Source organism: Lissotriton helveticus, chromosome 4_1 (genome assembly GCF_964261635.1).
Source record: "Lissotriton helveticus chromosome 4_1, aLisHel1.1, whole genome shotgun sequence".
Lineage (NCBI taxonomy): Eukaryota > Metazoa > Chordata > Amphibia > Caudata > Salamandridae > Lissotriton > Lissotriton helveticus.
This window is the reverse complement of record NC_136063.1, coordinates 2045572720-2045716898: the sequence shown is the minus strand read 5'-3', so window position 1 is coordinate 2045716898 and position 144179 is coordinate 2045572720. Positions and strand designations below refer to the sequence as shown.

Below are 144179 nucleotides of genomic sequence, written 5' to 3'. Positions count from 1 at the left end.
GTATTTATACCAGATCACTCACCTTCAGTATACGATGCAATATCAAAACTACATAAGTTTGCTGCAGAGATTCAACCAGAGACTGGTACATGGACTTTTTCGACCTGGTTCTGGACTCTATTTGCTACTTGGGGCTGGAAACTACTGACTATTTTATGTTTACTGTTGGCGATATTATTTACATGCTGTACTTGTATACAATGTGGTCCTATGCTTTGCTCCATGTGCATCACTGCTTGTACACCTGCCAAGAGAAATATTGCAGAAATAAAAGAACAACAAATGCTAAATAAAGAGATCATTGAGATTATGAACATCAATGTACAGGATGCATTTCTAGATTACCCCAGATGAGCGACTGTCTTCAGCTAATGCTAAAAGGATCGTCTGTTGTAATTTGGCAGCGATGGGGTTAGCATTAGCAGAAGCCATCCTGTATTTAAGAGGCTATCTTGTCCGTTTTGTGGAATCCATTTAGTATTTCTGTCAGCCATTTTGTTTGCCATGTGCTCACCATGTGCTCTGTCCTACCTTCCTGTTAACTGCTCTTGAAATCTGCCTAGAGACGAGATATATTTAGCCTTTTCTGCTCCGCACATGCTCAGTTGAGCTTGCAGCTGTCCCCAGTCTGTAACTGTCCAGATGTGTTCACCAGAATTAGCAACTGTTAGCTCCTCCCACTTGTTGACTCTGCATTTTCTGTATGACCTTATATGTACCTAAAACCAGCATTTTGTACTTGTACCGCCTTCATTTGAACCCCTGTGTGGGTATAAAAGGACCAAGCTCCTTCCATTCAGTGTGCTATTCCATACATTACTGAAGGGTGCTGTGTGAATGTAGTTCCACCTCATGAGGTTTAATAAACTCTATATTTTCTATTCCAGCTTCTGTGCCAACTTCTTTCTATTGGTCTGAGGACTCTGTGCAGACAAGGGAGAACCCCTAGCATTGGTAGGCCTTGCTGAGGCCCACTACTACAATATTACTACATCTCTTTACGAACCACAGGAGAATGGACAATAGAGCGCTTTAATCGTGAACTTAAAGATGCTGTCGACGTGGCATGGAAATCTGGAAGTGAATGGAAGAATGTATTAAGAGAAAACTGTGGATGTACCGCATCACACCCCATTCGGTCACTGAAGTCAGTCCCTTTACCTGTTGAAAGGAAAAAATCCTATTTCCAAGTTGTGCCCGGGGTGGATGAAGAAGAATATTACTTGTGGAGAAATTGATCTGTGTGAAGTGGCAGAAAGAGTGAAAGAGAAACAAGAGAAGATGAAAAGTAGGTATGATTTGAAATGGAAAGTCAAAATTCCTACGTTCACGGTTGGTGATATGGTGAGGATCAAGAACATGGGTGTGGTTACTAAATGTGGTTCTTTGTTTGGGAATGCGATCAGAGTAGTCATGGTCAACAAGAATTGTGTTGTTACCCAGGATGGCAGAGAGTGGAATGTGAAAAAGGTGGTCAGATATAGGAATGAGGCGAAAATTATGGAACTTTGCCATGAACTGGTTGATCAGTCAAGTGTTGCCTCAAGGGTCAAGATGAACAATAGACCCATAAGAATTCCTAATAAATATAAAGATTAGAACATCTTTACTACTTAATTTTTTTACAGTTTCTAGGTTTTTTCTTAATAAATGGAAGGGGTGTGTTACATCTCATTCTGCATAGTTTCTTTAAGGTTTTAAGTTCTGTTGTTACCATATTAAACCAGAGAATGTTGTAAGAGTCAGATATTCGATCGTACAGATACTTGATGGTTGTACTGTACTGTGCTGCTGCAAATAAATTACATTTCAAATATATTCACTCTTCAGAAGGAACTTTGCACATCCCCTTCCCAAAACAGGTAAAGCCACAACCCGAATTTAAACCAAAAAGCAAAGGTGCACCACATAGTAACAATAGATCAAAATAGGAACTACTGTGAAGTCCATATCCAATAAAAACACGAGAATAATTCCTCAGTTTTTTCTCCCTTTATTCCATTTTCAAAAAAAGCACACACAGTACAGCCGACGCGTTTCGTCCTAGTGCAGAACTTCTTTAGGGCACTAGATGAAAATCAGATGGCAACTCCACCCTCCTCCCTACTTTTGGGACACCGAAGTGATCAGACATGCGGAAACTACTACAATCCGCAAAGGGGAATAAAGCAGGCGTGGAAATTCCACCTACACGCCGGCCTACAAAGGAAAACCCCATTAGTCACTCCTGCTGGGATCTACGCCCAAACTCCATTTCCCCCATCCTGCTCTCACCTCTGATATCGTCGGATCCCTCTATAGCCCCTCTGCAAGGTCACTTGGTACAATCCTCCACAGCCCCCGCGATGACATTGACTTCTAATATCCCCATATTCCCATTCTTTGTGTAAATCCTGAAAATGAAACATTGATGAATTAATTTCCTGGTGGGTGGGTAATTCTCTTTTGGTTGCTAGCTTCTGTTACTTTAAACAACACTGCAACATGAACACTAGGCCACCCACGTATAATGGTGAGAAATGGGTATAATCCTGTTCTTATCACTTACTGACTCACCTATGCCACCAAACACACTTGTATTCAATTCATATATATGAAGTGGAGGCTGGTGACAATTGAAAGTGTGGGCATAAAAGTTAGTAGTAAGCAAGCACTGCATTTTTCTCTACTTTGGGCTTGTCATTATTAGGAAAAGTGCATACCCCCATCACCCCCATATACACAGACTCACAAATGCAACTGGAATACGTGACCACTCCCCTGTGTGCTCTGCTTTTAGGCCAAGGACTGAATGGCCATGTATTCTGAACAACTTTTCGACCCACTGGCAAGCATTGTGAAAATCTCAAACTACCTTTAGCCTGAACTCCAGGTCCAGAGCTCTCAATCGTAGCCTGTTATAAGCACCTCGAGGTGATGAAAGTAATAAGACTATGTGGTTTTCAACCCTCTACTCTTTCTTGGGTGCAGCCCGGAATGTAGCAAAACCCCTATACAAGATATAGTGCAATGTAATGAGGTCAGTAAATGTGCATTATCTCCATGCTCCTCAACCTGTCCTCCTCTGCGTGCAGTTTGAGACACGTCCCTTAATCCACGCACCCCTCAAATACTGTGCAGGATTCCCCCTAATGCTGCTAGGTGCATTCACTCTGAGTGCACTGCAGGGTCACAGCTTGTGTTTCCAGTGCTGACAGAATTTATTGCAGGGGGCAGTGCCGAGGTGGTTAGTTCCTTGTGACAGGAGCAGAGAGATGTTCCTTGTTGTGAATGCCCTTTCTTCGCTGGGTCCCTGCATAGGCTGAAGCTGTCTGATACTTTTGGGGACTCCAAATTGCTGTCACCATCCAGCTCCACTTGCCACCTCTTGTCACTGTTGCGGCAAAAGAACAATGGCTCTAACCCAAATCTCTTGACTGGAGGTGAGATTTTGAAAAGTTTCAGCACTCTGTCCGTCATCTTGTTGTGTTTGCCGACTCTCGACACTGTGTCCCTGCTCAGTGTCAGGAGTAGGCTCTGTCAGTGCCCCTTATCCCTGACCCTTTCCTGTGCCAGTGAACTCCTGGCACCTGATGAGGTCCTGTTCCCTGACCCTGTGCACAAACCTTTGTCCAGTAAGACATACAACCAATCGATCACGTCAAGGCTGGACTATGTAAGCGTACTGTATCTGGGCCTTCCGGATTACTTACTGAACCGCCTTCAGGTAGTTCAAAATGTGGCGGCAAGGGCCGTGCTTATGGTCAGACCAAGGTCACATATGACCCCTCACCTAAAGTCCCTGCACTGGCTTTCAGTGAAAAAAAGGGTCAGCTTTAAAGCCTTGTGCTAACTTGTAAGGCCCTTAATAACATCGGGCCCCTTACATCAGGAATAAAATTCTGCCCTACAAACCGTCCAGAACTCTACGGTCAACTACCCCGCAACTGATAATCGTGCCAAAGGTCTGTCATGGCGCAAGGGAGGACGCGCCTTTCAGATGGAAGCCGCGAAGCAGAACAGACTGCAGGGCTCGAGTCGGGGTACCACGTGGTTGGACGGCGTCCCCCTCTTATTTTACAGGGAGCTCGATAACTGGAGCACATGGAGCCACACATTCACTCTTTGGCGTCTGGGGCGAGATCGGCGCTCATTCAGAACGCTGTTCACGCACTGGCTTCTCTGATGCAATCGCATCTAAGGGGTGAGCGAGGGGAGGCCATAAGTCTGATGGTGAAAGCCACCTTTCGTGACGTCACTTCCTGTTGTTACCTCAGCGTGCCCCCACTTCTTTTTTTAGGACTTGTGCCCTGCCCTAACAGACTGCCACTCTCTCTTAGACAAGAACAAGACCTCGTTAGCTTTAGGCGAATCTTAAAAACCTGGCTCTTCAAACAGTAGAAGAGATGTTTTGCTGTTAGCCTTTCACTAGGGGTAAAGATAGCGCCGGGACACTCCTTGGAGTAGCCGTGCGCTCTACAAATACTACATAACATAACACATAACAAAATTCCTAGAACTGAATAACAGTTTTCACGCTAGAAAATAAATAACATCTAGACATATCTTAAATTACACCTTAAAATAGGTAAAGTATAACTACGAGTCCCAGCATTCGATGCGCTATGGCTGTAACATGCCCAACTTGCTGAAAACATCACAAAAGACAGGGAGCTAATCAGCAGCATTGATGGCACTCTCCCTGATGGCCTTTGCCTCAGTTGAACATTGCCTGTGTGCCAAGAAGGCCGGTGCCACACTTCAACCGTCCTATTTGGCCACATCTAAACTTTGCATGATGCTACCAGTAATTTCTACCTTTCCCAATGCCAGTATTAGCCTCCAAGTCCCAGAATGCAAAGGGTTGTTGTCTATAAATCCAGCAGAAGTTGAAGGGGGACTTAGATGCGTTCAAATAGAGTGTAGAGTGAGGAACCAGTTGCCGCAGGCCAGGTGTGAGTTGTTCACCAGTCCTGGGTCTCAGTTCACATATTTGCAGTCTCGTACAGGTCCTGCATAAAAACAAAAACTATGGATCCTAACTTAAGAAACGAAGGACTGGGGTGAACATTCACATCACAGTTAGGCATTTCAAGATATTCCGTTAAAACGTCTGTTTTCCCCAAAATTACATGATTATTACGCCCATCATTTTCCAGAACGTTCTAGAATTTGTAGTACTTCCCGATTACTCAGTAGTCCTCCTGCTCATGAAATGTTTGTCATTTGAGATGTCATCAGTGATGTTACTGACCATGTCATGAATGATGTAATATGTGACATCATCAGCAGTGGATTGCGGGTGCGCGAAATATAGTTAGTACAACTAACTATATAGGAGCAATTTCAATGGTTTTGTATGAGTGAAATGTCCAGCTAACTATAACACCCCTAAAACTTATAGTTTTTTGAGTGAATTTCAAAGGTTTTTTAAATGCTAATTCCTAACTATATCAGGCCTGAAACCTATGTTTTTTTCATTGAATTTCAAAGGTTTTTTAAATGCTAATTCCTAACTATATAAGGCCTGAAACCTATGTTTTTTTCAGTGAATTTCAAAGGTTTTTTAAATGCTAATTCCTAACTATATAAGGCTTGAAACCTATGTTTTTTTCAGTGAATTTGCATGGTTTTTTAAATGCTAATTCCTAACTATATAAGACCTGAAACCTATGGTTTTTCAGTGAATTTCAAAGGTTTTTTAAATGCTAAATCCTAACTATATAAGGCCTGAAACCTATGGTTTTTTCAGTGAATTTCAATGGTTTTTTAAATGACAATTTTTAAATGTATTAAATGTTATTATTTTTATACTGATTTACAAAATTTTTGCAGGCAGGTGTTCAGAGGGCACGTCCCCTTTTTACAACACTCTGCAGCGCAGCTCCATGGCGCTTACTGGAGATACCTGTTGGAATAGTTCCCTCTAGGGTACCTCTGGATTTAACAGGAATGAATTCCCCAACTTAAACTGTGCAAACGCACCCTGTAGAGTGTTCTAAATTGGGGGATTAAGTTCCCATGCATACTAGGGGTCCCTGGGGGCCAACTAGCCCACCTGAAACCTCCAGTATGCGCCAGGGGGCTGCATTGCAGAGAGGTGTAATGAGGCCACACCCTTTTTTACACCTCTCTGCAACGCAGCCCCCGGGCGTGTTTGCAGAGAGGGAACTAATTCCCCTTGCATACTGGGGGTCCCTGGGGGCCAACTAGCCCACCAGGAGCCTCCAGTATGCGCCAAGGGGCTGCGTTACTTTGCCCCGGGGTGCGGCGGTCCCCGGGGCAGTGTGGGGGGGATTGGGGACCCCCCACACTTCTTTATCACTATGCCCCCGTGATTTGGTCCCCTAGGGGGGGAATTTAAAAAAAAACAGACCGGGTTTAAATAAAAATAAATTTGGGCATTTTTTGTCCTTGTGGGACTACCTGGGCAGGCCTAGGAGGTCAGGGTGTGTTTACCCTGCCCCCTTTTTGTGTTTTACACGTTTGTTTTTCTGCTTTCTTGTGCCTCGGTCTACCGAGCACAGGATGGATGCAAACACTTCCTGGTTAGAACTGTTGACCGCCAATGAGCATGCAGCTTTCTCGGGAATGCATGCTGATTGGCTGCCACTGTCTGTCAACACTAGCGCAAGATGGATGCCAACACTTCCTGGTTAGAAGTCTTGACAGCCAATGAGCATGCAGCTTTCTCGGGAAGGCATGCTGATTGACTGCCACTGTCTGTCAACACTCCAAACCAGGAAGTGTTGGCAGCCATCTTGTGCCTCGGTAGAACCAAGGCACAAGAAAGCAGTGAAACAAAGCTGGAAAACACGCAAAGGGGGCAGGGTAGAAGCACCCTGACCCCCTAGGCCTGCTCAGGGGGTCCCACAAGGACCCCCAAGGCCCAAAAAAAATATGTATTAATTTTTATTTATTCACGGGGTGCGTACGCATACCTATGCAAGGTAGGCTTACGGTGCGCGTACCCCGCGATTTAAAAAAAAAAATGTTTGGGGCCTTGGGGGTCTTTATGGGACACCCTGAGCAGGCTTTGGGGGTCAGGGTGCTTCTACCCTGCCCCCTTTTTGAGTTCTACACGTTTGTTTTTCTGCTTTCCTGTGCCTCAGTCTACCGAGGCACAAGATGGCTGCCAACAATTTCTGTTTTGGAGTGTTGATAGACAGTGGCAGCCAATCAGCATGCAGCTCGCGCACGCAAAGGTACGTGCACATGCACGCACGGTACGCGCACGGTACACGGACCCGTGCGCGCTTATAGATATATAAATTTATAAGTTCCTGTATAACTAAGTATGTGTTTCTATAAGTGATCGTTTAAGAGAGTCAGTATGTGCAAGTATGTGTGTATATAGCTGTATATGCAAGTAAATGGATGTTTGATAGTTTATTTGCATGTGTTAGTATGTGTGTAAGTAACTCTATGGATGAGTATCGGTGTGTAACAGGATGTATAGGAGTACATATGATGATTGAGTACATGTATGAGCGACTATATAGAACTGTTGGTGAATGAGTGGATGTGGAAGTAGATGTTGGAATAGGTTGTTGTAACTGGTATTGGTATCTCCATTTTCTTGAAAATTTTTGTTTCTATTTTTGAATGTGTGTATTAGAGTGAGAGGAGGGCTGCCACTTTTCACAAGGATGATGTCATCAGTGATGTCATTTGAGATGTCATCAGTGATGTCATGAGTGATGTCACTGACCATGTCATGAGTGATGTAATATGTGACGTCATCAGCAGTGCATTGCGGGCGCGCAAGCTTATAGTTAGCTGAACTAACTATAACGGGGGAATTTCAAAGGTTTTGTATGAGTAAAATGACCAGCTAACTATAACTGGTGTGAAACCTATGTTTTTTTCAGTGAATTTCAAAGGTTTTTAAAATGCTAATTCCTAACTATAACGTGTGTGAAACTTATGTTTTTTCAGTGAATTTGCAAGGTTTTTTTAAATGCTAATTCCAAACTATAACGTGGCTGCAACCTATGGTTTTTTCAGTGAATTTCAAAGGTTTTTTAAATGGTAATTCCTAACTATAACGTGGCTGAAACCTATGGTTTTGTCAGTGAATTTCAATGGTTTTGTAAATGATAATTTTTAGATGTATTGTTATATTTTTTATACTGATTTACTACATTATTTTAAATTATTTATTTTTAGATATTTTATTTTTTAAATTACATTACATATTTTTAATATAAATTGAAAAAAAATGTTTTCACACCTCTCTGCAACGCAGCCCCCTGGTGCTTTTGCAGAAGGGGAACTAATTCCCCTTGCATACTGGGGTCCATGGGGGCCAACTAGCCCACCAGGAGCCTCCAGTATGCACCAGGGGGCTGCGTTGCTTTGCCCCAGGGGGCGGCGGTCCCCAGGGCAGTGTGGGGGGATTGGGGACCCCCCACACTTCTTTATCACTATGCCCCGCGATTTAGTCCCCCCGGTGGATAATCTGAAAAAAACAGACAGGGTTTAAAAAAAAAAAATTGGGGCCTTGGGGGTCCTTGTGGGACCACCTGGGCAGGCCTAGGGGTCAGGGTGTGTCTACCCTGCCCCCTTTTTGTGTTCTACACATTTGTTTTTCTGCTTTCTTGTGCCTCGGTCTACCAAGCACAAGATGGATGCCAACACTTCCTGGTTTGAAGTGAGGACAGCCAATGAGCATGCAGCTTTCTCGGGAAGGCATGCTGATTGGCTGCCACTGTCTGTCAACACTCCAAAACAGAAATGTTTGGCAGCCATCTTGTGCCTCGGTAGACTGAGGCACAGGAAAGCAGAAAAACAAACGTGTAGAACTCAAAAAGGGGGCAGGGTAGAAGCACCCTGACCCTCTAGGCCTGCTCAGGGTGTCCCACAAGGACCCCCAAGGCCCAAAAAAACATTTTTTTTTCTCAAAAAATCGCGCGGTGCTCGCACGGTGCGCGCTTATAGATATATCTTTTTTTTTCAAATTCGATTTTCTCAAGTCAAGTCAAGTCAAGTCAGGATATTTGTATTGCGCACATATCACATCCGAAAGAGTCTCATGGCGCATGCAGACAGTTCTGACAACGGGGTAAATAGCTGAAGTAATGAAAAGAGCCAGGTCTTAAGCCCCTTTCGGAAGCTAGTGTGTTCACTGGTTGTGCGCAGACTAAGAGGCATTTTATTCCAGAGGGACGGTGCCAGGAAAGAGAAAGCACGACCTCCATTCCGAGCAGTTTGAATTCTTAATGGGGTGAGTAATGACTCGGTGCTAGATCTCAACTGTCTCCCTGGCATGTACCAAGTGAGTTTCTGGGTCCAGTATTTTGGGCCCCTTCCGTACATATGTTCGTGTACAATGCATAGTGTTTTAAACATAATACGTTTTTTTACAGGGAGCCAGTGCAAAGTTTTCAAACACGGCATAGAGGAGGATCTTCGGGGTAGGTCGAGAACAGGGCGAGCTGCAGTATTTTGCAAGACCTGCAGCTTCCTGAGATGGCATTCATTTGTGGCAAGTAATAACGAATTGCCATAATCAAGCCTGTTTATGATGAGGCCCTGTACCAGGGGCTTACGGGCTTCTACCGGTATCCATTTAAAAACCCTGCGCAGACCGCGCATGATGCCAAAGCAGGTGCCAATAACATGGTCTACTTGCGCTTTCATGGAAAGTTTATTGTCCATGTGTAAACCTAAATTACGGACAGATTCCTTGGGGGACGGGCAGTTGCCCAATTCGGTCGGCCACCAGTCCTGGGTCCAATGTTCACTGGCTTTGCCAAACAACATAACCTCTGACTTGCTGCCGTTTAATTGCAGATGATTTTGATCCATCCAGTTTTTTACCTCCCTCAAACAGTTTTTAAAACGGCCTTTAGTCTCGTTCATGTCATGGCTAAGGGTGGCCAAAATTTGAGTATCGTCGGCATAGGATAACACATCGAAGCCGAACGCTCTAATTACTTTGGCCAGGGGTGCCATATAAATATTAAAGAGCGTGGGGCTCAAAATAGAGCCCTGCGGCACCCCCCTTTTGACGGGCCGAGTGCGAGCCAGGATTCGGCCTATTTGTACTGTAGTCGTTCGGTTGGATAGATAGCTCCTGAACCACTCCAATACCTGCCCTCTGACACCAATCTCCCACAGTCTCTGAATTAGAATGCGATGGGAGATGGTGTCAAAGGCCGCAGACAACTACTGGAGGGATTTACACCATTTAAACAAAAGCGTGATCTGTGAATCAGACTCTACCATTTTGCCAAATTTGGTGTAATTCCGTTCAGCCGTTCGGGCTGTAGCAGTGTCTAATTGTCCTATGGAAATTAACATGGGGAAAACACGTTTTGGGACCCCCCTTTTTTTCTCGGCCCCCGCTTGACGAATCTACCCGAGACTTTCAGGGAAGAAACGGAGTGGAACGGGCCATCTTCTTTGAGAAATTCGCGAAGATTCGACAACCGGCGCCAAAGTTATTCCCAATAGAATGTTGCGGATTTCCTATGGAAACTAGGTCCTAACTATATATACCTACTGGCGACCGCCAGTAGGTAATATATATATATATATATATATATATATATATATATATATGTATTAAAAAATTAAATTGTTTTTTTTAAGTTACATTAATTATTTATTAATTTTAAGGTTATTTAAGTATTTTAAGTATGTTTAAGTTAATTATATATATTACTTCATTAATTTTCAATTACTTTTAAGACATTTAAAAAATTCGATATTTTGACTAACTATATTTTTTACAACAATATTTTTGATTCGATATTATTGTACTTACCTGTTTGGAGATAGGGATTCAATATTTTTGCATTCTATATTTTTTACTCGATATTTTGGTAAGTCTATATTTGTTTCATCGATATTCTTTCAGTGATCCAGCTTTCACATAGATTAGACTCCAGACACAAAAGATAACCCTCACAAGACAATGCTTATTCACCTAAAGACAAGAGCCACAACCCACTATTCCTTCTTGATGTATTCCAAAATTGCCATCTCTCCTGCATTTAGCACCTATAGGTATTCACTGACCAATGAAAAGCCATAGAGGCCACGCATCACCACAAATAACCACAGCACAGAGACAACGCTCATCTCCTCCACAGATGACTTACGCATGAACCTTGACAGAGGAGACACAGCGATCCTCAACCTCCCGGACCTCTCTGCAGCATTTAACATGGTTTCGCCCCATCCTTATCCATTACCTGTGGGATATTGCCATCCAAAGACCCGCTCTCCAGGGAATATGTTCCTTTCTGACAGACCGATCACAAGCTGTCAGCCTGGTCCCATACTCATTGGAAACCCACAAAATTATCTAAGGAGTACCACAAGAGTCGTATCCCAGCCCACCCTGTTTAAAGCTTACGTGATCCCTCTAATTAGGGTCTTCCAGACCCCCATCAACATACTCTCCTACACCAAAGACGTGCAATTCATATTCTCTCTCAGACAACAACCCCAACACATGGAGCTAGTTCACATCCAGAATGACTGAATTCACCAACTGGACAAAGTTCAACTACCTCAAGTTAAGCATTGAGAAGACATAAGTAGTGATTTTCAGCAAGAACACCTCACCATCAACACACCGTGTCTGTGTTATGTATGCTACAATGCTGAAGCGCCAAGTACATGGACCCATGACTGTATTCCCGATTCTCTCTTGCCTTGGGCAACCTGTTATTGTTGCTGTTAATTTTCAATAAATTTTTTTCAAAAAGAACACCTCACCATGACACTCCACCTGGTGGCCGCTTAACCTTGGACCTACACGCACCCCTAGCACCTACGTCAGGAACTACAGGATCATCATTGACAACGAACTGGACATGACAGCACAAGTCAATGCAGTTACAGCATCCTGCTTCCATACCCTCAAGATGCTGAAGAAAATCTTCAAATGACTCTGGGGCAACACTAGAATGACTGTCACAAACACTGTAGTCACCAATAAGCTATTCTATGGGAACACCCTCAATGCAGGAACCAGCAAGCAACTCACCAAAAAACTTCAAACCACCCAGGACGTGGCAGCCAGACTCACCCTAAATCTACCACACAAAACCCTCATCACACCACACATCATGGAGCTACACTGGCTCCTGATACACAAACATTCTCTGTTCAAACTCCTCTCTCACACTTTCAAGGCACTGCAGAACCTCATCCCTGCTTACCTAAACAGTCGTATCTCCTTCCACAGTCCCTCCAGGCTCCTCCGCTTAACTGGATGCCTACTCACACATATCCCATGCACACACACACTAGGATCCGGAAGCCAGGCCTTGTCGTAGAGCCTCCTCTTCTTAAATTCTGCAAGAAGCTAAAGATCTGGCACTTCAAATAGCCTCTCCCACCCTAGGCGAGGCTAGACTCTAACCTCCTTACTGTTCCTCCCGGGTGATAGTGCACTCTACAAATCCACATAACATAACACAACAAAGGAGAAACAGGGGAATGCAGATATATGTAGACCTTCAATATACATATGCTCCAGGTGAAGGGGGCTATAGGGAAGTGTCACCATTTCAACAATTCTCATATTGGCCATTTATGCACAGTTTCAAGACAATAAATCAGCTCTGGTTGCAGTTTGCAAACTATAGGCATTTATGGTAACATATCCTCTGAGTCTTGGGATTCCAGTACCCTGTTGCCAACCTATAGTAGCAAACATAACAGGATGATGGACAGAGTGCTGAAACATTTCAACCTCTCACCCCCAGTCACAGATCTGGGTTTAATCCATCATACTTTTTCTTACAATGCCTCCCAAGTTTGGACCCAGCCATATGCAAATCAGTCTTGCCCCTGTTCCTCATGGGAACAGTCCAGCCCGAACTGTCAGGCCTGGTCCTCCATGGACCGGAAACAAGCATACTTGGACCTGTTTCAGGGTTTCACCCCTCATCAGCCAGGCTAGCTTGAATCCAGTGGCATAGCGAGCAAGGGTCACACGTAGGAACATAGGAAAACCGAAAAGCTGTCATTTAAAGTGTATGCTATCATGGAGCCAATTCCGATTCGGGAAAAAACGCTCCGAATAGCCGTTCGGAGCATTTTTCCCGTCCGAATCGTACCCTGCAACGTCCCCCGTACGTACGACGAAGTACGATTCGTACCAGGAGCCGTACTCCGTATGAGTCGTACAGAGACCGTACGAATCAAATCCCCGTCCGAATCTCCCTCGGAAGCCGCTGTACGCGACATCTGTACGGTTCGCGGCTGGTTTTTACGACCCAGCAAGTACGATACGTGTCGGGTACGCACCGTACAACCCTTTTTCTACAGGAGCTGAAAACAGCCGTAAAAGCAGAGTTTGCGCCAAAACAGGTATGGAACGACCCCCCGGGTAAGGTGCGTATCCCCATGATCGCAGGGGTACGGTGTGTACACCCATCATACATGGGGTACGGTGCGTACACCCCATGATCGCAGGGGTACGCACCGTACCCCTGCGATCATGGGGTGTACGGACCGTACAGTGTGTATGTGTTTGTGTGCTTTTCCGTACGACTCGCCCTTACCTGACATGGACCGTACGAATCGCGTCCTCATACCCCGGTCCGGATCGTACTCGTTGGGTCGTACGGCATGTGTACAAGTCGTACGGTTCACGGTTTCAGCCTTGCAATACGTACGGATCGCGACGATTCGGACGGATTCACGGGATACGGATTGTACTACGTGACTCGGACGGATGGGTACGATTCGTACGGAGAGGGCTCAGGACACAAATCGTACGGACTTTTTTTTCCCGAATCGGAATCGACCCCAAAGTGTTTAAGTGATATTGGCACTGCCTGAAATTTGAATTCTTGTTAGGAGGTGAACTATTCGCCAAAGGTTTTCTTAATTTTATATTTTTATTGCAATGTTTATGTGGAGATTTGTTTTCATTTTCTTCTTTTTGCTCCATAGCTTGGCAAAAAAGCAGTCAGGCTTGACTCAAAGGCAATGTGCAAAGTATTTATGGAGCACACAAACAGCAATAAAGTAAAAACACAAAACAAGAAAAATTCCACACCAATTTAGGAAAATAGAATGTATTTACATAAATTATCTGACATCAAAACAAAAAAATCCAATTAGTAGAAAGGGAATTAGGATTTTTTTAAAGATTAAGGTGAAAAAGAGCACCTAAAAGATCAAAGTGCCAACCGCAGATATCTAGTCACGCAAGACCAGATCAAAGATGGAAAATATGGCCGACCGCAGTAGAGCTTGAGTTGGACACAAAAAGTGGATTGGGCCTGGTTGCTACTTACCTTCGGACTTAGAAGAAACGTTCAGAAACAAATGTACTGAGAAGGTAAAGTTTAGCAGAGAAAGGATACAGGTGGTGTCTGTGGAGGAGGAGGCACCATCTTCAGGGAGCCGCTGGATGAAGTTGCAGTAAAGATTTCTACGTTCGGACTTAGTCTCTTTTTTGGAAGTCGAAAATATCCAGCGGGAAGAAGCTGGAGACTGTAGCTGTCGAGAGTTCCAAAAGGCTGGATAACTCTTTGGCAAAGGACCACGGAATAGAATTTGCTGCTGTGAAGAAGAATGTAGGGCTAGCTGCCACCTCGCTGCCAAGACATGGAACACCATCCCCACCCACCTGCATCAGACCCAGGACCTGCTGACCTTCAGGAGACTTCTCAAGTCCTGGCTGTTCGACAAGTAGCTGCTTCGCCCACACCCTTAGCACCTTGAGATCCTCACGGGTGAGTAGCGCGCTCTACAAATAAATGATTGATGAAGTCAGGCCGACTGGTGATACACATTGGGCAGGTAGGTGAGCAGGTTGGTTCTGGTCTCCTCTCGGTTCTCAGAGCAGTTTTTATACAAAAATGATATAAGTCCCAAGTTTCGAATTTTGCCTATCTGGGTACCTAAAGCACCACCCCAAGGGTCCAGGACTGTAGGGGCACCACTTGGGTCCAGGTGCTGGTTCAAGATGGGTGGAGCTTCTCCTTTCCCTGAGGCTCTGATCCGGAGGCCAGCCAGCCAACTATCCCTTGGAGTCCCTCTAGTAGTCATGTGTTCAGCAGTAGAACAGGGCTCAATTATCAGGGCAGGTCTCTGAGGGTTCAAGGCAGGATTCAAGCAGCAGAATAGACCTTCCAGGTGCAGCAGACTGTATATAGTATGAAATTGTACCCATTAGGTGTTCTTAAAAGACCCCTCACACACCAACCTGGTTGGTGTCATTACTTCATCATTGGGGTCCCAACTGGGCGGCCGTGTGCCCCCCAGGTGTGCTACAACACCTGATTACAGCGGAGCTGGTGTTGGTGCGTAAATGTGATGTAAGGTGAATTGGTTCAGTTCAAAATATCTCTGAGAATCCTTGCCTCTAATTTTAATGTTGGCGTCTCAGGATATGTCTAAAAACAAATATGTGTAGTGCAACTATTTAGGGATTATGACCATTTAGTTGACTATGTGTGGTGGTCTACATGTTTCAGCCCGTTGAGAGAAGTGGAAAGGGCTTTCTTCAGGACCAGCTGAGTGATAGGTGAGTGGCAAAGGTGAAGTGTGCCAAGTGAAAACCTGTGCGGTAACAACACACGCGCTAAGGTGTGTGGTATAAATGTTGGCGTACTCACTGACACTTTAAAAATGCAAAACTTCAATGATTATAGGTTTACGGCAGATATCGAGGCTCGGGGGTGGGGTGCTCGTCCAAGATTCTGATTTGGTAATGGAGAGTCATCTGCTACAAACCTCATTCAGCCCGCCATAGTCCCGGCTGGTCTACGGGGGGCTGAATGAAGAATGAATGAAGAAAGCCTTTTAATTCTTTATATACAAAATGGAGGCGATACATTTTCTGTCATCAGAATTTTGCAGAAAGGGAATAACATGATTTGTTAGCAGATTACGAAATTGTTCCACATACAGTAGAGCTGCAAGTGAAAATGGAGCCCTGAGATACTCAACAAGGGACTTTGACAGGTATAGAGAAATACCGTTCTATTTTTATGAGTTGCTATCTGTCAGAGAGAAAGGATCTAAACCATTCCAGCACTGTTGATGCAATAGTCATTCAGTTTCTTAGGATTTTAAGAAGTATATCCTGATCAGCTAAATCAAAAGCTGCTGCCTGGTCAACGAGGACAAGAAGGCAGGCATTTTCATCATCAAAGTGATGTAGACCACAGTCCACAATTTTGTGGCAGCAGGCCTCAGTGCTGTGACCCGCACAGAACCCTGATTGGACATTGTCTAGGTGATTGTTATTTCATTACTCTTTGAGAGGAAAGGGAGTTGTGTGATGGGTCTGGAGTTTTCAAAGACCTCTTCTTGAGCAGGGAACACATGCACTCTATTGTTTTGTTAAATAAGACTAGAGACTAAGAACTCCTTAAATCTTCTGTAGGATCGTGAACCCAGAAGAAGACCAAAGATCCATTGAAAAGATGAAGATACAAAGCACCTCAGCCACACCTACTCCAACAGCTTTTAATGTATTTCATACCAACACAGGCTTGGCTTAATTACATAGTACGTTCTAGATTGGAATAAACCAGCAAATATAAATGCTGGTTAAGACAGCTGCTGGAAATGACCCATTCTGCAGGGTCACCCCAAACGTTTTGCCTGGATGCCTACTCACACACATCCCATGCACACACACAATAGGATCCGGAAGCCAGGCCTTGTCCTAGAGCCTCCTCTTCTTGGGTTCTGCAAGAAGCTAAAGATCTGGCTCTTTGAATAGCCCCACCCACCTTAGGCGAGGATAGACTCTAACCTGCTTACTGTTCCTCCCTGGTGATTGTGCACTCTACAAATCCACATAACATAACACAACCAAGGAGAAACAGGGGAATGCAGATATATGTAGACCTTCAGTACACATATGCTCCAGGGTGAAGGGGGCTATAGGGAAGTGTCACCAATAAAAATGCTGGTCAAGACAGCTGCTGGAAATGGCCCATTCTACAGGGTCACCCCAAACTTTTTACCTTCCTCCTCCATTTTGTCTGACCTCTTTATGTTGGCTTTAGGACTCTGTGCACTTTTTTACTGCTAACCAGTTCTAAAGTTCCTGTTCTCTCTACTTGAAACGTGGTAACGTTGGCGTATCCACAATTGGCGTATTTAATTTACCTGTAAGTCCCTTGTAAAGTGCACTATATGTGCCCAGGGCCGGTAAATTAAATGCTATTAGTGGGCCTGCAGTACTGATTGTGGTACCCACCTCAGTTGCCTTTTAAACATGCCTTAGGCTTGCCACTGCAGATCCTGTTTGAGCAGTTTTAATAATTTTTTATCATTTCAACCTGGCAAGTTAACTTACTTGGCTAGCTCAAACCTTCCTTTTATTATATGTAATACACCCCTAAGGTAGGCCCTGGATAGCACTAAGGGCAGGGTGCAATGCATTGAAAAAGTAGGACATGTACTTTAAAGTTTTACATTTCCTGGTACTGAAATACTCTTACATTCGTTGTTCAATGTTGCAAGGCCTATTACTCCCATATGATAACATTGGCTCTGGGTTATAACATTTTATAAGTGTCGTTTCCAATTGGGAAAAGATGGGGAAACCAAATTTGATGTCTCTGGGCTCACACTTTAAAAACACAACTCGTGGTGAAGTTGGTTTTTAAGTAGCAGTTCTGAAAATAAGTATAAAGAATCAAGAGACCTGCTGCTATTTATTTCAGCAGACTAAGGTCCAATGCATTTAGTCTTTGGACCTTGCTTAATCATTTCGCCATGATTAACACATCTCGTAAAAGCATAAATGATAACTACATCATGAGATTCAAATGAAAAATTACAAAAATACAATGAACACATGATTGTGGAAAACAAGAAAACAGTGAAACATATACTCAATGCATAACAAATCGATATGAACAATTACACCAGCATGTCTTTAACACATTAATAAGACACTGCGCCCTCTCATACAGTCTTATACTTGGCTTCATTTGGAGAGACGCTATCCAAGGGGTAGAAAATAAGTCTCTGTGGTTATATATCAATGTACAAACACCCTCTCCAGAGTCCGTGATTAATTCGAACACCCTCGTGGATAAGAGGTGATGCCGACATGTTTCAAATCCCTGGAAAAGTTAAGAGATTTTCATCAGGGCTGAGACACGGTGTAATCTGCAGGTATGATATTGATATTGAATTTTTTTCTAATGATGTACCAAACTTCCCTCCAATTGTTTTAAACCAAATTACATTTAAAAAGCATATGTTTTAATGAACCTGTATGTGAAATGCAATGCCAACAATTGGAAGTAGTAGCTTAGCCTGAAATAACTTTAAGGGAGTGCATAAGCAATTAAAAAGAATATAGGAATGTGTTTGATAAAGCGATACAGATAACCACCCTGAAATATCATTCAACCATATTTTCTTCCATGTATCATGTGAGAGTTCAAGTTCAAGTTCAGAAATTTGTATAGTGCACTACTCACCCATAGGGTCTCAAGGCGCTTGTGGGAGGGGGTGCATTATTTATCGAATAGCCAGGTTTTAAGTTCCTTTCTGAAGGAAATGTGGTTCTGTGTGAGGCGGAGGTGGGTGGGGAGAGAGTTCCAGGTCTTGGCCGCCGGGTAGGAGAAGGATCTTCCTCCCATGGTGGATCTGTGGATGCGCGGAACTGCGGCAAGCGCTTGGTTGGAGGATCTTAGTTGGCTGGTGGGTGTGTAGAAGGACAGTCGTGTGTTGAGGCATTCGGGTCCTAGTTTGTAGAGGGCCTTGTGAGCGTGGGTGAGGAGACGGAACGTTATTCTCTTGTTGACGGGAAGCCAGTGGAGGTCTTTCAGGTGGCCGGTAATGTGAGCTTGGCGAGGGATGTCCAATATGAGTCTGGCCGATGCATTTTGGATGCGTTGGAGTTTTTTCTGTAATTTGGCTGTGGTTCCGGCGTAGAGGGTGTTTCCATAGTCCAGTCAGCTAGTGACCAGTGCATGGGTGACCGTCTTTCTTGTTTCGGTGGGGATCCAACTGAAGATTTTTTTGAGCATAGGGAGTACGTTGAAGCAAGAGGATGAAACTGCGTTAGCTTGTCTGGTCATCGAGAGGGAGGAGTCTAGGATGAAGCCCAGGTTGCGTGCGTGGTCTGTGGGAATGGGTGCTGTGCCCAGGGCCGATGGCCACCAAGAGTCGTCCCAGGCAGAGGGTGAAGATCCTAAGATGAGAACTTCCGTTTTGTCTGAGTTAAGTTTTAGGCGGCTGTTTTTCATCCATTGGGCTACTTCTTTCATTCCTTCATGAAGATTGGTTTTGGCGGTGTTAGGGTCTTTGGTGAGGGAAAGGATCAGCTGGGTGTCGTCAGCGTAGGAGATGATGTTGAGGTTGTGTTGTCGCGCGATGGATGCGAGGGGACTCATGTAAACGTTGAAGAGGGTGGGACTGAGTGATGATCCTTGTGGGACTCCGCAGATGACTTCGGTGGCCTCTGATTTGAATGGGGGGAGTCGGACTCTCTGGGTTCTCCCGGCGGGGAACGAGATGATCCAGTCCAAGGCTTTTCCTTGTATTCCGACGTTGCTGAGGCGTTGTACGAGGGTGCTATGACAGACTGTGTCGAAGGCGGCGGAGAGGTCGAGTAGGATGAGGGCAGCTGTTTCTCCGTTGTCCAGTAGCGTTCGGATGTCATCTGTAGCTGCAATGAGGGCGGTTTCGGTGCTGTGTTTGGCTCGAAAGCCGGACTGTGAGGGGTCGAGGGAGTTGTTGGATTCAAGGAAGGCGGCGAGCTGGCTATTGACGGCTTTCTCAATGACTTTGGCAGGGAAAGGGAGGAGGGAAATGGGGCGGTAGTTCTTAAGTTCAGATGGGTCAGCTGTGGGTTTCCTCAGGAGGGCAGTGAGTTCGGCGTGTTTCCAGCTTTCTGGGAAGGTAGCGGAGTTGAAGGAGCAGTTGATGACATCACGGAGATGGGGTGCGATGATGGAGTCTGCTTTGTTGAAGATGTGGTGGGGACAGGGGTCGGTTAATTGAGTAATTGAGTGTTCATTATTCCAAAACGGCAAAATCATACCGACATTGTTATCACGGAAATTATTCAATTTTTGGGAAATTAATGAAACAGCATGAGATGCAGAAGATACTGCTTGAATATAAATTGTTAGGTTTGAATTTATATTTGAAGGAATATTATTAGGAAAGGAGTCTAGAATAGAATTACATAAAAGCTCATATTTAGGAAAATCAGAAGGAGATAAGTCAAATTTTACTGTACTACATCAAATGTTAATAAAGTATTATTATGGTATATGTCTTTCAGATAAAAAAATACCTGCGTTAATCCATGTATGCCAAAATTTTACGGTTCGAGAAAGTTTTAGTCTCGGATTGTACCATAATGAAATATCTACAGAATTTGATATAGTTGTTTGAAAAAGTGAATCTAAATCTTGTAATATTAGCTTTGTGGATTTCAGAATAATAGATTTTTTTATTAACATTGAAGTGTTAAACATGGTTATCAAAGTAGATAAAGGAAACGGTGTTACCAAACCCCTTTCTATAAGAAGCCATGAAGGGGATTATTAATTACATTTTGCCAGTTTTAGTTTTCTATAACTTATATGGGGTGATTTATTATTATTTATGATTTATTATTCCAAAGAAAGTTAGAAAAATGCTGATTAATAGTTGTATAAAACTGCATAGGAACTTGACTAGGGATCATAGTTAGTGAATAAAACTTTTTAGGAGCTATTATCATTTTTATGGAGTCCATGATCCTCCACCATGAGAGATGTAGTGTCGTCCATTTGGAGAATGTATCTTTAATATAGTTTATAATAGATTCACAATTCAATGTAGTTGCCAGGTATTTAATTTTATCTCTTTGCCAAATTATCTCTTGTATGGGTAATATGTCAGGTGTACAATGAAGATTTAAAGGAAACATTTCGGTTGTATTGGTATTTAATGTACAGCCTGAAATCTGAGAGTATAATGAGATAATATCTAATAATGATGGAAGTGAGGATTACTAATAAACAATAGTATACCATCTACATATGCTAATGTTTTAATGGTAACCTCCTTGATATTAATACCAGTGATGTCAGTACATTTTCTAATGGAAGTAAGTAAGAGTTCAATAACAAGAAGAAATAACGAGGACAATTGACAACTTTGCCTGGTACCTCTGAAAAGACAAAATTGATGTGAAATATGACCATTAATAAATAGGTGAGCGGAAGGGCTAGCATAGAGAGCAGATATCATTGGAATAAACAAATCACCAAAATTAAATGCCCTAAAGTATGAAATAAAAATTGGCAATGAACTTTATCAAAATCTTTTTCAGCATCCCGGGAAAGTACTCCAGAATGTGGAGATAAGGCAGACTCCGTTCAATAGCATGTAACAAGACTCTTGCGTTATTGACAGAGTATCTATTATTCATGAAACCAGATTGGTCAGGATGGATAAGGGAATCCAATACAGAGGTTAATCTAGTTACAAAAATGTTACCATAGAGTTTACAATCTTGATTTATATGGGAAATAGGGCGATAATTCAATACAATGGTCGGATCTTTTGGCATAATAAATTTAAACAAATGAGGAATGAGTTGCAAGCCAAATTCTTTATAAAATTCAACTGGAATTCCATCAGGACCTGGAGATTTACCTTGCTTAAGAGATTTAATAGCCAATTGAATTTCTTCCACAGTAATTGGCAAATCTAATTTACCTTTGGTTAACTGGGAAACTTTAGGTAATCCACATGATCAATCAGGTAACGGTCATTTAAATGAGGTTTATTATATAGGGTTGAGGAATAATTCATTAACAATATCTTTTTTTGATAATGCAGTCTTTCCATTGGGACCATGAATCAAATTTATTTGAGTTTTCTCTTTTCTAATACCTAAATAGTTAGCCAAAAGCTGACCAGATATATAGGATTAAAACAAAACTTGGCTTTAGTATTGGAAAGTTGTATACCAGCTCTTCTACTTAAAATTGAGTTTACATTTGTAACATAGTTTTTGTAATTTTATTTTAAATTGGGGATCATTGGATGTTATGAAAAGTCCCTTGAATTTTGCAATTTGTTTGTCCAATTCTTTAATTTTAGTATTAAAGTTTTTTTTTTTCATGAACCATAAGAGAAATGGATGTCCCTCTAATATAGGAGTTGAAGGCATCCCATCGAGTCACTATAGACGCAGAGGCTTCTGAGTGAAGCATAAACTAATCCTGAAGTGCTGCTAACATTTTTGGTTTATTATTTTCGTTAAGAACAATGTGAGTATTCATACGCCATCTGGACTGACCTTGAACATTTGAACTAAGTTGTAGAACCATAGAAATCATAGCATGGTCAGAAATACCAATATTATTGATATTTGGTGTAACAACTGAATGAATTGTTTGGTGAGAAACTAATAAATAATCTAATCTTGAATAGGAGCTATGAGGATTTTTTTTTAAAGTGAACGTTTTCTCACTAGTATGAGGTAACCGCCAAATAACCACTAACTTAGTTGTTTTAAAAAAATGACTTTAGAGTAAAAAATGCTCTGGGTGGTCGATATTTAGTTTGAGATGATCTATCTAACAAAGGGTCACATATGAGGTTGAAATCTCCTCCAACTATAAGTGGGACATTTCCTAACTTGAGAACTTCTGTGGTAAAAAGAGACCAACAATTAGGATCATCAGTTGTTGGCCCATATACATTAATTAAAAATAAAACTGTGTCTTGAATTTTAAGTTTCACTATAGTATATCTACCTTCTGCATCTGAAGATTTACTTGATATTTGACAAAGTAATCGAGGATAGCACACCATTTATTTTACCTACAGCAGGAGAAGATATAACAGTATCAACCCATTTGTTTTCATAAAAGCCAAGACTTTATCATCAATATGTGTCTCTTTAATGAAACAAATACCCGCTTTATACCTTCCTAAATAACTAGCCATAGAAAAAAGAAGAGATGAAATTTAAGGTATAAAAGAATAAAAAGTAGCTATAGAAATGAACAATAGGGAAAAAAGGAAAGTAATGAATAGTACAAATATAGAAAAAAAACATTTAAACAATAATAACAATCTTGAAACGCACACACGCTTTGCAGGCATGACCGAACCATTGATGCCCTGTAAGAAATTGAACAGTTAGGTTAGCCAGAAAAAATAATGAAATTAATATTCAAGTAGCAGTCTCATGATTATCCATGGGGATCTGTGAATGTTGGTCCAAAAATAGCCAAAGGTCTTTAGGGCGCTGAAAGGACTTTGAAAAACCCTCTTTCCAGATTCGCATAGTCAAAGGATCAAAAAGACCATATTTAAATCCAAAACTTCGCAACCATGGTCAAAGGTCAGTGAAGTCTTTGTTAGTTTTAACAGTTTCTTTAGCAAAGTCTTGGTGAATAAAAATTTTATTGCCATTAACCATTAAGGAAGGAATTTCTTGTGCCGCTTTTCATATCAACACTAGATGATGATGGCATAAAACTTTAAAGATCAGTTGTCGCGGTTTATTTTGGTGTGGAATACGATGAGAAGTAATCCTGTGAGCCTTAACAATTTCAAATATCTCAGGAAATTTTAGATGTAGGAGACCAGGCAATTAATTCTCTAAGTAAAACCTACACTCATTACCTTCTACGTCTTCTGGTAAGTTAAAAATACGCAAGTTATTTTGCCAAATATAATTCTCCAAATCAAGAAGAAGGTTAGACATAGGAGTTATCTTTGCTACAAGCAGTGAGAAATTATCAATTTTAATTATATTGTCCTGAATTTTAATTGTATTGTCAGAAATTTTGATTAGGCAGACTAGGCATGTCTTTTTGTAAATTTTAAATCTCTGACGCAACAGTATCTGTGCTAGAACGAATTGCTTGAATCTCATCAAGTAATAAAGCCAAAGAAGGTTTGTTAGATTCCACTACTTTTGATTTAAGAGGAGGTAGAGAAATAGTTTGTTTCCTTTTATTGTGCTTAACCTGCGCATTTGTGCACTCCATATTTACTCAATTGGACTTCTGCAGCAAAATAAAAGAACATTTGCAGGAAAACATTAATAATAAAGAAGAACTTTCAATATATGGAGGTGCAGCAGCTAAATCTGGCTGTGGGAGTGACTAGGCCACAGCCTTGCTCTTTCCAGAGTGTTGCTCCACTCCCCTGAGTGGACTACTCAGCTGCACCGACGAGAGAAGACCAAGGAAGAACCAGAAAGGGCAAAGACAGCCTCTGCTGCCCTGCAGAACTGTTTAAAAGTGCCTCACCGGTAAGCAAATGCACCCAAATGCTACTGCAAGTATATTGAAAAAAAGAATCCGGCAGCTTGATGTTACAATTCGTCAATAAAGGGCGGACGAGGCGCAAAGCTCACATGGGGCAGCCATCCTAACTTGTGCGTTCACGTGAATCCTCAACACAGTGTTTGGATATCCTGAACTTCATGTTGTGTGTTTCACATTTTTGTGTGGTGTTTGTCCTTTTCACTTTATGCCAATGGTAGTATGTTTGGCATGGTTTGCAGTACAGTGCATGCAGTTCATTACAGGTGACGTGCAAATACAGTTAATATGTGACTGATGACTTTTTAAAGTCAATTTCTAAACTACTGGTTGTTTTTAAGAACTATTTTAAAAATAGTTGTACAAAACCTAGAGGTAATGTGTGATTAGGATCTTACCAAGAATTCACATACCGATACTCCAATCACTGCAGAGATTAGGTTACACAGGTCCTGATGTATAGCTGCTAGATCATTTTAATGACTATTTAAGGCTAGAAACATGTTGACCCAATAGCTATCTTAGATGATTAGTTCTAGTAGATAGTGCCACTCATTTTTAATATACGGAAGAGAACTCTGTCATTAAAAAGGCTTTTTTGGGAGGACCCCTTGTCCTATTTTAAATTTGCACTCACACGTATTCACTAATTACACAAATCTACACCAATAACCTCACACTCAGCCTTCACAGACGGCATAAAAAAAGATCTCCGGTAAAGTGCCCCCTTGAGGGTGCCAGTCGGGCATTGCAGTGCTGGCCCGGTGTGGAGCAAAAGCCCAATGATGAAGCATGACACCTACCTGGGTGTGTGAGGGCACTTGTTCCTAAGGAGTCCCGCTCCCTGCTGACTGCTTAAGACTTGCCTGACCTTGAATAGAAATCTTCCTTCTTTCTCTTAAAAGGAACTACATACTCCATTTAACTGTTCAATTTATCTGGAGCTTGTATGCTGGACCTAAATGCTCTCCAAGTCCCTCCTATTTGATAATATTATCAATGATGTCATAGAAGATGTTATGAGTGTGATAACATATGGGGTAATTCGCAATGCATGGTGAGGTTGTGAGATATATTTACCTTTGACATGAGGTATAGTTACTAGAGATAACTCTAACTATTCCTGCTGCATTTTCATGGTTTTGTGTGTGTAAAATCTGAACCTAACTATAACGTCCCTGTAACCTTTGTTTTTTTGTGAATTTCAACATTTTTCTTAAATTTAGTTTCTTAACTATAACAGCTCTGTGACCTTGGTGTTTACAGTTAATTTCTACGGATTTTTAATGCTATTTCCTAACTCTTATTCCTCTAACAATTGGTTTTTCAGTGAATTTCTAGGTTCTTTTAACATAAAATGTAATTACCATACGATAATCCAACCGCTGTGCACAGTGGGGTTTGGCCAAAGGGCCTGGGCTGTTGCCAACAACCTACTTGCAGCTAACCCCATGCCCCCCACATCCTGTGGCTGGGTGCAGCAAGGGGTTGGCCAGAAGGTAAGGCCTGTGGCCAGGACCTGTGTCCAATACCTCAAAGGCAGCCAACCCAAGAGAGGAGCACTCAGGCTCCCTGGCCTGTTTCTGGCTCTGGGGACCTCATACACTAAGCCAGGCACATTTATTTAGGAGAGAGTGATACGTGGCCCATCCTCCCCCGGCCGTTTTTGGCCCCAGGGACTCCATTCTGTGGGACCCACCATTATATTTATGAGGAAGGGGGCATGCAGACAACATCCCTGGGTAGGTTTTGGCCTAGGGGCCCCATCTCCCGGGGCCTGCATATATTCTAAAGATAGGGCAGGGCACGTGTATGTGAAAGGTAGGACATGTACCGATGTGTGTAGCATGTCCTGATAGTGAAATACTGCCAATTTTGTTTTTCACTATTGAAAGACTATCTGTCCCATAGGACAGAATGGGAGTTTATTTATAACATCTTCGAATACAAGATGCACGGTGACGAGGAGGAGGGCAGCCCGGGGACGCCACAATTCAGGTAAGTGACGTATTTCTTTCAAATTAACTCTTTAATATTATATTATGAGGGAGTGTGGAGGTGGGGGTCCAATGTACCGGGGGTTGGGGCTGGCTAACTCCGTTCCACTGCGGAGTTGGCGTTTTTTTCCCTACTCCTTGTTCTCAGCGGAGCGCGGAGTAGGGAAATTTCCGCACACTCCCTGGTGGAGCGGAGTTCACTGCCCACTCTTAGACAAGATAGAAAGAGGGAGTTTAGCATGCCTGAACTCAGAATATAAAGATGCATCTTTTAGTAAAGTTGTTTGTAATATTGTGTGTTTGAAAATACCACTTTTAGAAAGTGGGTATTTTCTTGCTTAGCCATGTGCCTCTAATGGTTTGTGGATTGACAGTCTCTAGGCTATGGAGTGACAGGGGCTGGGGATGTGCATTCTCTCAGACAGTCACTGGGGAGGTATGTGTGTCCACCCTTTCCTGAATGAGTCAGGGCTGGGCTGAATAGACCAGGGCTGCATTCAGAGTTGGGGTAGGAGATTCCTTTCACACCTGAATGGGCCTGGTCGGCCTTGGACAAGGCTGTCTCTACCTTCTGCCGGGCAGCTGCCCCAGAGAGGACAGAACTTGTTTTGGCTGGGCAAAGAGCTTCTCTGCCAACAGAGAATAGGAAATTGTGAAAAAACAAATGGGGTCCAGACCCCTGACTTTTAGATCACGTTGGACTTCAAAAGGAACCTCTGCCAAGGAGAAGAGCTGGAAGAAGCAGGAGAAGTACTGTGCCTTTGCTGTGTGCTGTCTGGGGTGGGCCTGCAGTAGATGTTTCTGCCAAGGAGAGGAACTTTGTGTGTATCCTGCTTGAAAAGTATCTCCAAGGCCTTGGAAGTAGAGCTTGCCACCTGTTCAAGAGGTCTCAAGAATAGCAAAGACCTCACCATCCTTCTGAGAACCATGTCTGGATCCTGTGGTTTCAGTCACTACAGAAGAAAAGAGCAACTGACTCTATCACTGATTCCGTCACAGGTTCTATGTCATGAAGGCACCGCCGCACTTCGCACCGCATCCTTGGTCTCACCAATGCTGTCTGGATGATCGTCACCAAGCTGTTGCTTGCACCGTGTCCTATGGTACCGCACTGCGCACTGCCTCGTTTCAACCTACCTGAACATCACTGACACCGTTGCTGCCCAACCCGAACATCTCCGTCGCCTGCACCGCAAGCTGCCAGCACCGCATCGAGCACCGCCTCACCCAGCACTGTAAATCTTGGTCTCACTGACACCATCTGGACGATTGTCACCCAGCTGCTGCCTGCACCGCATCGTGAGGGCACCGGACCCTGCACCATTTTGCAAATCAACCACAACGATTGCTCCGACCAACTTGAACCAATGTGTCGGCCGCAACAAGAAAGGTACTGTTCACAAGTCTGTTAGCGCTTTAGCTGTCCCATATCGATCGGCTGGAATTGTTAGACTGTTTTCAGCTTCGCGGTAGACCAGTCAGAGCTACCGACTCAGAAGAACTGTGTTTTTAGATAAAGTTCTGCTTATTTTTCTAAACTGGTGTGGTGTCCATTTGTAGTGTTTTCACTGTGTTGCTGTATGTGTGCACAAATGCTTTACACACTGCCTCTTAGATAAGCCTGTCTGCTCGTGCCAAGCTACCAAGGGGGTGAGCAGGAGTTATTTTAGAAGTGTATCCCCCTTACCCTGACTAGTAAAAAGGGTCACTACTTGTACAAAAGTCCAAACCATTGCTAAATAGAGATCCTCATTTCTAACAATTACTATTGAGTATTTACTTTTAAATTACATGTACACATGCAAAGTACATATATAGATGTATTTCTCTGATGACAGGAATTGTAATACTCCTTTACATCTAACCCAGCCGTGGCTATCGTCTTTCTTAAAGTCACGGTTTCCTAGACATTTCAAAATGGCAGTCATGTCGGAGATACTATACTGCTCATCATTACGATTACCGCAAGCGACACTGATTACCCAGGTTATTTAAATCCTCCTGGTTACACAGTGCAATTTTGATATTGTCTCATCACAGGCGACACTGCAGTTGTGAGCTATTATACTCAAAGGTAAGAGCTTGCTGAGACGCGATAGGATTGGTGTTTGGGATGGATCGGTTTGTGTATTTCCAAGCTGTAGAGCTCTTACTATGAGACATGAGTTCAGGTTGTGTGATGACTCTCTCATCACACGTGGGGCTGTGCAATGTTCCATGGCTTTTGATGTGCTTCCTCAGTAACCTCGCAGGCAATGCACGCTAGCTACTTCTTGCATGTGAAACAGGCAGCACTAACCTAGCGGTTGGTGTGTGTTTCAAGCACTTCTAACAGGGCTGATTAAGATATATTCTATTGTGCTTGAAAGGGATACAGCACCATTCACACATAGAACATTATGCAGCTAAATATGACACCCATCTTCTTCAAACCTGTTTCATGGTTTACAGCTATTCCCTCCTACAATTGGAGTGCACATGTAATGAAGGGTGCATGTCAGTTTGCAATTTTTTTATGTTAGGAAATGTTGGGGACATATGTACAATGAACTGGCGGAGCGAGTGTTAGCTCCAAAATTGCTAACGTTGTGCTCCGTCAGTTCAAAAATGCTGGGATGCACTGTATTACAATGATACTGTCCACCACTGCAATTCCGCTGCCGCTTAATTAAGCTGCTTAGCGCCAGCCCAGGCACTCTTGCACAATGGTGCAAGGGTGCCTGTGTTGGGGGGGATGATTGTTTATGCGCAGGAAGGTGTCCCTTTTTGTTCTATAACATTCCCTACCCTAAATGCCTCTACCCCTAATCATGTTAACAAGTGATCTCATGGTTGTAAGGAATTGAATAATTTAGAAAATTGAGACATACATACGCCTGTAACTTTTCACTTCATGGTAATTTTTGTTAACATTTGATATTTACAGAAAATCATGCACAGTGAATGTAGCGTCACCTAAAGAGAACTTACTATAATGTTTTGATAATACGTATTTCTCTGAATAAGATTGTACACTCTTTGACAGTTAAGGCCATTATTTGGATGTACATGCTGTTTTATGTGTATCATATCAACATGTTGTGTATACTGTTTTTAAAAGTTTATATATATTTCATGTGTTTTTCAGTTTCGTATGCGTTTTAGCCCCGAAGCCTGTTGGATGAAAGTACATGAATAAAGGGATGGCCTTTTAAAGAAAAAGTTAAATTGAATCTCTGCATTTATGTGTTTGAACTTTGATTCAATTCTTCAACTTTGAATTGATTTGTACATTATTAGAGATGATAAGAATGAATGGGTGCTGAGTCTTCTCCTATGGTAAATGCATTTAAATGTACTGACATTTTTCATGACTGATTCGCAATATCAATTTTATATTAACCAGAAGTGCACATTAACTTTTATCTGTCGTCAACGTTGCTTGTAATTCTGAGGTCTGGAAGCCATCTTATTCTGTATACAATCAGTATACAATTGCACATTTTCTATACTGCGTAGTAAGCGTTGCCTTTTTTTGAGGATTGGAAAGTAGTGTAACTGTTCCAATCACTAGTTCATGGTTTAATTTATTTGTTTGAGATAAACGATATAAAAAGATTGCATAAAAAATAATATTTGAGAATTATATGTTGCTTCATTAGGATTTTGGGTAGAAGCTCAGATCTGTTGCTTTACAATTGGTGCATAATGGTTTGCTTACTTACAGGCTATTCTTCTGTTAAATGCAGGTTACACTATTAGGCTTCCCAAAGTGTGTTCTTTAATGTTATTTTTTCATTTAACCAGGTGACAACGTCACTGATCCCATGGTGCATCTTTAAGGAACTAAGTCAATTGTTAATGGGTAGATAAAAGAAGTAGGGTCAAACAGGACATTGGAAAATTAGACTGGCGTTAGGGTTGGTTGGAACTCTCTGACATGGAACTGTATTACATGCCTACCCTATACTAACACGCTGCCACTGGTTCAAGGAAAGCAACAACAGGAAGAAAACTCTGCTGAAAGAGACACATGTAACATTGCTCTGCTAGATCTCTTCATGTGGCGGGAATGTTCCATCCCAAATGTTTATATTAATAGGCAGATGTGCAGAATATAGGATAGGATAATAAGTTGTAAGTTGTAATCAAGTTTATTGTGCGTTGCATGACTGAGGAACAATGGAGGGCGGGTGGATGCGAAACACATAGCGGCTTATACCAAGTTTATTACATTTTCTGAAGCACAAGTGTTTCAATATTTGAAGAGGACAATTCCTACAATATGCTTGGATAGCAGAAACTACTACAGAAATCTGGGCTACCTTCCGGAAGGCCCCAAAGACCACACAAATAATCGATACATTGTTGATACTGGCTCTAAATAGAAAATGCTTAGCCTGCATATATAATACACTAAATAGAGAAGGAGGGAGCAGAGTTTGCAGCCGAAGAAAGTTGCAGCCAAGCATAGACAATCTCCTAACTGAAAAGGGATGGAATAAGGCACATTGTGGGTGAAAATGGTGTCTTTTACTGTCAGATTTAAATGAGTACAACATAACTATCTCCAATTGACCTATCTGACATCACTTAAATTAAGCATGAGCTATCCAAAACACACATCCATCTGTTCTCACTGTTGAGTGGTCATGGCAAAAGTCCTGCATATGTCTTAGCACTCTCATAACATCCAGAAATTATGCACTAATGTAATAAATAACTTAAAGGGCTTTACAGAAGAATTACTCAAGCTGATGATCAAGCGATCCATTCTTTATTGATGTGCTGAAAAACATTTTAATTTCTCTTAGCTTCTCACATTCACTAGGTAAGCAATTATGTACATAATGCGCAGTGGAAGTATACATCAAAGTTCACTGTTTCTAGGCATACACAAAATAGGAGTATTGATTTTTTCTAATGATAAAGAGCACATAATACAATAAAAAAGAAATGGGGTCAATTAGCATACTCTTACAATATGTGATATGGTGGAAAATAGGAATTTGGTGGAAAATGGTACCACCCGGGCAGATTAGGAGAGATGGTCCAAGATGAGGTAATTTTTCACCTTAATCACAGTCACAGGTATGTGTAACCAGACTATGCTAAATCATATGCATTCAGCTGAATTATCTTCAATCTGAAAACATCTATATATCACTTTTTATAAATGATTGAGCTTCAAGTTGTATGCTTCAATATATTGCTATGTTAATAATATGATCATGCTTTAAATTGCATACATCGGCATGTTCCAGGTTTCACCAACTGTTCCGGTTGAGCTAGTGTAAAGCACAAACAAGCTTGTTTAATTGATATGTAAATAAATCTGTGAAAATATAAATTATATATTTCTGAAACTGTAATACCTATAAGTGCAAAGAAGTATTGCAACACTGCAAAACATTTGAGACAAAAAGTAATTTAAATTATGGGGGTTGCATTTATGTACAGCCACAGTGGCCTCAGGCATGAAATGATGCCTTTATGAAAGCAGGTCTCCTGCAGGACTTGTCAATGTACATAAGACTCACAAAGTTGTACAAGTATGAGACCCTACCTCTAATCTGGTTTCTGAAATAGAAGTGTTAGCATAATGCATAGTCTTTGGTAATAACATATATTCTGAAAGTTTTCAGAAATACAAGTTAAGAAGAGGAATGCAACAGAAAAAACTGTAAAACACAACACAACTGTATTCATCAACAAGTGAATTAACAAACGAATGACTTTAACAGACGGGTGTAAGGGTACAGACTATCACGTTATAGCTTGTACAGTGTGTTGATTACATTTCCCATTCTGTACTATGGGGGAGCTAATGATTACCTCACTTAATTTACCACTTCTGCTTTTCAGCCTTGTATTACCCCAGCCATCCCTAATGTTAGAAGGATGTCGTTCTGAAGTCCAGAGTTTCATTGGATTCACGTTTTGAAATGTACATTTGGGCTAAATTCCTAATTTAAGTCTTGTGGAAATATTTATCAAAAGGTCTCGCTCAGATAGTATCCAGGAATGGAACAAAACCGAAACAATCTTTTAAGTTGGGAAGGCATCGACTTGGGTGAAAATACTGCCTTAAAAACATAAATTATAAAAGCTATTAAAGGGTAGCAAAAAAGTGGCTATGGTTTTCATGACATTCTTAAATAATGTATACAGATTTCCAAAAACTGGTTTATTTTTTTACAACATTATGAATAGCTTGCGAATACCATAACAACTGTATTTCTTTTAAAAATGTTTCTCCTTTATGATAATGTATATTCATTTGGTGACACTCAGTAAGCATGCACATGTTATATAAAAATCAGAAACACGTCATCTTGCCATTGTGATAATACTAAAAAAGTTACTTATAATGCTTAATAATTTTTTTTACCCTTATATAATTCATAATGTTGCTTGACCAAATTAACCTGACTTTTAAAAAGATTTCATTTATTATTCAGAAATGTAAAACAAACAGTACCAACTTTTTAAACTAAATTTATAATTTTATCAGTTTCACCAACCAATAGTTGTACAGAAGTGCAAACACATTGAAATTCTGATTGGAAAATCTAAGGCATTTCTGGTAAATGAAAAGCTTCTACATGCATGAATAATTAATGAAAAGTCTGCTTCTCTTTGTTGGGGGCAATAGCAAATCTTTTGGTGATCAAGATTTAGCACACTATTTTGCCCGCTCAAGCTTAGTATTAAAGAGTGCTCCTCGTCAGGTTCTTTGTCCCTCTTGACCAACATACATGTGATTTAGATTCCCCAATTGTACTCCCATTTTGCTTTTTTTAATATTCTCTGTATAGGTAAAATGTTGAAGTTCCTTGGAAATAACATATATAAGTATTTCATTTCTTCCTGTAATACTCATCCCTGTATTTGCCAAGGTCATTCGCCTCCTTTAACATTCAAAAGGTCGAGGAAGGTGGGAAGTCAAGGAATGTCATTCAAAACAGGATATAGTTTTGAGATAAATATTGGAAGTTTTAATACCATCTAATTATGCTATTTCCTCTGAATAGCAGTTTAGAGCAGTGAAGTGGCTTCTGTGAAATATTAAATTGTTCTTATGTGCTAAAGAGTTCAGCATCGTGATCCCTATGTTCTGACACAGGAGGTACCCTAGCATTACTTCTGATATTCTCCAACAATAACTTGCCCTTCATTTTCTTCTTGCATTGCCCTATGAGAAGAAAATCATCTGCCTCTTATTTTTACAACTGCAGTGATGGTGGTAGCTTGCTCTGTAATTCTCCTTGACTAAGAGCAAAGATGAATCTCCTGAATAACAGTGCATTTTTCTCTAAGAGGAAGGAGTTTGCATTCTCAACCTGGATCTTGATAGACCTCAAGGAAGGGTTCTTTCAGCACTCAGATGTAGTCTTTTGCTTTCTAAATCTCAAAGAATAATGATCCAGTTTAAGAATAAAGTCAGTAATACCAACTCAATACAATACAGCAGAGCACTTATCTGTCTTGCAGCTGCCTCCTAAATTCCCTCCATTATTATTATAATTGCTTATAAAGCTCATCTGACACCCTAAGGGTAACCTGGCGCTAATACATCTCTTCTTTCAGAACCCTGAAACAGCTGAGGCGCTTAATTCAGGCATCTAACACCTACCACGCTTCTGAGTGTAAGGATAACGTATCCAGAATCCAAATGAGCAAGGCCCTGCCTTCTTGTGCATTACTGCCACAGAGGACAGAAAAGTAAATAAACCACATACCCTGAGAGGTATTTGTTAAATCGTATGATTTGGTTTTTTTAAACTTCTAACTGGGTTAAGCCAAAGGAACAAGAAGAAGCATTAGAGGAAGTACTACTTGTATAGGTTTTTCCACGGGAAGTGAGGGCGAAATATCTAACAAGAAATAGAAGAAAGACTATAAGCAGAGTTTTGTAGATGAAAGTATGTCTGATGTAAGGCAAAATACCTCAAATGTAAGGAATAGGAAGAGTAAGAGAGAAGGAAGAAGTAATGTATCTTTCTGTGGCTATCCAGAAAATCTGCCATGGAAATGGTTCACACTGATCAACATTAGACACCCATCTTTTAAGAAGTTGATAATGAAGGACCATACACCAGCTGTCCAGTAGAAGAGCTAGTAAGTACAACCAAGAAAGAGAAAGAGATGCCCAGCCAGGAGCAGTAGAATTCCGGATGTCCACGTGGTCTTCTTAATGGTAGATGATCCAGAAGCGACTGCTTTACAGAGAGTTGTGCCATCTGTTAGTTCAGAAAAAATAGATATTTTTCGTAAGTACAACTTTACTTGGCAGTATAGCAAATAAGACTGCTGTGAAGTATCAATCATCATTTTCGAAACATGGCCTTAAATATTTAGAAAGTCAATTAAAAATAATTCTAAAGGTGCATAATAGCTGCAACCGAAATACCACAAGAATCTAAACCACAGTAAATTATCTCCAGCATAAAAATCGGTATATTAATCAAATACACATATCCAATTACGAATTGAGATAACTAATATAGCATAAAACATGCATGTGAAAACAACATGTACAAAAAATCGGAATTACAAGTTAGAGGCAAATCTAGCATAGGCTAAGGGACATCATAAACCCTTATTTGAAGTTACTAGTATCAGGTACGGTCAGTACAGGTAAGAGTAGTAGGTCGGTGGGGGGCTGCGGCGAGCACAAGGTAAGTGGTTTTATTTGTTTATTTACTTTATTTTCCCTATCCTGTCGTATGTCAACTTAACCCTGTCCTCATTGCTCCCACCCCACCGCTTTTACCTGTACCGGACACGCCTGGCTAGTATTGCTCTATCTACAATCAGAATGCTGTTGCCCTGACATGCAGCACCTCTTGGTATTCCACCATTATGATACAACTCCATAATGAAGAATTTACTGCCTGACGTAATTAACCCAACAAAACTCATTTTGGGGAATTGTCATAATGACGAAACACGATGTCATGATGATAAAAATACAATGATTTTCATGGAGAAGGTATACCAAACTTTGTTGGAGGCTAATGTCTGTCTGTATATGTATGTATGTATATATATCTATATCTATGTATATATATCTATCTATATATATATATATTCACTGAAAAAACCATAGGTTATAGACCATATATAGTTAGGAATTAGCATTTAAAAAACCTTATTTTACTCACACAAAACCATTGAAATTCCATATATAGTTAGTTGCACTAACTATATATCGCGCACCCGCAATCCACTGCTGATGATGTCACATATTACATCATTCATGACATGGTCAGTGACATTACTGATGACATCACTGATGACATCTCAAATGACATCACTGATGACATCACTGATGACATCATCCAGTGACTGTGTGTTTCTGTAAAGTTTAAATATGTTTTACATATTGAAGAATGAGTAGATGTATAAGTGTCTGGACGAAGGATTTAGTAGGTGCATGACTGAATGTATGAGTGAGTGATTAAATGTGTCTCACTGAGTGCATGGGTTAGTGACTAAACTGTCTTAATTTGTGCATCATTATGTCTGTTGTTCTGTAAACTGCTGCATGTGTTGATCAGTAGCTATATGATTAACTATATGGGTTATTGATTGATTGTCCAAGTATTTGTATGGGAGACTGAGTGTGTGTGTGGCTGGCTGGGAGGTGTGTGACTCTGTGCAGATCAATGTGTACTTGTATCAATGATTGTATAAGAAAGTACGTATGTGTTAGTATATGTTTGAAAATGTAAGGTGCTCTATGTTTAACTGTATAGACAAGAAAATGGAAGTGTGATTGATTCTTTACAGGACTGACTAGGTGTGTGAGTAACTCCATGGATGAGTGGCAGAGTGTGAGTGTCTGTATAGGTGTATGAGTGCATATGATAGTGTTGTAAACATGAGTGATTGTATGTATGAATGATTGTATGGGTGAATGAGTGAATGTGTGTGTAGACGTAGGAATCAGTGAGTGCGTATGTAGTAACTAGTATTGGTGTGTCAATGGTTTCAAAAATTATACTCTGTATTTAACACTGGGTGAAACAGAGGTTATATTAAAATGTGAGGAGATGCATTGTATTGTCACATGAAGGATATCATCAGTGATGTGGTCATTGATGTCAAATGAGATGTCATCAGTGATGTCATCAGTGATGTCATTTGAGATGTCATCAGTGATGTCATCAGTGATGTCACTGACCATGTCATGAATGATGTAATATGTGACATCATCAGCAGTGGATTGCGGGTGCGCGATATATAGTTAGTGCAACTAACTATATATGGAATTTCAATGGTTTTGTGTGAGTAAAATAAGGTTTTTTAAATGCTAATTCCTAACTATATATGGTCTATAACCTATGGTTTTTTCAGTGAATTTTCAAGGTTTTGTAAATGCTAATTCCTAACTATATATGGTCTATAACCTATGGTTTTTTCAGTGAATTTCAATGGTTTTTTAATAGCAAATATCATAAGCTGTCGAATGTCAAGTACGTGGTAAGTGAAAACATTTTCGTGTTTATGCACACTGATCTGCTTTGAATGGTGCCCCCCCCCTCCTCATTTCTATTAGGAGTACTCTCTCTTTGCAGATAGTGAAAGGTAGTTAACGCAGGCCTTTACCCCCGTTGTAATACGTCGTGCCTGCTTCTCTCTCCATTTGATTGATTGTTATCCAAGTATTTACTGTTTTAGAATTGGTTCTCTTTGGTTCATTCTCTATTTACAAACAAACACAGAGTCGCAATACTCTGTTTAGTCTTTGCAGATAACGAAAAATCGTGTAAAAAAAAAAGAAAAGGAATCGAGCAAAATCAGTAGGCCACTAATGGGATCTCTTTTTGACCTCGCTAAAATAGAAACATTAGGAACAATCCCTCATGACAAATACAAAACTAGTGAGATGAACTGAACTCCACACAATGATGGCTGCAAAACAGCTCGGCTCCGCCACCCACCCCGCCCAAAATAACGATAAAGAGCGGCTGCCATGATTGGTTGCGGAATGGCCACGACGGAGCTACGAAATGGTGCTGCTCTCATGCTAAACCCAGCTTCAGTCTGAAACATCCAGAAACACTGTAGACTACCAATTCGATCAGTTCCGGTAGCGCCCCAATGTAACCCGGTAGAGAAGAACTAGCCCTCCCCTCTTTGACTGATGGTTCTTGTTGCCTGTCCCTTCTGTTGTCATTTAACAGAACTATTTAGCCTGCTGAAAGGGGTTGTGTTCCGACCGCTGGTTGGTGGAGACATTTTGACTATATTCTGGACCTGCGTTGTCGCGTAATGCGTCATATGACGCGCCGCGTTAGCGCATCCGGAAGTCATCCGGGGCGCGCAGCGCGTAACGTAAGCATAACAAGTCATGTGACTTGTTAAAACTTTTCATTGGTTCATTTTACTTTTCTTATTCTAATGATGAAAGGCTTGGTCATATGACCTAAAAATTACGCTTTTTATTACTTCCGAACATTATTTTTTCTTAAATATATGTTATAATGTTCCAGGCTAATGTACTTTCCCGGAAAATTTACAACTGTCCTGCAAGTAAAATATATTCTTATTTCGAGAAAAAGAGCGTTTCTTCGTCCCATGACGGAGCCGTTGAGCAAAATAGGGTCGACCTGCTGTCTTAGTCGCCGATACGCCTGAATATGAGATTCTTATCGATCACTTTATGTTGCAGGAGTAGAAAACACAACAGCCCTTGACCATTTATCTTTACTGCGTTCCTTCGTATTATACCTTTTACCCTTCATGTAATTGGTCTGCTTTATTTCACTTGCCTTTTAATGATTCTAAAACAGTGACTATTATTAAAAACTTTACCAATGTATATACTACTACCATGTTTTCTTTTAAAAACCTTTATTGTGAAAATTTCATTATACAAATACGAGCCTATAACCACGTGGGCCGGCCACGGAGCAAACTGTAATCGTATATGATGAGTAGACATTTACACTGTAGAGGAACGTAACGGGCGGGCCATTAGGTTGCAAGAACTAAGGTGTCTAACAGTTACGGAATCGGTGGACGTACATTTTATAATTAAAATACGACAGGGCCAGTTACAATAAAATTATCTAGATATACATTTGCGGGCAAGTACCATGGGTGACGTTAATTCGAACTTTCAATAGTACAGTAATCAATAACACATCAGAACTTAATATCAATAGGGATGTCGAAATATTCAATCAATTCTCGTCCCCGCCCGCCATGTGCTTCAAAACTGCATACGTATCTCGTGATTTCAAGGTTCTGCAACCAGTACACAACAAGGAGTTACGAGTCCCATTTATTCCGGCGCCATTTTGGGCGAGGACGGGCAGGTCCAGGATATAGTCAAAATGTCTCTACCAACCATCGACTATGATGATGTTCATATGCTGTATTTATTAGAGTAACACTCATCTGTCCACATGAAATTAATTTGCCACAATCTAAACATGTCATTTTAATCTTTCCAAAGTTCTTCTAAATATTTGGGACCGTTTCCCTTGCCTCTGATGCTGTCAGTGCCACTTCTTTGATGAATGTACTAGCAGGTCAGGGGTTCTCCTCCAAATCTCTCTTTTATGCAGCACTATAATTAATTGGTGCCACCTCTCCATATGACGATGCATGGTATAGTTACCATAACTATATTTTTTTTCGGTTCCTCTGGAGAGTTCATTGTGGCAGATGAAGCGTGTAACGTACCGGGCATTTACCTTTTTTGCATGTACAGGAAAGGAAAAAAAATCAAGCGTCCGAGTTCTAAGGTGTCCCAGGGCCATTTTAGTGGACCAGGCCCAAATCCAAAGAACAGGCCGCCATTTTGAGAGTCCTGTTGCAGCCGCCTGTCGCTGTAGCATCAAGAGCAGCCGAAACTCAGCTGAATGGCAACTGAAACGGTAAAGGGGCGCCCCACTACAGCAGACGAGCCTCCACCTAGGAAGGCCCGTTCACGCCGCCTCCCCCCCCCTTCGGGCACCCCACGCCGTTATTCGGAGCAGTATTGTAGGATGGCCACACCAGTGCGGCAACTTGCTAGACATCACCTCGGTGGTAACCGAATCTCAGCGCCTTGTGGTGTCTTCTATTCAGAAAACATTGTTGTGCTGCCTTCGACCTATTCGCCGCAAGTGCGCACGCAACTCAGCTGCATAGCTTGCTAGACACCACCTCGGTGCTAACCGAATCTCAGCGCCTTGTGGTGTCTTCTATTCCAAAAATATTGTTGCGCTGCCTTTGGCCCCATTCGCACATCGGTCCGCTACTGACGCCATCTCACAGGCTAATGGGGCGCCCCACGCCGAGTTTCAGCATTGTAGGATGACCACACCAGTACAGCAACTTGCTAGACATCACCTCGGTGCCATCCGGATCTCGGCGCCCCACTGCAGATGAAGTGCCTCTCAACTATGAAACCACCACGGTGACATCCGGATCTTGGCGCCTTGTGCTGGTTCCGGCCTATTCACACATCGGTCCGCTACTGACGCCACCTCACAGGCCAACGGGGCGCCCCACGCCGAGTTTCAGCATTGTAGGATGGCCACACCAGTACAGCAACTTGCTAGACATCACCTCGGTGCCATCCGGATCTTGGCATCTCAACGCCTAGTGGTATCTTCCATACAGAAAATATTGTTGCGCTGCCTTTGGCCCCATTCGCACATCGGTCCGCTACTGACACCATCTCACAGGCCAACAGGGCGCCCCACGCCGACTTTTACCATTGTAGGATGGCCACACCTGTGCCACAACTTGCTAGACACCACCTCGGTGCCATCCGGATCTTGGCATCTCAGCGCCTTGTGGTGTCTTCTATTCAGAAAATATTGTTGCGCTGCCTTTGGCCCCATTCGCACATCGGTCCGCAACTGACACCATCTCACAGGCCAACAGGGCGCCCCACGCCGACTTTTACCATTGTAGGATGGCCACACCAGTGCCACAACTTGCTAGACACCACCTCTGTGCCATCCGAATCTTGGCATCTCAGCGCCTTGTGGTGTCTTCTAGTCAGAAAATATTGTTGCGCTGCCTTTGGCCCCATTCGCACATCGGTCCGCTACTGACGCCATCTCACAGGCCAACGGGGCGCCCCATGCCGACTTTCAACATTGTAGGATGGCCACACCAGTGCGGCAACTTACTAGACACCACCTCGGTGCCATCCGGATCTTGGCGCGTTGTGCTGCCTTCGGCCTATTTGCACATCGGTCCGCTACTGACGCAAACTCACAGGCCAACGGGGCGCCCCACGCCGACTTTCAGCATTGTAGGATGGCCACACCAGTGCTGCAACTTGCTGGACACCACCTCGGTGCCATCCGGATCTTGGCGCGTTGTGTTGCCTTCGGCCTATTCGCACATCGGTCCGCTACTGACGCCGCCTCACGTGCCAACGTATTTTCTCCGCATTTTATACCCTATGCCGCATAACAGGTCATGTGACTTGTTTATAAAACTTTTCATTGGTTCATTTTACTTTTGGTTTCCTAATGATGGAAGGCTTGATCATATGACCTAAAAACAACACTTTTCATTGGATGAAAACTTTTTTTTTTTTCCAAACGATGAAAGCCCCACCTTGTTTCTGGATGTTTCAGACTGAAGCTGGCGTCAGCATGAGAGCACCACCATCTCGTAGCTCCGTCGTGGTCATTCCGCGAGCAATCATGGCAGCCGCTCCCCACCGGAAACCTGCAGGAGTCGGGGGCCCCCAAGACTTTTGTAGAATCTTCAAGGCGGAGGGGACGCTTTCTAGAATGGGGTCCAAGACCTAGCAGACAAGCGTCTGATTTCCAAGGTGTCCCAGGGCCATTTCAGTGGACCAGGCCCAAAAAGGAAACAGCCTGCCGCCATTTTGAGAGTCCTGTGACAGCCGCCTATCGCTGCACCGCAAGAGTGGGCGCAACTCAGCTGAATTGCGGCTTTTGACACAGTGGACCAAAAGCGGACGGAATGGCAACTGAAACGGTAAAGGGGCGCCCCACTACAACAGACGAGACTCCACCTGGAGAGGCCCGTTCACGCCGCCTCCCCCGGGGCGCCCCACGCTGTTATTCGGAGCAGCATTGTGGGATACCAAAACCAGTGCGGCAACTTACTGGACATCACCTTGGTGCCATCGTTCTGCTGCCTTGGAACTATTCGCACAACAGTTTGCTACTGATGACCCACCCCCCGCGACGCCCCACGCCAGAAATCTGGACGTTGTGCTGCGTTGGGACTATTCGCACAGCCGACCGCTACTTCGTTGTTTTTCCCTAAAAATGTTTATATGTTATTACTGTTTTTGTTTTCTTGTATATATTTATAAGTTATTAAAGTTTTATAATCTTACTACTTTGTTGGAGTGCTATATATTTTTAATGTGACACATAATTGTAAAAACTTTGATGTACAAAGAGTCATCCCTGGAATCTTCCGCTTCAGGCTCGGTCCCCTCCCCAATCACAATACAGGATGGTTTTCAGATAATAGGAACGCGTCTGCTGTGACGGATCTCATCGAGTGTGGGCCTTGATCTACTATAACTCCTTTGAAGAGGGGTGATTCTTTACAGCTGGGGCCATAAACTACATCTGCAGGGCTAGCTGATACCCTAGGACCGGCCTGGACAATCGGACACAGAGGAAAAGTAGTGTCAGAGGGTGCGGAAGTGAATAGGGCGAAAGGGAGGTGTCGGGCGGGCACAGGGTGTGATTCTCAGGGAAGAGCAGCGCAGATGGGGGGTGGTTTATTACCCATGCATAAGACAGAGAGCGGGGGTGACCACTGCCTGGGGGAGATGCTTGCGAGGGTGGGGAGCCATGCTAAGGATCGACAGCGTGCACAGAGTGGGTCTGGTCAAGGCATCTAAAATGACTGCCGTGCATGACAAAAGTGTGGCATTTGAAAAAAGGCAAGATGGCGCAGACAATGTTTTTCAACACTTCCTGATTTCCTTCGAATCGAACGTTAACAGACGTTGGGGCATATTACCAAAGTTAAGCGATATTTATCCCTAACGATGCTTAGCAACGATTTTTTTACCGCTAAGCATCGTCAGAAATTATCGCAGATAAACCTTGCTATTATCAAGGTTTATCGCAAATACGATAAAAAACTACCGCAATGCATTAATATCGCTGAAAACTCAGCGATATTCATGCATTACCGAGCTAATGCTCTTAGCCATGTTATCCACCTCCCATTGGATAACATGGCTAAGAACTGCTCAGGGCAGGTGCTAGCTTTTGGAGATATTCGCGCTTATCGCGAATATTTCCAAAAGTTGATAATAGGAGATAGCGATGTTAGCGACTGTTTCCAGTCGCTAACATCTTGGCATGCCCACTTTGCATGTCATTAGTGATAAATATCACTCACATGCAAAGTGGGGCCCAAGATGGTCGCTATCTCCTACTAGCCGTCGCTAACTGGTGTTAGCAACAGCTAGGTAATACAGATATAATTTTATCTCCGCGAAGCGGAGCGCTGTTACAGATATATATCTTCTTTTTGAACGTTAATTTCTCGAAATCCACTGAAGCACATATATTGAGACCTAGCAAAGGCACATCGAGCTACCAGTCCCTACAATTTTGCCAAGTTTCGTGCAAATCCATTCAGCCGTTCGATTATTATTATTATTATTTTTTTTGCCCCGCGGGGCCCTTTTAAAACCTCCACATCAAACCTAAGAGGTCAAGGAGGATCTACTATGCCCCCTTATGGTCATTTGCCCCTTCGCTTTGGCCTCCTCTTGTCTCTCGATCCTACCGAGAGACAAGATGGCGGCCGCTACGGACTGTTTGCAATGTTTACAGACGCCGGAGAACCAATCAGCTTCGCAAACCTCCGTTACGCGAAGCGGAGCGCTGTTACAGATATATATCTTTTTTAGAACGTTAATTTCTCAAAATCCACTGGAGCACATATATTGAGACCTAGCAAAGGCACATCGGGCTACCAGTCCCTAATATTTTACCAAGTTTCGTGCAAATCCATTCAGCCGTTCGATTATTATTATTATTTATTTTTTTTGCCCCGCGGGGCCCTTTTAAAACCTCCACATCAAACCTAGGGGGTCAGCGAGGATCTACTATGCCCCCTTATGGTCATTTGCCCCTTCGCTTTGGCCTCCTCTTGTCTCTCGATCCTACCGAGAGACAAGATGGCGGCCGCTACGGACTGTTTGGAATGTTCACAGACGCCGGAGAACCAATCAGCTTCGCTTCACAAAGCTCCGTACCGCGAAAAGTCCGCGAACCGGAGCGCTGCCCGGTCCGCTGTTACAGATATATATCTTTTTTTGAACGTTAATTTCTCAAAATCCACTGAAGCACATATATTGAGACCTAGCAAAGGCACATCGGGCTACCAGTCCCTACAATTTTGCCAAGTTTCGTGCAAATCCATTCAGCCGTTCGGGCTAAAAGTGAGGCCAACCGCCCTATGGAAAACTCAATGTTAAAAACACGTTTTGGGACCCCCCTTTTTTCTCGGCCCCCCCTTGACGAACCCCCCCAAATTTTCAAGGGCTACTCAGAAACAAAATGTGCCATTTCCTGAAAATTTCAGCCAATTCCGTCCACAAACGCCAAAGTTATTAGACATAGAATTTTCAAAAATCCCATAGAGAAAAAATCCTAACTATATATACCTACTGGCGACCGCCAGTAGGTAATATATATATATATATATATATATATATATATATATCTTCTATTCGCGGGATGGTGGGGCGATGCGTTCCGCTTGTGTCCACACTCTCAAACATGAACGCAACAACAACTGCCAGCTCTTGCCGCCGAGCAACTCCCAAGGCCTGTTTTCCTGCCGACACTGCCGCTGCACCTTCCCCCACCTCCTGACCCAGACATCCACTCCCAACCCACTGGACATCAGCATACACAAACCCCTAAGCTGTATCCTCCTCAATGTGCATAAACACTCAGTAGAAGTTTGGGACCTCCTCAACACTCAATTGCCCGACGTCGCCTTCCTCACAGAGAACTGGACCAACGCCAGCTCCGCACCGGACATCGCCACCACCATCCCCGAGGGATACAAGATCCTAAGGAAAGTCCGCCCCAACCGCTCAGGAGAAGACCTTGTCATTGTTCACAAAAGCTCCCTCTGACTGGCAACCTCCAACTCGGGCTACGCCTCGCCCCCCATGGAACACATCTACTTCAGCATTCAGCCCAACCCAAGAAGGACGCTCCGCAGAACACTCCCCTATCTGCCCGGACCTCCCTACCCGTTTACCAATGCCATCGCTGACAACATCGCTCCACACGCCCTTGCCTCCACAGACTACATACTGCTTGGAGACCTGAAGTTCCACCTAGAAAACCTCAGCGACACCAACACCACCCCCCTCCTAGAGTATCTTGCCAACATTGGGCTGAAGCAACTCATCTCCACCCCCACCCACATGGCAGGACATACTCTTGACCCCATCTTCACCAGAGGAAACAACATTCGCTTCGGTCACACCACGCAACCTCTCTGGACGGACCACCACTGCGTCCATTTCTCCTTCTTGAAACCCACTGCACACAAGCTCACATTATGTCTCCGATACAGAAACTGGAGTAAAATCACTGAAGAACACCTCACCTCCACCCTCAGCTTCACTCCTCCCTTACCCCCCAGACACCAACACAGCAACAAACAACCTTCACCAATAGATAGCCAACTGAGCCAACACTCTCTTCCCCCCTCCAAAACTCCACCCGAAGACACAAAGCGAAAGCCATCTGGTTCACCACAGACCTCTGAGAATCCAAGCGCTCGTGCTGACGACTGGAAAAAGCAAAACCCTGTAAGCACGCTCTGCCAACAAGGCCGCCACCACGGCACACCACCAACTCATCAAATCTACTAAGAGAAACTTCATTCAGGACAGACTCCGCTTCAACTCCAAAAACTCCAAGGAACTCTTCGCCATCATACAAGAATTCGCTAGACCCCACAGCGGAACTACTGGCGTCCCTCCCTCCCAAGACCTCTGCAACAAACTCAGCTCCTCCTTCCACAACAAAATCAGGGTGCTGTACAACATCTTCAATGACCAAGACCACTGCACCGACCCTACACCCTCCACCACTGACGCCACCCAGCTGACTCTTCTCACCAGGACCCCTGTCACCACAGAAGACACCGCAAAGACTATGAAAAGCATCCACTCCAGAGCACCCACTGACCTCTCCTTGCCACAATTCTTCCACAGGGCCACCATCGCACCCGAACTATGACAGACAATCAACTGCGTCCTTGAAACAGCCACATTCCCCGATGACTTGAAATGCACCGAAGTCAACCCCCTCCTCAAGAAGCCCTCCGCAGACCAGACTGACCTCAAGAACTGCAGGCCCATCTATCTTCCCCCCTTGGTCACCAAAGTCATTGAGAAAGTTGTCAACACCCAGCTAACGCACTTCATAGAAACCAACAACATCCTCAACTCCTCTCTATCCAGATTTTGCAGCAACCACAACACCGAGACCGCCCTCATAGCCTCCACTGACGACATCTGAACCCTCCCCGATCAAGGCCACTCTGCAATTCTCATCCTACTAGACCTCTCAGCAGCCTTCAACACCGTCTACCACTGCACACTAGCCACCAGACTCCGTGACGCCAGTATCCAGGGAACCGCCTAAGACTGGATTCGATCTTTCCTCACAGGCAGAACACAAACAATAAGACTCCTGCCCTTCCTCTCCGAACCCATGGAGATCAGATGTGGAGTTCACCAAGGATCCTCCCTGAGCCCCACGCTCTTTAACATTTACATGACCCCCTTCCCAACCATCATCAGAAAACACGGACTCAACATAGTATGTTACGCAGATGACACCCAGCTCATCCTCTCCTTCACCAAGGAACCCGAGATCACCAGGCACAGTTTCCAAGGAGGAATGAAGGACGTCGCTTCCTGGATGAGCAGCAGCTGCCTGAAGTTCAACTCAAAGAAAAGCAGCTACCTGAAGCTCAACTCTGAGAAAACGGAAGCCCTCATCCTCAGGTCCAACCCCACCCTATGGGACAACACCTGGTGGCCCACCCACCCCTATTAACCACACCCACAACTGCAGCATCCTACTTGACTCCTATTTCACCATGAACCTCCAGATCAACATCATGTCCTCCACATGCTTCAACACCCTCGGCATACTCCGCAAGACCTTCAAATGGATCCCCCTGACTCCTGAAAGACTGTCACCCATGCACTCATCACCAGCAGACTGGGCTACGGAAACATGCTCCACACTGGAATCAACAAAACACTCCATCGCAAACTCCAGACCGTCCAGAATGACGCAGCCAGACTTGTCCTCAGCATCCCACAACATGACCACATCACCCAGCACCTTCGCGACCTCCACTGGCTCCCCGTCAAAAAAAAGAATAACCTTCAAACTGCTCACACAGGCCTACAAAGCCCTCCATAACACCGGACCCCAATACCTCAACGAAAGACTCTCCTTCCACGACCCCAAGAGAAACCTCCAGTCCGCCGACCTACCACTAGCCACGGTCCCCTGCATCCACCAGGCCAAAACGGGTGGCAGATCCTTCTCTTGCATCGGGTCCAAGACCTGGAACAAACTCCCCCACAGCATCAGACGTAGCCTGAAACTGCACCTATTCAGAAAGGACCTCAAGACCAGGGTCTTCGGATGACCACGGACCTGCCCGGACCCCCCCCCGCTCACCACCTTGAGAAACTCACGGGTGAGTAGAGCGCTTTATAAACCCCCTGATTGATTGACTGATGTTAATCAATTAATTATTTATTTACGTTGCTTTCTGCATAGCGAACAGTGATTATATATCTTAATATTGGGTTTTTTTCAGTCATTTATTTTTATTCTATTACATTTCTGTGTCTGATTTGTAAAATATTTTAAATGTTTTCCCCATGTTTCTACCTTTTACTAGGTGTGAACATATTTCCGCTATATAAAACAACAGTACTAATTGCAAAAAAATCCTCTATTTTTAAAAAACGTATTGGACGAAAAGTATAATTAGATATCCCATTAGATGTTCTGGTCGCATTCAAAGCTGTTTTTGGATCCGTATTTCTCCCAGATCAACCCCACCAGTTTTCCTCAAGATCGAACTCTTTTTAAAGCAACAGCAACAGCAACAAAACTTTTCACTATGTCTGTACCCGTATCTTTCATTATAACACCAATAAGTTTAATCTAACAATATCAGCACCTTACAGAAAGATTGGCAACTTCAAAGGTATAGGGGAAGAAAGGGGTGTTAGCCCACCTAGGTGTGCATATGTTGCTCATCTTGTGTTGTAGCTATGAAGCTGGTTTTCTGTACATATGCTTCCAATTCTTGGAGGTACTGAGCTGGAATAATACTGTTTTTGGCAGTGTGAGCTTTGAAGGAAAGGTGAGTGTCACTATGGGTAAAAAGAGGCTTGTCACAGACTACGAGGGAAGGATAAATATTTCAAGTAGCATAATTAGGATTTATATTTGTACCTGGGAGCGTGGATTGCTGATTATTAAGACCAGTTTTAAAGGCACTCAAGTCCTTCAGAGGAAACTTGTTGAAGCTGATGATAATAGACTTCTTCTGTCCATATCAGTGAATTTCAAGAACAAGACAGGATGCAGAAAGGAGCATAGCTTTGACTGAAACTTATGTGGAGCTTTCTGATTTCAGCCAGGACAGCTCTGTCTCTATTAGCATGGGGTAAAACATGTAAGTGGGCCACAGTTAAAAAAGCTTCCAATAGACAAGAGGAGTTTCGTTATTTTTTACACAGCAACTGTCACTGGTAGAATGCAGTTTGGGACATGATTACCTAGAGTGAAGCAAGCGAAATGTACTTTTTTAGGGGTTTAGTTTGATTGACAATTGAGCAATCCAATACTCTCAGGTGCACAGAAAATGTTGGAAGATTAGAATGTGGACACAAGAGAAATCTAGGGATCATCTGTATGTTGGCAGAATTTCAAGAAGCCAGCGTTCGTGTATTAGCATCTCATCCAGAGTAGGATTTGCTTTGTATTTTTTTCTGATGCCTGTAGTCCTATTAATTTAAATATAAACTCAGGATTACTGGTACTAGAACGTGAAGAACCACATGGACTATAAGGTCTGCTGACTCATCGCTCTGGAAAACTTTGGCGCTCTGATATGGACTCATAACAATGTTTTTGAAGTTAATAAGCCCCGCAGCAGTTCGAAGTATATGTTAAAAATACTGTAAATCTGAGGGTTCAATCCTTAAAAATCACCTTTACAAGAGCAATAGAGGTTTACTGAGAAACAAACAAAAAGAACAAGAAAAACATCCAAGATAGAGGACTCAACATCTCAAAGGAGCAGGTCCATAGCGTTGCCAGAACACATTTGGCTTAGTTTTCCAAAGAGTATGTTCACCTGACGCTCAAGGAATAACCAACAAAACAAAATACATTGTTGACTGGGTGACTCTTGAGGTGGAAATAATGACTTCCTGTATAGACATTGTAGTAATTGAGGCGGAGGCGAGACAGATTCACATGAGGTTTATTGAATTACACGGTCGTGGAGCAGAGGGAACAGCTCCACCGGGCTCAGCAGTTAGGACCAACAGTGTAAGTACATTCGATGTGGCTAGGCAACAGAAGCTACCTAGCAACACCAGCATTCTGATGCAAGCAGAAACCATGTACACAATACTACATACCTCCCCTTGTTCCTGAATAAAACAAAAAAAACTAATACCACTCAATGGGATTTAAGGGAGGTGTGGATGCTTTAAGGGACTTATCGGAGGAACTGCAAATGCATCACTCTTTCATTGGTAAACCGCAGCATGTTGTAAAGGTTTATGGTAATGCTGTGCAAATTGAAGGAGGGTACTGGTGGAATCTTAATAAAGTCTCTAAGGTTATGCATACTGTGTCAAACATCTTAAGAGCTCATTATACCATCCCCAGACGAATGGGATTGTGGAGAGGATGGACCGAGTAGTTGGGGACAAAGTGAAGTGGGCCAAGATGGGCCATCATGATGTTAGACGTCCCTTTGATGATTAGATGTGGTTTTACAGAACTACAGCACACTCTATCACCAAGGTTGCTCCATTTGTCCTCATGAGGGGAAGAAATGCCAATGGGTGGATGTCTAAATTGCTGAAGTCTGCCACAAACATTGATGATCTCATGGATTGAGTGAAAGTGAATGTAAACAAATTTTAACAAGAGGGGGGAGAGAGAGAGATTGTCAGTGGATTCAGTCTCCCGAGTCATGCGAATAAACAAAGTGGAATCCACTCAGGGTGATAGTGATCTCTAGAGTGATGGGGAACACACAATGTTGTTTAAATGCCCCTCACACACCAACAGGCCCCTTGGTGTCATGCTTCATCATCGGGGCCTTCGCACCCCTCTACGGAATGCGGCGTGCTACGACTCGCGAATACGCAGGAGCACTTGACGTGAACTAAGTGTGGGGGTGTGTGTTTTACAAAAGAGTGAGTGAGGTGAGGTGAAAAAAGGTGAGTAGTTAAAAAATACCTGGCACGTGGGAGAAAAAAACTTTATTAAATCCCCGGCTGGTATTGTTAAAATGAAAGTGCAGGGCGTGGTTATGAAAGATACGTGTAAGGGTATCAAACCACTGTATTAAAAGTCAACATGTTTCGGAGGTCAAAGCCCCCTTCTTCAGGACAAGGGTTAATGCACTAACCCCCCTTACTCACATGTAAGATGTAAAAGTGAAAATAAAAAATATTACCACAATGTGTAATGTTCCTCACAATGTTAAATGTTAGTGAGTGTCGTTGCGCCCAATTGGCGTCAGAACCTGTGGAGACAAAATCATAGATAAACATACAAGTCTAACTATCACAGGATTTAAGGAGAAGAATATTCCTTCTCTGAAAAAACATCAGGTAAGACCCCAAAAAAAATAATTGGTACCTGGAAAGAAAAAGAAAAAGAAAAAGGACACTACAAACATATATACACGCAACACCAACATTACTCTGTGCTCAGGTGTCAAGAGAGCACAACAGAAAGGAATGCAAATCTTACTTAGAGTTCCCAAATACTGGACTTCATGAGCCTTTAGCGTATAGGGGAATCCTTCCTTTCTTAATCAGAAAACCTACAAAATCAATGTCAAGGGTTCAGTAGGAGAACTATGTTTTCATAACGACACAAGTACAGTGTAAAACGACTTCTGTCTGTGGTCTATAACTCACGGTTACTGCAACAGCTAATCGCCTGCCTTCCCTCAACGCGGCTCGGATGAAGTGAGCTGCAAAGGGATCGAGGCCCTTATATATGTTGTGCCTGTTGGTAATTCGCGGAGGTTAATTGAATAATGCAACCCGGTGAATGCCCAAATACGGAGAGGGAATCTCCGGGCATCCGGTGTTGCGCTAGCTCCCTCCGCTACTTTGTCGCGCATGCGCACTACCGCTATGGAAAGACGCCTGTGCGGCAGGCATGGCTGGTGCGCATGCGTCAGCGGAGACACTACGCATAGACGCGGAGCACTCGGTAATGCGTTAAAACGCCTGCAGATAAATGGCGCTATGGATAAAGTGCTCTGGTGACAATAAGGCGAGGCATTAGGGCAACTTGCTGGCCGAACAGGTCAAGCCAAGGTGAATCTAGTATCTTACAGAGATGTATTTGAATATGTAGTTAAATGGACTGCTATTACGTATGGATTTAACACACGCCGGTTCAATGAGGAAAAATGGTTGTGAATAGGGGAATCCCCTGGAACTTAATCCCTAAGGGGTACCTCACCAATTACAACTCGGTGATATCTATCCACACTCACACCACAATCCATATGAACCCAACAAAAAGACATTTGTTGTATGTAACCACATGTGAACACCAACCACATTATGATGGGTAGTCAGATCAAGTGTTTATCTGAGAAGGTTCCATGGAATGGAATCGTTCAGCCCAGTGGTATCCGTTCCCAACCGGAACACCCACCGTTGTTCTTTTTCCAGGAGACCTGTCTCTGAGGGCAATTGTTCAATTATTGTCCAGTGTAGCTCATTCACACAGTGTTGTTGTTCAATAAAATGAGTTGACATCTTAGTTGTTAATCTCTTACACCTGATGTTGCTTTTATGTTCATTTAACCTGACCCTAACAGGTCTGGTGGTCATACCCACATATTCCTTTCCACATGGGCAGGTGATTAGATAGACTACATTTTTACTGTTACAATTCGTGAATGCACGTTGTTCCCATGTTGTTCCATTGGTGAAAATTAGATTCTTACTCTTTTTTGTGAGGTGGCAGTTATTACAGTTGCCACACGGGTAGTGCCCATGTACGCCTTGTAACCTCGTCTGGTCGTTGATAGGAGGGGGTGGTCTAGTGTGAACTAGTATATCTCTTAAGTTTCTACCCCTTCTGTGAGCAAAAAGAGGTTTCTCCAAAGTTAAGCCACCACTCGTTAGAGTGCGCCAATGTTTGTGGACCAGTTTTGTCACTTGGTTGCTGACCGGACTGTATGTGGTGACACAAACAGTCCTATTTTCGGCATTCTCCTTACGTGGATTGTCCTCCAAAAGGGCATCCCGATTGTTATTTCGTGCTCTGGTGAAGGCTTTTTTGATCACAGTCTCCGGATATTTCCTCTGTCTTAGTTTGGCACTGAGATCCTTGGCCTGAGTTTTGTATCTGGCCACATCAGTACAGTTCCGACGGAGGCTTAGGAACTGTCCATAAGGAAGGTTCTCTCTCAGATGACGCGGATGGAAGCTGTCAAATCTGAGGAGACAGTTCCTTGCCGTAGGTTTGAAATGTGTTTCCGTTTTTAACACGCCGGCTTCGTAATAGATATTCAAATCTAGGAAAACCATGTTGGTATTAGATGCCTGGTGAGTGAATTTCAAAAAGGCATTTTGATTGTTAAGCCAGTCGATGAATTCAGTTATCATGGTTGCATCTCCATCCCAGATAACCAGGATATCATCAATGTACCTTCGCCAGGTGCGAATCCTCGCTCTGTGAGGATTGTCTTGATGCAGGATTTTCGTAGATTCCAAATGGTGGACATATAGTCCAGCCAGACTCGGGGCAAAAGTGCTGCCCATGCTGGTCCCATGCTTCTGCCAGAAAAGAGTGCCCTCATATTCAAAAAAGTTTTTCTTGAGTGCCAGTGAAATGCACTCCAACACTACATTCCGTGGGGTGTGGTATTCCCAATTCGTAGAATGCAGTACCTCTTCAATAATTTGGATGGTTTCGTCGTGGGGGAGACTCGTATAGAGGCTCTCCACATCCAGGCTTAGCAACATCTGTGAAGTAGGATCGAAGGTTTGATTATTCAACAGTTGTAGTACTGCTTTGGTGTCCCGTAGGTAGGTGTCAGTAGCCTGTACAAGTGGCCTCAAGAATGCATCCGCAAACTTGGATAAAGGTTCCAGGATGGATGAGATTCCGGAAACTATGGGGCGACCAGGGGGGTTCTCCAGGTTCTTGTGCACCTTAGGAATGGTGTAAAAATACGGAATGCGCGGGTTCCTCTGTGTCAGGAATTCGGACTCTTTCTTTGTGATCCAGTCATGTGTAAGTGCCTCTTCCACCATACCACCTATCTGGACTCTCAAAGATTCAGTGGGATCTTCCGTCAGTATCTGATAGTTCCTGTTATCAGAAAGGAGCCGCCTGCATTCCTTATCATAGGCTATGGTTGTTTGAACAACCACTGCACCACCCTTATCTGCTGGTTTTATAACCAAGTTCTTATTCATCCTTAGTTCTTTTATGGCCTCATTCTCTGTTCTGCTCATATTCTGAAAGACCTTTTGTCTGATTTCTAGACCTTTCAATTCCTGCATCATGGCTTTTTCGAAAGCCAATACTTCAACAGGAAGCTGGTTGTCAAGTGGAGTAAATGTAGACTTGGGTCTTAGACCAGTGTCAGAACTCTCTGTTGGTGGATCCTTATCTTTGAAGAATGCCCGCAGCTTTATAGTTCTTATAAACTCCTGCATTTCCTTGTGGAGTAGAAAAATGTCTGGTCTATTGGTAGGGACGTAACCCAGGCCTTTATTCAACACCTCCTTTTGCAGATCAGTAAGTGGCCACGGGGTTATGTTTATAACTAAGTCCCCCTGTGGCTGGTTGACGCCTGGTTCGCCGCCATACTCCTTGTTACGACACGTGGGTCTGACTCCTCTGTGGACTGCCAATTCACATTGTTGCCCTTCTTGTTCCGCCCTCTGCGGGATCCCTGGCCCCAGGATAAAAAAGGTTGTTGATTCTGGGGTACATTAGTTTGGTCTGGGACCCACTGGGGGTACATTTGTCCCATTTGAGGTGGAGGAAATTGGTATTGTGGGAATTGAAAAGGAGGTTGATAAGGATTAAATTGGGGGCCTTGAAAGCCACGCCAGCCTCTTTGACGCGGGAATTGGGCTCTTCGTTGACGAAAGCCGCCTCTCTGCTTTTTTTGTTGGAAACCTCCCGATTTGTTACTAGAATTACTGCCCTCGGAGTTAACACTGTCTGTATCGCTCAGGTTATCTTTCATGACATAATCTGCTCGAGTATACGGGTAGGCTCTTTCAGGGGTGAAGCGGTCTTTGTCTTTTTTCAATTTGTTAAATTTGCTTTGTTTTAAGCCCGCCTCAAATTCTTTCATTTGTTGGTTTAGTTCCTCTAAACCTGTTTTGAGATCCGCTGGTGAAATGAAGGCCTTAAGCTGTACCTCAAGTCTTTGGATCTCTACTTTTAGTTCTAATGACTTCCTAGCTGCAGTCTGGACTATGAGTACCAACCAATCCCTGGTGCAGTGCCAGGAGATAAGAGACCATGCCTTTTTGAAAACCAGGTCGTCCTGGAAAATAAACGGTTCAGTTTTAACCAATAAACCTTGTGGGGCCATCTTGTTTCTTAGGTACTCCCTCATCAGTAAGCCATGGAGTGCAGTTCTGATTTGGATCTTGCGGGTGTTCATCAGCTCATCCCAATCGGCTACTGCAGGCCCTGGGTCACTGCTACTGAGGCCTTCAAAAGGATTATCATCTGTTAGAATGCGGTCGATATCATCCTCACTGAAAGTCAGTCCATGTTCATCCTCCATGTTGACAGATGAGGAGAGCAGGAAGGTTTTTCGAAGAAATAGAGTGGTTGCGTGTAAAAAATTAGTGTAGGTCCAAAGGGAAAGGGAAGGGGACTCCCACAGCTGCACGCTGTCTATAAACAAATTTTAACAAGAGGGGGGAGAGAGAGAGAGTGTCAGTGGATTCAGTCTCCCGAGTCATGCGAATAAACAAAGTGGAATCCACTCAGGGTGATAGTGATCTCTAGAGTGATGGGGAACACACAATGTTGTTTAAATGCCCCTCACACACCAACAGGCCCCTTGGTGTCATGCTTCATCATCGGGGCCTTCGCACCCCTCTACGGAATGCGGCGTGCTACGACTCGCGAATACGCAGGAGCACTTGACGTGAACTAAGTGTGGGGGTGTGTGTTTTACAAAAGAGTGAGTGAGGTGAGGTGAAAAAAGGTGAGTAGTTAAAAAATACCTGGCACGTGGGAGAAAAAAACTTTATTAAATCCCCGGCTGGTATTGTTAAAATGAAAGTGCAGGGCGTGGTTATGAAAGATACGTGTAAGGGTATCAAACCACTGTATTAAAAGTCAACATGTTTCGGAGGTCAAAGCCCCCTTCTTCAGGACAAGGGTTAATGCACTAACCCCCCTTACTCACATGTAAGATGTAAAAGTGAAAATAAAAAATATTACCACAATGTGTAATGTTCCTCACAATGTTAAATGTTAGTGAGTGTCGTTGCGCCCAATTGGCGTCAGAACCTGTGGAGACAAAATCATAGATAAACATACAAGTCTAACTATCACAGGATTTAAGGAGAAGAATATTCCTTCTCTGAAAAAACATCAGGTAAGACCCCAAAAAAAAAATAATTGGTACCTGGAAAGAAAAAGAAAAAGAAAAAGGACACTACAAACATATATACACGCAACACCAACATTACTCTGTGCTCAGGTGTCAAGAGAGCACAACAGAAAGGAATGCAAATCTTACTTAGAGTTCCCAAATACTGGACTTCATGAGCCTTTAGCGTATAGGGGAATCCTTCCTTTCTTAATCAGAAAACCTACAAAATCAATGTCAAGGGTTCAGTAGGAGAACTATGTTTTCAGAACGACACAAGTACAGTGTAAAACGACTTCTGTCTGTGGTCTATAACTCACGGTTACTGCAACAGCTAATCGCCTGCCTTCCCTCAACGCGGCTCGGATGAAGTGAGCTGCAAAGGGATCGAGGCCCTTATATATGTTGTGCCTGTTGGTAATTCGCGGAGGTTAATTGAATAATGCAACCCGGTGAATGCCCAAATACGGAGAGGGAATCTCCGGGCATCCGGTGTTGCGCTAGCTCCCTCCGCTACTTTGTCGCGCATGCGCACTACCGCTATGGAAAGACGCCTGTGCGGCAGGCATGGCTGGTGCGCATGCGTCAGCGGAGACACTACGCATAGACGCGGAGCACTCGGTAATGCGTTAAAACGCCTGCAGATAAATGGCGCTATGGATAAAGTGCTCTGGTGACAATAAGGCGAGGCATTAGGGCAACTTGCTGGCCGAACAGGTCAAGCCAAGGTGAATCTAGTATCTTACAGAGATGTATTTGAATATGTAGTTAAATGGACTGCTATTACGTATGGATTTAACACACGCCGGTTCAATGAGGAAAAATGGTTGTGAATAGGGGAATCCCCTGGAACTTAATCCCTAAGGGGTACCTCACCAATTACAACTCGGTGATATCTATCCACACTCACACCACAATCCATATGAACCCAACAAAAAGACATTTGTTGTATGTAACCACATGTGAACACCAACCACATTATGATGGGTAGTCAGATCAAGTGTTTATCTGAGAAGGTTCCATGGAATGGAATCGTTCAGCCCAGTGGTATCCGTTCCCAACCGGAACACCCACCGTTGTTCTTTTTCCAGGAGACCTGTCTCTGAGAGCAATTGTTCAATTATTGTCCAGTGTAGCTCATTCACACAGTGTTGTTGTTCAATAAAATGAGTTGACATCTTAGTTGTTAATCTCTTACACCTGATGTTGCTTTTATGTTCATTTAACCTGACCCTAACAGGTCTGGTGGTCATACCCACATATTCCTTTCCACATGGGCAGGTGATTAGATAGACTACATTTTTACTGTTACAATTCGTGAATGCACGTTGTTCCCATGTTGTTCCATTGGTGAAAATTAGATTCTTACTCTTTTTTGTGAGGTGGCAGTTATTACAGTTGCCACACGGGTAGTGCCCATGTACGCCTTGTAACCTCGTCTGGTCGTTGATAGGAGGGGGTGGTCTAGTGTGAACTAGTATATCTCTTAAGTTTCTACCCCTTCTGTGAGCAAAAAGAGGTTTCTCCAAAGTTAAGCCACCACTCGTTAGAGTGCGCCAATGTTTGTGGACCAGTTTTGTCACTTGGTTGCTGACCGGACTGTATGTGGTGACACAAACAGTCCTATTTTCGGCATTCTCCTTACGTGGATTGTCCTCCAAAAGGGCATCCCGATTGTTATTTCGTGCTCTGGTGAAGGCTTTTTTGATCACAGTCTCCGGATATTTCCTCTGTCTTAGTTTGGCACTGAGATCCTTGGCCTGAGTTTTGTATCTGGCCACATCAGTACAGTTCCGACGGAGGCGTAGGAACTGTCCATAAGGAAGGTTCTCTCTCAGATGACGCGGATGGAAGCTGTCAAATCTGAGGAGACAGTTCCTTGCCGTAGGTTTGAAATGTGTTTCCGTTTTTAACACGCCGGCTTCGTAATAGATATTCAAATCTAGGAAAACCATGTTGGTATTAGATGCCTGGTGAGTGAATTTCAAAAAGGCATTTTGATTGTTAAGCCAGTCGATGAATTCAGTTATCATGGTTGCATCTCCATCCCAGATAACCAGGATATCATCAATGTACCTTCGCCAGGTGCGAATCCTCGCTCTGTGAGGATTGTCTTGATGCAGGATTTTCGTAGATTCCAAATGGTGGACATATAGTCCAGCCAGACTCGGGGCAAAAGTGCTGCCCATGCTGGTCCCATGCTTCTGCCAGAAAAGAGTGCCCTCATATTCAAAAAAGTTTTTCTTGAGTGCCAGTGAAATGCACTCCAACACTACATTCCGTGGGGTGTGGTATTCCCAATTCGTAGAATGCAGTACCTCTTCAATAATTTGGATGGTTTCGTCGTGGGGGAGACTCGTATAGAGGCTCTCCACATCCAGGCTTAGCAACATCTGTGAAGTAGGATCGAAGGTTTGAATAGGATTATTCCATTCCTAAGGTGCACAAGAACCTGGAGAACCCCCCTGGTCGCCCCATAGTTTCCGGAATCTCATCCATCCTGGAACCTTTATCCAAGTTTGCGGATGCATTCTTGAGGCCACTTGTACAGGCTACTGACACCTACCTACGGGACACCAAAGCAGTACTACAACTGTTGAATAATCAAACCTTCGATCCTACTTCACAGATGTTGCTAAGCCTGGATGTGGAGAGCCTCTATACGAGTCTCCCCCACGACGAAACCATCCAAATTATTGAAGAGGTACTGCATTCTACGAATTGGGAATACCACACCCCACGGAATGTAGTGTTGGAGTGCATTTCACTGGCACTCAAGAAAAACTTTTTTGAATATGAGGGCACTCTTTTCTGGCAGAAGCATGGGACCAGCATGGGCAGCACTTTTGCCCCGAGTCTGGCTGGACTATATGTCCACCATTTGGAATCTACGAAAATCCTGCATCAAGACAATCCTCACAGAGCGAGGATTCGCACCTGGCGAAGGTACATTGATGATATCCTGGTTATCTGGGATGGAGATGCAACCATGATAACTGAATTCATCGACTGGCTTAACAATCAAAATGCCTTTTTGAAATTCACTCACCAGGCATCTAATACCAACATGGTTTTCCTAGATTTGAATATCTATTACGAAGCCGGCGTGTTAAAAACGGAAACACATTTCAAACCTACGGCAAGGAACTGTCTCCTCAGATTTGACAGCTTCCATCCGCGTCATCTGAGAGAGAACCTTCCTTATGGACAGTTCCTACGCCTCCGTCGGAACTGTACTGATGTGGCCAGATACAAAACTCAGGCCAAGGATCTCAGTGCCAAACTAAGACAGAGGAAATATCCGGAGACTGTGATCAAAAAAGCCTTCACCAGAGCACGAAATAACAATCGGGATGCCCTTTTGGAGGACAATCCACGTAAGGAGAATGCCGAAAATAGGACTGTTTGTGTCACCACATACAGTCCGGTCAGCAACCAAGTGACAAAACTGGTCCACAAACATTGGCGCACTCTAACGAGTGGTGGCTTAACTTTGGAGAAACCTCTTTTTGCTCACAGAAGGGGTAGAAACTTAAGAGATATACTAGTTCACACTAGACCACCCCCTCCTATCAACGACCAGACGAGGTTACAAGGCGTACATGGGCACTACCCGTGTGGCAACTGTAATAACTGCCACCTCACAAAAAAGAGTAAGAATCTAATTTTCACCAATGGAACAACATGGGAACAACGTGCATTCACGAATTGTAACAGTAAAAATGTAGTCTATCTAATCACCTGCCCATGTGGAAAGGAATATGTGGGTATGACCACCAGACCTGTTAGGGTCAGGTTAAATGAACATAAAAGCAACATCAGGTGTAAGAGATTAACAACTAAGATGTCAACTCATTTTATTGAACAACAACACTGTGTGAATGAGCTACACTGGACAATAATTGAACAATTGCCCTCAGAGACAGGTCTCCTGGAAAAAGAACAACGGTGGGTGTTCCGGTTGGGAACGGATACCACTGGGCTGAACGATTCCATTCCATGGAACCTTCTCAGATAAACACTTGATCTGACTACCCATCATAATGTGGTTGGTGTTCACATGTGGTTACATACAACAAATGTCTTTTTGTTGGGTTCATATGGATTGTGGTGTGAGTGTGGATAGATATCACCGAGTTGTAATTGGTGAGGTACCCCTTAGGGATTAAGTTCCAGGGGATTCCCCTATTCACAACCATTTTTCCTCATTGAACCGGCGTGTGTTAAATCCATACGTAATAGCAGTCCATTTAACTACATATTCAAATACATCTCTGTAAGATACTAGATTCACCTTGGCTTGACCTGTTCGGCCAGCAAGTTGCCCTAATGCCTCGCCTTATTGTCACCAGAGCACTTTATCCATAGCGCCATTTATCTGCAGGCGTTTTAACGCATTACCGAGTGCTCCGCGTCTATGCGTAGTGTCTCCGCTGACGCATGCGCACCAGCCATGCCTGCCGCACAGGCGTCTTTCCATAGCGGTAGTGCGCATGCGCGACAAAGTAGCGGAGGGAGCTAGCGCAACACCGGATGCCCGGAGATTCCCTCTCCGTATTTGGGCATTCACCGGGTTGCATTATTCAATTAACCTCCGCGAATTACCAACAGGCACAACATATATAAGGGCCTCGATCCCTTTGCAGCTCACTTCATCCGAGCCGCGTTGAGGGAAGGCAGGCGATTAGCTGTTGCAGTAACCGTGAGTTATAGACCACAGACAGAAGTCGTTTTACACTGTACTTGTGTCGTTCTGAAAACATAGTTCTCCTACTGAACCCTTGACATTGATTTTGTAGGTTTTCTGATTAAGAAAGGAAGGATTCCCCTATACGCTAAAGGCTCATGAAGTCCAGTATTTGGGAACTCTAAGTAAGATTTGCATTCCTTTCTGTTGTGCTCTCTTGACACCTGAGCACAGAGTAATGTTGGTGTTGCGTGTATATATGTTTGTAGTGTCCTTTTTCTTTTTCTTTTTCTTTCCAGGTACCAATTATTTTTTTTGGGGTCTTACCTGATGTTTTTTCAGAGAAGGAATATTCTTCTCCTTAAATCCTGTGATAGTTAGACTTGTATGTTTATCTATGATTTTGTCTCCACAGGTTCTGACGCCAATTGGGCGCAACGACACTCACTAACATTTAACATTGTGAGGAACATTACACATTGTGGTAATATTTTTTATTTTCACTTTTACATCTTACATGTGAGTAAGGGGGGTTAGTGCATTAACCCTTGTCCTGAAGAAGGGGGCTTTGACCTCCGAAACATGTTGACTTTTAATACAGTGGTTTGATACCCTTACACGTATCTTTCATAACCACGCCCTGCACTTTCATTTTAACAATACCAGCCGGGGATTTAATAAAGTTTTTTTCTCCCACGTGCCAGGTATTTTTTAACTACTCACCTTTTTTCACCTCACCTCACTCACTCTTTTGTAAAACACACACCCCCACACTTAGTTCACGTCAAGTGCTCCTGCGTATTCGCGAGTCGTAGCACGCCGCATTCCGTAGAGGGGTGCGAAGGCCCCGATGATGAAGCATGACACCAAGGGGCCTGTTGGTGTGTGAGGGGCATTTAAACAACATTGTGTGTTCCCCATCACTCTAGAGATCACTATCACCCTGAGTGGATTCCACTTTGTTTATTCGCATGAAAGTGAATGTAACCATTTCCCAAACTAAGCAAAAAACTTGCTTTGATGCAAAAAGGGGTGTCAAGATGTCTTTTCTCAATTTTGGGGATTTTGTTAAAATCAAGTCTCCTCTTTATGCAAAGAAAGGAGAGAGCATATTTGGTAAACCGCAGCGTGTTGTAAAGGTTTATGGTAATGCTGTGCAAATTGAAGGAGGGTACTGGTGGAATCTTAATAAAGTCTCTAAGGTTATGCATTGCTCTGACCTAAGCTCTTCTCATGAGAATAATGGTGTGCCTAAGGTAACCTCCAATTCGTCAGAAGCTCGGGTCAGTCACGATCCTCTAAATAATGAGGGTGTTAAGAAGACCTCGAGGAAATGTTCTTTGCCTGTTCGCTTCAGATAAGTTCTTTTGTATTCACTTCAGATAAGTTTTTTTTTTTAATTAATTAATTTATTTTATTTATTTATTCTTTGGATTCACATGAGGTTTATTGAATTACATGGTCGTGGAGCAGAGGAGAACAGCTCCACCAGGCTCATCAGTTAGGACCAACAGTGTAAGTACATTCCATGTGGCTAGGCAACAGCAGCTACCTAGCAACACCAGCATTCTGATGCAAAGAGAAACCATGTACACAATACTACGGACATTAATAGGCCTCAGAGTGAATCCAGTATTACGTCAACGAGAAAGGGTGGTGCTCCATCATGAAATGGACTACAAACTAATCGCCACTGAATTATATTTTATAGGCTTGACTACATTCCTCATAGTTAAATGTTAGAACAATGTAACCCATTAAATGGTTTTATTTAATAGACCGGAGAGCAACATTTTTCATTACTTCATTGATGTCCCTTAACCATTAGAGTTTGATATTAATTGAAACCCAAAAATATTTAACAGTAGACTGGACCTGTTTGCCGGCTTTATAATAATTTAAACTTTCTATATAATACTTTAGTGTTTTGTATGTCTACAGACTATACTATCTCACAGCATTCCTCAATGAAGTGCAGTATGAAGCAGGAAGTTCCTCTTTCACTTTTTCTCTTTAATATGCATGACCACAACCTCTTGTTGTAGCCTTGAGAAGGAAGGCTAACGTCCCATGCATTATCCATAATGGGGAGGAATCCAAAGAGTAGATTGTAAAGAACTGATTTTTGCTGCTGATGCTTTACATTAGATAGAAGACCCAAACACATTTATTCTGAGCTCTTGCGCCTTGTTGGACTCTGCTCTGCCTAGAATGTCACAATTTCAAATGTGCAGAAGATTCAGGGTATCTTAGAAAGGTCATGTGTTTCAGCAATCAATTTTCATCAGCAATTGTTATTGGATGAAGGATAAGAAAAAATATCTAGGAGTCTGGATGTTTCTATAAATTGTTAAAGTTAATATGCAGATAGGTTTATGGGGGAGATTTACTAAGATTTTGCTCCCTGTTTGCATCACAAAAGTGATGCAAAACTGCACAAAATAATTTTTTCCGCATTTACTTTCCACCGATAAACGTGTTTATGAATCCCCCCCCCCCCTTTTGTACCGCTCTGTTTATGATGGGGCAACTATAAAACGTCTTTACTACACTGTACTGCTGCGCAAGGCATGGTAGTCCTAGGTAGTGAAAATACACAATGGCCTTCACCGACAAGAAAAGCTCCCTGAATGTCAGGCCCATTTTTTTTTGCTTTTTAATTTCAAGGGGAGTTTGGTTTTGAAAACAAAAAAAAACATCAAATATGGTGCTTGCCTGACAAAGCTTGAGTGCCTTTAATGAAGGCTGCTCTGTTGAAGTCATTGACGTCTACCATGTGGAGATCTGGCACACTCAAGCAACCACTCAGAATGATTCATTCTCTTGATGGCTTCCTCTTGACCAACGCAAGAGACTATAACAACTGAAAGGGCTGATCATACATGTGTTTAGAAAGCTAGATTTTTAGCAACTTCTTGAATTTGAGAAGTGGGAGAGAGTTTCTGGGGTAGAGATTTCCTGGAGATATGAATTTTGTGCATGAGTGGTCATTCCTCCAAATTTCTTGTAATCACTCAGCCAAATAGACAGTAAGTTTTGTATGCTAGACCTTTAGCTGGGACATACAACATATTTAAAAAAAATACACTAAGTACATTCTAAATAATGCAAAAAACGTAGGAGAATAGGGTGATTAAGGGATGATGCCCCAACACAATTCCTCATTATTACTAATACTAATAATACATATTACTAATAGATGCACAGGTCTTACCCTCCTGCTTTCCACTTCCTGTTCCACTCATTGACATTCTTATTCATTATCCTATTTGGTAATTTTTATTAATATTGCACAGGTAGTAGTAGGTTTTTGAATTTTAAAGCTATGATTTTGCTAATGAACTCTATCACTGCTGCTATGCTTTTGCATCACTACGTTTTACCAGCCTTTGTACTACAAACCACTTACTCATCAAGTTAAGACTTTAATTTATACAGTAGAACAACTTATTACACAATTTTAAAAAGACGTCAAACGCACAATAAAAATGAACACTGTAAACCAATTTGGTTGAAGGTGGTTTTGACTTCATAAATTTATGGTACTACCTGAGGTAGGCGGCCTTCCCTATAATTACTGACATCCTTTAGGTAAACGTCAATAGAGCCTCAGGCCTGGGCTTAGTCCCTAAAGTTTCTTACACTCCTAGTTTATTTGTTCTTGATCATTGTGATATATTAATAAAGAGCTAAACAGGCATTATCACCAGTCAGTACAGCGGCTAGGGCGTTTGGTTGTGCGTGAGCCCACGTTCTGAGCTGTTCTGAGATGCGCATCTAGGCGAATTCTGTGATTAAAAAAACAATCATGCAAAGCTGGAATAGTTTGAGTGGTAACGTTCTCCAGTCTACAAAAAGAACACACTTTTGCTGATAAAGAAACAGGTAAATATATCGAGTTTCAGAATATTGGTAAGTGCTCACACTTTTTCAAAATTACTTTTCATGAGCAATGGACAGTAGAATACGATCAACTATTAATTAAACAGTCATAATTAGTGAATTATTAGACAAACTTAAATCCTCCTGGCACAAAGATATTCCAATGGTTCTTGTCAACTAGCTAGCTGAACATGTGTCTCACAACAACTTGACAATGATACAACAGAAAACATTTAGAATATACACAACCACAGACAGAGCCTGTAAAGTTAGGATCCATGAAAGCACCAAGTGTTGGCGCTGAAATGATAAGAAATATTGCAACAACAACAACAAGGTGATGGATGGAAATGTTGAATTATCCTCAGCGGCAAGCAATTGATCAGGAGCGCACCGAAATACATCGTTTTTTGCTCACCATGCCACCTCAGTTTGGACCAATCCATATGCAAATCAGCCTTGACACTGCTCCAATCGGAACAGTCCTGCCGAACTGCCAGGCCAGGTCCTCCCTGAACTGACAAACAAGCAACCCAGGACCGGTTTAGCCATTATTATGGGCTCATCAGCCAGGGTGTGGCTTGATTCCAGTGGCACAGTAAGTACAAAACCCATATCTAGGTATACCCGTCCCAATTAGATCGTGATTGTAAGAACAAGGTGATGGATGGAATGCTTTCATTAATCTCAGTCACAGGCAATCACTCGGGCCTCTTCCGAATCCATCCTTTTTTGCCCACCATGCCACCTCAGCCATATGCAAATCAACCTTGACCCTGCTCCATCTAGCCTGAACTGCAAGGTCAGATCCTCCTTGAAAAAGAAAACAAGCAGCCCATGACTAGTTTCAGCCTTATTATCAATCAGAGTACTTGTAAAGCGCGCTAATTACCCTTGAGGGTCTCAAGGCGCTATGGGGAGTGGGGGGAGGGGGGTGCTGATACTGCTTGAACAGCTAGGTCTTGAGAAGTCTTCTGAAGGCGAGTAGGTCTTGGGTCTTCCGTATGTGGGTAGGGAGTGTGTTCCAGGTCTTGGCGGCGAGGTAGGAGAAGGATCAGCCGCCGGAGGTCGTTTGTTGGATGCGGGGGACAGCGGCGAGGCCGAGGCTGGCGGAGCGGAGCTGGCGGGTGGGGGTGTAGAAGCTGAGTCTGCTGTTCAGGTAGGCTGGTCCGGCTCATCAGCCAAGTATAACTTGATTCCAGTGGCACAGTGAGCATGGGACCCACATCTAAGTATACCCATTGCACTTAGGGTGGCAACTGCAACGACAAGGTGATGGTTTCCACCTCAGTTTGGACCCAGCCATATGCAAATCAGTCTTGACCCTGCCCCAATGGGAACAGTCCAGTTGTTGCATATGATAAGAAAAATATGATAGCAAATGATTATTTAAATGAACAGACATTTTGAATTGGAGAGTACCAGTACTCGCCTATTAGAAATGTCAATCCACTCGTTTTCCTGCTCTAGCCGATCGCAGAGAGGAATCATGAGGCCAAAGGATCCTTGCAGTCTGTCCAGGTATTCAGGTGAAATAAAATTGCAACTGTTGTGCTCACTGCAAAGGGGGACATGGTTTGATAAAAGCAAAAGGAATCAACCCTGGAAATGATTGAACCTAGGACACTTCAGTACAACTTCTTGAATCGATTCTTCTCCTAGGCTTCCAAAAGGGATTTGGAGCTGGGGTTCGCTGCCAGACATCCTACTGATAAATGTGTTAGGTTTTCCTATAATAAATCTGACGTGAAAATTGGAAAAAAAACTCTTTAATAAACTGGCTCTAGTCCTGTGCTAACTTGGAGCTTTTGGCCGGATGCATGTGAAATATTAAAGTTTGTTTTCCTTAAGAAACTTCTTCTTTTAGTTCTGAATGACATTGCCACTGCAAAATTCCTTTCAAGATGGGTCAAGACTTTCATAACGACAGATGATATTATCAAACGTAACGTACATCCAGTGAACTAGAATCAAGAAGGAGATCAAATGTGTTTTATGATTAGGCGAAATTAAACTTCAAGATGGTCTAGAAAGAGTTTCTTTCAAAAACTGATTGCATGTTTTCTACAAAATTGGATATTGCTACCTCCGATTATATTTTTTGACTGTTTTACGAGGCAATGGAAATGATTTGCTGTTTGGCACGATGGTTATGCAAAAGCTTGTGAAAATCTATGGAGAATGTTACAACTTTTGGGAAATTTGTGAAGTTTATTTTGAATTAAAAGGTAGGCAAAAAATAGATTTTACAAGACAAATATTACGTAAACTCATTTTTCCCTGGAAGATCGATGTAAATGAAAGAAAAAAATATATTTCAGAATAATTTCACCGGCATAGGCATAATTTTTGCATACCTATTCATCACCTTGTAAATTGAGATTAGTGCTGCAATTTTATTTGCTGTTATTTTTTGTGTTTCTTTCTGTTTGTGTGTTTTCCATTCTTGGTACCCGCACTTTTTTGTTATTTTAAGTGATAGCCATTCATTCAGCTTTACTGCAAGAAAACATATTCACAAAATGTGAATGGCAGCTCCCTGTACCTGAAAAATGTCAGCCGCAGTACAGGTGGAGGCGAACCCCGAGTGGCATTCATGGAGTAGATTGTTTAAGAACTGCACTGGTAATTCGGTGGATTTATCTGAGTGATTTGACTAATTTCCGAAAATATGAAGTCTGTGATAAAAAGCATTAAACGAGACAAGGGAGTAAATGGGCAAGATTTGGGGGGAATTGATGCAGGAAAGGAGTTCCATTGCCAGCACTTCACAGCATCAATGACATATTTATCTAATGGGGTAATAATAGCACATCTGATAAGGACTTTTAAAGAAAGAGTACAAAGTTCTCAAGTCTTGACTTTAACACCTTTATTCTAACAAATATGAGGAGTTTACAGCAAGACTGCAATATATTAAATGGGACTGATCCAGCCCTTGTATACTGGACTATAATTCCTTTAATGAAAAGCTACCAGAATTCTCAGTAGCAGTATCAAAGGAAGTTACTGCATTTTTCGCACTGAAAGCACCTGATTAGGCCATCTGTGGGTTGCTTAAATGTCCAGTATACAACAATGTAGTAGGGAATGGCCATAACCACTTTTGAAATTGAAAAAATCTCTGAAATATGCTGTAATCCTCACAAAACCAGGAGAATATCATGGCGTAACCCTCCAATTTCCAACTTGTTTACATCCCCCTTTTCTCTGCAGCCAATATGGTACCAGAAGATTGTTGTCCGAATATCATCCACCATTAGTATATATTGTTTACAAAAATACCAGCCCACAAAATTTACATAATCTACATAAAATGGGACAATATGTTTGCAAACAAAATTTAGGAGGCAATTGTTACTTCACACAACATTACAGAGGACAATATAGCCCTTCAACCATGAGCAATCTGCTTCCATCTAGAACATGGAATTGTGTCACCCTGAGTCATGTGATAAAAATCGCTAAGCAGACACAGGCTTTACTCTGTCTCTTGCATGATAGTGCTCAACACCAAATACTCCAAGATCAGTTCAAATATGTTATTTATTTTTTTGGGTAGGCAAGGAGAGATTAAGGGGCATATCAACAAAGAATAGCGATAAACATTGCTGAGCGGGTTTAGCGCGGATTAGCTTAACGCCGCCTATCGCCGGATTTAATTGCCGAGATATCGCGTTATTAGCAATGCATATCTCCACGGTGATATTAAATACGGCGATAGCGGCGAAATCCGTGCACATCGCTGGAAATCCAACGCTACAACGGAAGCGATCAGGTAATCTTTGCTAATAGGGAGATGTGGATTCAGCCATAGAATCCATCTCCCATCATATGTATAGCTAAGTCTGCTTTTAGCAGACGTTAGCTTTCGGCGTTATCCGCGGTTAGTGCGGATTCTAACGTCGGAATTAGTGTCCTGGGCCAGCTTGTTGATAGGGAGTAGTGCTGTAACTCCTTGATTCCCGTGTTGTGTTAGTAGGAAACGCTCACTTTGCATCTCATTAGAGATGCAAAGCAAGGCGTCGGTAATAAGGCTGCTAACATGCGCTAATGCATGTTAGCACTGCCGTGTAAATAGGGCAAAAGCATTATCTCTGCTTTTTTGGCTTTTAAAGTCAAAAAAGCGGAGAAAAGTCCCTTGATAATATGCCCCCAAGTGATTTGCCCAGAATCACAGGATGTTGAGCTGGCGCCGAGCCTGGAACCTGGTTCCCCAGTTCCAAAGTCGTCAGCTGTGGTCTTAAACCCACGTCCTCTTACAGGTGCATCTGGAAAACCCTTTAATTGTTTCAACTGTTTTATGAAATCAGTGGTAACACGTAAAAGTTCAGTTCGCTCCCCACACTGAACTATGGTATTAAATAGCATGTTTCACTCGGTATATACTTTGTACTTGTAACCTGGTTTTGATTAATTGTTAATTGCTTAATTGTTGCTTTCTACAACAAATAACCACGAACAATGCCATACCGTAAACCATGTATTCAGATGTGCAGAATGTACTATGCGAGTTATTATCAATATTAAACAATGACAGACTCAAAACTTCGCCTCTTGTGAGTCATGGCCCCTTCACACACACACACCCACGTATATAACATATATCCACTAACATGCACATAGTTGGGGGGCATGGCTACGGAGGCGACCAAGATGGCCGCATCCGCATAGAGCTCCGCCGGTCGGGCGTTTCCAGCAGCCGTTGCATGGCCTAGAGCGAGCAGAATCACACGCTACCTTCTCCCCCTTCTGTGCGCGGAACTCGACTGCCGGACAATGTCTTTTTGGTGCGGCTGCGGCACTCCTGGGGACGTCGTTCGAGCATGATGACACCGGGCCTACATTGAGGTATTGCCTGCATCGTGCTGGGGCCGTCGGAGCCAGGGTAAGTCTTCGCCTGTTTCTCTGCCTGCCCGTGAGCCTCGTCCTGCCCGCCGCTGCTCTGGTGACTGTCCCTGCGCCCTGTCTCCCGGCTGCCCCTCCCTGCTGGGCCCTCGCGACCGTTGCGGTGGTAACGGCCTTCGGGCCTACAGCGTTTTTCGACCCCGGGGCCCACAGTAGGTTTGAGGGCCGGCCTGGAGTGCATGTGGTGCGGATCTGACGTCCTATGGTGGTGAAGTGTCGGGAGGTGGCGGTGGGCCGGTGGGGTTAGGGCGATTGTGCTTTTCCCCTCCTTTCGACGCCAGGGGGGTGCTCTGTGACCGGTGGGGGTGATTTGGCCTCGTTTCCCACCCTCCTCCTGTCTCGAACCCTCCCTCGGCAGCGCCTAAGGAAACCTTTACCCAGGGCTTCGTGGTTGAATGAGCGCATCGGTCCCTGGGCCCTCGCCCCAAGCCGGGCCTGCCCCCCAGACCGATTATTGCAAGGCTTATGAACTATCGCGATCGGGACGCGGCCCTCCGAGCAGGCCGTGAGAAGGGCGACATCCAATGGCAGGGCAACAGCCTGTCCTTCTTCCCGGACTTTACGATCATGGTGCAGGAAGCTAGGCGAAAGTATCAGAGCATCAAGGCCATGCTGAGAAATTTGGGACTCCGTTATGGTATGCTCTACCCGCCCGACTCAGGGTGGACGTTGATGGCAAATCAAGAATTTTTGATACCCCACACGCGTCACAGGAATTCTTCCGCAACTTCAAGAACAACAAAAGTGGTTTGCCCGGTGGCTCACGGCCACTCTCCCCTCCACAGCAGTCCTCGCACTCCAGCGTGGACCTCTTTTCCCAGTCCGGGAGTGGCTGAATGACTGCTTTGTTCTATTCCTTGGTTCACAATATGACTGGTGGTTCTTGCTCGTTCGAATGCATATTTACCATTCTACTGTTTTAGTTATGTGAATGCTGGCTTGCCCGACTGGCGTGGTGAATACCTCCATGGTTTGTTTTTGTGGGAACGCTACTTGGGTATCCCTCTTTCGGGGTGGAGAGAGGGTGGGGGGCGGGCGGGAGGGGTTCTTTGTGGTTTTTATTTTTATTTTTGTTGATTATTGCAGTTTGCAAAGTATGAGGATGTTTTTGAGTGCTATGATTTGCCAATACATTGACTCCATTTATAGGATATTGCTGATATGGTTGTGCTAGGAAATGTGCCCAGTCCTTCCGGACTGTCATTGTTAACTTGGAATGTGCGGGGCCTGAATGATAATAGAAAACGGAGACAAGTCCTGAACTATGTGGCACGTCATAAGGTAGACATCCTTTTCATGCAGGAAACTCATTTGGCAGACGCCACGGCTGGTGGCCTGGCATCGGGGTGGGGCCCGCATAGGTATTTCTCCAGTTATACCTCGTATTCAAGAGGGGTGGCTATCCTTGTACATAAGCGCATCCAGTTCGCACACTTTGCCACAAACTGCGACCCTGAAGGTCGTTTCTTGATCATCACTGGTCAGCTACTGGGTCATCATTGGTCTGTGTCTACGGCCCGAACACTGACACTCCCTCGTTTTATCAATCCCTTTCTACCCACCTCCTTGCTATTGACACTGGGCTCTTGATTATTGGCGGGGACTTTAACCTTCTCATGGATCATGATAGAGACAGTAGCGCTTCCACCCCCGATTCCAAACCCCATTCCCGCCAGGCCCTTCGGGAGATCTGCACACATTATTCCCTTGTAGACGTTGAGGCACATTTACACTCTATCAGCCCTGTTTTCACTCACTACTCTGGGTTCCACAAAACATGGACCAGACTAGATTACTGGTTAGTCTCTCCCATGATTGCTAGCTGGTTGGGATCAGTCCGCACTCTCCCCCGCACTCTTTCTGATCACTGCCCGGTTCTTCTCCAACTGTTTATCCCAAGAGAGGGGGGTTATGAGAGGTGTTGGCGTTTCCCTGGACGGGCATTGCTGGACCCCGTCTTCACCGAGGAGGTGCGACAAGCCATCGAAGATTACTTTGATTTGAACACTGGCTCTGTTGACACCTGGGCGGTCCTGTGGGAGGGCTTTATGGCATATATCAGAGGGGTTTGCATTTCAAAACACGCAGGGATCCTCCGAGACCTGCGCTCCACCTTAGACAAGATCGAAGAAGAAATTGCCGCTGCTGACCGCGAACTACTTACTGCCCCCTCAGACGCCCTGTCCGCCACTCGTATAGCGCTTTGTATTAAGTTCCGTGACGCAGCGGATAGGGAACTTTCATTTCTCAATAAGCCCTGCGTGGCACGGCGTTATGGAGAAGGCGAGCGCCCTGGTCGCCTATTAGCGAACACTCTGCGCCCCTCTAGAACCTCAACTTGCATCATTTCCATGTCTGGTCTAGATGGCTCCCCAGTACAGTCTACCCCGGCGGTCTGTGAGCTCTTCCTCACGTACTATAAGACCCTTTATACCTCACGCCTCTCCGGGAATCTGGCCGACCAAGAAGAGTATCTATCGGAGGTGGCCTGGTGTATCTGGAGCGTTACATGCAAGAGTTCCTTCTAGCCCCTATTACCGCAGACAGCATCATAGAAGCCATTGATGCCTTGCGTGGTTCTTCGGCCCCCGGACTGGACGGCTTCTCGACCGAATTTTATAAAACATATAAAGACCTTCTGGTGCCTCGTCTGGTTGAGGTCTATGAGGAGGCCTTGGATGTGGGCATCCTCCCCCCGACGTTTCGTGAAGCGGTGATCATTCTATTGCCTAAACCAGGGTAAGACCCCATGCTCTGTGGTTCATATAGACCGCTGTCACTGCTGAACACGGACTACAAAATCCTAGCCAAAGTGATAGCAATGAGACTGTCGCTTCTGATGGAATTTATCATTTCTCCCATGCAATCAGGTTTTGTTCCACATAGGTCTACGTCCCTTTACCTCCGCACCTTATTCACGGTCTTACACCGTATTGACCCCGTTACTCCAGCCGCGGCAATTTTATTTGATGCGGAGAAAGCATTCGATTCTCTGGAATGGCCCTTCTTCCTTTCTGTCATGCGCCGTATGGGCATGCCGGAGTGCTTTATTGCAACTGTTGCCCTTTTGTATACCAGGCCCTCTGCTCGGCTGCAACTTAATGGTGTATTGTCAGATCTCTTCCCTCTATCGCGGGGCACAAGACAGGGATGCCCCCTTTCCCCACTATTGTTTATTTTAGCTCTCGATCCCTTGGCCCGGCAGTTCCAGGAGAACCACCTCCAGCGCGGGTTGCAGTTTCGAACTGGCCCTTTATTGATGTCCATGTACGCAGATGACATGATACTATATGTCAGGCACCCCCACTGCAATCTGTCCCCATTAATACGGGAAATTATACGTTTCGGTGCATTCTCAGGACTAAATATTAACTGGCACACATCTATCATTTTTCCACTTACTACCAGCACTACACCCTGGTCTTTTGACTTTCCGCTGGAATGGTGCGATGATTCCGTTAAATATTTAGGAATTCATATCCATCTAGACACTGCATCGATGATACGCCTCAACTATGGCTCTGCAGTCTCCGCGTTGGAAACACAGATTAACCGCTGGATTAGTCTACCCCTCTCCATGGCCGGGAGAGTTGCGATTATTAAAATGGTGGTGCTTCCACGTTTTCTATATTATTTTAATAACATACCGGTTCCCCTAACCAAAGCCTTCTTCAAGCAACTTCGCTCTGTTCTGCTTCGATTGGTCTGGGGTGACTGCACCCCACGTGTCAGCTGGAGAGTCTTGACCATGCCGCCAGACAAGGGCGGGCTGGGTGTACCGGACTTCTACTTGTATTATTTACTTGCCCAATGTGCCTATGCCTATTCTTGGTTCCACCCGGATGCACGTATTCCATAGTTACGTCCAGAGGCGGATTTGGTTCTCCCTAGACAGCTTCTCACACTTCTTCCCACTGGCTTCCCTCGGGACCCGTGTGATATACAAACTGTATCCACCACATGCTGGGCCTGGATTAAACTGCGTAAACTTTTAGGGCTAGATGTGCTCTACTCTCCGGTATTGCCCCTTCCCAATGCCTCCCTTCTTCCCATTACAGAGGAGACGTTGGTGAAGCACACCTTGCAGAAATTTACTATCGTCACCCTCGGGGACCTTTTCCCCGATGGTCATGTATTCTCTATGACGGAGGAAGCCCGATTCACGGACCGCTCCTTTATGGACACATTTATCCTCACCCGGCTTCGCTCAGCATTGAGGGCATGTTTCCCCTCCTTTCCTCTAGCCCCCGAGGAGGTCCCTCCTCTTACTTTAGTGATACAGAGCCCAGCAAACACGCACCTGATCTCCAAGTTATATAAGCAATGTGGAACACTTAAACCTAGTGATGACTCCAAACTCAGGGCCGAATGGGAGAGAGAACTGGGCAGGCCTATTTCGGATGAGCAATGGACATATTGTTGTAAGGCCACGACGGATGTCTCCCTGAATAGTCGGCATAAGTTGCTACAGTTTAAATTTCTCCGGCGGATGTATTTCACCCCGGCTCGTGCACATAGAATAGACGACTTCTGGCCTCACCACTGCCGGAAATGTCTTTCCCCTTTTGCAGATTTCGCGCACTTGATATGGACTTGCCCCAAGATAGATCAATACTGGTTAAACGTTCACTCTACATTGGGGGATATACTGTCTATGCCACTCCTGCCTACTCCTGAGATTGCACTGCTGGGATATGTCATAAATTTCCCTAGGAACATTCGTAAATTGGCAGCGCTTGACTTCCTGTTGGCCAAGAGGGAAATAGCATTGCTCTTGGGTAGTAGACGGGTCCCCACTCTCCGATCATGGTTAAACAGTTTAGCATTTTGCAATACAAACTGCGAGGAGTTCAGCACTTTACTCCCCGCCACTTCCAGGCGTACTGATAAATGGGAACCCTATCGAGACTACATCTCCCGGCAACGAGAGACCCAGGAGCCCCCGACACAATCCGGCATCACCCCGACCGGGTTGAACCCCTTCAATCTCTGCATTGGGGCAGTACGGGGCCGGAGTTTGCATCACTATTTAGCTGTTTTCTTTCTGTTGGCATTATTCAATGTACGTAATTGTGTCATTGGAGTGATGTTCGCTCGGTATGATGTCTTTGATATAAATCAATGTTGAGATATCGTGGTACTCTCTTTTCAGATTTCACTTTGGTTCTTGTCATTTGTGTTCATATTTCATGGATATGCTTTGCTGCCTTATTGTTATTGTCATTATTTGATATTACATTGCACTGTTATTGTTTGATTATGCTTTTATTGTTTTTATTATGTTTATTCTATTATGTCCCTGCATTCTTTTTTCATTTTTGTCATTCGTATTCATGTGAAACTTTAAATTAAGGTTAAAAAAAGTTTTAAAAAAAATAAAAGAACATACACATAGTTTGCCAGAAGAAACGAATTATTGACAGTATCCAGGTACACCTTTCACATTGAAACAATATATTTAGAAATAAGCTTACCTATTGGGAGAGGCGTAGATAGGACGTCGAGCCAATAAACATCATGACTTTGTGCAACAGTTGCTCTGTGAAAATTAAAAACATAATATAAACTGAAACCTCATTTTGATGCTTAGAAGCTATTACTTTAATGGAGATGCATGTAACAGGTTAATTACAGGGTGGTAAATGACGGAGTTAAGAGCTAGCTCACGACTGAATTGAAACCCAAGAAGGCAGGGCATTCATGAATGATAGTTTATGTTTACCTGTGAGGCTTGCCACATTCAGGGGTGCACACCCTTCCTTAATTCAGATTGCTGGCTCATGTACTCAGACAGTATTTTAGTATATCCCCTTAAATAGCCAACGTGTTTTATTCTGTCCTTCCTAATTTGAATTTTGTATTTTCCCTGTTGAAATGAAAAATGTCCGACAGATATTCTATATAATTTAAACTAATTAATTGTATGAGAACGTGGCTTATACATATGAAATGTGGGTGGTTGTATTGAAACGCTGACTGGATTTTATTATTTTGTGGATTGATGAACCTAAACAAACTTGATAGATCGTTTTTTTCAGTGTATAAATAAATGCAATGATGTTACTGAAAACACTTATACCCCAGTCCCAATTTTCCACCCAAATTTTGAGACTCTGGCCCAGATATACTAAACTTCATGCAACCCCCATGGAAATCTAGCTAGCCTCATTGGACAAACAATAAGAAATAAATAAAACAATTTATCTTGCGCGTGCTGCATCGCCAAGGTGGCGATGCAGCGCAAGCGAGGCAAATTGTTTTATTCATTTAATTACTTACCTTACTCCTGTCCGTCATATGTCGGACTCTACTACCCCCCTCCCCACCCTGCCCTATAGCACTCCCTCGGCGAGTCGCCTCTGTAAGCGCTTACAACTTCAACCCCTTTCAGAGGAGGAGCTTAAAGCTTGCTTTAGGAAGTGCAAATCTGCCTCCTCAATCGATTTGTTTCCCCCTCACATTCTGAGACAGATTTTGGATACCACCTGCCCAGTCTATCTCAATTTTTCCACCTCCTCCTTGCAGTTGGGCATGGTTCCTTAGTCATGGAAGAGGGCATGCGTCATTCCTCTTTGTCAAAAAACAAATGTAGCTACTTTGGCCTTGTCAAATTTTACAACTTTCTGTGACCAGCTGTCTCAAATATATTTAGAAAAAATCGTTAATACTCAACTCACAGAGTTTTTGGAGACTTTCAAACTTCTACATCCCGTGCGATCCGATTTTAAATCTTGCCATAGCAACTGCCCTAGTAGAAATAAAATAATCTTCTAAGATGACCTAAGATCTTGGACATAATGTCGCCTTGATCCTATTAGACCTCGTAGCGGCTTTCGACACCGTCTCTCATGATATATTATTCCATCGCCTGCCAGCAATTGGAGTGGGAGAATCAACACTGATGTGGTTCAGCTCCTTTCTGAACCTCAGACAACAGACAGTTTCGGTGAAGCCCCATTCCTCAGATGCTGAGATGTTTAAATGTGGAGTGCTGCAGGGTTCAGCACTAAGCCCCACCCTATTCAATATTTATATGTCGACGCTTGCTTTCTTAGTGGAATCTTAAAGCATTAAAATCATCTCATATGCAGATGAAATTCAGTTACTGCTCTCTTATGAGGGAAATTCAACCTCAGTCAAGAAGACCTTTTCAGCATGCACGAAGGCTGCCAAGAGTTGCCTCAGATCTAATAATCTGCAATGCAATCCAGAGAAGATGGAAATACTGCTTTGTGGCACCAACCCACTTCCTGGTTAGACAGAATGTTGGCTAGGGACTGTACGGGCCCCTGTTCTCCACGGAGGTGGGCAGACATTTGGAGGTGTTGTTTGATGGTCATCTTTCGTTTAAGGCCCATGTCTCCTCTGTAGTGAATGTATGTTATCTAATGGTAAGAAGAAAGCAGGCTTCATTGTCCAGTAGTGTCTGTGTCCACCTCAGTGAGATGAACCCATTATGGCCAGGTGCCCTGTACCAATGCCATGTTTATAGTTCTTTTCAGTGAGGTACATGATGGATCTGGGAGTCTTCTAGACCAGAGCTTCAGGTAGTCCTGCGGGTCACTGTTCCACCCTCTGAAGACACCAATAGGAGCTGAACCAGAGCCTGGGCTGTCACTCTTCAATTGCATGACTGATCTTTAGAGCACTCTTGTTTTTTCCCATGCTGATATATAGTGCAGGTTGGTGGAGACATTGTACCCTCTACCCGTCACCTACGCATTGTCATGGGGTAGACCGTATGGTGTGTACTAGGCAAACAGCAGTGCAATCTGTTCCCTGAATCTAAATAGAAACATAGAACAATGGGAATAGGTGCATGTGAATGAACTGGAGCATATTTTTAATATTCCACCATCAGAACACAAAACTCTATTGGCAAGGGAGTACATCTAAATTGTGTATCAACATGCAGTGGAGCCCTCTAACCATAAAGTGGAGCGACTGGCAATTGGTAGCAGCTGGGATTCTAGTGAGGGAGTGGAGTCTACCAATCCTATCTATGTAAAATCAACTCCGTCCCTAATAGCCGAGGCCCTACGTTTAACCCTCCATATAAGTAGTGTGCTTTGCCTTTGGGCTTACAAGTTGGGTGCATAGATAGTATGATGTCTGGGAGGCAATATTGCATGCAGCACAAGATTCTGGTTAACAATACAGAGTAATATCAGTATGGCTTTGCTTTGCTTTGCTTGGAATAGCCCTGGAGCTGCTCCTCAGAAACCCCAAGGCAGGTCACACCTGTCTGGTTTCAGGCTATGAATTCCATATATGAGCTCCGCATGCACATAAAAGACTGCCTTGAACTAATTTCACCACATGATCAACCTGAAGTTAGCGGACACTTGATAAGCATGTTGTTAATATTGAGAAAGCCAATGTCAATATGTATAACAATATATTCATGTATAAAAACGAAATCGCATCTTTCTTGATTAATTTGCCCATTATGAACTCCACGTCAACCCCGACTCAGAAATATGTAGTCAGGCAGGCTCTGAAACCTAGGCCTGAGGTCACTGATTGACAGAACAAAGGTGGGGTGGCACGTAGCTGGCTTACAAACAAGCACACAAAATCCTAGATCAATCCCACAGACAGGGACAGCAACGCCACCATGGTCCAGCCAGGAAGATTGGCCCCAATAAAGCATATATGGCGGAGGCGTCCCCAAAACACTATAAAGTCAGATGTCACATGAAGTTAGGAACACATAACCAATCAGGACACAGTACACACAGTACATGCAGTGATAACGTGCTCTCCATGCCGGGCTTCTGGACAAGTTACCCACTGGCCACTTGGTGTCTATGCAAGGTCGCGACCCACCTTGATTCCTCATCAAATACAATCATTGATGGCTCCAAAGATGGAGGTTCACATTCCTTACCAAAAAAGGATTGCCTCAACTATTTTATGACATTCAATAAATTGTATGAAAATCTATGTCAGATCGATTGTAAGTCAAGACAGTCCTCAGACCTTATGCCTGTAACTGTTCTCCCAGCAACACTGTTTAATTAAATGAACTGTTCCTGTTTTGCCAAACACCTCTCGTCTTTTGCTTCTTTGAGGTATTTCATGTTCAAGCGACAATGTCTAACTTGTGTGCGGCCCTATTTACACATCGGTAGCCTCCTCCCTTTGTGCTCTGACAATGGTCATTCATGGATTCTGACCCTTTGGCATCCTGTAGTCTTCTGCGGCTTTGTCCCTTTGTCTTCTGACAATGGCTTCTCTGGAAACTGTTGAGTCCATACTTCTGGATTCTGCAATGCCGCCCTTCTACTGCTCATTCTTTTTGACATGTTGGTGCTTTTCCCTTTTCTCCTTTGTGAAAACCAACAAAGAGCGTCTTCAAAAATTATTTCTACTTTAAATGGTAGAGGTTACAGTGTCCTAACCTGAAACCATTCAATCTACCTGGATTCTCGCATGTGCTCCCACATTTAGATACATACTAACCCCCTTGGCGCCACTAGTTTCCATTTGCCTGCACGGCTGTAACTGCTGCACCAGTAGAGAGAAGTCTGACTATGAATAGTTCTCCCCAAGGCATGTAAGAAATCTAAGACGCAGGAAACAGGCCTACTGATCTAGAAGACCAGTCTGAAGAGAAGAGAGGAGCTGTTCATAGGCGGCCTTGAGGACAGGAAGAAGGGTCCAGTGGAGTGAATCCCGCAAAGTCACTGTCACAGTGGAGTGAGTTGTACGGGAGGCAGGAAGACCTTGCTGATGACAACAGAAATGAAGACATCTTAGAGATGGTTTAGGATACACTGGGGACTTTTTAGGACAGAGCCTGAATCACACAGTCCTTCCTGCACCATCCCTGCCATTATAAGGACAAATATCATCACATTTCCAGTCCTAAGGTGATGGAGGTGTTCTTTCACTTGGCCATGGGGCACCAATAAATTGGCTGAAGTTGATTACCCTAATTTATATTGTGATAGGGCTCCTGGTTTTATTGTATTTATATTTTTGTCATTTCCGTCTGTATTTATCCATATTTATTTTTTGCTAATTTTGCCAGTATTTATCCATATTTATTTTAGGGTTTGTGAAAAAATGAAGCTGAAATGTGTATATTTCTGCATTTATTTAACCAGTTAAAGTACACTCGTGCCTGACCGCTTGACAGGTTTCAGTGATATATACACACTCAGATGATAAGATATGCACTTATAAGAAATCATGCAAATTTTAGTATCAAGGTTGTGCAAATCTACTGCTGCTTAAGGCTCTTAATTAAATTTCCTTTATTTTTGTAATCCCCTTGCCTGTCAATCTGCACGGCTATTTGCCTGATTGTCATGTCTGATATCATTTAGAATCATCACTAAAAAGCAACCCAATTTCCGTTTTTATCCACATTTAAAAATAAATACATGCAGGAACATAAATGGTTTCTGTCTGTATTTATCTGTAGAAATCAGTACAAACAGAAAACAGGGAGCCTTAATTGTGATTTAAAGATATACCTGTCCTTAACTCTGCATTGAAATTTCCCAGTGCTTACTGGGAACTTATGATCGCAGTTGGTGCTCAGGACCCATGGGTTTACCACCTCCTGAAACAGTTCAGCCACATTTGAGCAATAAAGAGATATGGGCCCATGAACTTAGACTTTTCCCAGCACAATAAATAGTTCTCTTAAACTTTGGAGATTGGTTGTAGTAGTAAATGGTTTATTTTCAAACTTCGTATGGCACCACCTTATCACTGAGGCCAAGGTTAAGTGAAAAAGGGAACATTTACTTTGGCCCATTCCCTTTGGAAACCCAAAAACATATTTTCTGGGACACATTAATTTAATCATATTGAGGTTTTCCACATTGTACCTAAATTGGTTCAGAAACTAGGACACATGACAAACTTGATAGACAAAATTCTGCCTTGCATCATTGGTCCTTTGCCTGGGGCTGAAAAATAAAACCTTATTGTGTCCTCATTCAATGCAACTGGTGCTCGTGTAAAGCTCTCTGATACCTGAAACCTTCGGGTCAAGTTTGCGTATATACAACTCTGAAAAGAAAAAAAAATGACTGTCTTGCTAGTCATGATTGGCAGCATCGAGAGACATTCAGAAGATCAAGACTCAATATTTTTCGGTTTAAAAAAACAAATACAAACGGGAAAACATTGATTTTGGTCTATATGTGTGTGTACTAATCAACAAAAACAGAACACCTGGAACTTTACATATAAGCAAAGGGAGAACTTAGAAGCTAATGTTCATCTTGGATGGTCCTATGGATCTTTTAGGAGATCACATTGTTCCCTGAATGCTGGAGCTGAGTCTTAAATTCAACCTATTAGGGAGAGAAGCCACTTCCATGATGATGATCCAAAGCCAAAAGGGATCCAAATGAGTGAGGCTTCAGAGGCAAAGGAAGACCCGCCTGTCACCACAGGTGCGAAAATCTGTTGCCATAATGGTTCTGACCTGAAGACCTTCATCAGGTTGACAAAGAAACACATTACTATCTTCCCACACTCTTAGTTAAGACAATGCCTGTATTCGGACAATCTATTGATGGTTTGTCTCACATATGCTGAAAGTTAATGTGAGTTCTAAGGTAGTGGAGAAGATTGCAAAAGCACTTACTTGAATGTCACAGCTTTTGGGCAGTTGGAAGAGGGTGGCATCCAGGTATATGTTGTAGCATTGTTCTTCACATTTGTATTGGCGTGAGTGATAGCTCCTCTTTCATTTTGAGAACACTAGGAAAAAAATTTACTTGTGAAACAGGGGCAGACAGAGAAAGGTTTATTTGAGCTAGTTTTTTGTGCGCAGAAAACATACTTCTCTAGATGCTTTGTATTTCAAATAACGAGCACCTGTCAAAGAGTCAGTACTAAAGAATCGAAAGCCATTTAATTATGAACAGACAAGCAGCTGGCCAAAAAAAGCAGAAAACATCCAGCATCACAATGTAATTTTGCTATGCCTGTATAATTTACTATGTCTGTTCTATAAGATTAATCCGTGTTAAGAGTAAAATAATCCACATCCAGTAAATAAGGGCTGAGACCAAAATCATTTCTTTTTTTAGGGTATCTGGAAGCAGGGGTACCTGTTAGGCATTGTGTATTAAAGGCATGGGAAACAGGCTTCTTTGCTGAATAGTGTTCACTATAGTGCAGACATCACTACTGGTGATGGAGGATTAGTTTAGAGGTCAGAGTATATAACCAGAAATGTCCCAGGAACAGAAGACTTTAAAGGTCCTGATTGCATAAACTCTCCTTAATCCCTCACATAGTGTACTGTAGGATGGGATAAACCCACACAATATTGCCTATTGGCTGTGCTTTTGTGTGTATCTCTGTTGTCAGTGGAGGCAGTAAAACCATAGGTCAGGTGGACAGGAGCATGTACTGATTAATGGCCAGGGTTGTCCCCTTGGAGTACCTTAAGCTAGAGATTGCGGAGGTCGAGACCTTCCCCCCTTGTTTTCAACTCTCAGTTTCCTCATGCGAACACTTAGGGTGCAGAGTTGAGAGATTCTTCCTCACACAGATTTCTTGGCCAAAATGGATGGATGGATGGATGGAATGTTGGATGGACAGGAAGATTACCATGTAGAGAGACTGGCCGATTGACAGACAGATGAAGGTTTGCCCAGGCTTCTTTATATTGTATGTTTTAAAGTGCAAGAATATGTTGCCTTATGGCCACTTCAGAGCTCTTGTCAACCTGATAGATGACAAATCTCACTTGTCACAAGGTCTCAGACATGTTAATCCTGGGAATTATCTTTGATATTACGTCAACAGGATTGAGAGATGGATCCCAATTGGTGAATCAGGAGTATAAAATATAGAGTTTGAGGTTGATAGTACATTGAGCTTCATACAGCAAGGGGATATTCCTGCCATGTTGTCCAAGCTGTCTATGTACTATTTAATGTTTTTAAGGTTTTTATCAGCAGATAGTGCATATGTTACGTTCTCAAGGACAAGTTCAGGGTAGCAAAAGACTTTTTAAATTTAATCCAAGATTTTTCTACCCAAATCTTTTTTGGCGGATTAGTGCAGATTCTTGATAGGTACTTAGTGAGGTGCCAAATGTTGCAGGTATTCGGGCTTCTACCACAGACTGCCTTGTGCAAGGTTCATAGTTTATTGTCATTTATAAACATTTACTGTATTAGAAGCAAGTGGATTTCTGTTCCTGGACCTGTGGTTTGTTTACCACTGTGCATAGAATCTTGCAATAGTCAATGCTTGAGACACCCATGAGACAATCAAAGACCTAGTTATCTACTGGATCCTTGTCTTAAGTAGTGGAAAGATCTTACTAAATATATTAAGTTGGTAGTGTGCTCCCTCATGCTGCGTTTGCCAACAGAACGATAGACAATTCTGATTCAATTTGGTCCCAATGTTTAGCTTTATTTCCCAGTGCCTTCAGTGCATCCCAGGCCAGCTGATGGAAAGACTCTCACCCATAACTAATATCCCCTTTTTGATCTGCAAAGGTAGCAGAAATATTCCTACATCTGGTAGAAATTCTCCTTTCAAGATCACGTTTTTGAGTATGAGATCTCAATAGCGCTAAAATCAGTCTCTTCTAATTTGGAAGAGTGTCTATGAATTGTTTCGATACATCTAACAAGGTAAGTGGTATATCGGAATACCCAGGTTTATAGGAAACATTGGCTTTTTTTACTGAAGAGGTGACCAGGAGAATCTATGTCCTACCAAAAGATGAAATGGGGCATCCAATGAATAGAAAACAACCTTGCCCTCTTACCAAATCCTACATGTTCAACGCTCACCGTAATTGTGGGTTCCAGAATCTGCCTTTGATTTCTGATGCCTGGTTAGGTGTAAACCCTATTGAGACCTCATTCACTATATGGTCCCTTTAAGCAGATCCTTTTGATGTGTTGAATGCTGTTTATGAATACAGATTTAATACAATCCAGTGTGGTATCCATCAGTCATAAAGTTCAAGGAGTTTCTAGTGGTCCAGTGATTCACAGGTTTTGCACAGATTAACAAGTTCCAAGGCCTCAGGCTGATCCGTATCTGCTGCACATAGGACTTATTTCCCAACATTCATTAATATGGGCTTGGCTCCTTATGTAGGTCTGCTGCCCCATTGAAGCATGTGAAGTATATGGTTAGACTCTATAACACCTTGTAGATGTCTGAAAATAATGCCACAATGCTGTGGGATACTCATTCTCTACCTTGTTTGCCTCTTGATTGTGCTTTTTCTTATACATCCACAGGCTGAAGTCTCCTGAAATGAGGCCTGTACTGGCACACCCTTTGAAGGAGCCAGGAAGGGTTTGTGAATGTATATGTTGAGGAAGATGACATTGTAACTGGGTTTGCAGTGTACAATTCTTAGATTGAAAAATCTGTTGCAGATCGAGGTACATGTATAGTTAGATGCTTGGAAACTACTCTAGTTGTCTAGCTAGTATGCCTTGGGTGACCATAGCAGTCACTAAGTAGTGGTTAGTTCCATATCCAACTAGGAGCAACCTCAGGTACTGCAACCTGGGTATGTAACCGGAAGTTCATTTTCCATGCCACAGGTAAGGAAATTATTACTACCACCCAAGAGTGTTGTGTGCCCCCCCCCCCAATTCATGTTTCTCCAAGCGGAAATGTTTGTTCCAGAATTACTACAACTTCACTATGTTTTAGAATAGAAAGTAACCATCAATGCTTACAATGAAACACACTCACTGCTGTAGTAAATACCATTGAGAACACTTAGCGGATATGGTCAATATACCTGTGAAGATCAAAGGGATCTATTCCAGGGGAACAATCATTCGTGGTAATGTAAAAAAGTCCAACGAGCTCCACACCAACTGTAATACAGAGACATTTTAGGAGTACGGGAACTAGCAGTACAGGAGTACTCTTTTACCTACTCTGACAAGCCTTTGGGAAGGAGGCTCGAAACGTCCAACTCCCTGATCAAGGTTAAGGAGGCCTTTCTATTTCTACTAACTGTATATGAAACCTCCTTGAATATTCCCATTTTACATGTTTTGGGGGCCATTCTCAAAGGCATGTAAGAGTGCGTAAGCAAGTAGTACAGGAACTTGAATTAATCCAAATATCTTTCTGAATAGGTCTGGTGTTTTTTTTTAAGTAATGCTGCTTAACATGTTTTACATTCTCATTTGTTGTGGGTGTGACATTTTGCTTCCTGTTTCTTGTTAACAATGATAGCGAGAGTGCCTTGATATGCTGAAGGTTTTTCTTTTACTTCATATGCAGCTCCCATGTCGGTTTGTCAGTGATGGGAGTTCTCAGTGGTGGGTGTTTCCAGTTTCTCTCCTTGCTGAGAACTTTTCAGATGGCACTCTGTATTGAAGGTTCAGTGCTTATGCCAAGATTGCATTGCCTTTGAGCACTAAATTTAAAGTGGTACGGCTGGTCGTATAATGTTTTATCTGTCTGCGGATTTTATTGTGCATTGTGTGTGCTGTGCTGTTGTCTGCAAGCGTGTTTGTTCTCTTCAGAATAAGTGATATGTACTTATTTGGCACGCATTTTATGCCTGGTGTTTATGGCAGCTGTTTGGTACTGTTGTGTGAACTTGTTTGGTACATGTGGGAGTATGCAAAATACCTTATGGTCTAAAACTTTCCACCACTCCTTCCCCCACATTTCCTGGCGAAATTGACATCTCTATTTTCAAATCAGGAAATATCCTTATCCAAGCTTCCGAAAACCACCTCACCATTTTTAACACCACTTCAGCTCCTTATCCCAATACTTACTACCTATACTTACCCCTATCCTCCCAGCCACACAAACGCAAGATGCTTTTTTGTCCCCTCAATCCCTGTCCTCTACCCATCCATTCCCTGACCCACCAATCACTATTGAAATCCCTGATTCTCATGTGCATTTTCCCACAACCTCATCTGCATCACCCCCTCCTCCTGACTTTCTTATAATTTCCCCAACCTCCCAAACCCCACCTCCTCTTGTACACCTGCCCCCGATCCCCTGTCGACTCCTCGAATAACTACTATGTCCTTCTCCCCTAGTAACCTTACTACTACGCCCTCAGACACCCAAATCCTCCCCCCTCCCCATGTAACACTTTCCCGTGATCCCTCATCGGCTCCACAAATCCTCCTCTCTCTCTTATCCTGTTACCCATCCCCCCTTTTATCCAACTAACAGCCCCCACCATCCCTCCCATGCCCCCTTTTCCTCTTTTGACACCCAGTTGACTCATGGGAATGCCCTTTCATACCCTTCAATTCCACTTCTTCCCTCCAACCCTAACACCCCTCTCCAACCTCCGCCTGGTTTTCCACCTTATTCACACCCTAGACCGTCACCCCCAACCAACTTGGACAATTTTCCCTTCCCACCTGATCTCCTAGCCCCCTTCCTTATCTCACTTCTTACCTTCTTCTCTGACAAAATCCCTAAAATTGATCAATCCATCGTCTTAACTCCCCCCCCACTTAGCCTACCTCCCCTCCTTAACATTCCCGCTTTGTCCCCATCCACTCCTAGCCGCCCTCGGAGCCCACCCAACTCCCCCTCACTGTCACCCTTTCTGAACCTTACTATTCCGTCCCCCAGCTAAAAAACAATGCATCCTGGAAGAATTTTTGTCCTGTATCTGAACGGGATGTCATCAACATCATCTCCAACCTTAAACCATCCTCACATACCAGAGATCCCCTCCCGGCCTATCTTGTACAAGACCTCAAACACATCATTGCCCCTTATTGGACCACTATCATCAACGCCTCCCTTGCCACCAGCAGTGTCCCTGAGTCCCTCCAACTAGGCCAAATTACCCACATCATCAGAAATGCTACTGCTGACCCCAATGACTTAAATAATCTGCACCACATTTCTAACCTTCCTTTCTTATCTAAGGCCCTGGAAAAATGTGCCTTGCTCCAGATGGACAAACACATCGAATCATTCAACCTTTTGGACACTTTACAATCAGGCTTTCGAAAGGGCTGTGGCACTGAAACAGCCATGCTCAATATTATTGATGACATCCATCTCTCCCTAGACAAGGGTGAATCCTCCCTTCTCATTCTTCTTGACCCCTCTGCTGCTTTTGATACCGTTAACCATACTGCCTTACTCAATATTCTCAAAGACCGTTTTGGCTTTGATGGTGCTGTTCTCAAATGGTTCCCCTCCTTTTTCCAACATAGAAAGCAACAAATTAAAGTCAGCGATTGACTTTCTAAACCTTTGTCAGTCAGGGCTCTATTCTCTCTCCCACTCTATTCAACCTCTTCATGGAACCCCTCACCTTTATCCTTAACCACTTGGCTGCTAAAGCACATGATGCTCTTCCATTGACTTTCCATTGAAATCAATGGAAACTCCATGACGAGTTACCCTTGTCATTAGCACTGAAGGGGTTAAACAAGCGAAAATCAATTACCACCTCTATGCCGATGACACCCAACTTTACTATAAATCATATCCCATACCGATGTCTTACATCTCAATGATACCTTAGCTAAGATTCAAGTGTGGTTTTCATAACCACTTCAAACTTAACCCTAAAAAAACTGAAATCCTTCTATTCTCGCCTAAAAACAACTCAAACCTATTCAACACTCGATCTCTGACATCAAAGTTCTCAACTGCTCTCTCTCCATCTCTAACTCAGTCAAATCCCTCGGCATCAGCATCGACCTAAGCCTCAGCCTTACTCCCCACATAAAAAATTCGGCCAAAGGTTCTCTTTTCACACTTCACCACCTTAAAAAAATGAAACCCTTTATCCCTGCAGATGACTTTAAATCAGTTGTGCAATCACTGGTCCTGTCTAAAATTGACTATGGGAATGCCACTCTCGCTGGTACTCTTAAAATCCTCCTAGCACCGATCAAATCCGCTTTGAACCTTGCTGCCAGGCTTATTACTGACTGTAAGCGCTTTGATCACATCTCCCCATTCTCAAAGACCTTAATTGGCTTCCGATCGAAGGCAGATCCACCTACAAGACTGCTGGCATCACGCACAAAGCCCTCCATCAAAATACCCCTTCTTACCTCTCTGACAAACTCCACAAAGCAGGCTGTACTAGACCAATGAGGAGCACTAACGCTCTTGTCCTTGTCCCTCCTTTATTAACACCTTCAATGCTACAGCAATTCCCCCCTGGTGCTGAACTCTGCAGATCCCCATTGTTGATGACGAGCTCAGCTCATCATGAGCACACGAGCAGTGTACTGCATGACGAGCTGAGCTCGTCATGAGCATGGAAGGGGTTAAAAAAGAAATCTACACAGTCCCGCTCGTTCTCTGGAAACGCGCCCTCCGTCTGGAGTGCCCTCCCTAAAGATCTACATTGTAACCCCTCTTACACCAGCTTCAAAAAAGAGCTCCAGCTGCTCCTTCTCAATAAATATTGGGGTTCTTTATGTACTGTCACTAGTTAATAATTCCTACCCTTGCCCCATCAGCCTAGGTCCCCTCGACTTATTGTGTCACTCCATCCCCCCCATTCAATTATTTCATTTTGACCCCCTCTTTATTCTTTGGGTAATGCCTACCATCCACCACACACTTTCCCCTCACCCCTCACCCTCCACTGATGGCCTTCACTCTCCCGCCATCCCCCCTCCTCTCACACTAACTAACTTTGCTTTTCTCCAGTGCTATTTTTATTTCAATACCTCATTGTATTGAAGTGTAATTGAAATTCTGTATTACCAAAACCTGTAAAGCCCTCTGATACTCTTGGGTCCAGCCAGTGCTATATAAAACCTTTAAAACAACTAAATAAATAAATAAAATAAATGTGTTCATTGCTACTGGTTCAAGTTAGGTTTTTGTGAGGAACTGATATGATCTTCCCCATGGTAGTGGTAGTTTGCTTGGATGCTCTTCAAGTATTTCATTTTGCGAGGTGTACTGTTATTACATGTAATGTTTTAGCTTGTACCACAGTGGTGGTGCATCATTACCCATTCGTCCACTCTGTCTCGTCCCAATGCTCTTCTCTGGATTTAGTCTTGGCTCAAGGCAATTGGTCAGCAGAGGAGAGAAGTTCAAGATGCCTTCCAACTGGAGAAAGCTGATTAAAATCTTGATGGCAATGGAGTCATATGCAGCCCACGTACAGTGCAAGGATCTTCTGGATTGGATGGTCAGTGAGTGGGGGCACCATTTCCCTTCTTGGAACGTCTGGAACACTCCCTAATGGCATAGGCGGAGTCTCACTTTTATTAAATAAAGACCTCTTACCTTCCAGGAGTAGAGAATTTGTAGGCCCAGTGCTTTCAGTCTGATATTTTCATCCTCAATAGACTAAGACTTCTCTCTTTGCCCAGAAGTCTTTCAGAAGATCAAAAGATTCTCAGGGTAGACATTTTAGCCTCCAAACAGAACACTCTGCTTCCTGCTTTTTGCCCAATGGGGAAAGTAATGGTGGTTTGGGGCCTGCATGTAGTCCTCTTTCAATAGCCTCAGGGGATGTTGTTTGCTTTTCCCTCTGTTGCCTCTTTTGCTTAGGGTTCTAGACAAGATCAGGAGGTCCCTGGCCTTGGATGCCTCTTGTTAAACTGATGTCAATCAGGCCTGAAGGGCCTTGACATCTTCGAAGTGCAACAGTCGCTTAAGGTTTGGTATGTCTAATGAAGTAGTAGGTGTTCTGCAGCTCTCTGTCTAGGTGTCTTTCTATGCTACAACCACTGGATTTTGAGTGACCACCTTCAGTGAGACATCTGCCACTTTAAGCCATTTGCAGAGGCAAATATTGAAGATCCTTCTGCTCCTGATGTGAGGTTTGCAACACATCAACTCGTGCTTGTAAACCTTTTAACATACCGGATTTTTTTGCAAGCTAGTGTTATGATTGGGTTCTATACCTCATCTCTCTGTGACCAGCTGTCAGCCATCCGTATATTTAGAGAACCGTAGGGGGGCTTAGTCTTCTATTGAGAGGCTTCCATCTCAGCTTTTGAGAGTTTGAGCTGGCAATTCCAGTGATTAGGCCTAGGGTTTAGACCTGTGGTTCCTTGTTTATCCTTTTATCATTTTAGGATTAGGTTTGTGGTTTGTTCTTGGTCCTATCGTTCTTGAAAAGTATTCCCTTTCGCCTTTTTAACCTTTATAGGAGGCTTCTATCAATTGTTTCACCTGGAAAATAGCATTTATGGTAGCTATTACATTTATTAGAAAGTTGAGAAATACTGGGTCTTTTTTCACAGAAAGCTTTGTATGAGATTCCTCTCAAATGAAATGGTGTTGAGGCCTTCTTTTGAGCATAAAATGTTTTTCCATTTTCACCTCTTTCTGGACATTGTTTTGCCTACATTGGTCCCTAGGTTTGTTGGTTACGTTGATCAGTCTTTTGGTTTGTTGAATATAGGTCTGGCAGTCAAGGTAGGTTTGACCTGAAGCAAAGCATTTCATGGGGCGAATGGTCTAGTTGTTTCATTCAGTCTCGTACATGCAGAAGATAAGCTTACTTCCCCCACTATATGTAGCGGTATCTAATCTGAAATTGCCTCTGCTTATTCTAATTTGGGAGTTATTCTTTGTTTTTCTGTGAAAGGACGTTTTACAAGGGCGTGTTGGGTTGAGTGCAAGACAGTGACCATGATTAGTTTTGCACTATTATCTGGATGTGTCTGAGGGTTCCTGTGGGACTGCTGGTGTTATTGTAGGTTGCATCTCGGCCAATTGAGCATTTTCTGTCTTTTAAGTATCTGGATTCAAAGTTGTTCTCTACACTGCATTAAACCCTTTGTGACATACACTGTCAGTGGTTGACTCTTGTGTGTATGTTTCAGATGCCTGCTTTCTGCTTGTTATATCCTCAGAAGTAGGGACTGGGACAACATAAAGTGGATGAGTTGGTAATGCCCCGATTACTTATGGTTAACATTTATTAATCCAAGCCCTACCATTCCTCATCACAGTTATGCAACCCTTCCACCAGTGGGTGTCCATTGGTCTTGTGACCCATCAAATACTGGTAACCGAGGTGGAGTGTGTGAATCCTGTGGAAAATAAGGAATCACTTGTGGAATAGGTGTTTGCTGCGTTGAATTATGTATGCGTTGGAAAGTACCACCCATTTTCCCCTGGCTAATTTTGACAGGTTTGACCTGCTGAAATGTGTCATTTGAATATTTTATGAGAATTGTAATTAGAGTTTTAGTTGGCATTCCAATCTCTGTGCAAACACCTGTTTCAACAGGGAGTGAAATTTAGCCACCACCTCGCAACAAGGGTGTAAAGGTGCGGGCACAATTACATTGACACATCTTTGTGGTTTAACGTGTTCATGTGTGTTCCACTAATAATAGACATATGCCTAATTGAGTGATGGGGTTGGTTTCATGCATTGTGCTCCACCACACTTAGGGTGTGTGGTGGCATTTATTTTTAATGAGGTTTCATTATCCTTTTTTAAATATTTAACTGAAATGAAATTGAATTGTAATATTTGTAAGTGCCTACAATTACCTGTAGGAATATGTTAAATAAACAGTAGGCTTGATCAACGTAATAAAGCAGCAAAAGGTAGCTATTGTTTTTATTTGTGTTTTAATCCTTGTATCATTGACTTTAAAAAAAGCGTAAAACAACTTAAAAACCTATTAATACTTGAAGGAGGGGGCGATTGGACGAGGGAAGGATTATTGTACAAGCATATTGCACTTTTTCGATGGAACTTGATTTTAATGCAGTATTAATTGATAGATTATTTTACAGATTGAAATGTTTTATCGAATGTTTGTTTTAGGGAGTGAAATTTCTAAAATAAACATTTACTACTACACCTACTACTAATGAGATTTTCATGATGGGATAAACTATATGTTGTTTTGTTATTGTTATGAGTCATGTGTCTTTTTTGTTCCCTGTCGACACAGGCGGTACTTTTTTCTCTTTTTCATCCTTGTTGTCTTATGTGGATATGTATCAACCACCCAAGGGGCGGGCGTGTTTTTGTTCCTACTGTGATTCTGAATGCATTTGGATTCATTCATATGTAGTGGGAGGCATTTTGCTGTCTTGGATGTTATGTGTGCTATTTAGTATTGCGGGTGTTGTAAGAATGCAGGTAGTTTATTTTGTGTGGATGATTAATTGGTGTTGAATATGAATCTTGCGGCTGTTTGCCTTTGAAGTTTGTGTTTTATTTCTCTGCGAAAAGGGAAGGTATGCTCTGTCCAGTCTCACTTGGTGTTTTGTTGGTACCATAAACAGTTTTCTCCTTGTCTTATTGGGTATAGTAGCTGATTATTGTGGACGAAGCAACATCCTGAAAAACATTGTAAGTATATATTGGTAAATTTAGATTTACTATACTAAACTCCACATTTATATCACTTGACGACTTGCTCGTGATGAAGGTATGGGGATGTCGACTTTTTGCAATAAACCTTCTGTGTGCACCTTCACTATTTAACAACCTTAGATCATGCTGGCTTAACTCAGTCGGTGGGCTTGGGAGGGTGACTCTGGACAGACTTGTTAGTGTCAAATGGTAAAACAACTCAAACACCCATTTCAATTTGAGTGAAGGATAAACCTTTCTTTCATTCTATTAGTTCAGGAACTATTGGACATACTAACATGGATGGAGAGAATGCTCTTCCTACTCAATAAATAAAGTGCTCTTGTTCCATTGAAATCACTTTTGACTCTCCTGCCTGTTTAGTGGCATTGTTTACCTTTCCCCTGTATTTATCTCTCTTTACTAGGTTGCTTTGGAGGCACCGCCTACGGCTTATTTACAATTGAGTTGTAATTAAAAATTCTCTGCATAAGTAGAATCTTCTAATGGAATTATCTCCACCATATTATGCTCTAGGTGGAAGCCATCCTGATGGAATGGTTCTTTACTGGTGCTGTTTTTCTAAAAGAGCATTTACCTCTCCCTGCTGAAATCAAAGGGTTTTCCCTTGCCATCCATTTTTAAACATACCATGTATCTATATCAGGCTGCATGATATTCAATACCCGAGGAACTGTCTACATTTCTAAAAAAAAATGATGCATAAGGTAGCTGCCTAATACACACTGTGAGAGTGTGCTCGGTGTGGTACATCCAGGAAAAGGGCATTTTCTGCTGGATGTCCAGGGTTCCGGAAACAGTCATCCCAGTACCCTCTCTGTTGCTTTTCTGGAAGTAGTTAACAAGTCTTTTGCAATCAGTATTTGGAAAGCTGTATAATATGTACTTACTTTAGCCGCTTATGCGAGTTTCTTGTGAGGTTATTCTATTGGTAGCCAATACTGCATTACTGTTTATTGTTTTATTGCAGATATAGTCTGTGTTTTTTTGATTTATTGAACATGATGTCACTTAAGATCCATTGTTTTTTCATATTTATTACAACAATTTTTAGAATGGGTGTTGTATGAGGGGTCACTGACTTTTAGGCCCATCAGTATTGCCAGGCTTTGAGTGTGTGGTTCTATTCAAGGTAGATCTATTGTCAGCATTAACCCCCCTCACTGCGCCCACAAGAGCAACTGAACATATGTTGACAGAAGGTCATGAGTACAGGTGTTAGTGGTGAGTCATAATTATGAATGTTGCATCTCCACATACTTTCTGCCCTTACAGATCCTCCAATGTGACTATTTTGTTTCCTCCTATTAAACCCCCTGGTAATACTATAATAAGGGTACCGAGAACTCCCATCATGATGACGGAATGATTGAAGCATGTGAATCTATGAAAGTTCCAATACTGGAGTAATCAATCAAACAAAACAAAGATAGATCTGGTTGTACAGTGGCCACATGGGCTGTTCAATTAGCCCACAGCAAGCCACCATTTTACTGTGGGTTGGATAGTCTCTGATGACACTTGTCGATAGTGCAGGTCGTGTAGCTGTCCCTGGGTACATGGGGCTCTGCATATTCTTGGAAAATAGTACTGGGGGGTGCAGCATGTTCCTTTCAAAAGACCTGTTCCAGAAAATGTAGTTTGTCTGCCATTCGTCCTGTGTCTATCAAAGTACTAAATGCCTATGTGTGTGCACTGCTTTCACATACATTTTAGTAAATATTGGCACCTACGTAAGCCTAGACTACACACTCAACATTTGAGAGGCCATATAAATTCATACATGGAAGTCCTCAAATCCATTGGCATCCATGGAATATGGTAGTTAGGGTCTGAGTCAATGCTCAAAGCCTGTACATGCAAATGCCTTTGTTTGAGGAGGTAAGTATTAAACAGATGTCCCACAGCCCAATGATAGTCAACCTAAAGCATTCATCAGAGACTTCAATGAAAGTTTGTGTTTGGTCAATTTTGACTTGGGAATTGGGGTAACAGTTAACCAGTCCTCTGTAGTATATGAAACATCAATACAATCAGGCAGATAAATTAAGAAACAATAAGTACATTGGAGGATTTACTTGGCAATTCATATTTTGACCAAAAGGGTTCTGCCATTGGTCATTCTGCTCCTCACAGAACTAGGGGCAAATGTATAAAAAATAGGAATTGCGATTTTTTTTCCTGAATCATGATTAGTAAATCACTATTACTAATGTAAGTAAACTTATAAACTTCAGATATATATATGAGGTAGGTCACAATTTGCAACCCATTAGTAATTACAGGCATCACAGGAACGGTGATCTGCTGGAATCAGCAGGCCACCATGTCTCTATTGCTTTTTAATAAAACAATCTTTATATTTTTTATAAATGCAGGCCGTTTGCCTCGAAAGATTTTTTGATTATTTTCAAAAAGTAGAATGAAATGCTTTAAGTTTAATTTTTTAAGCGTAGGCACTGCCTTCTCTTAAAAAAATATTTGTTTTAACATTCACAAAGGCGAAGGGGTCCCATGGGGACCCCATCCCATTTGCGAATGGTTGCCACCATCTTTGATGTGTCTGTAAAAAATTAATGTTATGCAACTGTAATTCAGTTGCAAAACATTTATACCTAGCACTGCAATTCGGTATTTGGAAGGCACGCCCTAAACACAGCCTTTCCAAATGCCAAATCGCGGAACAGAAATTACGATGGGGTAACATGTTACCGAATCACAATGTGTGCTCTGTACAGTTGAAAAAGCATTTTCACAATCACCCATAGTCCGATTTGCAGTATCAAGATGCTTGCAACAGCAAAAATGCTTTTGTACATATGGCCCTAGGTATCTTGACATTGGTTTTGAGCTACAGGTCCAGTTGTGGTAGGACCAGATGCCTTATTTTAAAGTGCAGAATTCATTGCATATTACAATATGCAGTTTGCAAGTCTGGATCTTTAAACTTACCAGCAGATTCTTGGTGTTAGCTGGAGGATCTATCCATGATCCAATTGCTGTGGTGTCAGGGGGGATTCGAGCCTGCAGCAGCACCCCTGCGTAATCAGGACCCAAGATCTCAACTGCAAAGACACAAGGCACATTATTCCACATATGCATTAAGCAATATATTGAATTATGATGAAGTTTTAGTTTTGCTTACAAAATATTTCAAGTTAGACTTACCAGTATTAATAATTTCTTGCTTTATATTTTCTATTTAATGTATACAAAAGCTCTCGTTTTCAGCCATGTAGTAAAACTCTAACTGACTGTCAGCACAAACCGACAATAAATCTTGCAATATCAGCAGTCCCATTCATCATTTATCTGAAATAAAACTGTCACCTTGGTTCTCCTCCCATCAACAGTAAATTTCAAAATAGTTGAATATGGGACTAGGGCCACCTGGAGGTTCTCTGGGAATCAGCCTGTGTCTTACTGCTCCCCAGCAGAAGTCACAGCTCCTATTTCACACCAACTAAGACAAACTAAGTCAAACTTACTTATTTGAAGATCTACCAAGGAGAACAGGAGGTATAGGAGAGGTTTGAAAGTGATTTTCTTCAAGTTAATTCTGATATGAAAAATTCAGTTTTACGTTACCAAGAGCTGTTGGCCGAAATAGGACAACATTGGCATAAGGTAAAGCCATTTTGTAATGTATTGTAAGGTCTGGCGTTAGCCAAAACCTTTTGATTTTACTAAAATTATATGTATAACTCAAAAGGGGGGATTTAAAATAGTAAATGATACTACTTTGTATATGTATACGCAATACACAACTGTTTTAGGGGAGTCTTTAGAATTAGATGAGCATTATTATGCATCCGTAAATGTCGATTCTTTATATGATTCTGTGTTGTCAGTTAAGAAAAATATATTTAAAATAAAAATTATATGTATAATATATTTACTTAAAATGGCTTTTACCAGCTCTTTTTATCCACTGGCCTGTTGTTGTGTCATTCAAATTTTGCTTCAGCCCACTAGAGCATACAGCATAAGGCGGTGTATCAGTCTACCTCAGCCACTGGCTACCTGCAGTTTGAGTCACTGCATTTTGCTCTTTCACCACAAGCACATCCTCACACAAGGTGTGCCAATGTTTTTTATTTTCACTTTCATTGCTCAGTGTTGCCTTTGTGTTTACAGACTGATGTGAGCACAGGGCACAGGGCACAGGGCACGTTATAAGTTGCTGTCTCCTGCTGGTGTAAGTTTGTTTTCATTGGTCTTTCTTCACCTGACTGCTGCTATTTAACAGATTAGGAGGTTGTGTCCATTTCAAAACATTCTTCATACAGTATTCCTTTTTTTCACATGCACGCAATAAAGTGCATTTTAAACTGCACTCTTGTATGTAATGCAGGTATGTGTTTTAATTGAAGACTACAATTATTCTTGTAAACTAATGTAGCCTGTTCGTCCTGCTAATATGTCTTTCTAGTTTGCTTTCAGTGCTCTTGTAGGTCCTGCTAGACATTTGACTATTTTATTACTAATTGAAGCTGTGCCATTTATTCCAATTTTCTATCTATCTATCTATCTATCTATCTATCTATCTATCTATCTATCTATCTATCTATCTATCTATCTATCTATCTCTGTCTATCTATTAATCTATCATCTATCTATCTATCTATCTATCTATCTATCTATCTATCTATCTATCTATCTATCTATCTATCTATCTATCTATCTATCTATCTATCTTTGCAAAACTCTCTGTCTAACTATCAACCAGTCTCATCTGTTTTCTGTCCATCTACTTGTCCATATACCTGTCGGTCTGTCAACCTACCTGTCTGTGTACTTGTCAATCTTGTCAGTCTGGGAGGGGCATGGCCAGCAACCGACGGGAATGGCTGCACACTAGCGTGGCTCCGGAGCACTCGCCCGCTATCCGCCATGTATCCTGATCTATATTGCAGCACAGAACCCGTGAACAGCGGGACTGCAGCACCTGCACCCGTGGGCACCCGCACACTGGGAGTAACCACCTGTGGAGGCTGGGAAGTGGCGCCTCTGACCTTGGACCTGCGGCAGTGAGAAAGCCAAAAATAGCGTAGTCGGGACTGGCATAATCCCAGGGAGTGGTCACGCTGCTGAATTGCCCAATCGGACCGCCTATGGAGCCGCAGCAGATCAGAGGAGCGGATCCTGAGTCATTGGGGTCTGGCGGAGGTGGGCCCCGAGTGAGCGGCCACTCGAAATAGAACATAAGGCTCCCGGAGGGGTCAGCACAGAACTCGGAGCGGAGGACAGAGGGCAGACCTTCGCCCAAGTGTACTAATCCAGCCTGCGGAATAGAGGCGGCGACCCCGTGAAGAGTGAAGAGTGTCCGGTGGTGGCGTTGCGCTGCAGGGTTCCGCTTCGGGACCCGCAAGAGTATCCTGACAGTACCGGTGAGTGGCGGGGGAGTACACACCCACTAGCCAGCCACCGGCTGTACCCTGGATTGTGTCCCAGCCCTACTGGTGGTGCAGAGGAGACTTCAGAGTCGGGTATTGAACACCGGAGAGGCCCAGGGCATTGTGGTTGACCCACAAAATCGGGACACTATGTCATCAACCCGGGCTTGACCGATAGGGCACTATTGGTATTGTTACCATTGGTCACCTTTGGAAAAAAGGGAAAATTGTACCATTTGCACAACTGGAAAAATACTATGACCTGGTCGGGGGGAGGTTTTCCGTTACCTGCAAATCCGCCATGCTCTTACTGCTGCACTTTCCAAGACTAGGGAGATACCGGAGTCCTCCCCCCTGGAGGATAGGTTACTCTCTGACCCCTGCTGAAAAAAGCGATATCACTGACCTATCGACCGTTGTGCAATACCCTGCCAGACCCACATCCGAGCCTTCGTGAACAATGACAAGCTGACATAGGATCATTAGAGGAAGAGATTTGGCAAGTTGCACTTATGTCTCCGAGAGAGGCAGCCATTCCTCTTAAATACCGACTTATCCAATTGAAGGTACTGCACAGATCGTATTTCACCTGCGCCACACTTATGAAGATTTGGCGCAGGGAAGATGCACTTTTACAAGAGGCAGTGCCTCGAGGAGGCCAACCTGTACGATACTCTAAGGGATTGATCTTTGGGATGGAGCCACACAACATATGCACAGGGCTATTGGGAAGGATATCCAATTGACACCGAGAATGGGGCTTCTGAACATTTGTGAGGCAACAGACCTGACGTGGAACAGCAATGGGTTACCCTGGGTTATACACTGGTGAAACGTGCAATTGCTATACATTTGGGTGCAGCTGAGGTGCCGACCGAGGGGGATGGGCTAAGGAGTCAGATAAATGCATGATTGCTGAAAAAGAAGTATTTAAATTCAGAGGATACCCCAAGAAGTGGGATAAAAAATATGGCAAATGGAACATTTACCGGGGGGAAATATGCACCTCTACCACTGTGGAGATGTGAGAGCAACGATGGAATGGGCATTTATGAGCAGGTGTACGAGAGTGTACTAAAATACCAACACTGTAATTTGTTCCATATCTAAAGGTATCATACATCCCCGACTCGAAACTCACCATGACCAAACAAGTCAACGCTGTCTCCTCCACCTGCTTCAACGCCCTCCGAATGCTCCGCAAGATCTACAGATGGATCCCGACAGACACAAGGAAAACAGTCAGCCCTCTACGCCGGCGCCCCAACCAAGCTCATTAACAGACTGCAAAGAATCCAGAATGCCTCTGCACGTCTGATCCTCGATGCCCCGCGCCACGACCACATCACCCCCCACCTCAAGAACCTGCACTGGCTCCCTGTCGACAAAATAATCTCCTTCAAGCTCCTGATCCACGCACATAAGGCACTCCACAAGACCGGCCCAGCCTACCTCAACAGTCGACTCTCCTTCTACGCACCCAACAGGAAACTCCGCTCTGCAGACCTCTCCCTGGCCACCGTCCCACGCATCCGTAGAGCCACAGCCGGAGGCAGATCCTTCTCCCACCGCGCCGCCACAACCTGGAACACCCTCCCCCTCTTCCTACGACAAACCAAAGACCTTCTAACCTTCAGGAGACAACTCAAGACCTAGCTGTTCGGCCAGTAGCAACAGTACCCCCCTCTCCCCTCCCCCTCAGCGCCTTGGAACCCTTGCGGGTATGTAGTGCGGTCTACAAATTCTATTGTATTGTATTGTATTATACTAACGGTGACCGCTCAGTTCTAAAAAATAATAAAACATATTTTTTTTAAATCTTGTCTATTGACCTGCCAGGCTATCTGTCTGTCTGTCTGTCTGTCTGTCTGTCTGTCTATCTATCTATCTATCTATCTATCTATCTATCTATCTATCTATCTATCTATCTATCTATCTATCTATCTATCTATCTATCTATCTATCTATCTATCTATCTATCTATCTATCAATTTAGCTAGCTAGCTGCGCAATCCTATCGGTCTGTTGATCTATATATCTGTCTATGTTTCTATCTTAGCAACCCTATCTATCTATATTAACCCTAGCAACCCTGTCTACCTTTAACCTGTAGGAAAGTGCTCTTTTTTGTAAGGTCACCCTCACACATTTTGCCCCAATGCTCATGGTTATAACTCTGAAGGTGTACTGTAGCCTGCTGCTCAATCCCCAATGCTCTCTCCCCAAACACAATGTAAGCAAATTGGTAGTTCCAATTGTGAAGGACTTTAACTCCCTTATACATCCCTAGTAAATGGTATCAAGGGTACCAAGGCATGAGTGTTAAAGAGGTCACCAAGGCCTGAAGATCTATGTGTGCCACCCTGATTGACCCAAGTAAACAGATGTCAGCAGGCCTGCCATTGCAGACTACAGGAACAGTGCAAACTGTTCCAGATTGACTTTGCCCTCACCAGGAGTGGCAAGGTCAAAGCACTATCTTTAATATATGTTAGTCACCCATAAGGTAGGCCTCCTAAACCAGGGAGGAAGGGTGCATTATATTAGAGGTGTCGGCATATAAGTGCATGTTTATATGTCCCCCTAGTAGCCTCTTCCTATTAAGGACTACTATAAGTGATCAGTAGTCAATAGGATAGCATGGGCTGGCATCTGGGCAACCCTGAGGTTGCCAGCTCCATTATGGTCATGCTGAATATAGTCATATTTGGTTTCAAACAACTTGGCTATTCACCCCACCCATGGTTTGATATGGCATGCACCTAGGTGGCTACCTTAGAGGTTGCCCACCTGGTTGGGCTCAGTCTTTCATGTGCCTTGGCCGCTTGCAGCTACTACCACCAAGATGGGAATCTGACCTCCTGCCAAGAAATGTGAACACACCCCAGAGTCAGAAACAAAGGACTGCCTGGGAGTTGCCATGTCAGCTTTCCTAGTTATTAGCAGTTTCTGGAAGTATCGTATCATAGGTTTTATCTATTGCAGATGTTTTAAGCCTAGCTCACTGGCGTAGTAGAAGGAATCTAGGGGCCGATTCACAAAAGTAATCTGAGACAAAATCCGAAATTTACGACTTTCGGTATTCACAAAGGGCATTTAGGAGTAGTAAAGTTAGGATTTTGTCTCAGTTAAATTTAAGTTTTGGTCTTAAGTTTAACTTAAGTAAACCTTAAGTTTAACTGGGATAAAATCCTAATTTTCCTACTCCTAAATGCCCTTTGTGAATACCAAAAGTCGCAAAGTTTGGCTTTTGTCTCAGATTACTTCTGTGAATAGGGCCCCTTATTTATAGAATAATGTATAAACTGTATCACTCGGATAACTGGACACCAAAAGAGATTGCGGGAAAAGTCGAACAAGAGGAAAATGAGAATCAAGAGAAGTGACCTGTGCCAATTCGGCTGCATCTGAGAATTATTTTCTAATTTCATATTTGGTCCCAAAACATATACTGCACCTCCTTCTGTCTTTGATTTGTGTTCAAATAAATGTATCCTTTCTGTGTTTTTGCTTACTCGCCATGCTGGGGCATCTCTAAGACTCAGTGGTGGGTGGAGAGGTAGAAACACATTTGGAAAGGTCACCACCCAATAAGTGCCATTGAAGAGCAGCCCGCTTTTTTATTTGTAACCATTCGTGCTTTTGGAATAATAATGTTCTAAATCAACCTACAGGGAAATTAAATTCTAATAAGCACATGGCAGGGCCTGGCTCCTCTCTCACTCAAACTGGATCCACACACAGTAAGTAACAATACTATGGTGTTTCGCCTGACGCTTGTAACAAGACCACTGAGATGCAGAGAAATAAAACTACTCAAGCAATCATGTGTCTATGAGGTTATGACAGTGAAGAACAAGCTTTAAAAAAAAATCTTCCAACCACCAAAGACATGGAGAGAAACGTGTGCTTCTACCTACCAGCCTAAATACTGTATTATACACTGTCTGTGCTAACAACTGCATTATTCATTACCAGTATCCGCAAGTGGAGACACGCACTCTGAAAATCAATGTACAGAAAAGTATTACAACTCACGAACACGAGCGCCCTCTCGCGTAATCTCGTTGCGAATATGAATTCACACAGATGGAAATTAATTGATGCACTATTTCAAGATGTCCTCCCTCTCCTTTTCAAATGTTACCTGCTTCCTCTCTGGCTTCTTTAAGTAACTGACATTTTGGGGGATGCTTTTGGGTGCCTTTGACCACTACATAAACCACTCTGTGATCATATAGACCAACGTGGCTGAAGATCGACTTGCTCTATAAGGCCTTTGTACACTGAGGGATCACCTAACATCTAATACCATGAATGCAATACCATCACTAAATCAGAAGGGCCCCGCCCGGTAGACAAACATGTCAATCAGCTTTTCATCCCAAAGCACTCTTCCTATGGCAGGGAATGTATTCTAAATGGAGGCAGCCTTTTAAGGCTCTTGTAGTACATTCCTGGCCTATGGCAGATTAAATCTGAAGACATTCCAAGGGTTCAGTCTGTATCCCTACAAAGGCCCTCTGGCGCGTGGCCACCGTAGTCACCTGGAACAATAGCTCACCGACAGATCTGGTGATTAGCTACAAAGCTCCATTTCCACAATGGGGAATGCAACTACAAACAAATCAAGCAGAGAGGTGGCCAGACGCCCTCGAAGAACAAATCCCCGAGGGAAAACAAAGAATCCATAATTCCATTTTAAAGGATGCAAGTAGACGTTCTGATTTTTCCTAACACAAGGGCATCACTTTCGATAAAAATCCTACAAAATGGCAGTAGACAGGGCAGCATTTCTCCTGGTCCCAATAGGAGCAAACAAGAAGACGAGCTGGCTGCCACAAGCACTAGGAACCCCTCTCAAACATCATCTCTCATATACCTTACACTACTACACGCTAGAACCACCAGTGGAAACCACCTGCCCATTTCTTCCCTGCAAGGTCGCAGGCCGGCGGAGGCTCTAGACATTGACATTATTACAATCTTTTTGAGAAACTGGGACATCCTGGGCTTAGGAGAATCTTGAGGCTTGTCCCAGATACCTATTAATGGCTACCAGGATATTTAGTGCGGCACTAAAGCATCATAGGCTCGGCAGAGCATCAGGTGGTCTTTCCATATATGCCTGTGACATCAATGACCTCAACACAACAGCTCCTGAACAGAACAGTGAATCAATCTGAGCCTTCTCATTGCATCATAACACTAATCGCAATCATTACTTTCCTGTTCTCTTACTCAATGAATATCTTTGTTTACACAATGGCAAGCAGCAGCTTACAAATGCGCAAAATAATAATTTCAGGTGAAATTCTTGAATAAACATAAGGCATTGGTGCCAAGAGATGCTATCAATTCCCAACATAAAAATAAAAGTCACTGAATCGAGGCTGGGTAATACTCTCAGTGTATTTAACTTAAAAAGTGTACCAACCTCTTCCACACTTAAAGCAGAACAAAAGTACAATGTCCTCAACCGGACGTTTCTCAACCACAGACCACACTTTTGCAACTACAGCGTTACATTGTCATTGCTTGGATTGTGTCATTCTACAACTTTCAAAAGGTGATCATTTTTCACTGGCATCATACTTTGAGGTTAAACACAACCAGGCAGAGCATTGCAAGTCACCCACTGGAGTACATGAGCCCTACTGGATGCCGTAGTATCTCTGCACACTGACACCTGGATGAGGGTCAAGAAATCTGTCGCAAAACAACCTCATTCCTAAAGCAGGGATACATACTGGCACCATTGCTCTTTAACTTTTACACGGCAGATATTGGACTAGGCCCCCCTCCTTTTTTTTAAAAAAAAAAAAAGGTATTTCTAACTGTAAAGAACCTTTGACATTTTGTTTCACTACTGGGCAAGTGCCTGAACACTAAGGGGAACATCTACAAGCCCCTTCCGTCACTTTTGCGTAATTTTAAACATGGGAAAAGAAACGCAAAGTGTCTCAATGGGCTTGTAAATCTGCCCCTAAGTTTCTGCAAAAATGTTCAAACAAAAATTTTAAGAAACGGAATAAGTGCACTTTATAGTGGTCATCGGATGAAGACGTCATAATCTGATTTTAATAAAGTGCATAATGCACTCTGCAATGCAGCACTTTATATGTTGTATTGTTGAAATTGTTTTTGTAATTAATTTAATTATTAATAAATAAAAAATATAATTGCCATCACTAGAGTAAAGGTTTCTTTTCCCGGTACAAATTGAGGAAAATACAGTGCATGCACCTTGTTCCATTAAACTGTAAATAAGCAAGTAAACTGTGTGGAAATAAAAAGGGTTTTCAGAATTCCAAATGGAAATCTAATGACAGGTGCAACTGTCAAGAACCTGGTTCTGGAAAACAAGTTTTGTATAAGTCCTTTTACTTTCCGCGTAATGAGAAGGCTGTTTTTTTGTGACTCAGGCCTATATAAAAAAGGTTTGCTTGTAGTATCACAAACCTGCTGAGACAAATTTCAGTTAAATGTGTAAGCTACTGTTGGACAGGCCGCATGGTCGGGCTGTCCCCCCTCCCCGCAACGGGACCCGGACCCTGGCTCTCCCTGAATCCCCAACCAGGGTCCCCGGCGACCACCCGAAGTACCCTGCAATCCCTCCACCACAAGACACCAGCCCCGGACCCAGCTGGCCCGGGTCACCATCCACACCCCGGCCTCGGCCCAGCCGCCATTTTGGGTACTACAGCACGAGGCCGCGTGGCCTCAACTCGACCCTAACCCTGGGCCCGGCCGGCCCCGACATCGAGGCACCAACCTCCGCCCAGGAGGCAGAGTGACCACTTGGCGAGTCAATGGGAGAAGGAATCGTCAACGGCTCTCCTCCGCCAGGTGTCGATCACCCCAGGCCGCCCTGGGCGCTGGCTCCACCCCCCTGCTGGGTGTCTGGACTCCCTCATCCCGGACCTCCCGGCCCCCCAGGCGCGAGGGTCCGGACATCAAAGGGGTCCAGACCTATAACTGGGGCAGGGCCGGACCAGGAGGGCAGTTGTATCCTGGAGTCGAGAGACCCGAGAAGAACTCATCCGTGACTGGCCTGCTGGCGCTGCCGCGGCCCTCTGCCTCGTGAAACCATCGTCTTGGCCTGCTGGCGCTGCCGCGGCCCTCTGCCTCGTGAAACCATCGTCTTGGCCTGCTGGCGCTGCCGCGGCCCTCTGCCTCGTGAAACCATCGTCTTGGCCTGCTGGCGCTGCCGCGGCCCTCTGCCTCGTGACACCATCGCCTTGGCCTGCTGGCGCTGCCGCGGCCCGACTCACAGACTCTCCAGCTCGAGGATTGTGAGCTCGCCTCTTGCCACCCCCTGTACCGACCCGGTACCAAGACTGTCCCGCTACCCCCTTTTCCTTACAGAGACTAGAAGTGAGAGGACCCTCCGGTCCGAGATATCCTGTATCGCTACTATCCTTGCCTTACGTACCTTATATAAAGCATTGAACTCGACCTGGTGTGGTGCCTATTTGTGGGGAGGGAGGTGACTTGTCTGTACGATCGCCGGAGACGGTCCTCATCGGGGACCTCTCCCTCAGTATTCGGCCGACCCTCCGGGTCCCCGTCTAACATTGGTGGCCAGCGACGGGATCCGAACCTACGCATAATCGTACAGAAAGTCACTCGCCCCACGACACACAACCACCATGACAACAGAGAGCGGAACAACGGAAACATTCCAGATGGAAAAATTGGAAGACTACAACCACCGGGAACTGAAGCAATATTGCATAGAACTTGGCCTTCCAACCACAGGTCTTAGCACAAAGGAAGACTTCAAACGAGCCCTAGAAGCTTGGGCAGAAACGGGTACGGCCGTACCCCGAACACGAACAACCGAGACGAGCCCCGCACCAACTGAAGAAAGAAGAGCGGGTCTCTCCCTGGAAGAGATCCGAGAAAGAGAAAAAAGCAGACTCCACGAATTAGAACTGGCCCGACTTCGCTTGGATGGAGAACTCAAGCTGGCGGAACAAAAAATAACTCTGGAACACTTACGGCTCCGAGAGGAGCGAGAAGAGAAGCAAAAACAGAGAGAGCTAGAGGAAAAGAAACTAGCGTACGAACATGAGCGCAACCTCAAGGAACTGGAAATCCAGAAACAGAATAAAGAACTCGGGTTCCCCGAACGACCGACCCTGCCTGCCTCTACCGAGCCCAAGGTTCACATCCCCAAAGATGTCATCCGGGAATACCACAAGAACGATGATATACAGCAGTGGTTTAAAGCCTATGAGGTGGCCATGACCTCCCACCGGATTCCACGGAGCGACTGGGGAGCCGGGTTATGGGGGAGGTTTGTCAACGAAGGGCGGGACGCCCTGCTGCAACTCCCGGACCATCTGATGACATCCTACGACCACATGAAGGCCGCCCTCCTCACTCGATACGGGCTCACACCCGAGATGTACCGCCAGCGGTTCCGCGACTGCAAGCGGATTCCGGGTACAACCTGGGTGGAGTACGTGAACTTCTTTAGTCGAGCCTTCGAAGGGTGGATCAAGGGCAACAAAGTGACCACCTACGAACAACTTTTTGACCTTATCGTATGGGAGCACCTGTCTAACAACTGTTTCGTGGAACTCCGGCAACACCTCTTGGACAGTAAACTAACCGAACCTCGACAACTCGCCGCCGAAGCCGACCGGTGGGAAAGCACCCGAGTTGGCCGGAACGGACCCAGCGAATCATCCAGACCGTACCCCGGGCCCCATCGCCCCCGGGGAGGAGGAGGAGGAGGCCAGGGTCGGGGGAGAGACCCCGGCCCCTTGTCACCCACAAGCAGCCCCTCGACCCCGGTCGGCCGAGGGAGCCCAGCCATCCGGGCCGGTTTCCGGGCCAACGTTATGTGCCACAGATGCCAGCGACCCGCCCACTATGCCAGTGATCCCAACTGCCCAAAGAATCCGAACACTACCCCCCGCCAGGTCGCAGCGGCCGCCCTAGGGGAAGAACTAATCCCGGAAGACCAAGAAGAGTACGAGACCGACCCCTCTGAGTGGGCACCAGCCGCCATGGCGCTGGTCTGCTTGGGGGAGAGAGAGATGGTTCCGCGGGCCCCCCTTCCCGCCAACACGCAGAAATACAGTCAGTGGGTCAACATTAATGGCCGCCGGGCGGAAGCCCTCCGCGACACCGGGGCCAGTGTAACGGCGGTCCGACGCCACCTTGTCACCCCAGACCAAATCCTGCCGAACATTCTTTGCCCTGTCCGATCAGCAGACAATTCCGAAAGTCTATGCCACATGGCCTGCGTCCCCTTCGAGTGGGGAGGAGTAACAGGGATGTTAAGGGTAACTGTCCGCGATGATGCCCCCGTGGATTGCCTCCTAGGAAACGACCTCGAAAGCTCTCCCTGGGCAGCTGTCGAACGAAGGGAACACCTGGGGATGCTCGGCCTCCCCGAATGGGTCTGCGTCACGACCCGGTCCATGACCGCCCGCGCGGTCCCCAGTCTAGAAGAGCCCGAGTGGCCGGAACCTCCTCCCGCGCTCATCCCAGAGGAGGCCGCCCCAGAAGCCAGTCCCTCGACCCAAACAGAAGAAGGATCCGACCAGCTTCGGGACGTCCCTGACCTGGCACAATGGCATCAGGAGGGAGGCCCCACTCAGGAACAATTCCGGGCCGAACAGAAAACATGTCCCTCTCTCGAAGGACTTCGGCAGCAAGCCCTGGCCCAAAGCACAGGGGATACCTCGGGGGCCCACTGGATCTACTGGGACCAAGACCTGCTCTACAGCGAGCAGAAAATTGCAGAACTAGGAGCCAGTCGGGTACTGGTGGTGCCCCTTCGCTTCCGAGACTTTCTCCTGAACTTAGCCCACGATGTCCCCCTTGCCGGACACCTGGGACAGGATAAAACCTACGACCGCCTGGTGACCTATTTTTTCTGGCCCCAAATACGAAAGGATGTCACCAACCACTGCAGGGCCTGCCCCACCTGCCAGGCCAGCGTAAAAAGTGGCCGAAAAATCAAAGCACCTTTACAACCCTTTCCTGTCGTCACCACCCCGTTCGAACGAGTGGGAATAGACATTGTGGGGCCCCTCGACCCCCGAACAGCCCAAGGACACCGGTTCATCCTGGTCCTAGTAGACCACGCCACCCGCTATCCCGAGGCCATCCCTCTTCGGACTGTGACGGCCCCCGTGGTGGGCCGAGCCCTGATAGGGATCTTCTCCCGGGTGGGGTTCCCCCGGGAGGTCGTCAGCGACAGGGGCACGAACTTTATCTCCAGATATATGAAGTCTCTCTGGCAACAATGCGGGGTCACCTACAAATTCACGACCCCCTATCACCCGCAAGGAAACGGACTGGTCGAGAGGTTCAACCGCACCCTCAAGGGAATGATTATGGGCCTAGAGGAACCCCTTCGACGCCAGTGGGACGTGCTACTTCCATGCCTCCTGTTTGCCTATCGGGAGGTCCCGCAGAAATCCCTCGGCTTCAGCCCGTTTGAACTCCTGTACGGGCACCCCGTCCGGGGCCCCCTCAGCCTAGTCAAGGAAGGTTGGGAGCAGCCTCCCCAGAAAACTCCCCCAGACATCTACAGGTATCTCCTGGCTCTCCGCAACCAGACCCGGCGGTTCCGAGAAACCGCCAAAGCCAATCTCGAGGCCAGTCAGGAGGACATGAAGAGATGGTACGATCAGCACGCATCCTCCATTGAGTTCGAACCGGGACAACGGGTCTGGGTGATGTCCCCGGTTGAACCCTGTGCACTCCAAGACAAATGGTCCGGACCCTTCAAGGTGATCGAACGCAAGGGGCCCGTCACCTATTTAATCAACATGGAGACTGCCCGGAACCCTCTACGAGTCCTCCATGCCAACAGGCTCAAACCCCATTTTGTGCGATCCGAACTCAGCCTCCTGATGGCTACCGATAACGGGACGGAAGAAGACTCCGAACCCCTTCCGGACTTACTGAGGACCCTCGAGCGGGATGGCTCAGTGGAAGGGGTCCAGCTCTCCGAGGCCCTGTCCCAGGAGCAACGCCAGGACTGCCAAGCCCTCCTGAGACGGTTCGCCTCCCTGTTCTCCCTCGCACCCGGAGTCACCCCCTGGTGCCTTCACGACGTGGACACCGGGGACAGCCCTCCTATTCGACACCGGGCGTACCGCGTACCAGACCGGGTGCGCGCCTGCATCCAGACCGAGGTGTCCAAAATGCTGGCCCTAGGAGTGATCGAACCCTCAGACAGCCCCTGGGCAAGCCCGGTCGTCCTGGTTCCCAAGGCGGCCGCCCCGGGCGTTGCCCCCGAGCTCCGGTTCTGCGTGGACTATCGGGGGCTGAATGCAGTTACCAGGACCGACGCTCACCCCATCCCCCGGGCAGATGAGCTAATTGACCGGATGGGGGCCGCCCGCTACCTGAGCATCTTCGACCTAACAGCGGGCTACTGGCAGATCGCCCTCACCCCTAGGGCCCAAGAACGTTCCGCCTTCTCTACCCCGGACGGGCACTACCACTTTAAAGTAATGCCCTTCGGCATGAAAAACGCTCCGGCAACGTTCCAACGGCTGGTGAACCAGGTACTGGCGGGCCTGGAAGACTTCAGCGCCGCCTACCTGGACGACATTGCTGTGTACAGCCATCAGTGGACCGACCACCTCCGCCACCTGAGGGAGGTTCTACACGCCCTCCAGCAAGCCGGGCTCACCATCAAGGCCAGCAAGTGCCAGGTTGGCCCAGGGTCCGTGACCTACCTAGGACACCAAGTGGGAAGCGGGCTGGTGGCCCCTCTCCAGCTCAAGATTGCTGCCATCCAGGCCTGGCAACCCCCCACGACCCAAACGGAGGTCCGGGCCTTCCTGGGGCTCACCGGATACTACCGGCGGTTCGTGAAGGACTATGGCAGCATCGTGGGGCCCCTCACAGAGCTCACCTCCAAGAAGAGCCCCAAAACAGTCAACTGGACCCCGGACTGCCAATCGGCCTTCGAGAAATTAAAGACCGCCATGTGCACGGCCCCCGTGCTCCAGGCTCCCGACTACAGCCGGGAATTCATTGTGCAGACGGACGCCTCCGATCATGGTGTGGGGGCCGTCCTCTCCCAACTCAACCCCGAAGGGGTCGACCAACCAGTGGCCTTCATCAGCAGACGCCTACTGCCCCGAGAACAGCGCTGGAGCACCATTGAGAGGGAGGCCTTCGCCGTAGTCTGGGCACTCAAGAAGCTCCGGCCCTACCTCTTCGGCACCCACTTCCGGGTGCAAACGGACCACCGACCCCTGCAATGGCTGATGCAAATGCGGGGGGAGAACCCGAAGCTGTTGCGCTGGTCCATCTCCCTGCAGGGGATGGACTTCACGGTGGAACATCGTCCAGGCCAGGACCACGCCAACGCCGACGGCCTGTCACGCTTTTTCCGCCTCAGCGAGGAGAGTCCCCAGGAAGATGGCTGACTCTCCCCGCCTTCAGCTGGGGGGGACGCATGTTGGACAGGCCGCATGGTCGGGCTGTCCCCCCTCCCCGCAACGGGACCCGGACCCTGGCTCTCCCTGAATCCCCAACCAGGGTCCCCGGCGACCACCCGAAGTACCCTGCAATCCCTCCACCACAAGACACCAGCCCCGGGCCCAGCTGGCCCGGGTCACCATCCACACCCCGGCCTCGGCCCAGCCGCCATTTTGGGTACTACAGCACGAGGCCGCGTGGCCTCAACTCGACCCTAACCCTGGGCCCGGCCGGCCCCGACATCGAGGCACCAACCTCCGCCCAGGAGGCAGAGTGACCACTTGGCGAGTCAATGGGAGAAGGAATCGTCAACGGCTCTCCTCCGCCAGGTGTCGATCACCCCAGGCCGCCCTGGGCGCTGGCTCCACCCCCCTGCTGGGTGTCTGGACTCCCTCATCCCGGACCTCCCGGCCCCCCAGGCGCGAGGGTCCGGACATCAAAGGGGTCCAGACCTATAACTGGGGCAGGGCCGGACCAGGAGGGCAGTTGTATCCTGGAGTCGAGAGACCCGAGAAGAACTCATCCGTGACTGGCCTGCTGGCGCTGCCGCGGCCCTCTGCCTCGTGAAACCATCGTCTTGGCCTGCTGGCGCTGCCGCGGCCCTCTGCCTCGTGAAACCATCGTCTTGGCCTGCTGGCGCTGCCGCGGCCCTCTGCCTCGTGAAACCATCGTCTTGGCCTGCTGGCGCTGCCGCGGCCCTCTGCCTCGTGACACCATCGCCTTGGCCTGCTGGCGCTGCCGCGGCCCGACTCACAGACTCTCCAGCTCGAGGATTGTGAGCTCGCCTCTTGCCACCCCCTGTACCGACCCGGTACCAAGACTGTCCCGCTACCCCCTTTTCCTTACAGAGACTAGAAGTGAGAGGACCCTCCGGTCCGAGATATCCTGTATCGCTACTATCCTTGCCTTACGTACCTTATATAAAGCATTGAACTCGACCTGGTGTGGTGCCTATTTGTGGGGAGGGAGGTGACTTGTCTGTACGATCGCCGGAGACGGTCCTCATCGGGGACCTCTCCCTCAGTATTCGGCCGACCCTCCGGGTCCCCGTCTAACAGCTACCAAAGCATCCTACTCCAGAAACTTAATAATAAGGGTTGCGGGCAGGACATTTAAATCGTTTTTTGTAACCGGTGTGCTTCATTTTTATTTATTTTATTTATTTTTTCTGTATAGTGCTGCTCCTGGTTGCACAAACTGCAACAACAACTATGTAATGGATGGAATGCTTGAATAAAATCTCAGCCACAGGCAATCGCTCAGGGCCACAACCCAGTCCAACGCTTTTCGCCCACCATGCCACCTCAGTTTGGACCCAGCCATATGCAAATCAGTCTTGGCCCTGCTCCAGCGGCAACAGTTCAGCCCGAACTTGTCTATTCCATAATTATACAAAGAGCTTCTCCTAACAGGCCATAAAAACAAAGTTCCTAAAGTTCTTGTTTTTGCACTGCTACATGGTTATAAAGTTTTCACTGCATTTAAGGCACTGCATGCTGGCGGAGTGAAGTAGTTTTGAGAATTGCAATTATGAGCATTTGCTTCAATGAAAACATGATCTGTTGAGATGAACAGATTTGATGTGCTTTATAAATAAATGGAGTAAATGTGTGTATTATGAACAGCTATGCAGCTATTCCTGCCCCGAGTGATGATTCATAAGACCAGTATGCACTGCTAGTCCACGCTGGACTCCCCACATCCTAATATGAACTTCCCCCGCCTTGCTGACAGCAAAGTAATGTATGGTGGCCCTTTGGTGTTTGAGATGTGGCAAGTGCCGAGACGCCTACGGGCCATTGTTCGCGCTCTATAAATATTATTAATAAATAAATAAATAAATAAAGTGTCAGAGCTGGATCTGGGTCTAGCAGAGACTTTTTAAGGCATGGGCAAAGGGGGAGATTGCCCTGGGCCCCCAGATCCCAATGGGCCCCTGGGAGAGTGCACTTTCAGTCTAGCTAACATCTGTCTATATTTGTGTCTTAATCTTCTGCCCTATAATTTAATATTGTTAGGCAATATGGGGGTTTAATTACCCAAAAATGGGCATTATAATGCAAAGTTGTTCCAAACAGCCCCCACCAAATATTTCTTGCTCAGGACCCCAAAATCCTTAAAATTACACTTGGTTGTAGTCTCTGTTGAGGATACTGAAGTGCCCGCAGCAGGAACTGTAAAACATGTTAAGCGCTCTGATACCCCCGGGTCTAGCCAGCGCTATATAAAACTCTGCAAATAAATAAATAAAATAGAAATAACTGTTAACTGAGTTCTGAAGTGGTTCTGTCCTGCTCAATCAATTTAAGGGAGGACTCAGTGATCAGGTCTGTACTGTTCAGTGGGCTCTGTAGTTATTTTCTGTGTTTCTATGGTTTGGGAGGGCACACTGTGTAACTAGAGGGGTCTCTATGCATGCATATGTGGTTACATTTGGAAAAATACCCCTTATGCTGTAAAGTCCACGATGAATGATGTGCTACCTCAGTTATTTACTATATATTCTGCATCTTTTAACACAATGTGCGGGACAGACAATCTTAACCCTCGCGCCATTCCTCTGCCATAAAAGAATACACTCATGTCATTTATATTTCAATACATTTTCTAGGGTCATTCCCAAATACTTTGAATGAAGTGTCAGTATTCTTATCAACCCCTATTCCCACCCCCATGAGGTGACATTTACAAACCTTTTAAGGTACTGCAATGTGGCAGCTTTACTGTTGTCAGCCATAAATATGCATGTTTGTGTCCCAGGACTGCACAGATTTGGATGTCTCCACTTAAATTGCGCAAGCGAATGTTTGTGTTCTAATATAATGCAGTGATTAGGCCATCATAGTGCAATGAGAATGGCTCCGATGTTGTAAGCTGTCTTTCACAAGTTTAGATTCTCAGACTTACCCAACTTACCTTCAGTCTCCCCACCACACTGCTGCCACATGTTTTTTTCATAACATCCTTCCTCCTTATGCCCTCTGTCCCTTTCCCCCCTCTTCTTGTCTGCATTTCCCCCTCATTGGTAACACAACTCTCTCTCCTCCTGCTCTGCTGAACTGAACTCGCCTTCCCCCCTGCTCTCCTGCACTCCCATCTGGAGAGACCAAATGTGCTTCCTGTAGGATCCCACCAACCAGCTTGTTTCTCCTTCATGGCAGAGTGTGTCACCGCTGGGAAGGGTGGTTTGTTGTTGGATAGCAACAAAGATGGGTCAAGCAAAGTGCTAGTAAGGTTGTCACATAAGATACCATAGTTTTCTGATGTCGATGGAATCTGAAACACTGTATAAATGATCGCCGTCTCTATATGTTTTGTTTGCTATAAATGCCAATAAAGTTGATTAACAAAAAAAATACCATAGATTTCTTTTCGTGTTAAAAAAATCTACTGATGCAAATGTAAAACAGCATGAGACCTTTGGCGGTCATGGCTCAAGTCTCAGCTGCCGCGCTATATACAACAGCATAAGACCTTTAGAGGTCCAGGCTCCAGTCTCAGCTGCCGCGCTATGTACCACAGCATAAGATCTTTAGAGGTCCAGGCTCCAGTCTCAGCTGCCGTGCTATATACAACAGCATAACACCTTTAGAGGTCCAGGCGCCAGTCTCAGCTGCCGTGCTATATACAAAAGCATAAGACCTTTAGAGGTCCAGGCGCCAGTCTCAGCTGCCGTGCTATATACAACAGCATAAGACCTTTAGAGGTCCAGGCTCTCTTCTCAACTGCCATGATATATACAACAGCATAAGACCTTTGGAGGTCCAGGCTCCAGTCTCAGCTGCCATGCTATGACTAACAGCATAAGACCTTTGGAGGCCAAGGCTCTGGTCTCAGCTGCCATGCTATGTACAACAGCATAAGAACTTTGGAGGTCATGGACCCAGTCTTAGCTGCCTTGCTATGTACAACAGCATAAGACCATTGGAGGACATGGCCGCGGTCTCAGCTGCCTTGCTATGTACAACAGCATAAGACCTTTGGAGGTCATGGCCGCGGTGTCAACTGACTTGCTATGTACAACAGCATAAGACCTTTAGAGGTCCAGGCTCCAGTTCAGCTGCCACGCTATGTACCACAGCATAAGATCTTTGGAGGACCATGCTCCAGTCTCAGCTGCCGCACAATGTACCACAGCATAAGACCTTTAGAGGTCCAGGCTCCAGTCTCAACTGCCGCACTATGTACTACAGCATAAGACCTTTAGAGGTCCAGGCTCCAGTCTCAGCTGCCGCGCTATGTACCACAGCATAAGACCTTTAGAGGTCAAGGCTCCAGTCTCAACTGCTGCTCTATGTACAACAGCATAAGACCTTTAGACGTCATGGCCCCAGTCTTAGCTGCCTTGCTATGTACAACAGCATAAGACCTTTGGAGGTCATGGCCGCGGTCTCAGCTGCCTTGCTATGTACAACAGCATAAGACCTTTGGAGGTCATGCCCGCGGTCTCAGCTGCCATGCTATGTACCACAGCATAAGACCTTTGGAGGTCCAGGCTCCAGTCTCAGCTGCCGCACTATGTACCGCAGCATAAGACCTTTAGAGGTCCAGGCTCCAGTCTCAACTGCCGCACTATGTACCACAGCATAAGACCTTTAGAGTTCCAGGCTCCAGTCTCAGCTGCCGCACTATGTACCACAGCATAAGATCTTTAGAGGTCCAGGCTCCAGTCTCAGCTGCTGCGTTATGTGCAACAGCATAAGACCTTTAGAGGTCCATGCTCCAGTCTCAACTGCTGCGCTATGTAGGGAAGCGAGTGGCAAGGGGCGTTTAGTAAATGGAGGAATAGAGGGAACAAGCGGCTCTAGCATCGCTGCCCCTCATGTCTTAAGAGGTCTGTGTGGAAAATCATTCCAGACTTGTAGGGGAAGTGGAGGAATTGAAGAGGTGAGCGGCCATGTTTAGATCAGGCATTCTTCACCTGCATAAACAGCTATCGTCCCTGTTAGGAATCAATGGAGAAGATTGCCATGGCTTGCCTAGCCCTCGGCACATTTGTTTAAGTTTCAGATTATTATTGGGGTGTAGGAGATGTGACTGTCTGAATACAATGGAGCTCTGATTGCTTGAACCAGTCTATCCACTCTCAATAGCGGCAATAAATAAGAAATCTCATGTCCGCTTGGGATCAGGCCCTATCTCAGCAGCAGGGAACAGAAAACGTGTTCACGCTGTTGGGTAGGGGGCCTACATAGGAAAAGCGAGTCCATGAAGAAGCTCATCTTCAGCAAACCGAGGAATGTTGGGGACGGCCTGAAAATGCTAAAGGCCAATCATCGATACTAGGCACTAGCGATAGGATAATTAGCAGAAGCCATAGGCTTTGTATACATTTTGTTTCGGCCCCACCCTCTAACAATCACCATTAATCAGGAGGTCATCAGAGCCCCCTATAGTACATGAGGCAACTGCACTTCCACCATTTGACACCCTCTGCATTTTATGAATGTAGATTAAGCATCAAAACAAGGTGGCTGTTCACTGAGAATCTTCCCCTTATCTGAAGTCTAGCTTTAGTGAATTAAAAAAAACGAGGATTTGAAGCCTAAATAAATACTCTGTCTGTTTCTGAGTGTAGAGCCTTTAGAGAGTGCCAATACTCCAATGTGGCCACGAATCAAAAGCTGGGTATTTCTGAAGCCGATGGACAGGCTGGGTAAAGAAGCCTTGGCACTTCCCATCTTTCCTCCAAATGGTCCTCATTGAGTGCTGTGCATCAACAAAGAAGACTAGCTCAATATGACTATTATTGTTTGGACTCTGACTAGTTTTGTCAGTGGACACCTTGTTGGTGTGTTCATGAAGCCCTCACCCACCAACCTAGTTGGTGGCATGCTTCATCATCGGGCCCACCCAGTGACACCTAATGTGTCCCAGGTGTGCTTCGACGCCTGATTACAGCGGAGCTGGTATGTTACTGAGAGTGCAGTGTGGGGTGTAGGTGAAGTGACAATTAAAACGGCTTGGCGAGGGTCCCAGTACCCAAGGGTAAATTAAACTTTAATAACTGGGCCGCCGCCAGCGGATAAAAATAAGGCTAGAGGATGTTTAGGTGGTGAGTTACGACCTCCTACATCCGTTTGTTCATCGACATGTTTCAGCCAGTGCCTTAAGAATAATCTGGCTTTCCTCAGGACCTATTAAAATAGTGCTGGTGCAGGCTAAAAGGTGGGTTGGTGTAATACAGACTATACTCGCTAAGGTGTTTTTCTAGGTGTGAGAGGGGGATTCCCTTCTCATGCATACGCTGGGAATTAGACTTTGCTGTAATGAATTTCCTTTAACAGCGTTACCAAAACGTACAGGTGTGCCAAAATTCAGGATTTAGGACAGCTCCAAAACCATCACTTCCTCATTAGATTCTTCCAAAAGGTATTGAAGTCCCAGGGTAACTATTAGTAGATCCAGGATCCAAATTCTTCCAAATATCCAATCATAAATCATCAGACGCTAGCCCCGTAACCTCTGGGCCCTCACTCCACCCCAGCCAACTCTTGACTCTTGTTCCTGGCCTAGGAGCCTATTGCCTCTCATTCCTGACACAGCAACCTCTTCCCTTTCATTCCTGACCCCAGCAGCCTCTTTCCCTCTCATTCCTGACACAACAACCTATTGCCTCTCATAACAGTGTCCTAAAATCAGGACAAAACGCCACCAGTAAAGAAGATGTAGGGCTTAATATAAAACCTGCCCGCGGCATTAAGAGAAGGTTGAGGTACAAAGTTGGCCGTGAGCCTACTCATGGAGTATGTGCCATCCGCCTCACATTGACTCCAATATGCATCTGGGATGGGTAGGTGGATGTTTTCAGTGATCGAACAAAATTATTTGATTACTTTTGCAACATCTTTCAGATACAGGCTGTGTTTGATGAAAGGGTGAGATTGTAGGCTCAGTGGCTTCAGGCAGGTGCTCCCATGCTGTGACACTATCACACAAAGCATGTTCCGCTACGCAAAATCCAAAGATTTATTCCACAGAGGGAGCTGACCCGCACAGTGTTCAGAAGCCAAAGTGGTGGATGCAGACAGGGCTGCAGGTGAGAAGAACCTGGAGAAGTCCTGTCAAGCGCTTGAAGGAAACATATGTAGAAGACATGTATAGAGAACATATCTGAGAAAAGACATTTCCATGAAACTTGCTTTCCGCAATGAGAAATAAGCTGAAGAGCATCAAAAGCAGGAAGTCAACCTAGATCCATCAGGGTCAGATCAAGGCCAAGATTTAAGAATACCCACAAACAATGATATTACATACACTGAATTTAAAGGGAATTCATTTACATAATTAGCAGCTATGCAGAATATCTGGCACAGATACATCTTTCTTGGATCTACACTCGTCTGTCCTGATCTGTGGGGTCGCGGTATCCCATATTACTCCCAGAAGAAGCGGTCAAAGTGCAGCAGTAACACTGGGCTCTGTACTCTCCACAGAATGCCAAAGGCTCTTAGTTGAAACTGGATAATGTACAAGAGCCCATTATAGCCCGCGTGACATGGCTGGAATGTTGACTGGAATGGGGGAATAACTCAAATGAAGTGTGACAGACACGCCCTTGTAGAAAGGAACTGGCGAGAAATGAGAAATTCCAGGACAACAGCACGGGTCATGAGTCAATCAACAGAAGGGGCTGATTGTGACTCTAAAAACATATTGGTCTCACTTCTGCAACTTTTTTTACTTTTTACAGTTGCCATGTACCCATGTTAGGTTCTGAATGGTTCCTTCATAGGAATAATCTGTGACCATAAGCTGCCTTGAAGTACCAGTGAATGGGCAGTCTTCAGTTACCGAGGAGTGCACTACGCAGCTTTGGAAAGATGTTTATCTTCAGAAAGGGGGGCGGAAAGCTCTTTTATTCCACCGGGCATTTCCCCAGTGGGTTGGAGCCCAGGAGGCCTGTTTTGAAAGCCCAGGGCCACTCCTAGAGCCCCAGTTACTTTCCCAAGATCCCCAGGGTTAATTGCAAGAGCATGGCGAGGCTTCAAGAGAGAAAGGAAGAGAGGGAGTTAGGGAGGGAGAGAGAAAGTGATCAGAGAAACAGAAGAGGGAAGTGTGAGAATGGGTGGATGGGAAGGGAGAAATTGCCAGAGAAGACAAAGAGAGGGGGGGGGGTAATTTGAGCATTATTGCCAGGGCTGCTATTGGTTCACCAAAACGGCCCTGGAGAATATTAACATCTGCACTGAAGAAACTCAACACAGAAGAGGACTGGCCCAAAAATAGTAATGCTTCGAAGTGTTCAATGCAGCTGCACATTGCTCCATTAGCCAGACTGAGTTAATTGGGCTGTCAACCCCTCGTGGCCCTCATTGCTTAATTTGAGCAGGTATGTGCCAAGGCTCAGCATGAAACTCATTTCTAAATTGAGGTATTTGTGGTCATGGTGGAAGTGGTTGCAGAGTTGCGAAAGAACTGCTGCTGTAGCAGAAGCAACGCTGATTGTGAGTGACACGTACCCAATTTTATTTAAAAAACTGATTTGCAACTCAGCAAAGAGGCCTCGGTATAGGAGCCACAGAAGCCCCTTTTAAAGCCACCGGCCACAGCCCTAAGCAGGGAGGGCCCCTGTCTCTCATTCCAGAGCCAGCAACTGCTTGACTCTTGTTGCTAGCACTGCAGCCTCTTCCCTCTCATTCCTGACACAACAACCTCTTGTCTCTCATGAAGGGCTTGGAAGTGTCCTAAAAACAGTACCGAATGGCACTAGTAAAGATGTAGGGCTTGATATAAAACATGCCTTTGGCATTCATGGACAAGGCTGGGGTACAAAGTGGGCTGTGAAGCCTCCTCATGGAGTATGTACCATCCGCCCTACATTGACTCCAGTAGGCATCTTGGACGGGTAGGTGGATGTTTACAGAGATCAAAACTAACCTATATCCATGATCTGGGAAATAATTTCTTTTGAAGAAACTGAATTGGTTAATTGTGCAGCATCTTTCAGATACAGGCTGTGTTTAGAGGAAACAGTGGGATTGTAGGCTCAGTGGCTTCACTCAGGTGCACCCATGCTGAGACACTATCGCACAAAGCATGTTCCGCTACGTAAAATCCAAAGATTTATTCCACCGAGGGAGCTGACCCAACCAGTGTTCAGAGGCCAACGTGGTGGATGCAGACAGGGCTGCAGGTACGAAGAACCTGGAGAAGCCCTGTCGAACGCTTGAAGGAAACATGTGTGGAAGACATGTATAGAGAAGATATCTGAGGAGAGACACTTCCATGACACTTGCTTTCTGCAATGAGAAATAAGCCTAAGAGCATCAAAAGCAGGAAGTCAACCTAGATCCATCGGGGTCAGACCCAGCAAAGATTCTCAGGATATCTACAAACAATTATCTAACAGCCAATTAATTTAAAGGGAATTAATTTACATAATTAGTAGCTATATAGAATATCTGGTGCGGATCCGTCTTTCTTGGATCTACACTCGTCTGTCCTGGTCTGTGGGGTCGCGGTATCCCCTATTACTTCCAGAAGAAGCAGTCAAAGTGCAGCAGTAACACTGGGCTCTGTACTCTCCACAGAATGCCAAAGGCTCTTAGTTGAAACTGGACAATGTACAAGAGCCCATTGTAGCCCTCGTGACATGGCTGGAATGTTGACTGGAATGGGGAATAACACAAATGAAGCATGCAAGACACGCCCTAGTAGAAAGGAACTGGCGCGAAATGAGAAATTCCAGGACAACAGAACGGGTCATGAGTCAATCAACAGAAGGGGGTGAGTGTGACTCTAAAAACATTTTCCTCTCACTTTTGCAAGTTTCTAACTTTTTACAGTTGCCGTGTACCCGCGTTAGGTTCTGAATGGTTGCTTCATAGGACCAGTCTGTGACATTTCGAGCATCCCTGCACTCTGAACATAAGCTGCCTAGAAGTACTGGTGCCTCTGTCAGTTTCCCCAGGTCCCCAAGGTTAATTGTATTAGGCATGGTGAGGCTTCACGAGAGGAAGGAAAGGAGGGAGGTAGAGAGGGAAAGGGGAAGTGACAAGAAAGGAAGAGAGAGGCAAGAGAATGGATGGATGGAGAGAGAGAAATTGTTCGAGAAAATGAAAGAAACAGGCTAGTTCGAACGTTTTTACCAGGGCTGCTATTGGTTCCCCAGTAGGGCCCTGAAGAATAACACTCACTAGAGGGGGGGGAGAGGGAGTGCTTTGGGCAGTCTGGGAGAGGAGAGAGAGCAAGGGGGAAAGCAGGCCTGCGAGATGAATTGGGGACTGAGTATGAGTGCCTGGCAATGCCTGGAGGCACGAGGAACAATGGGGAACCAAAGGTAATGGGGTTTGGGGGGAAGTGGAATGAAGTGCAGGGCAGGAGAGGAGAGAGTATTGAGGCGAAAGAGAAGGGGCGGGGTTTGAAGCAGACATGGGGTGTTCTGAAGCAGCAGATGTCAGGCACAGAGGCACTGGCGCAAGGATTCGCTGCCTCTTTTCTTAAGAACAAATTGCATCAAGAAATATCCCCAGCACGTGAGCAGGCGTATGCATTTGCGTCATTTTAGAATGCTGAAAATACATGTTTACCATTGGGACCTGCCAATACCCGGCAGTTAGACGAATCAGCAGGGGCCTGGCAGGTAATGGGGATGAGAAAGGAAAGAGGGGGGCTAAAAAGAGTAGGTTCGGGAGGATGGATACAAGGGAAAACCGAGGGAAGCGAAAGAGTCCCTCACCTGCACTGCAAATCAAGATCTGACATCAGCATTGGAAGGATAACTCAACCAATCAAAAAATGATGAGAGTCAATGTGATCACACCTGAGCCAGTCAATCAACACACAGCTCCGCCAGTGTGCTGGGGTGAAAATAAAATGTTAGCCCCTATTTCTTAGTCATATTTCGAGTCTGTTATTCCTTTCTAAAAAAGAGTTTGGAGCTCCACTGTGTTCCTGAAGTCATCTGGTGGCACTAATCATGACCAGAAAACCCCTCCGGCACAGTACTGCTCAGTTGGTTGAGTCCAACTGATTTCTAAATTGTTTTGGTGTATTGAACTAAGTCTTGAACCAGGGGGTTAGAAATCCAATCCCTGTGGCTTTTGGATGGGAGGAAAAATGTAAAAAAAAAATGTAAAATGTAAATCCATATTTGTAAAGCGCGAACTACTCACCCTCACAGGTCTCAAGGCACTGGGGGCTGTCGTGGAAATTAAGTGAGCTATTGCCCAGAGTCACATGGTGCTGAGCTGAGCTTCCGCCATAGATCAAACCGTGATCCCTGTGCTCTGAAGTCACACAGACAGACCATCACATCCTTTCAATTCTCTCCTTCTCCTCAGTTTTTTAGAGCAGCTTCTCAAATGGCAATGTCAGGTAGCTCGCCTGCTTCTCGTCTAATCAGCAACATTCTGTGTGGCTAATATTTTTAATTATGGAATGGTACTGTCCACATTGTAACTCTGTTCTACTGTTCCAACCTGGCCACTTTGTTTATTTAGAACCATTATGTGATACACTAAATACAATATACTATATAATTTAGCATTCAAAGATGGTTGCCCAGTTCATTGTTTACTGAGCAGCCATCTTGGAATGGTATTGTACATAGCGTATCATTATTTTTACTGCTTCAAGCTGATCAGTGCATTGTTTCTAAACATGGTAGCTATATTGGAACTTTAAAAAACAATACACTATGTACAATATCATTGTAATACACCTATCTGCTGCTTTCTATAATTTTATTTTCGCCATGAAAGCTTATGTCCACATCGTTTAGGTGGTGGCATGTTTTCTTTTTTTAATGTTATTCTGTTAATTTATCTTCCATATACTTGTTGAGTTTGTGTGTCTGTTTTGTTGCAGATCGGTATAATGCCTGACTTATTGAGTGCCTAAACTCGTCATTGACTGAATAGACACGTCCAGTTATAAGCGAGACATATTGGCATTGCCAATGCTTGTTCTAAAACATTTCTAAAAAATACATCCAACTCCTAGCTCACTGAAAAAAAGGTCACGGTCTGACAAAAAAATAGAATTATATTTGGAGCTGTCCAACCGGACAGATATTTTAATATTCAATTTGAAAGGCGGAATGTTAGGGACAGTCCTGTATGAATAAATTGCTGACTTTTTTGAGAATTCTATTTCCTTTCCTGCTTGGTGGGTTTTGTTTGGCCTGCTTCCTTTTGTCTTACTTTATAACACTCTTTGAATGTGAAACTCCCCAACTCTCAGCAAGACAGCTGCTTTGACGGCACACACTCCCAGGTTTCTCTAAACAGTCTGAGCCACACAAATCTTGCAAGCAAACACATGTAAAAGCCCCTGGGTGTTTGTGGCCTTATTATAAGCTGTAACTGGTTTGGGGACAGATGAATAGTTTTTTCTAGCTAGAAACGAGAGCTATATTAATGAGACTATTGTTCATGCTCTATAGTACACTGTTTAGATAGGGTGACTTTAGTTGTGTGTTCTTCCGCTGATTTTACTGCATGCAGTTTCTCTTGGGGCCCTTAGCTCAGTAAACTAATACATCCACTGCAGGAATCTGTACTCGACAACATGATCACAAGTTTGACTCCTGTTGGGGCTACTCATCCGTTCATCTTTACAAGATTTGTTAAAATGAGTAACATTGAGTTATGGCACCATGAACACCTGCTACTCAGCACCAATATGGGTGACCATTGGCTTTTCAAGTAAAGGTGGGCAAGGCAGTGAGCGCTTGAGCCAGAGTCTAGCTCTGGCTGGACCCCAGGTCCCTCAAGTCTCCTGAGTCCAAATATCCTGCTTCGGGCTTCCGTCTCCATCTCGTGCCCTCATATTAATACTCCAGGTCCCCCTTATGCAGCAGAGAAGGTGATGCTGGTGCTAGACTTTTCATATGTCCATAGTCAAAATGCAAACAGCTCTCATCACTGCCTTGCCCCTCCTATTGCTGCTCACAGAAGCTTTGGGAAATGGTGTGAGAGGGATGAGAAGCAGAAAAGCAGGACTTTAGCGCCTGCAAATTCAAACTTTCTGGAGGAAGTGAAGCCAGATCCCTGCAGCAGCACGAAGAGGCAAACAGAGTCCAGCAAACCTTGCATTGTTTGTAGGCGCTGAGCCACATACAATGCCGATAGCCCGTAGATTGCCCTTGTCCTGCCCATGTTGGGGATGCTCGGCTGCTTGCACTGCAGCAGCCATGATGTATCACGTGTGAATGATCCAAGAGCTGACGCTGCCCTGAAGCAGTTGGCTGCTGAGGTTCTGATTCTGGTGGTGGCCAAGGGCATAAGCTCACTAAATGTATTGGGGTCCTAAGAATCCTGGTGTTACTGAAAGAGGGGGTGCAGCAAATGAACACAAGTCTTTAAGTGGCGAGGTTGTGTTTGTGTGGGAGGGACGGCAGTCGGTGAGATGGTGCATGTATTTGTAAAGCACACTTCCACTCATGAGGGTATGCTGGCCCTGAGCAGGTGTGTGTGACCAGCCCTGCCTAGGGTAGGTTGGTACCTGAAAAGCCAGGTCTTCGGCTTCTTGTGGAATTCAAGACGCGAGGACAAGGCTCTGATGTGAGTGGGAGCTCGTTTCACGCGTTCGGAGAGATGCAATCGAATGCCCAGTGTGTGCCCGTCAGAGTCCTGCATGGCGGAGGTGTCTGGTGGTTGTTGGACGGAGATGCGACTGTTCATGTATGTTGGGCCTAGATTGTTCAGTGCCTTGAACATGCGTGAGGAGTTTGAAATGAGCATGTTTGTGTATCAGGAGCCAGGGGAGCTTCCGCATGGTCTAGCCATGCGAGCACACAATGGATCAAATATTAGGGGGGCTTTCGCACCCTACTTCAAAACTTGCCTGACACCACTTTCCACAACTAAAATTCCAATGTAAGCCCAATTGTTTTAATATTTGTAAACTTTTAATAGAAGTTATCTTTTACACCGGTGCCTTTCCCCTGCCTCATTATTTCATCCCCTGTAGGGCCTGATCTCAAGTGTGACAAGAGTTAGTTAACAAACAGCAACTCTTTGAAGCCACCTAATGTAAACATGACAAGTAAATGTGCAGCTTGGCTAGTAAAAGTTGTTCTCTGGCGCTGGTTAATTAATGACATCTTTTCACTTTATTTGAACAGTCAGCTCATGCTGCATTAAAAGAAAACTGATTTTAAGGCCTTATTTCTTTCCATTGTCTTTTTGAACTGCCTCCAGGGCTGGGGTGCTGCAGCACCTGTTGCACCCCCAGTTGCAACCCCCCCTAGTTGTAGGGGTGAAGGCCTGCTGGGGTGCTCTCCAGGAGGCTCTGTCCATGAAACAAAAGCTCGCCCTCCTGCTGCTAACATGTTACCTATTACGTGCAGTTCATGGGCTGTCGCTGCCAGTGCCACAGGCTTTTTGCCCCTCTTTACTCACTACTGGACCATCAGGAATAGGAGGGAGGGTGGGGGTGGGTAGGGAGGGAAAGGGACCTGGGTGTTGTCACCACCTACAACAATAAACAAACTGGCCAAGTATCGAATGGCCCTTGTGGCTTTTTTTGCCACACATCACAACAATATTCTGATTTTGCAAAGGAGTCCCCTTTTTTTCTAATTAGAAGGAATACATTTCCATCATCCCCTTTGGTTTTGCTTTGTTCGCCCTAAGTTGTCAGGGTATGCCCAGACGAGGGTCCCTTGCTCACTTTGCCACTGGATTCACGATAGCCTGACTGATGATGGCTGATTAGCCAGAAACCGGTCCCAGGATGCTGGTTTCAGGTCCAGGGAAGACATGGCTTGGTAGTTCGGGCTGGACTGTTCCCATGAGGCACAGGGTCAGACTGATTTGCATATGGCCACATCTGAACTGGGGTGGCGGAGTGAGCTAAAGAAAGATGATGGATTAATCCCAGATCAGTTGACTGGGGTGAGTGCTTGCAATGTTCAACACTCCGTCCATCATCCCCTTTGGTTTTGCTTTGTTCGCCCTAAGTTGGCAGGGTATGCCCAGACGTGGGTCCCTTGCTCACTTTGCCACTGGATTCACGCTAGCCTGGCTGATGACGGCTGATTAGCCAGAAACCGGTCCCAGGATGCTTGTTTATGGTCTAGGGAAAAGATGGCTTGGCAGTTCGGTCTGGACTGTTCCCATGAGGCACAGGGTCAGACTAATTTGCATATGGCCATGTCTGAACTGGGGTGGCGGAGTGCACTAAAGAATGATGATGGATTAAACCCAGATACGTTGACTGTGGGTAAGTGATTGCATTGTTCAACACTCCGTCCATCATCCCCTGTGGTTTTGCTTTGAATGAAGCACAGCACAACTAGATTAGATCAGAAACGTGTTACTTTAAGAGCCAATGTTTGTGAGTTGACTCTGCACAGTGGAGAAATTAGCACACTGCCTCCGAACACTGCATGAAACGTGCACAAAGGCTGGGACTCAAGACCCACAAAAGATCCTTCTTAAAGAGCAAGTTTTACATCTTGGCCGAAAGGGGACACCGTGGCAACGGCGATGGAGACCCTTCCGCGCCAATACTATGGTCGCCACCCGATTTCATTTTGAGTGGACCATAGTTTCATGACGTCAGAGACTACTCCGTCTCCGCCGTGGTCAAACTACTCTGATGGACGGAGTGTAGGCCGTCAGACGTCTGGCTGTATGTCCACCTGCCTAATTTAGATGGACAGACATCTAGCCGTTTCTAATACCCTCAACTGTTGGAAACAAGCGGACGGTGAGGAGCATTGAAGGGCTCAATGCACCCCTCACTGTGGGGGGGGGGGGGGGGGCAGGGGGGACTCCCAGGGTGATGGAGACACTTTCATTTTCAAAAATAAAATCTCACTTTAGGATTTTCGTTTTGAAATTAAAAAATATATTGAAACTTTGAGGTATGGCTCCTCGTTTGTGAGGGAGTAGTCCAGCAAAGTTACAATGCATTGGCACAAACCGCCTTAACGGCAGCTCCCTTTAAAGTTTGACCTGTCTGTCGGGTTGGTGGACATTTCAAAATGTGGTGGGTTGCACCTCTTTCTGGGTGTGGGAGTAATTTTCCAAAAACGAAATCAATCACATAGTCAGTTATTGTTGGTGCGTTGATGAAGAGAACTGGTCTGACTCTTTATTACTTTTCACAATGATGAAATGCGGAGCCAGCAGAGATTCAGACCACGCTCCTTCAAACTGTCCACAGAGCAGCAGGCACTGGCCCTGCGGAGATATTTTTGTGGCTCAACACAATGAACCAGCGCAGGTACAGAGTCTGATAGCCAAGTTTGGATGAGGGGGGAGAAACTCAGAAAGAAAAACAGAAAAAAAGGAGAAGAGAGGGCGAGAGCGGGAGCAAGAGGATATGTGATGAAGTGCAAAATAGGAACCAAAAGAAAAGGGAAATGAGAGAGGGAAGAAGAGAAAGATAACTGGAGAGACGGAGGAGGAAGAATAAAAGGGAGAAAGGAGAAAGTGTAGACTGAAAGGAGTGAGAGAGAGGAGGAAACAGAAAGAAAGGGGTAGAGAGATAAGAGAAAGGCGGTAGGAGAAAGATTAGGACAAACCAGTAAGGGATCGTGAGAGGGGATAGATATTGCAAGCAGCTTGGACTCCTGCTGTGGCTCGTAGAGCCAAGTCAGGCACCGGGCTCGGCTCTGGCTTCGCCCCTCCCATGAACCTGCTGGCGTCTTCTCCTGGATCTGCTAAGGTTTGCTCAGATCCTGATGGGATGCAATGCAATTGTGCACTGTGTTTATGGGGCTTCACAGCGCATGATAAATGCACACTACTTGTTGTGCTGTGTTGTGTGCATGAAGGCACATGTAAAACATTGGCAAATCAGCTCAGCGCTTAATTTGTGCCAGGTTTAGCTGGTGCTCGGCACTGGCACCGATTTATAAACCCCGGCCTTTTATGACACTCTACCACGTGGTGGGGATGCCTGTCTGTTTTTAAGACCAGCAAAGTGTTTCCAGGTCCATATACTTAAAAAAATACGGAACCGGCTCGTCTAGTCCATCCTTGCAGTGTGAGGTGGCCGGGAAGCGTCCACAGGGTCACACCTGTATCTGTGTGATGGTGAGTGGATGCACCGGAACTGGCATTCAGAAAACCTCACAGGGGCAGTGGGTGGTGTGATCCCCAATAAGTTGGGCACGGCACTTACTTTTTTACCCGTTTTGTTATAGGGTTGGGTTCCCTGGCCTTTATAATGGTGTGCCCGGCAAGTTCCCGCACACATCTTCAGTAAATTCACCCCTTAGTTTAAAAAATGTGGCTTCATTCGCTCCCCATCGTGTTAATAGTTTAGCAGGGCCGACCGGGAGTCCACGGCATATATAACTACCCCCACGACCCCCACCCCCAATACTGCCGCATACTGTTCTGTGATCAGAGCCTCATATGAGAGATGCCTCATTCTGAGTTTAAACAGTTCATCAAAATGCCGTGCGCTGCTTCTTGGAGCTACGTTTACACCACAGCAACCATCAGCAGTAGTATGAAAATACAAAAGAACGAAGTTGCGCTATCAGCTCTTCCGATACCGCTTTGTGGTTTGAAAAACACATACACTTGCTCGGTAACCTGATAAAAAAACAAATATTGCAAAATAAATAATGTTCCCCCAACGATCTGTCTTTAAATATTTCTATTCTAAATCTTCCACTGCCTATCCCCACTAAAAATACCTCCCCCCCCCCCAAAAAAAAGCTTTGCTATTCAGCAACCAGAGGTAACATACCACCATTACCGAGTTAGGGATGGCCCTCCTTCTACTAGCCCCAGAAGCATGAAGGGCGAGTCAGCCATGCCTGAACTGTAACCAATGGACATTGCCCCTGTCTGTCATCTTCTCCAGCTGAACCACAGCGCCTCGAGGCCCCCACGGGTGATGCAGCCGCGCTCTACATATCCTGATTGGGCTACTGCTGAAGTAGGTAGAATAGGTAGAAATACAAAAGTGTTACCTTTCACTGGTTGGCCGGCCTGGTAAGGCTTCGTTATTTTCATAGTGTAGGGGGCTCTGCTCGCCTGAGGCACGATCCCTCTATGCATGGGCATCATGCTTACGCACGCAGACGGGGGCGCCCCATTGGGCAGGGCCGAGGAGAAAGGCAACAGGCAGAGGGCCAAGGCGGCCAGAACAGGGAAAACGCAGGGTTTCTCCATGGTTGGCCCAGGCACCGTCTCGGCTCAGCTCTTCACCAGAATAAGATGCGGAGCGTCCTGTGCTGCGACCTAAGAAGCCTCCATGAGGGGGAGGAACTGGACGGATGTGGGAGGGAACCTGTCAGTCATGGTTCGCACAATCCTTCCTTTAATCTTATCGCAGGGCTTTGAGTGTGATGAAAAAACTGGGGGGTCTCTCAAAGGGGCGTGGCCAGTGTAATGAGGGGCGTGGCTTTAAAAACACTTACGCTAAAAAACTGTGTTTAGCATAGTGTGCCGCCTGACTTGTATTTTGCTGTTTCTGTCATTGCATCCAGATATGTGATACAACAAGTAACATCATACCTACAACAAGTAAGGACTATTGGCTTTGTCAATGGTTATTAGTTCAAGTTCAAGTTCAGGAATTTGTATAGCGCACTACTCAACCAGAGGGTCTCAAGGCGCTTGAGGGAGGGTGTGTGCATTATTTATCGAATAGCCAGGTTTTTAGTTGCATAAGATAAATAAGCTGCAACTATGGCTTGTTACTTAAAATATTAAAAAAGCTTGAAATTAAACCCTAGTGACCCTACCACAATGTTGCTGCTCCGGCGTTTCAGAAAGAGAAGGGAAATCCAGAAAGAAAATGCCTCTTCAAAGGATTTCCCTTCCCCCACAACGCTCACCTGGCATGACGTCATGCTGTAACTTCTCCACTACTGAGAAGGGCACATGGATGTGCTTGCTGTCTCGAAACGGGTCTCTAGCGGGCTGTTTTTCGCCCTGGCACTTTATTCCGGACTGCAGTGGCAGCGAACTACTGGAACTGCAGTTCGGAATAAAAATGGACCGCCTGTGCCAGGGCTCAACACAGAGCCCGATAGAGACCCGTTTCGAGGCCCCCTTTAAAAAAACTGCCGGTGCTCAGACCCCTTGAGACCTGGCCCACTCAAAGCGCTGATCTTATGTAAAGCAACCAATGCCACTGCATCCTCCTTAGCAGTATATGTCAGGCGTCTGATGGTGCAACATTCGCGCGTTAGAGCAGAGTACTTTGTCGAGACATACGATTATATACTCAATTAATTTATTTTAGAGCGGGGACAAGGTCCAGCAGGGCGTCTGGGCGCTTTACAAACAAGTGTTATAGGAAATAACAAATTCATAACTATATTATTGGCATAACATTGAATTACAGCAGCGCATAACAGAAGTTAACCAGAGAATAATTACTAACATATAGAATTGTAGATGGGTTACATGGCTGTCCCAGATACAACAGATCTCCAGCCACCCTCCCTCACCCCAACACGCGTTGACAGACTCCCAGAGAGCCTGGCATAAGACACCCACATTGGGTAACAAGCTTTGCCACCCATTGTTGCTGCGGCAGAGCAGCGGACGTCTCGCTTTTGAAATCCTTCATTACCGAGGTGATCAGGCGAGTTACAACACAGGAACTTCCTCTTTATTGGGCTGCTTTCTTACTAGAATTTCACCATGTTTGACCTGGCAAAAGGTTTCCTTGGAAGTGAGCACACTGGTGCAGCAATACCACCTGCGAAATGACCATGATGTTTGCAACATCAGTTCAAAAGGTAATTCCATCTCCCTTCACGCGAGAGAGGTGTGGCGCAGTGGCCAGGGCGGCTGATTCCGGAGCCCGTGGCTCACTGCTCAATCCCCGGCCCCTGGGGCAGCTCTGCTCAGCACCACGTGATTCTGTGCAACCTTCTCGACGGCCCCAGCGCCTCGAGACCCTTAGGGTGCTTAGTTAGTTCGTGCTTTACAAATACCGGGATATGATTATTTCATTAAGACAGCGCAAGGCGGGATGGGGTTATACATGTTGTAATGCAGAATTTCAGGTAAAATAAGTGGGGGGACGCCGTCCGCCCGCGTGGTACCCCGACTCGAGCCCTGGCCCGTGCACGTACCGTGTCATCTGCAGTGGCATTGAATCTGTCAACACAAACCTTTCAATAGCTGACTTCCACAGTTCTTTTTCATCTCTTAAACATCTCAAAGTGATGGGCGGAATGCTTGAATTAATCGTGGTCACTGATAATTACTCGGACCGCATTCCTGTCCAGTGTTATTTCACCCACCATACCCCCTCAGTTTGGACCCAGCCATATGCAAATCAGACTTGACCTGCTTCAATGGAAACAGTCAAGCTTTCACTGGCTGGCCAGGTCCTCCCTGACCACAAGCAACCCACGGCCAGTTTTGCTCTTATCCGTGCCCATCCGCCAGGTACAGCTTGGTTCCAGTGCCACAGTGTGCATGGTACCCATGTATGGATATATCTGTGCCACTTAGGGTGACATACTGAAGTATACAAAAAGTGATGGATTGAGTGCTTGGAATAATGTAAACCACTGATAATTATTCAGGCGCATCCCAGTCCATTGTTATTTTGCACACCATGCCAGGCCCGTGAAACTAGTCATCGGTTGCTTGAGTTGTTGTTCAGGGAGGGCCTGGACTGACAGTTTTACCTGGACAATTCACATATATTGGTGTCCAAACTGAGGTGGCAGGGTGTGCAAAGTAATGATGGACTGGAATGTAGCCTGAGTAGTTACACGTGACTGAGATTAATTCAACGTTTCATCCATCACTTTTTGTATATTTCACTATAAAGTAAGCCATTCTCCCAGCCAACATAGGGGCCGATTAGGATCGCGGTGAATCCGCATCCTTCGGGCCGGCGAAAGCCATCGCCGGCCTGGAGGATGCGGATTCACCGCTGCGGAGGCTCCAAAGACCCACCGCCAGATTAGGATGGCTGGTGGGTCAGGAAGACCGTCCGCCGCTTTTCCTCTGCGGTCGCATTCCGACCGCGGCGGAAAAGCTCTAATATGGTGGCGGTGTCTATCAGACACCGCCAGCCATATTAGGATGGGGCGGAGGACATGCTTTTCAGCGGGGGCTTTTCCGCCGTGGAAAAGCATGTGGTCTTTCGTTTGTGGGGGCTCGTTGCGAGCCCCCTGGGTGTTGGGGGGTGGGGGGTGCACAAGGGGGGGTACCGCATATGCATGCACAAAGCGGCAGGCACCGCGCGATGCCTGTCGCTTTGTGCATGCATTTGCAAAGCATGCACTTTTAACCTTGCGGCGGGCACTGCTTCAAGCAGCACCCGCCGCAATGTTAAACATATGGAGGGTGGCGGTCACATCCCAATCTGCATGGAGGGAACGCCGCAGCCCCTGCGGACGTTCCCTCCACCTCGGGTGTGGCGGACGGACGCAGGTCCGTCCGCATCCTAATAGGCCCCATAGTGTTTCCTGACTCCTCCTTTCCAGATCTGGTCCTGGGGCTCCTTGCAAAGTCTACAAGTGAGGGTACTCCTCTTGTGCCTTGAGGAATTCATCCTGGATAGGTCCCCCAGCTGCAAGCAAACTGTGAAGCTATGGAAGCAGCCCAGACTCCTGCCCTTGGTCTGCTTATCCCTTTCTATCTGGAGTGAAAGTGATGGCCTCCACGGCCAGAGCAGTCCCAATCTGCTCTTTCCTGTAAAGTACCTTGTACTGCTGTGCAGCCTCTGCTGTGGTCAACACAACCAACGCTGTCCAAGGCATGAAGGCTTCTGGTCTTGGCACTAAGTCAGGGCAATCACATCATTGTCCAAGAGACAACCAGCACCTTGCTTCTCTCTCAGGCCTTACATTTACCCTGGAGCCCTTCCACTGATTTCTACTTCAACTCAGGCAATCGAGTACTCCATGCCTTCATCACTGATTACCAAGTCTGAATCCCTGGTGCCAGGGAGAATCACGTCACTTTGGGCTTGAGATACTGCCTCTCAACCATGGCCCTGAAAACTCCAGTATCCCTCTCAGAAGGCACCTTCCTCCGATTGAACCTAACTGTTAGAAATGGGATTTCTGGTTGGCTACGGCTTGCGCCAAAGCCAGGCAGAAACCACCACTCTAGTCAGGGCAAGGGAGTTACATGCTGAAGATAACCCATGCTAACCCCTTGGTAGCTTGGCACGAGCAGTCAGGCAATGTGTAAAGCGTTTGCACAACACACACACACACACAGCAGCACCAACACACTAGGGACACTACAAAAGGAACTCTGCACAAGGTTATATAAAAAATAGCCTTTGTATTGTCGTAAACACATTAGAAACATAATCACACATTTACACTGTGTCAACTGGCACAGGCAATACTCACAGGGGATTATATACAGGACTGAGCCAATCGGTCCACTGTCAGAACCATCAGAATGCAGGTAAGTAAATGCAAAACACAACCAGTAACTACTGGTACCATAATGACCTAGCCATTATATCACATTAGAAATAAACCCACGGTAGGCCCAAACCTTATCAGTATAAACACATTATGCAAAGGGCCTCCCTAGCATAAACACATTACGCTATATCGCATTAGGCATAAACACATTATCCTAACCCTCAGGAGCCTAAACACTGAAATGACCCCCAGGCCAACTGGCCTACTCAATGGGGCTCAAATGCCCTGCATCCAGAATGTCAGGGCTGCCAATGCAGTAGGAACCAAACGCACACAATTGACCTGGGGTAGAGGAGTGTCTCCCACTCCTACCTCCTTCAACAATGAACCCAAAGAAATGCTGGCCTAAGCGTGGCAGCTGACTCTAATTGCCGTGCAGCTGTGAGTCAAGCAAGGCCTGCACTCACTGTGCCCTCTGAACACATGTCCCGAACATTGCAGCTGCCCTCTGTCTGGCGGGGCAGCTGTGAGTACGCAAATAGGCCCTGGCACAACTGTGCCCTGTGGGCCTCACTGTGGCTCTCCAATTAACTCTGCCCCCTCGTTGGAGCTACACGGGCTCTGGAAACAAATATGCCCAACGTGGGATAGATTGCACTGGCACTAACAAACTGTGCCATGAACTGCCCCCCAACCCCCACTCTGGGACAGTGCAGACGAAATGGCCCCCAATCTAATGAGCGATCCACTCTCCTGAGGGGCCGCTCATAGAGAACAGGTATCGGCCATGTGAGGTGAAGCCCCACTCACCTGGGACTCCCGCGTGGTCTCCGATAAGTACTCAGGCAGCTCGGCTCCTCTTGCTGGCTGGAGTCGGGCTACGGGAATGGGTGTGCACTACTCTGGTTACTCGGTGGCTGCGGGGCTCCCTTCCATGCAGGGGAGCTCCATTGACGACTGCAGCACTTCTCCACTTCCCCTCACCGGTCTGGTTGGGGACTCCTCTTCTTCAGCAACACTCACTGGGGCTCTTCGGCGGTGTAGGCCACAAAGGCGGGGTGGGTTGCCTCCGGTCTCAGGCCACCCAGAGCGAGGTCTCCATTTTACTTCTCCTTCCTTGCAGGCACCAGCGCAGGGTAGGCTCCTGCCGGGATCTCCGCTGGCGCTTCCAGACACGGAGGCGGGGTAGGCTCCTGCCCTCCCTCCAGGAACAGCTCCTCCCACAACCAGGCAGCTTTGCCTTCCTTCCGGGTTTTCGCCCCTCGCAGCAGTAGCGGTGGCAGCTCCTAGTCTTTCCCTCTTTTTGGGTCGGGGTGCAATGCAGGGTGGGCACCCGCTTTTCTCTCACAGGCAATGCAGGGTGGGCACCCGCCTTAAAGGTACCGATGCAGGGTGGACTCCCGCTCGGTTTTTAATGATGCAAAAATGTGGAGTGGGCTCCCGCTCAAGAGGCACAAATGTGGTGTGAGCTCCCGCAAGATCTCAGCAATGCGGGGGAATCCCTACGTTGGGATTCCGTCAAAATCGATCGCAGCTCAGCGCTGCAGGACCTAAAGCAGAAGCGCTCCTCAGGATAAAAATCAGGCGCTCTTCAAACTAAGCAAGGCGCTTCTCAAAATACAAGCAAAGCGCTAGAGTCCAAAGGTCAGGGATGAAGGGGGCAGAGCTGGGCTCAGGCAGGCCAGCACACAGGGCCCTCCAGCAGGGAGGCAGTCCCTCGTGGCGGTTCCTCCTGGAGCCTAGCAGCAGCAGCAGCCCCCCCCCCCTCCAAGTCAGGAACAGCACAAGCACACCCTCCTGGGGTTACAGCCCCTACATTTATAGGACATTTTCCTTTGTCAGTAAGCACAGAGCTTGGGGAAACCAGTTCCAACTGGTTCTGGAGCACTCTGCTTACCAGGCTCCCCTTCCCTATTGTGAGGTGTGGGCTCGTCATCAGACACACCACAGGGGGGCGGAGCCAGCATTCACTAGGGCAGGCACCATCCTATTCAGGGGCCAGGGACTTCCCCTCCCACTACTCAAAATGTAGATGTTCCATTCAGCCTAGCACTGACTCATCCTGCCCCTCCTGGAGCCACACACACCTCACCAGCCCCTGTCACTCAAAAGCCAGACATGCAGACACATAGCAAACAGAAATGCCAACTTCAAAAGTGGCATTTCTAAAATAACCACAATAAATCTGCGCACACCATTGCGCAGCATTTATTAATACCATTTCATACATACCAGACTTGACCACGCTGTGCCTCTCATATCAGGAGTTACCACTCACCCACATTCATCAGGGAATCACCCATGCATTCCTATGGGAGGGCAGGCCAATCTCACAAAATGTAACCCAGGGCGCACGCACTTTACACTGGACAGCAGTGCTAAAGTGCCTAGAGGCCTAAAACCACCAACACTACACAGGGAAGAGGCTAGAAGACAGAAACAAAGTTTAGGCGTGAACCTGCCAAAAGGGCCAAGTCCAACACTAACTTTCTGCAGAAACCCCATAGTGTTCGAATGAATGTGCTTCAGAGCATCTAGATCCCTTTCCCAGACTTGCATGGCTAAAATGTTAAGAGAAACAGGGCCCTCTCAGGTCCCTTCACACTAGCTATCAGTGGTCAAGCTGGTACAGGGCCTTTCATGTGACAGTCTCTTTCAAAGTAACCCACCTGGTGGCACTTGTAACAAGTCACCACCTTGGACTTGGAAGAACAGTCCTGTCCTCCCTTCTAATGAGGATCCAGACACAGTACGACTATTATCATTTTGTCACTGCCCTCTTTGGGTCACTTGCAAATTTCCCTGGCCTTTACTTTCCAATTTAGAACCAGTCTGTGGAGAGTTCCTCTCACATTTTGTTTTAAAACCATGCTGCTCTAGTCCCTTGTGAAGACTGTTAGCTAACCATTTGTCGGCCAACAATGCAAGTTTCTCTGAATCCCTGTCTGTCAGATCTGACAGGTACTGTCCAAGTGGGATAGTCCTCCTTGAGTCGATCTGTTGCCATCAACTGGCTAGGGGAATAAACATTAAAGTCACGCAATAACCCATAAATTCAAGTTTCAAATGGATCACCATCTGCCCTTTTGCATTTCTTAAACCTCTGAAGGTACTAACACGGCTTCTTTCCAATGAAGGCTGTCCCTTCCAAGGGCAAGCAACCAATTAAGGAAGCTATCTTAGACGCCTCATTCAAGACTTGGCGCTTACAAGCGACTTCAAAGCTCACAAACTATTCCAAGATATCCTGCATTTCCACATACACATATGCAAGCTCTTTTGGAATCTTAGACGCAAATTAGCCTGAAATGGAGGGAGAGTTGTGTCTCTCAGATGGAGCTGTTTCTTTTGTCATCTTACTCTTCTCTTTCTCCAGCTCTCAATCCTTTTCCTTTTCCCTCTTCTCCAACTCTCTTAATTTCTCCTCCCGATCTCCCAATTTTTCTTCCTAGCCCCATTCTTCCTGTCTCTACCGCCTCAGCTCTTCTTGTTCCTAGCATGCTTGACCCAGCTTCTCTCTCTCAAACTCCCAGGCCTTCTCCTACTGCTCATTTTCAGTTTTCTGGAGAGCCAACTGCAAGATCAGGGTCTCTACAGGACTCAAGCTACCCAAGGGATTTACTCCTGCAATTGATGACAGTGGAACCCAAGAAATTAGAGGTGGTGTGCATATTGGGGAAATTCTTGAAAGTGCATACAGGGACGCACTTGGCGTGTGTCTGGGATAGGGGACATGAAAGCTTGACTCCACAGTAGCCTCCTCCTGGGTTCCTAACATGGTTTCCTCCCCAGAGCTCCTCCCTTTCACCCAGTCTCTAAATCTGGTCCTAATAAAATCAACAAGGACCTCTCTGTCCCTGCTCCTGAGAAACCTTTGTCCCTACATCAATCCTTCAGCCGATCTATGGTGCTAAGGTCTATTAACCCTGTGCTCGCCATTATTTACATGTTCAAAGCTTGTGTGAACAAAACATAGACTTGTGGCACTGGCATAAATTGGAAATGTCCTAAATCATAGAGATGGAGTGAGAAGAATTTAAGGGGGTTCACCTGCACACGAAAAACCTATGACAAGTGTATTGGTGCCAAGCACAATCCTTCCAATGAAACCTATTTAATGGATTCAAACCAGCCACAGTGAGTCTTGTTCAATTCTTGGTGAAATCATGCATAATGAAGCATACAACTCTCAGTATTTACAATAGTTAAAACCTTACGGGTGAAATACCCTCATAATGCACCATGAGGTAACGGAGGTCGGCAGACGTAATTGTTGAACTTAAGTTGGGAAAAGAGCAAAATGTAGCAGACACATTTTTTTTATTGTGGGCTTCGTTCCCGCAATAGTACCCATTTCAATTACTTTGTCAAAGATCAACATCTTGCTTTTGCCTATCTGGACCCTCCAAATGCCACATCTTAGTGGCCTACATTTTCTGAACCTTTTTGAGTGGGTTTGTGTGACCAACGTTCAACGTGCATATGAAAGCGCAATAATGTCATACCTTATTTTCTAATATCTGGACTGTATTGGGATCCTTCTTTCGCTCCACATCTTTTTTTCATGGAGAATGGCCCAAACCTAGACAGGGTTATTCTTAGTATCCATGTAACCCCAGTAAGCATGCCACTAGTAACTCCAAGTAATGTACCAAGCAAAGGTACACATATATCCCTGCATGCACATGCAAGAGTCGAGCACTGCCAAGTGCAACACTTACTCATCATGTAAGCCAAGGGTGAGTTAAGTCCACAGCAGCTGAACTTTACTTGAGTGGACCATAAGGTAACCTTTATTGTATATTTAATGAAAACCATTACAAACCATAACTCTACAAACATTGTATAGAGCTCAATACAAAATAAAAAAAAGCAGAAATTGTAAAAGTGACAAGCTGGGGTGGCATGGTGAGCAAAAGAATGATGGATTAAACCCAGATCTTTGAGACTAGGGGTGAATGTTTGCATTGTTCAGCATTCTGCCCACCATTTGCTCTTTTTTCTTCTGTTGCCCTAAGTGGGAAGGGTATGCCCAGTCATGGGTCCCTTGCTGACTGAGCCTTTGGATTCAAGCTACCCTGGCTGATGAGGGGTGATACCACGAAACCGGTTCCAGGATGCTTGTTTTCGGTCCAGGAAGGACCTGGCTTGTCAGTTCGGGCTAGACTATTCCCATGAGGAGGAAGGTCAAGACTGATTTAAATATGGTGGGGTCCAAACTGGGGTGGCGTGGTGAGCAAAACAACAATGAATTAAACCCAGATCGTTGTGACTGGGGGTGAAAGTTTGCATTGTTCAGCATTCATTCCATAATTTCTTCTTTTTGCTTGTGTTGCCCTAAGTGGGAAGGGTATGCCCAGACATGGGTTCTGTGCTCACTGTGCCACTGGATTGAAGGTAGCCTGGCTGATGAGGAGTGAGAACCCGAAACCGGTCCCAGGATGCATGTTTGCGATCCAGGGAAGACCTGGCTTGGCAGTTAGGGCTGGACTGTTCCTATTAGGAGCAGGGACAAGAGTGATTTGCGTGTGACTGGGTTCAAACTGGGGTGGTGTGGTGAGCAAAAGAATGCTGGATTAAACCCAGATCTTTGTGACTGGGGTGAATGTTTGAATTGTTCAACATTTTGGCCAGCATTTGTTACTCCCGGCAGGGTTTACCATTTAAAATAGATTTTCTCCCATTCACAGTTGTCCTTAAACCTTTAGTTCCAGAGACAACGCCTTTGGCACAAGTTTGTTCCACATGCCTATCAAGCTGCTTAAGGGAATACATAACACATGACTTTGCATGGATAACAGTGCCATTTAAAATACATCCTAGGGTTAAAACGAGCATTTTACAAACAAAAACTCCAGGACTAGCCAATTTTGAGATTGAACTTGACTATTTGGCACGCATAATTTTTCTTATACAGCTTTCTCTGACTTATCTAACACAACCTTAATAAATTGTATAAAATCGCTTGCTTAAGTCATGTCTGTTGAGTTACAACATTCTCTCACTGCTTAGGCAAAAGATCTTATTTTCAGGCATCTGACGGATGGAACTAAATTTTAACCATTCTATGTAAAATTCCCAGATTCTTTCCAATTATTACAGAAATAGCATCTTTGAGATGATTGGACATATCTCTATCGTATCTCCATGATTCCTTGATCTCCCCTACATCAAAAAGGCGGAAGCATAGCCTCACCGGTGCTTTTTTTGTTTTCAGTAATATAGCAGCCATCAGGTAAGACTGAGGGCCTTATTACAACTTTGGCGGTGCAGGATCGCCAAAGCCGTGGTGCTGCCGCCCTCCAAATTAGGAGTTAAATCCTGGTCTGGTGGGCGGTGCTGTAACAGTCTGAGGAGGCAGCTGTCAGGCTCATTGAAGAGCGTGACATGCAGACCGCTGTTCTCAGAGCGCCGACAGCGCCTTCCTGCACGGCGTTGCGTACATCCCACACTGTGCAGGAACTGGGGGATGCAAAATCAGGGGGCACTACATGTGCCATCCCCAGGCCCCTCTGCCACCCTTTATATGTCGGGATGACCGCCATGAAAAGGAGGATGGACAGGCAACTCCTAATATGCTTGGCGGTGCTGCAGCGGCACCACCAGCATTTCAGTGCTCCTGACCACTGTGCACCACCATGTGATCCTTGACCCCTGGCGGTCGCAGCAGTCTTGTGGCGGTCAGACCGCCATACTCATAATACTTCTTGTAGGCCCACAGTGTGGTGGTGGTCAGTCCGCCACCCCGAGTTTAGTAGTCCTATGGACCGCCGAACGCGTATTAAGGCCCTGAATCTCATTGCAGTATATAGAGTCAGTAAAGTGACAGTATGCTTTCTTAAAGCTCAACGTGCTTGATTTAAGGCAAAGGGACAGAGTAGCCTGGTTCTTTGGCTGATAACCTCTCCTCACCTCCCCCATATCCCCCATATCAGGGTTCTCTCATAGTTTCACGCATCTCTTTATTTTATTGAGAAGGCTTTCCTTTATTTCCATGCAGAATGCACTTTGCTCTCAGGGTATTTTTTGGGGAAGATTTATTTACAGTTATGCCAAAAATAAATGTGGCGGGCTTGCTATACAGACTGATTCAGGAGCATGAATTCTAGACCAGTTTGAGCTTGTGACGTGGATGGCGGTAAAACAAAGAAACGTCAGAACAAGTGGCAGCGCCAGAGCTCCAGCGACTTATTCAAAGAAGCAGGGATCTCACAGTCCCAGAGCTGTGCCGGGAATTTAGCTTTTATTTCACTAAGATGGGGTTGCAGCGAGGGAACGAGGAGAATATTTGCAAATCGTAGCATTGTGTATGTGAGATTGCTCGCTTTGATGTTCATCTCCTCCTTTTGTTTAATGTTGTGTTGTTAAACCACAGGCCCAAATTTGCTGTTTACATAACAGCTACTCGCTGTCTTTTTTCAAGACAGTAAATCTTACACGCTTGATTTCTAAATATTATCTTCCAGGTGGGTCTCTGCACAATATAATCAGAAGCGTTTTATTGTCACAGTAACATCTAAATACATTACTAGCCGGATAGTGCTGCCTCCAACCTTAGGGGGACGTGCTCTTCTATTGCACATAGCGGCTACGTAAAGGTTGGAAAGTATTGCCCAAAGTACACAGCCTTGCTTAAGACCTTGAGTGGTCAAGATTGTTCAAGAAAGACTTGCCATCGCCCAGTTTCACTTTTACTCGGGTGTCCATATATAAAACCTGAATGGCCTATAGTAGCTTTGTGTCAATTGCCCAAGCATTTAAATTGTGACAAAGGATATCCCATTGTATGAGGTTGAATGTCTTGTGCAGCTCTATAAAGCAGGCAAAGAGGTTTGCGGTAAAAGGTGCTAAATTGTATACAGTAGAGTGGAACGGAGCAGAGTGGTGTGGAGTGGAATTGTGTGGCGTGGAGTGGAATTGTGTTGCATTGTTTGACGAGTGGAGTGGAATTGTGTGGAGTGGAATGGAGTTGTATAGCATGGTGTGGCAAGGAGTGGACTTTTGAGTGGAGTGGAGTGGGACTGTGTGACATTAGGTAGCATGGAGTGGGGCTCAGTGCAGTAAAGTGAAGTGAAGTGAAATTAATTGACACGACTCAAGAAAAAACCGACACCAATTTTTATAAAAATAGAGTGTATTTTTATCTTGATTTAGACACCAAAATAAACAGAATGGCATACATATCCCTGGAGTTTTAGATTTCTGAAGCAACAGAAAATCAGTGCTAAATAATACAGTGAGAATTTAACATTGTGGTTAATAGGAAAACTACTAGTAATAATCAGTCACTTGCAGGTCGAATAGCGTTGAACCCTTGCAGGGTTAAGGTAATGCGGGTCCCAGGACCAAGTCATGACTGTCAATTTAATTTTAACTGGCCCGTAGAGCCCTGGTGCAGAGTTGTCTAAGCTGTCCTTGGTGCTGAGCGGGAGCGGCGGAAAAGCTGCTTTTACCATGGAACCAGTGCCGCTGTGGAAAAAGATGCAAAAAGATAACAATGGTGTGGCTGCTGATGTCGATCTCATGGAATTCCCTTTTAATGCAGTGTTGAGTAAAGAGGTCGGTTGCCAGACTGGTGACCAACAATCTTTGGCAGCAGTAATCAGTGCTGAAACTAACTTCGACGTCTGTTGGCCCAGGAAAACACAGTAGCTGCCTGTAACTTTGGAAAACGCAGGATTATAGTTCCCACATTGCACTAGGTCATCTGGATTTGGGCGGTCCCTCAAAGGACCCGATGGCCTGCGATTCTTCGGATCCAGAGCGTTGTTTACCTGACATTTGCAGGGGATAGTGCCACTAGTCCAGGGGAGTCTGATGGGGCTTCCACCTTCACTGGGGCCACACTTGCTGGCAGAACTGAGAGATGGCCTAGGATGAGTCTCAATCAGGCAGGTCCAAGAGTGATGCACAGGTGCAGGGTATCCCTCATTTGCTTTGGGCAAGTCTTGTTGTCGTTGGTGTGGGGCTCTTCTTCTGTCTTCTTCAATGCAGGTTGTTCAGAATTGAGTTCCTGGTGTCAGGGGGGGTCCCTGAAATCCTAGATTTGGGAGAATTAGGGGTGTGGGAGCCAGCAGCCAATGGGCAGCTAGTCCGCCGTTGAGTTGACCACATCTGTGGGTGTGGGTCACCTTTCCTACCCAGAACCCTGTATTCTGCAACTCCCAAAGATGGCAAGAATCAAAATTTAGTATAAAGACCAGGCTGCTCACCCTGGAGGTGTGGCTAGCCTTCTTGGGGTAAACACCTCCTTGCATAACTTATTTCCTGCCTGTATGAATGCATATGTGCCTGGGGCAGGAGGAGGGATGTTTCCTCCACTGGGAATCAGCCCTGATTCATATCAGAGGCAGTGCAGCCTTTGAAGCTCACCGCCTTGATGTTCACTAGCCTGCTTGGGAGGAGGGAGGTGTAACCTCCTTCCTGCCCAAGCTTTTGTTCCTGACTCTTGGGAGTGATCACACAGCCTGGCAGGAGGTCAGAACCCTGTCTTGGTGTTAGCAGGTGTGGAAAACGCGGGCTTGCCAGCCAGAACACAGACAATCTTGGGCAACCAGGTGAGCGACCTCGCAGGTAACCACCTGGGGTCATGCCACATCACCCAGGGCGCAAGACTCATGTCAGAGTAGAGAAGACATGTGGTTTGATACCAAACATGACACATTTTGGAGGTACCATAATGGAACTGCCATCCTCTCGAATGCCAGGGTAGCAGCCCATGTTATCCTGTAGATTGCTAACTCATATTAGTTTCCAATTGGGAATGCCATTATATTGGGACATGTAGGCTTGCATTTATATGTCTTCACCTTTAATATACTGCAGGCTGCCTCGTGGGCTCAGGAGGTCTTCCTTAGGGGTGTCTGACATATATTAAACATAGTGTATTGACTTTGCCACACATGGTGAGGGCACAGTTGAGTTAGAGCAGTTTGCACTGCAGCTGCAGTCTGTAATGACAGGCCTGCTGGAAGTATTTTGCTCAGGTCACTTAGGTTGGCACAAGACTTTGCTGCAGCCCTGGGGACCCCTTTACCACCTATGCCCTGGCTACCCTTAGTGCCATATTGTTAGAAATGGGAGTCTCTAGTTGTCAGAGGTTGTTACCTTTGTCCCAGTAGGGACCTTTGCTTCTAGTCATGGTAAGGGGAATACACACTTTAAATAACCCCTGCTCACCCCCTTGGGAGCTTTGCACGAGCAGACAGGCTTATCTCAGAGGCAGTGTGTAAAGTATTTGTACTAAAAAATCATAGTAATACAGTGATAACACAATAAATGGACACCTCACCAGTTTAGGAAAAGAAAATATCTTTACTATTATCTAAATTCAACAAGACCAAAAGGACATCAGTCCAACATACATGTAGTAAAATGGCACTTAAAAACAGTTATTTCCAAAAATAAAGCTTGTAAAAAACAAATAGCTCCACCTGGGGCTATTGCAGTGTTGTGACAGCAATAAATCCAAAGTATAGCTATGACCATGAGTCACACGGACCCCCAAACAAAGAGTACGTTTGGATAACGAAGTCTATGACTATGCATGGCGTCATGGAGGTGAGGCGCCATGCCGAGGTCAAGGCAGGCTCCCTGGCTGCCCCAGGGGACATAAGGAGTCGGGTCCACAAGGAGGCGACGTGTTAAATACAGGAGAGGGGAAGTTGGTTGCGTCGGCAGTGAGGGGTTAGTTCCAGTGATGGTGTGAAGTTGGTGAGTTTGTGGAGTTACCTTTGGAGGTTATCGGCACCATGAAAACAGGGTGCAGGCGCTGGCGATGACAGAGTCAGTGCGAGCACTGGCATCGGGAAAGGCCGATAACTGCAGGGGTCGAAGGGCGTCGGAGCAGCTGAGCAGGCCGGGCAGTGCATCGTGCACTTCACGAGCGGTACTCCTGGCCTCAGTGCATGTTGCTGCGTCACAGCGGCATCACTGACGGGGTTGGAGACAGGTTTTCTTGCTTCTTTCAAGTTGCTTCCAGCTCCCAACAGCAGTAACAACCTCCAGAGGCCAAAAGCTCAGCAATAGAGTCCAGGGATCCGTGGGTGAGGTCTTTGTGTCCCTGAGACTTTAGAACAGATGACCAGCACACACAGAACCCTTAAAGATTCTTCTTCAAGCAGGTTCACAGCAAAGTTACAGTCTTTGTCCTTTCCTTGGCAGAAGCAGCAACCCCCTTTTGTCTTTGTTCTTCTTTGTGCAAGGGTCTCTGAGCCCAGTAAAAACCAGTTATGTGCTCACTGGTGAATGAACACAGGGGGTGAAGATAGCATTGGGCAAGGGAGACCGGCCCTGTTCAGGTGCGAAGAAAACTCCTCCCAATACTCTAAATGCAGCCAAGGTCTATTCAGCTAAGCTCTGAGGCACAACTTAACCCCTCCCAGTGGCTGTCTAAAGTGAATTCACATACCCAGCCCCTGTCACTCCAACACCAGACAGTCAATCCACAAACAAGCAGAGGTACACAGAATCGTTAAACAAGAAAATGCCTACTTTCTGAAAGAGACAGCTTGACGTGCACAAAGGTAAATACAACTAGTAGGAGGTTGGAGGCACATATGAAATTAGGTTGTCTGGAAATGTTTGAGGTTGTTTTTAATGGTTTCGGGGATACTCTTGTGTTGAGACATGTTTATTCTTAGCACATGCAAGGGTTTAGTCGTTCATTGTATTCAGTTTTCCAACAATTGATTTCGGAACATTGAATGTAAATTCATTTTTGTTTATTGCTGGCCCATATGGGAATGCGGGACAGATTGTATTCATCAAACATTTTGAATGTACATTATGATTATGAGGGGACATACTGGTAATGCATAGTTTACCCGAAATGCATTGGGTTCAACACTAATTTAACGTCATGCTATGAGGGGGGTGAATCCCCAGATGTTGTTAAGGAAAGGCCTGGATAGGCTTTTGTTGAATATGGAACAAAAACTTGAATTACTATTTGGTATGAACTGATTATGCATTAAGACTAAAAAACAAATTGGATCAAAAGAAATTTTAAAAAATGTGGAATTCCTCTAATGGGAAGTGTCCTTTTCGCAGTGCATCTCTTGTCGGGACCTGACAAGGTTCCACTGTTATCAAGATATCTTGTGTGAAAGGATGGTTCGCACTTTGGGGTCCCACGGCGCAACTATTTGGAAACCTCAAGCTTGGTCGTAACATCTAGAGAATTTTGGAGGGCATTCTACCACCTTTGAAGCTTCTACTTTCTAAAAGTGGCATTTTCAAACACATAATTTAAAAACCTGCCTTACTAAAAGATGTGTTATTAAATTCTGAGCTTAGAGAGCCTAAACTTTATTAGAACATTGGAACGTTGGAAGCGCTATTGAAAACAATGGAGTAGCTCTGGGCTTAAAATGACTGGTACTGCCTTGAGCTCCAAGATTCCAATGTTTCAATCCCCTCGCACCCCCTGAAACCCTTGTTTAATTTGTTAGAACATTCTGCCCTCTAGTGCCAGAATGTTCTAATAACCTTATAGCCCTTCGTAGCAGGGCTACACTGGCTATTAAGTCCTGCTGCCTTGTTAAAGTCCCTTGCCTTAGGCTCGGGCCTTTGACGCTGCAGTGGGCCTTTAATAGCATGTATAGCCCGCTACGGCGGGCTATAAGGCTACATTATTCTATCTTGTCCCAATGGGAAGTTATACTAGTAAGATGTTGCAAAGTATCTCCCATGTTATCCTAAGGGGCAGATAGCCTTTTAATAGTGAAAAACGAAATACACTGTATTTCACTATCAGGATATGTCACACTGACCAGTACATGTCCTACCTTTCACATACACTCCACCCTGCCCATGGGGGTTCCTTGGGCCTACCATAGGGCTGCCTTACATGTAAGAAAAGGGACGGTTAGGGTCCAGCAAGTGGATGCACTTGTTAGGTCGACATGGCAGTTTAAAACTGCGTGCAGACACTGCAGTGGCAGGTCTGAGATACCTTTTCAGGGCTACTCATGTGGGTGGAAAAATCTGTGCTGCAGGCCCACGGGTAGCTTTGATTGACAGGCCCTGGATAGGCTTTTGTTGAATATGGAACAAAAACTTGAATTACTATTTGGTATGAACTGATTATGCATTAAGACTAAAAAACAAATTGGATCAAAAGAAATTTTAAAAAATGTGGAATTCATCTAATGGGAAGTGTCCTTTTCGCAGTGCATCCCTTG

At 44.9% G+C, this 144179-nt stretch overlaps 1 protein-coding gene across 1 annotated transcript; it reads right to left on the bottom strand.

The window, feature by feature from the left end:
• Nucleotides 1–30949: 30949 nt before the first annotated feature.
• Nucleotides 30950–126858, bottom strand: LOC144829508 (putative defense protein 3). Its single transcript, XM_078688710.1, has 6 exons — nt 126604–126858; nt 93811–93923; nt 80173–80288; nt 74036–74100; nt 33763–34437; nt 30950–33704 (listed from the first exon to the last, which is right to left on the bottom strand). The coding sequence occupies exons 1-5, from the start codon at nt 126803–126805 to the stop codon at nt 34313–34315; spliced, it is 621 nt and encodes a 206-aa protein (XP_078544836.1). The 5' UTR covers nt 126806–126858; the 3' UTR covers nt 30950–33704; nt 33763–34312.
• Nucleotides 126859–144179: the final 17321 nt, after the last annotated feature.

Bases quoted from the DNA above. Each gene is read 5' to 3' on its own strand.
- LOC144829508 (XM_078688710.1), bottom strand. From the start codon at position 126,805: ATGGAGAAACCCTGCGTTTTCCCTGTTCTGGCCGCCTTGGCCCTCTGC. The intron at 80,289-93,810 runs GTAAGTTTAAAG...TTTTTTTCCTAG, and splicing joins CTAACACCAAGAATCTGCTG to TGTTCTCAAAATGAAAGAGG. The intron at 34,438-74,035 runs GTAAGCTTATTT...CTGAACTAACAG, and splicing joins ATCTACGCCTCTCCCAATAG to ATGGCACAACTCTCTGTAAA.